Source organism: Pan paniscus, chromosome 3 (genome assembly GCF_029289425.2).
Source record: "Pan paniscus chromosome 3, NHGRI_mPanPan1-v2.0_pri, whole genome shotgun sequence".
In the NCBI taxonomy this organism is placed as follows: domain Eukaryota; kingdom Metazoa; phylum Chordata; class Mammalia; order Primates; family Hominidae; genus Pan; species Pan paniscus.
The window spans coordinates 153,547,992-153,669,721 of NC_073252.2; the positions used below are offsets into that span (position 1 = coordinate 153,547,992).

Sequence of the window (121,730 nt, forward strand, 5' to 3'; positions counted from 1 at the left end):
CTCCCATCTGAAGAGATCAGATTCATCTTTGAGAAGGTCTATACTTCTCTGTACTTTCCTTTCATAGCACTTATAGGTGTTCTGAATCATATATTTAGCTATTGTTTCCCCTCTCACGGGCTATGGAGCAGTGGTCAAAATATTAACCTATTTCGCTCATGACTATGTATCTACTGACCTGGCAAAGAACCTAGTGCACAGCTTGTGTTCAAAATATACCTGTTGAGCAAACAAACGAATGGACTGTCATTTTCAGTGCAGCAGAAGTAAAGCAAAAGCAAGGGACTGTTTTTTAAGTTAATTGACATATTGTCTTAGTCCCCCTCCAGCTAATTCTGTACACTGATGGAAAATTTATGATGATTAATTTTTAATGAGCTTTTTAAAATTTTAGAGTAGTCTTAAGTTTACAGAAAAACTCCCACTCCCAGTTTTTCCTGTTATTTACGTCTTACATTAGTACAGTCTAATTGTCACAATTGATGAACCAGTACTGCTGTATTCCTAATAACCAAAGTCCTTTCTTTATTAGAATTTTCTTAGTTTTTATCTGATGTCCTTTTTCATGTTACAGGACCCTATCCAGAATGCCACAGTCTATTTAGCTGCCTTATCTCCTCCGGGTCTTTTTCTTCTTTTTTGAGACAGGGTCTCACCCTGCCACCTAGGCTGGATTGCAGTGGCAGGACCATAGCTCACTGCAGCCTCAAATTCCTGAGCTCAAATGATCCTCCCACCTTAGCCTCCTGAGTAGCTAGGACTATAGGCATGAACCACTATGCCAGGCTAATTTTTAAATTATTTGTAGAGATGGAGACTCCGCATGTTGCCCAGGCTGGTCACAAATCTCTGGCCTCGACTGATCCTCCCATCTCGGCTTCCTAAAGTGCTGGGATTACACATGTGAGCCACGGTACCCAGCTCAGGCTCTCCTTAACTGTGACAGACTACCTTTGTTTTTGCTAACCTTAACAGCCTTGCGGAGTATTGGTGTTTTTTTGTTGTGGTTGTTTTTGTTTGTTTGTTTGTTTGTTTGAGATGGAGTCTCACTCTGTTGCCAGGCTGGAGTGCAGTGGCGTGATCTTGGCTCACTGCAATCTCTGCCTCCTGGGTTCCAACAATTCCCCTGCCTCAGCCTCCTGAGTAGCTGGGACTACAGGTGCGCACCACCATGCCTGGCTAATTTTTTGTATTTTAGTAGAGACGGGGTTTCACCATATTGGCCAGGATGATCTCGATCTCCTGGCTTCGTGATTCACTGGCCTTGGCATCCCAAAGTACTGGGATTACAGGTGTGAGCCACCATGCCCAGTCATTGGTCACATATTTTAAGGACTGTCTCTCTGCTTGTATTTCCTCATGGATAGACAGAAGTTGCCAGTTTTGGGGAGGAAGGCCACAGAGGGACAGTGCCATCCTCATGGCACCAACAATATATATTGCCAACACAACTTATCACGGCTGATGTTGTCCTTGACCATCTGGCTGAAGTACTGTTTGTCAGGTGTCTCCACTGTACAGTTACTAACTTCCCCCTCTTTCCAGATGGAATTCTTTGAAAGGGAGTCATTACACAGCCCACACTTAAGGAGTGGAGAGTTACATTCCAGCTCCTTCAGGGTATGGTACCTACATCAATTATTTGGAATTCTTCAATATTGGACTTTCATCTATTCTCACCCACTTATTTATTATTCAATCAATTATTTATATTAGTATAGACTCATGGATATTTATTTTATGCTTTGGGTTATAATACAATACTGCATTTTTTAATCTTATTGCTCAAAAAAAGCCCATTCAGATGGCTCCTTTGTCCCATGAACATAGGTCAAGTGTTTGTTTGCTTGTCTTTAAAGCATTTTCTTACTTTCTGGTAGAATAAGATGCTCCGGTCTCATCTTGTATATTCCCTGCCCCAGCCCTGGAATAGCCATTTCTGCATGGAGCTCTGCTTTATTTTGTTAGAGAGCAGAATTAGAAACTCAGATTTGAGAACTAGATGATGATTGCTTTTCAAAACAACTAGTTCAAATTTCAGACTTATTAAATTTATTTTTATGGTGGAGTCAACAACATTGTGTAGATGTTTCCTTAACATCGATATAATATTATGCTTTCTTAATGTGCATTTAGTCTTGATTTTATATGCAATAAATAATAATAGGTAGTACATTAATTTGATTTTTGTGCATGTTTCATTTGTACAGAGACGAGTTCTAACTCTGTAGCCCAGGCTGGAGTACAGTGGCACAATCATAGCTTGCTGTAGCCATGAACTCCTAGAATCAAACAATCCCCCCACCTCAGCCTTCTGAGAAGCTGTTATTACAGGTGCAAGACTGTGCCTGGCTGGTAAATTTATCTGTGAAGTTATTGTTGACATGCTCCTTTATTGTGCCTACTTCAGTGATATCCTTCATTTCTGAATCTCAAATAAAGAACTCAAAATAGACGTGTTAGTTCTTTTCCAATGCGCCCTCTAGTCTATAGTTTCAAATACTCAAAGGCAAAATTTCTGAAGCAAAATTTCTTGCTTTTTAAGAATGACTTAAGTGTTAAACACTTTTTTTCAAGTGTGTAACATCACCTTTTTCATTTTTGCTGTTCTTTTGATATATCTAACTTGGCAGTTATAGAAAATGTCATCTGAGAAAGAAAAGACCTCTGAACCACTGGCCCCTCTAATGTGGAGCAAAGGAAATTTCTGTTATAAACACAGGAAGTCAGATGTTTCCTTTTCTCTAACTTCTAAGAAAATTATTATTGCTAACATCTAGTCCCACCTAGGAATAAAAGTAATTTAATTCAAATCAAAGAAAATTCCTCATCACAGAAATGTATTTGGTTTATCTAGACAAACAGATGTTAAACAACGTTCTTATCAACTTGATGGGGATAACTGCTGTTTGTACATGACATAGGTAAGTATACTTTAATCATTGTGCAGTCTATATTATTTACTTCTGATACAAGGACATGGCTGTATTTTGGAACATATTTGAATCTTGCAATAACTGGACAGTGAGTCTTTATAAATGACCATAAGGTACTAAAGGCAAACACTTGCACAGGGCTTTATAACTATAGGTGCTTGAGTTTTCTCAGAGTTTATTGTCCAAAGCCAGCACGTTTGAGAAATATTTTCAAATGATACCTATTTTCAAAAACATTTAAAAAAATTAAAAGTAGGCCGGGCACGGTGGCTCACACCTGTAATCCCAACACTTTGGGAGGCCCAGGTGGGCAGATCTCATGAGGTCAGGAGTTTGAGACCAGCCTGGCTAACACAATGAAACCCCATCTCTACTAAAAACAATACAAAAATTAGCTGGGCATGGTGGCAGGTGCCTGTAATCCCAGCTACTCCAGCTGAGGCAGGAGAATCGCTTGCACCTGGGAGGCGGAGGTTGCAGTGAGCCGAGATCACGCCACTGCACTCCAGCCTGGGCGACAGAGCAAGACTGCATCTCAAAAAAAAAAAAAAAAAAAAATTAAAAGTAGCAAAGCTATATACATTAAAGACAAATTAAAAGCTATATACATTAAAGACAAATTATATTTTAATATTTTGTTATTAACTGTTTTGAATATAACATAAATAGGACTTCCACTTTCAGATTTGGTGTGTAAAAAGCTTGGAAGCCGTCACTTCTGCCTTTACAAGAAGAAAAAGCTGACAAAGTGAAAAACAACTACTTTTTTTAGACCCAACAGAAAGCTGAAGTGGTGTGGCAAACCACAACAAGAAAATCTGAGAATCTAGACGATCACAGATAAGCAGCAGCCACTGGAAACACAAACTTGTAGAAATGTTTAAGTGGCAATTTTGATGAATTTGTAGACAGTGTGTGTGGCCTAGGGTGACAATGAGGAACTTTTGGGAGCCACAATCTTGGAAGAGTTTTCACACTTCTGTATGAAACTAACCAGGAAACTAACCAGGCTCTCACTGTGAATATTTAAGAAAAATCCCCTCTGGGCTCTGGTAGGAAAAGTGACAGAGAAGTTATTGTGAAATAGTCACAGTGCCTTCTCCATAAAAATGGCCTAATCTATAGAGAAAAGGATTCACCTTTTTAAGTGAAGGCTTTCCTCCAACTCTAGCCTTCCTGCTTCACATTGGGCAGGGAAAAAACAAAACAAAACAAAACAAAACAAAAAACCATGTCACTGAAGAAACACTTGTGAAAGTCACAGCCCTGAGTCACAGATCCACTCAAAGACTGAAATTTAATTGTGAGAGTATAGAACTCATTCCATCTCCCACACCTTACCTCCACACCGATAGGGTTTCTGTATAATATTAGTGGATTGTTGCTGAAATTGCTGCAAGAAACAGGTGCTCTCTGAGGAGGAGTGGTTAGGAAGCTCAGAGTCAAGAGAGGGGATAAATACAAGAACAATAAAGGATTTGAAGCCTCTGGCACCTAAAGCTAAAGCACATGTCAATCACAGTTCAATACCAACCCTAACGCAAATCCACAAACTAAATGGCCATTTTCCTCAGTTCCTACTACAAAATACAACACATCTAGCTTTCACCAAAAATTACAAGGCATACCAGAAAAAGGAAATAACCAAGCAAACAATGAAAAACACAATCTGAAGAAACAAAGCAAGCATCAGAAGCAGACTCAGATGTCAAACAAATGCCGGACTCATCAGATCAGGAATTTAAAACAGCCACAATTAATATGTTAAGATCTCTAATGAAAAAAATTGACAACATGCAATAACAGATGAGTAATGTAAGCAGAGAAATGAAAGATCTAAGAATCAAAAGAAAATGGTAAAAGTCCAAAAAGATGTTAACAGAATAAAGAATGCCTTTGATTGACTCATCAGTAGAATCGGGCCTTGCCAAAGAATTAGGGAGATTGAAGGTAGAACAATAGAATCTGTCCAAACTGAGATTTAAAGAGAAAAAAGATTGGGAAAAAAAACCAGAATAGAACATTTAAAAACCATGAGTCAATTTCAAACTATCTAAAACACATGTAATTGGAATAAAAGAAGGAGAAGAAATAGAATGGAGCAGAAGAAATATCTGAAGTAATAATGATCAAGAACTTTCCAAGGTTAATGACACACTTCAAACCACAGATCCAGAAAGGTTAGAGAACACCAAGAAAATAAATATCAAGGCTGGGTGCAGTGGCTCACGCCTGTAATCCCAGCACTTTGGGAGGCCAAGGCGTGCAGATCACGAGGTCAGGAGATGGAGACCATCCTGGCTAACAGGGTGAAACCCCATCTCTACTGAAAATACAAAAAATTAACAGGCTGTGGTGGCGGGAGCCTGTAGTCCTAGCTACCTGGGAGGCTGAGGCAGGAGAATGGTGCAAACCCGGGAGGCAGAGCTTGCAGTGAGCCAAGATCGCCCCACTGCACTCCAGCCTGGGTGACAGAGCGAGGCTCCGTCTCAAAAAAATAAAAAATTAAAAAAATTAAGAAAATTTACACCTAAGTATGTAATATTTAAGCTGCAAAAATATAAAAACAAAGAAAAATCTTGAAAGAACCTAAGGGAAGTGAGTGAACAATATCTATAGAAGAACAAGGATAAAAATTACAGTGGACTTCCGATCAGAAACTATGCAAGAAGGCCAGGTGTGGTGTCTCATGCTTGTAATCCCAGCATTTTGGGATGCCAAGGCAGGCAAATCACTTGAGATCAGGAGTTCAAGACCAGCCTGGCCAACATGGTGAAACCCTGTCTCTACTAAAAATACAAAAAAAAATAGCTGAGCATGGTGGCAAGCGCATGTAATCCCAGCTACTCAGGAGGCTGAGGCAGGTGACTACCTGAATCTGGGAGTGGGAGGCTGCAGTGGGCCGAATCGTGCCACTGTACTCCAGCCTGGGCAACAGAATGAGACTTTGACTCAAAAAAAAAAAAAAAAAGAGAAAGAAAGAAAGAAAGAAAGAAACAAACAAACAAACAAACTATGCAAGAAGAGGGAATCATGAAGTGTTGAAAGAAAAAACCTGCCAGCCTGGAATTATATATTTAAAAAATTTAACCTTCACAAATGAAAGAGAAATGAAGACTTTCTTAGACAAACAAAAACTGAAAGGATTCATTGCCATCAGAACTATCCTGTAAGACATGTAAGAAGTTATTCAGGGAGAGAGAAAGTGATGCAAGTCAGAACTTGGATCTACATAAATAAAGGACAGGTTGGAGAAAAAATTTAGAAAGTTTTTTTTCTCTTTTTCTTAAAATAATTGAGCTAAAAGATTAACTATTTAAAGTAACATTCTATCAATGCAATGAGTAATTATGGAATATACATCAATGACAAGAATGACATTTATGTCATAGGGATATGAGGGAAGAATTGGGAATATTCTGTTATATGGCACCTACACTACCATGAAGTGGTAAAGTGTTACTTAAAGGTAAACCCAAATTAGTTAAAAATGTATGTTGGAAACTCAAGAGCAACTACTAACACATTTTTAAAAGAAATATGATATACCAAGATAGGAGGAAAAATGGAATCATGTAAAATGCTCATTAAAACCAGAAAAGGCAGAAAAAAGGAGGAAAAGACACAATAAAAAAATGTAATGAACAGAAAATAATGAAAACATGGTGGATATTAATTCCAACTACAGTCATACCTTGTTTTATTGCGCTTCACTTTGTTGCTCTTCACAGAAAATACGTTTTTTAAGAATTGAAGGTTTGAGGCAATTCTGGGTCTAGCAAGTCTGTTGGCAGCATTTGTTCAACAGCATGTGCTCACCTTGAATCTGTGTGTCACATTTTGGTAACTCTCAAAATTTTTTAAACTTTTTCATTTTTATTACATCTGTTATCATGATCTGTTATCAGTCATCTTTCATATTACTGTTGTAATTGTTCTGGAGCATTATGAACTGTGCCCATGTGAGACAATGAACTTAATTGCATAAATGTTGTGTGTGTTCTGATTGCTCCTTGACTGACTGTCCCCCCAGCCCCACATCTCTCTCATTCTCCTCAGGCCTCCCTATTCCCTGAAACACAACAATATCACAATTAGGCCAATTCATAACCCTACAATACTCTACGAGTTTTGAAGTTAAAGGAAGAGTCACACATCTCTCATAAATGATTAGAAATTATTATGCTTAGTCAGGAAAGGACATCAAAAGCTGAGAGAGGCCATAGCTAGGTCTCTTGAATCAAACAGCCAAGCTGTGTACACAAGAAAGTGTTCTTGAAGGAAATTAAAAGTGCTACTCCAGTTAACACCTGAATGACAAGAAAGCAAGACAGTCTTATTACTGATATGAAGAAAGTTCGAGTGGTCTGGATAGAAGATAAAACCAGCCACAACATTCCCTTAAGCCAAAGGCTAATCCAGAGCAAGACCCTAACAATTCTGCAATTCCCTGAAGGCTGAGTGAGGTGAGGAAGCTGCAGAAGAAAAGTTGGAAGCTGGAATAGGTTGGTTCAAAAGGTTTAAGGCAAGAAGCTGTCTCCATAACATAAAAATGCAAGGTGAAGCAGCAAGTGCTGCAACCAAGTGCAGAAGATGTAGCAAAAATAATTGATGAAGGTGGCTACACTAAACAGATTTTCAGTGGGGACAAAATAGCCCTATTTTGGGAGAACATGCCATCTAGGATTTTCAGATCTGGAGAGGAGAAGTCATTGCCTTGCTTCAAAGCTTCAAAGAGCAGGCTGACTCTCTTATTAGGGGCTAATGCAGCTGGTGACTTTAGATTGAATCCAAAGCTCATTTACTAATCTGAAAATCCAGGGTCCTTTAATAATTATGCTGAATCTACTGTGCCTGTGCTCTATAAATGGAACAACAAAGCCTGAATGACAAGGCATCTGTTTATAGCATGGTTTGTTGAATATTTTAAGCCCACCATTGAGAACTGCTCAGAAACAAAGATTCTTTCGAAAATATTACTGCTCATTGACAATGCACCTGGTCACCCAAGAGCTGTGATAAAGATGTACAAGGAGATTAATGTTGTTTTCATGGCTGCTAATACAACATCCATTCTGCAGCCCATGGATCAAGGAGTAATTTTGACTTTCAGTTCTTATTATTTAACAAATACATTTTATAATGCTATAGCTGCCATAGACAGTGATTTCTCTACTGAACCTGGGTATGGTAAATTGAAAACCTTCCGGATAGGATTTACCATTCTAGATGCCATTAAGAACATTTGAGATTCATGGGAGGAAGTGAAAATACTAACTTTAACAGCAATTTGGAACATGTTGATTTCAGCCTTTATCATGATTTTGAGGGGTTCAAGACTTCAGTGAAGGAAGTAACTGCAGCTGTGGTGAAAATAACATGAAAACTAGAAGTGGAGCTTGAAGATGTGACTGAATTGGTGCAATCTCATGATAAAACTTGAACAGATGAGGAATTCCTTCTTAGGAAGGAGCAAAGAAAGTGAAGTGGTTGGTTAAGATGGAATCATCTCCTGGTGATGCTGCTGTGAACATTGTTGAAATGACAACAAAGGATTTAGAATATTATATAAACTTAGTTGATTTATAAAGTGATGGCAGGGTTTGAGTGGATTGAGTCCAGTTTTGAAAGAAATTTTACTATGGATAAAATGCTATCAAATAGCATTACATGCTGCAGAGAAATCTTTCATAAAAGGAAGAGTTGACTAATGAGGAATACTTCATTGTACTCTTATTTTAAGAAATTGCTGGCCGGGTGCAGTGGCTCACACCTGTAATCCCAGCACTTTGGGAGGCCTAGGCAGGTGGATCACAAGGTCAGGAGATCAAGACCATCCTGGCCAACATGGTGAAACCCCATCTCTACTAAAAACACAAAAATTATCCGGGCGTGGTGGCATGTGCCTGTAGTCCTAGCTACTCAGGAGGCTGAGGCAGGAGAATCACTTAAACCCAGGAGGCAGAGACTGCAGTGAGCCGAGATCATGCCACTATACTCCAGCCTGGTGACAGAGCATGACTGTCTCAAAGGAAAAAAAAAAGAAGAAGAAGAAGAAGAAATTGCCATTGACCACCCAAACTTTCAGCAATCACCACCCTTATCAGTCAGCAGCCATCAACCTTGAGGCAATCCCTCCACTAGCAAAAAGATAATGACTCCAGAAGGCTCAGATGAGTGTTAGTATTTTGTAACAAATTATTTTTAATTAAGGTATGTGCATTTTTTAGACATAATGCTATTGCAAACTTAATAGACTACTATATAATATAAACATTGATATGCACTAGGAAATAAAAAACTTGTGTGGGTCTCTTTATTGCAATATTTAGTTTTTATGATGGTCTGGAACTAAACCTGCAATATCACCAAAGTATCTGTATATCAAGAAACACCTTAAATGTGAATTATATAAATATACTAATTAAATACAGTGATTGTCAGAGTAAATGTTTTTAAAAACACAACTATGTTGTCTATAAGAAACCCACTTTAAATATAAAGACAAATACAGGTTAAACATTAAGTGATAGAGGAAGATATACCATGTTAACCCTAGTCAAAGAAAACTGTAACTGCTATATTAATTTCATATAAGGCAGACTTCAGTATGGGGAAATTATCAGAGATACAGTGGCCTTCGATCATGTTAGAAGGGTCAATTCTTCATGAAGGTGGAACAATCCTAAAGTTGAATGTACAGAAGACAGCATCAAAATATATAAGGCAAAATATGACAGAACTGAAAAGAAAAATAGACAACAGATTGTTGAAGACTTCAACATCTTTATTTTGGTAATTAACAGATTAAGGAAGCAGAACATCAATAAGGATGTGGTTAACCCTAAATAGATTAACCCCATTAATTAGATTAATTTAATCGTATTGACATTTATAAAAGAATCTATTCAAAAATAGCAAGTATACATTCTTTGTAAGGCTCTGTAGACCATACAACCAAAATAAAACACATTCTTGGCCACAAAACACACACTAAAAGGTTTAAAAGAATATAAATAGAGCAGATGCTCCTAGACAAAAATAAAATTAAACTAGAAACTAATAACAGAAAGGTCACTGGAAATTCCCCCAAATATTTGGAAATTAAACAATACATTTCCAAATATGATGAGTCGTGTAAGTCTCAAATGAAATTTAAAAATATTTTTAACTAAATGAAAATGAAAGCTAACTTACCAAAATTTGTTTAGTCCGTGGAATACTACTTAGTCATAAAATGAAATGAAATAATGGCTGTTGCAGCAACCTGGTTGGAGTTGGTGGCCTTTATTCTAAGTGAAATAACTCAGGAATGGAAAACCAAATATCGTATGTTCTCACTTGTAAGTGGGAGCTAAGCTATGAGGACGCAAAGGCATAAGAATGTTATAAGGGATTTGGGAGAGAAGTAGGAGATAAAAAAAAACTACATACTGGATACAGTGTATACCCTTTGGGTGATGGATGCACCAAAATCTCAGAAATCACCACAAAATAACTTATTCATATAACCAAAAACGACATGTTCTCCAAAAACTATTGAAAATTTAAAAAAAAATGTGTAGTAAGGTGAAAGCATGCTTAGACAGAAATTTATACCATTAAATTCATATATTTAGATAAGAAAAATGATTTAAAATAAATAATCTAAGCTTCTATATTAGGAAGCCGAAGAAAGAAGGGAAATTTAAGCCTAGATCAAGAAGAAGAAATGGAATAATAAAAATTAGTGGCGATATTAATAAACTGATGAAACATTAAAGTCAAGAAAACCAAAAGCTGATCTTTAAAAAGACAAATAAAGTTGAAAATCTCCCTAACCAGTCTAATGAAGACAAAAACATTGAAGACACAAATTACTAATATCAGAAATAAAAGAAGGTTTATAGTTACTGATCTTGTGGACATTAAAAGTAATAATGGAATATTATGAATAACTCTATGCCCAAAGTATGGATATAGTTAAATGAAATGGGCCAGTTTCATCTAACATATAACTTAGATGAGGTGGATAGATTCCTGGAAGGACAAATTACCAAAATTTCACACAAGGAGGGATAAATACATAACATGATGGGCCTTTATCTATTAAATAAGTTTAATAAATAATTGATAACCTTCAAAAAAGAAATTACCATGCCTAGATGGCTAATTCCATCAAACATTTAAGAAATAAATGATAACAATTCTCTACAATCTCTTTCAGATAATAGAAGCAGAAGTGGTACCTCCTAACTCATTCTATGAGGCCAGTACCACCCTAATACCAAAACCAGATAAAGACACTTCAAGGCAGGCGTGGTGGCTCATGCCTGTAATCCGGGCATTTTGGGAGGCCAAAGCGGGTGGATCACCTGAGGTCAGGAGTTCGAGACCAGCCTGGCCAACATGATGAAACCCCATCTGTACTAAAAATACAAAAAAAATTAGCTGGGTATGGTGGAACCTGTTATCCCAGCTACTCAGGAGGCTGAGGCAGGAGAATCATTTGAACCCAGGAGGCGGAGGTTGCAGTGAGCTGAGGTCACGCCATTACACTCCAGCCAGGGCAACAAGAGTGAAACTCAGTCTCAAAAAAATAAGACACTTCAAGAAGGGAAAACTATAGACCAAAGTGTATAGGATACAAACAGGATATTCTGTATAGGATTTTAGAAAAGAAACAAATATTACATTAAAACAAAGAATATGAATAAACTATGGAATTTAGTTAAAATAATTTATCAATAGCGATTCATTGATTTGTACCAAATATACTATATGTAAAATGTTAATAATAGGGAAAGCTGTGTGTACGGTATATGGGAACTCTTTATACTAATTTCTGATTTTTTCTGTAAATATATAACTGCTTTTTAAGATAAAGTATTTTTAAAAATAATCTTGACACTGGAAAAAAATGAATGAGCAAAATGAAAAGATGAGTCTCAGACTGGGAGAAAATACTTACAGATGATATATCTGACAGTACTACTTGCTGGTGAGGATGCAGAGCAACAGAAACTCTTTTTTTATTGCTGATTGCAATTCAAAATGTTACATCCACTTTGGAAAACAGTTGGCAGTTTCTTACAAAAATAAACATAATCTTTCTATGCCATCCTGTAATTGCATTCCTATGTACTCAACCAACTGAATTGAAAATTTAGGTTCACATAAAAACTGCATGTGAACATTTGTAGATACTTTATTCATAATCACCAAAAACTGGAAGCAACCAAAATGTTCTTTTAGAAGTTAATGGATAAACAAACTGTGGTCCATCCTGAATACTATGGAACATTATTCAGCAATAACAAGACATGAGCTATCAAACAAACAAATAAAAAACACATAGCTGAATCTTAAACACAAATTGCTAAATGAAACAAATCAGTCTGTATCAAGCTACATACCGCGTGGGTTCAATTATATGGCATTGTGGGAAAGGCAAAACTACAGAAACAGTAAAAACATCAATTGCTTCTGGGGGAAGGTTGCATAGGTGAAACACAGGGGACTTTCAGAGCTGGTTATATGATAGTGTAATAGAGAATGCATGGCAACACGCATTTTCACTAAGAATTTTACAGCACAGAGAGGGAACCTTAATGTATGCAAATTAACATAAAATTATTTATGAGGGTGAGGGATCCCAGAATGGAATGCACAAAATGACACAATAATCTAACTGTATCACAAATGTATGAAAAGGCTTCACTGAATGAGGTCGGGAAAACAGGTGTTGACCTAAGTAACTCTGCCTGGAAATGAGTAGACTGTAAGACTAGGCAAAAGAAACTACATAAACACTGTACTTTAGTTGATAAAGCTTTTTTTTTTTATGGGGATACAGATTACTAATACTGCAATTGAGCAATAAAGCAAATGAATGGCAGTTTGTTCCTGCCATTTTTCTCTGTTATTGGTTACAATAAGCAAAGGAAAGGGGCTAGAATAATCCATGTGGTAACGGATTAGAATCAGAGACAGCACTAGGAACTCATGTTTAACTGAATATAGATACAGATGACTAACTATGGAATTATTAATAGATACAGGTATATCCAGTGGTTAGTAAGCACACATATATTTCCTTGTTGTGTCAGCTGAGGGGCCTAAAAGCAACAAACAAACCTAGTAGCAACAAACAAAACTAGTGCCCAGATTTTGGATCCTAATATCATTCCTCAATAAAGAGCAACCAAGGCTCCTTGGAGATGCTTGAATCTAGGACTGCAGCAGAAAATATACAACATTACAACATTACCTTGTAGCAGCTTCTACTGTCAATAAGTAAGGAAGTACTCACAAAACATTACAACAAATGTATGGTCAAGGGACAAAGCTGGAAAATTTTGAGCAACAGAATAAATAGAGTAGTATCGGATTATACCCAAAATATAAAATACGTATGGATGAGTCCATGCTGATATAAATAATAGATTGAATAAGTGAATAAATAGAGGAGGAAAGAGCAAATTTTCCTACAGTATTTCAAATAATTGATGTAGATACTCCAGCCTCAAAGAAGTGCAGCTTATTTCCTCAGTCTTTAAGTGTGACTGCACATAGTGACATCATCTCAAACTAGAAAGTATGGAAAGGGGGAGAAGAGTAAATTTTCAGTGGAGAAACCGGACCAACGCTACCTCAATCAGGTGATCAAGGTTAAGATCAACAGGATGTACCCTTGATACGATGTCATGACAATGGCACTTTACCTCTGAGATTCTTTCCAGAAACACATAACCCTCAATCTAATCATGAGTAACGTATCAGACAAATGAAAACGAGGACCATTCTACAAAATACCTGCCCAGTAATTTTTGAAGCTTTCAAAGTCATTAAAAAAGGGAAAGTCTGAGAAACTGTCAAACCCAAAACAAACTTAAAGAGACATGACTAAATTTAATGCAGTATCCTGGAACAGGAAAAGAAAACAGACAGTTAAAAGCTAAGGAAATGGCCGGGCATGGTGGCTCACACCTGTAATCCCAGCACTTTGGGAGGCACAGGTGGGCAGATCACGAGGTCAGGAGATCGAGACCCTCCTGGCCAACATGGTGAAACCCTGTCTCTACTGAAAATACAAAAATTAGCTAGGCATGGTGGCGTGTGCCTGTAATCCCAGCTACTTGGGAGGCTGAGGTAGGAGAATCCCTTGAACCTGGCAGGCGGAGGTTGCAGTGAGCCGAGATCGCGCCACTGTGCTCCAGCCTGGTGACAGAGTGAGACTCCAGTTAAAAATAAAAAAAAAAAACCTAAGACAATCCTAATAATATATAAGCTTTAATGTATCAACATTGGTTCATTAATTATATCAAATATACAATATTGATGTCAGATGTAAATAATAGGGGAAATTTGGTGTGGAGTACATCAGAACTCTGTACTATCTTTGCTAGTTTTCTGTAAAACCTAAACCTGTTCTAAAATAAAAAGTTGATTTAAAAATAGCATAAGCAACATGTAATATAAATGTAACTGGTATAGTTTCACCAGCTTCAGTCAATTTCTTATCTATTTTGGCTTCTATTATGTAACTGGATGCTTTTTAAAGAATTTGCCTTTATACTACATTATTCTTACATTTAAGTATTTATGAAATTACCTACAAACTACTTCAAAATATCAATTTATGGTCTGGGCACATGTCTTTACCAGCTAGTGCCTTCATAGCTTCCTTGAAAGAAAGATATCAGTCATTTTGCATCTGAAAACAGATAAATAATTGCCTTTCAGATTTATCTACATGTTAAAATAAAAAAATTTTTTCTTTTTTTGGCAATAGGACACATGTATTAGTCTGTTCTCACACTGTTAATAAAGACATACCCAAGACTGGTTAATTTATAAAGGAAAGAGGTTTAATTGACTCACAGTTCCACATGGCTGAGGAGGCCTCACAATCATTGTGGAAGAGCAAGGGATGTCTTACATGTCGGCAGGCAAGACAGAACTTATGCAGGGGAACTCCCCTTTATAAAACCATCAGATCTCATAAGACTTATTCATTACCACAAGAACAGCATGGGAAAGACCTGCCCACATGATTCAATTACCTTTCAGCAGGTCCCTCCCTCCCATGACACATGGGAATTGTGGGAGCTACAATTCAAGATGAGATTTGGGTGGGGACACGGGTAAGCCATATCAATACACATCACTGTCACGAAGCATAGCAGAATCTGTAAACACAAAGTGGAGGTCTGGCACATTATAATGATTTGTGATCATTATAATGCAACTACTACTAATAACACTGTATTTCAAAATATTAAAAAATCTCAACAAAGGCTAATCCAGATGTGACAACCGAACAACAGGCATAAATAAAAATGATCACATGTAAAGTGTGACATTCCTGGGTAAACCAGAACAGTTATGCATCATTTAACAATAGGGATATGTTCTGAGGAATGCATTCTTAGTCAATTTTATGATCATGCAAACATCATGGAATGTACTTAGACAAATCTAGATGGTATAGCTTACCACATACCTAGGCTAGATGGGATAGCCTATTTTTCCCAGGCTACAAACATGTACAGCATGCTACTCTACTGAATACTATGGGCAACTGTAACACAACAGTAAGGATTTGTATACTTAAACATATAGAAACACATCTAAACATAGAAAAGGTACAGTAAAAATATGATGTAAAAGATAAAAACTGGTACCATGAATCGAGGTATATTGCAGGCCAGGAAGGTGCTCTGGGAGAGTTGGCGAGTGAGCAGTGAGTGAATGTGAAGGCCTAGGACATGACTATGCTACTGTAGACTTTACAAACACTGTATGCTTAGGCTACACTAAATTTATTTAAATTTTTTTCTTTCTTCATTAACACATTAATCTTAGCTTACTGTAACTTTTTAGTTTATAAACTTCTTATTAAAACTTTTTTACTTCAAGTTTGAAGGTCTGAGAGTGAGGGGTTCGGTTGGGGTGGTGGGCAGGTAATGGTATAAGTCCCAGTCTAAGTGTAAAAGCCCAAAAACCAGGAGTTCTGATATCTCAGGGCAGAAGATGGATGTCCCAGCTCAAGGAGAGAGAGAGAATTCGCCCCTCCATCACAGAGTGTGCCCACTCTCACACTGATGAGAGCAACCTTCTTTACTCAGTCTACCAATCCAAATGCTAATCTCTTCCAGAAACACCCTCACAGCCACACCCAGAAATAATATTTTACCAGCAATATGGGCATCTTTTGCCAAGTCAAGTTGACACAAAAAATTAACCATCACGTCATTGTTTATTTGCAGTTGATGAATTTCTTTAAAATTGTGATATTCTAACCATACGATTAGATTTCCGGAGAAGAGATTGAACATTTTAATAAAATGGCAAATTAGGTTCAGAGAAAAGGAAAATATAAAGAATATGTTTGATTTTCATGTTCTGTATATAGCACAAAATGAAAGGATAACATTATGAGACCATAAATGTTGCAAATGACATAATGGTTAACGTGTCTATGACAAAACAGCCTGGGGAACATTCACCAAAAACTCATGCAATGTGGAGTTTACATAGAAACTGTTCAGTTATTGACAAATATAGTATAGTGTGTTGAATTGTGGCTCCCCAAAAATATTTCCACCAGGAACATCAGAATGTGACCTTATTTGGAATAAGGATATTTGCATATATCATTAAGGTAAGGATCTGGAGATGAAATCATCCTGGATTAAGGTGGCCCCTAAATTTAACAATGAGAGTTTATGAGAAACTTAAACAGAGAAGCTATGGAGACATAGAGGGAAGGTCATGTGAAGATGGAGACAGGGACTAGAGTGGGGCAACTCTAAGCCAGTGAATACCAAGCATTGCCAGCAGCATCGGAAGCTCAGAGGGAGGCTCAGAAAGGATTCTCCCTCAGAGTCTCCAGCGGGAATCAAACCTGGAGATACCTTGATTTCAGAATACTGGGCTTCTGAACTGTGAAAGAAGAAATTTCTGTTCTTTAAAGCCACCAAGTGCACGGTAATTTGTTACAGTGGCCCTAAGAAACTAATACAAATAATGATTTTCATGGAATGGTTTATAGATTTAAGATTCTCTAGCAGCTATCCTAAGGTGGAATGGAATATGAGTGAAGTCACATAGTCATTAAGAAAAGACCTACATTTATCTTGCTGTCTTTAAATATCCAAAACAAGAGGCTGTTCTAATGGAGATTTTCAGTTATCTTAAGGCTAATGCTTATTTGATTAAATTAAGTTGACTAAGATGAATTCTGGGGATCTGAATAACTCAATTTTGCTATCTGTACAGCCTAAGCATTTGTATAATTGTGATATCTCCCTTTTTGTGTTGTGATGAGTAAACTTGGCCTCTTCAAATGGTGAGATTCATGCCCTATGACCTAAACAAGTTACATGTTTCTGATAATTGCTTTATTACCAGTAAAATAAGCATTTATGCAAACTTTCCATACTAGTGATAGGCATTTATATAGGTATTTATTTTCACTATCAATTTCTGACTACAGAAGTGGGAAATGTGTAGAAAACCTGAAATTAGATAGAGAACACTTGAAAAATGAGTTAGAGCTTTTCCTAAAATTACAGAAAGCATTCTTTCTTTCCTTACAGCAATTAAAAAGTAAGTAGATGAATTCCAAAGGTTTATATGACTAGTCAATCTACTAGGAAATTTAAATAATCCTTAAGAGACTTCAAATGTAAGAAGGTACAATGATTTAGAAGAATTTATTTCACTTACTTATGTAATAAAACCAAGGTTAAAGTTAGCAAGATCTAAAAATAAAGTTTATACTGAAAGACTCAGAATTTAGATTAAGTTATAAATCCTATCTTAATTAATATTTTATCAACTCGTTATAGTTGCCCTTGTTCTTTTACCAAAGTATAACATTTTTAAAGAAATGAAAAATTTAGAATATGCTTCTTCTTGAATTAATGTTCCTAATAGTCACTGTTGCTTGAACTGCTCTTCCCCTCTGAAAGAGATGTGTTAAAAAAAAAAAGTGTACAAAGTCTGTGTATTTATTCTGTATAGTTGAAAGAATGTCTATTGGAAGAATTGTCTACCTGTGAAAAGATTGAATAAGACAAGTTTTACCCTATAAATCCTTTTTTTCTTTTTTTATTTACTCATCTTAACTCCAAAAATAAAACGAACATTATTTGCAGAAGGAAAGCAGATAGCTAATGAGATAAAAATGTTCCCTCCGCTTCAGTGTGGTTAAAATAGGTAATATCATCAGATAGCTCATTAAAAGTGCCTGGACATTGGCCATTTACTTTCCATGGCCTGTAGGCTCTAAATATTGTTCTGTAAAAGGGATACAAGTAAGATTGGAAGTGGGATACAAGTAAGATTGGAAGTGGGATACAAGTAAGATTGGAAGTCCAATACAAGTAAGATTGGAAGTAAGTCTGTTCTTACATGTTTCATCTCTGACTTAGATGACAAACTTCAAGGATAGCAGATATGAAATATTTGGGGCTTCTTAATAGTATTTGTTGAATTATCAAAATGCACAAAACTACAATTAAAGTTTATGGATACAGTCATGTTTCCTTATAAGCTTTTTCCTTGTCTTCTTGGTTCCCTTTATTCTAATACCTAACTTAATTATGTGTGGATTTTAAGAAGTTCTTAATTTTTGTGTTTACGTTCATTGTTGGTATTGTTTGACAGGTTACTATTACAGTAAGAATTTTACTCTTTTCCTCCTAAAACACATCATGAGACTTTAAAAAGAATCTGAATCAAGCGAAAAACATCTGATTTTCTGAAATTCGAAGATACCAATCTTAGAAAACTTTAGTAAATACAATCATACCCTCATACCCTATTCTCTAGTCACCAAATCACTCTTCACCCTTCCCTTCCACACATTCAACAAATCTTAACATTAGAAACTCCTAATCTGCATCAGTCACTATGCTGGCACTCTGTATGACTTCACACATTTAGCCTCTCTGAGCTTCAATTTCCTAATCTGTAAAATTGGACTATTTATACTTCTATTTGGAAAATTACTAGACAGCACTGAATTCTCAATTGAAACATCAACTCTTCAAAATTATTCATGGCCCTTTATGAGTTCCCAAAGCACCCTCTGAGCATTTCTATATCATTTGTATCATTGTGCTGCAATTATTTTTCAAATTTCCTGTCCACCTCCAGACTGTGAAGTCCTGGGGAACCACGATTAGATCACAGTTTTAAAAAATCCCCAGTGGGCCAGGCTCGGTGACTCATGCCTGTAATCCCAGCACTTCGGGAGGCCGAGGTGGGCGGATCACGAGGTCAGAAGATGAAGACCATCCTGGCTAACACGGTGAAACCCCGTTTCTACTAAAAATACAAAAAATTAGCTGGGCGTGGTAGCCGGCGCCTGTAGCCCCGGCTCCTGGGGAGGCTGAGGAATGAGAATGGCATGAACCTGGGAGACGGAGGTTGCAGTGAGCGGAGGTCACACCACTGTACTCCAGCCTGGGCAACAGAGCGAGACTCTGTCTCAAAAAAATAAATAAATAAAATAAATTAAAAATAAATAAATCACCAGCGGTTAGGTTAACAAAGAATAAAATATAATTGAATCAAGTGAGGAAAGACTGAATAGATAAATTAATATCCATTCATGATATCCATATCATTAATTATATTAATTCATCTCATGGAAAGGTAGAATAAATATTTAAGTGTGTGAAGTTAATGAATATACAATATATTTGGTTAAATTAATATTCATACCACTCAAATTAAACTTACCTAATCGAATCATAAAGAAATTGCAATAGAACTATGTTTCCTCTCAGTGCCAACTCTACCTCTCTGTGTTATTCATTATTTAGCCTGCTTTTTTTCTAATATTATCTCTCTATGCCTCAAACTTCTGGTTAATTATCTCAAAGCTGGGGGATTCATTTACAACTTAGATGGGAAAATTTAATAATCTGTAATAAATGTATGAACTAATTGGACAAAAACAAACTTTTGCATTATTTGTGATAATAAATGTATTTTCAAACTTTGCTGCTGTGTCAGATTGCTGTTAGCAACTCTGCATCATTCTTGCCCCTTTGTAAACTTCCTTTTTCTCTATACTTTCTTTTGCAATGCAAGTAGGGAGCATGGAAAGGACAGTTCCCAGAATCCTCCACCAACAGGGTTTAATTTGGATTCAGAATTTATGTCAGATTTAGATGAAAGAGAACAGGAGAAGCACTGTTCTCCTCTGGCAGCAGAAGTCACCTGCAGGGGCAGAGGACCTTGTTGGGATCTGTATCAACCTCATGCCTGCTGCAGGCAGCTGACATCCTCAAGGGTATGTTCCTCCTGGGATCCCTACATTCCTTCCCGAGGTCTTTCAGTAGTTCTATTAGCATCCCTTTCTGTTTGAAATGCGTAAAGTGATAGGTTTTCCAAACGAAAATGAAATCGGAGACAGTGGTTGTAACGAAACTTAAATATTTCATACTTGAGAGATTTAAGAAATAACAATCTATTGGCCGCACAGCTGACATTCCCTATTCTTCCTACCTTAACCACCTCCCACCAACCATCCTTCTCTGCTCTGTTTTTCTCCATAGCACATATTACCACCTGACATCCTGATATTTTATTTGTTAATCTTTTTAATCATCTGTTTTGTCATTGTGGAATGCCACAATAATAGCGATCCTTGCTTGTTCCCCAGTTTACAGAATAGTGCCTGGTATATGATTGTTATTCAGTAAAAGTATTTGAATGAATGAATGAATGAATCTGACAAGAGTGTATTTTGCCTCTTTTTGAATGTCAGTCTACAGATAAAAGGGGGCTCTAATTATCACATGGAAAATCAGAGCGTGCATACTTTAATTTTAAATAAGTCCTTGCCTTACCTGCCTAGCCCTCCAACTGCGTTCTTTCATTGTCCAATTATGATCACCATAATGCAAATAGTCTTAATTAGTTTGAAAAGGATGTTAATCAGCCCAACGCTGAGTACTTTTTGTCCATGGCTTCTCATTAAATTCTATTGTAATCTATGGTTTCTTGTAATTTAATCAAGATGAATTCAAAGTTGAGGTTCATAATTTTGATATTTCAGGTGCATAATCTCACTATATGAGGAATTTCTTCAAATGAATTAGACAAACACTAATACCTCAACCAAGGGCAAAGGACATCAACTGACAGTCAAAAAAAATATGGGGTTGTGGTAATAATAATGACTAAATAAACATGTAAGATATTTAAAATCACTTATGAAAGAAATACACTTTGAGATTCACTTTTAATGAAAAATATCAAACATAAATCTTAAAAATAATAGCAACCATGTAGTTCATTCTTTACACAAAACAGATAAGATTATAAATTGATTAAAATATTAAATGATCTGACTAGTGGTATTAGTCACAATTAAATAACTCATTCTCTGAAACCCAAACTCTTGGGAACATATCAAAGAAAAATGTAGGACATGTGGACTATTTACAAAGTTGTTCATCTGTTTTTAATTATGTGTTGCAAATAACTTCAGTTAGTTTGTAGCCCTTCGCTTTATTCTTTTTGAGGAAAGGAAATACTTAAAGTTTATCACTCTATTTCTTTGTTTGTATTTGACCTAAACATGTTACATATTTGTTGTTTTTTCCTCACTATTCTTTCTTGGCAGTTAGAACTCCTGATTGGAAATTGTTCTTTCTGTACTACATCTTTAGAAATTATTTTATAGGAGGTATGTTCGTTTTAAAATCTCAAAGATTAACTTCTTTCCATCCCCACCAACCATTTCTTCAAAGTCAATTTTGCTGAATATAAAATCCTAAGGACAGTAATTTTTCTCTCAGCATTTCTCGCACTATGAAGATTGTTTTCTTCCACCTTTAATTATTTCTGTCATACAATTAGCAAAGCTGATAGTCAATCTAATTGTCATTCCACTGTAGGTGATCTGATTTTTTCTCTGGTTGCTTTTAAGATTTATTTATCTTTGTTTGGTCCTTTTACCAAATGTATTTGTAAGTGGATTTTTAGATATTTTAAAATGTATTTATCTTTCTTGGAAATTGTTGGGCTAAGCAGAGGATGGGTAACTGAACTAAATTCTGGAAACTCTTAACCACTATCATGTTGAATACTGCCTTGCCACTAAATTGCTATTCTCTCCTTATAGTACCTTTCAAACGTCTTAACCTATCCTTCATATTTTAATTCATCTTTTTGTCTAAATTCAGTATTATTTCTTCATATATATTTTCCAGTTTATTAATTTTCTCTTCAGTTTTATCTAATCTATTTAATACATTCATGAAACTTTATTTCTAATTATTGTGTTTTTAATTTCTGGGAGTTCTTTCTGGTTTTAGTTTCAAACTGGTCAAGTCATTTATTTGGTTTCTTTGTTATACTACAAATACATTTTATTTAAATATATATATTAAACATATATTCTGTTTTGAATAATTTCAGCTTTTATAGTCCTTGTTGGTCTGATTTTAATTTCTTTAGTTCTGCTTTCTATGATTTATGGCAGCTTTTTTCCTCATGTATTTGATAACTTCCTTATTACAGACTCGTTTTCCCTGATACTTTATTGGTAGTGATTATTTGAAGCTTATCTTTAAAGTGTATTTTCCTAGTGAGGATTTATGTTTGCTTCTGCCTGGCTCCTGGGGCATTCTCAACACGGACCACTTCAAATACAGTTTCTGCCTGGGGATTTTCAAGCCACAGAGTTAGTATAAATTTCAAATAAAAGACTGTATAAGTAGAGGCTTGTGCTCAGAAATTTTCAGTAGAGATGTGTTTTTTCCCTGCTCCATTATCAGCCAATACTTAAAGAGACAAGGTACTTTGTGTGCAAACACTCTCCTTCCCCACCCAAGGCTATTATTAGTGTGGTGCCATTTTCGATTTGCACAACTAGTTTTGTTTTCTGTCTCCCCTGCACATGTCACCCGATAACCTAGGCTCTAAGCCCACCAGTTATAAGTAGGTGACCTCAGGGCAATTGCCAGACACCATGCTTGCTTACCAATGGCACCCTTTCTCCTTGTTTCTGGTCTCAGCACATTACCTTTTCTGAAGAGGCAGCCTGGTTAAGCCTTAAAAGCATATTTAAATTTTTATTCAGCCTGTCAGCTTTTCAGCACTAGGAAGGGTTTCTCTGCACATCTTCCATAGTGTTGGAAAGGGAAAGCTCCTTGCATTAATGTTACAATGAGACCAAAATAGAATACTCTAAAAAGTAATGAGAAAGAGATTCGGTAAGACATTATTTCTCTTAGGTAATATTGTCAACTGTTTAAACAAAGTATTTTATAAATATGAGAGCGGCAGCCATAGCTGTCATTTTCATAAAGTGAGATTTCAACAAGCCTGCCTCTGCATAATTTGCCTTTTCCCTATGTCAAAACAGAGTTCTCTTTACTTTCAGATTTGAATCAGTTCTTTTTTTAAACCATGGCTCAGGATATGCCTTTTGGCCCTGTCTGGTGAGACTATCATTTAAGAGTATCTCAGTGTTTTTGGCTGCCTTTTACAGTTTTGAGATCTATGTGCTTCCCTTTTTCCAGGAGGAGAAGCAGGCATGAAACGCACTTAGGAGCTAGGTTCAAAGAAAACATCTTGACTTCTAAGGCACAGTGAGAATCAAAAGCAAAACTCATACCCATTCATTAGATTTTTCTGATACAGTTACATTAGCTCATTAATACAAAACATCCCCAGTGAGTGAGTGTCCTGTGTGAGAATAATGAAAATTTCCTGGGCTTATTTTTACAGGACAGCTTAATTGGTGGCATATGATTTTTCTCATACCATATTTTGCAGCTTTAAATTATGAAAGTATAATCTAAGAAGTAGAAAATGTTTTATCTCTTACAATACTTTTAAAGAGAGGGCACTTTAGCAAATAAAGTCTACTTTTTTAAAAAAAGTTCTTTGAAAGTTTACAAACTGTTTTTTTATACAGATGACTCTCTCCTATAGATCAGAAGCTCATATTACTTTGGAATGTTTCTTAAAATATAAGGGCTCATGCTCATAGTCTCCACAATGAAAAAAAAACCTCTTCTATAATAATTTTGAGTAAATGTGCCCTTCTAAATGTGATGTTCTATTAAGGCTGTTTTTTTTTAACTCTATTTCAACTCAGCTATGCAAGACCTCCTGAACTAGCAGACAGCCATATGGTTGAGCAAGATGCTTTGGAGCTTCAACTTCAGGAGCTTTTGGGTTGTTTACATGTCCAGTGTCTAAAAATAGAAGATGTTAAAAATTTTCAACTCTCTGTGAAAGGCTTTCATTTAATCAACAATTATTTTTGAATAGGTTTTGCCATGAAAGGAAGCAAGAATAAGACAACTTTTGTGACATTTGAAGAACTGGAAAAAAATCACCTAAGTATATTTTCCTTAATATTTCCTTTTATAAGTAACTTCATTGGATATATTTCCAATGCTTTGCTGACCTTCAGTAAAGTTTCTCTCTCCTTCCCTTCCTCTCTCCCTCCCTCCCCTTCTTCCCTCCTTTTCTACAAATGCATAATTAAATGAAAACACAAGACACCTATGTAGTTAGCCATTCTACTAGGAAATCAAGCTATTGAAACTCATATTCTCCACTAGTCACTTGGTAGCTGAAACTAATGTTAAGCAAAGACATCAAGAGATCAGTTTGATGTGCTAATATTGAAAACTCAAGCCTATTACATAATGGCATCACCAGAGTGCAAACACCCAAAGGCTTCTTCAATAAGATTAGATTACAACCTTGACATTTTTAGTGTTCGTGTGATCCTCAACTCTCAGAATGATCTACAGATGCTTGTTAAAATACAGGTTTCTGGAGCCTACTCAAAGAATATGACTTAATAAATCTGAACTGGTAATCTTTATTTTGATAATTCACAAGCTCCTTTCAGAGTAACCAGAATTATTAACACCCCAGGCTTATGAACCAGATTGCCTGAGTTTGAGTCCTAATTTTGCCACTTCCTAGCTGTGTGATTTTAGGAAAGATGCTTAATCTCCCTATACCCCAATTTTCTCATCTGTAAAGCTGACATGATAATAATGCTCACCTTCAAAGGGATTTTAGGGGAAACAGATAATGTAATGCATACAAAGTGCTTAGAATAATGCCTGGTGGATAATTATCATCCTATTATGATTAACGATGATTCTCTCTTGACAATTAAAATGCTAGAACAACAGCAAAGAGATCATTCGTCCTTATTTTGATAATGCGTTTTGTTTGATTGGCACCTGGCATTAGTTTTCTATGTAAAAAAAAATAGTAAAGTCAAAGACCCATAAAACACGGACTCTGTCTTCAAATGGCCAATGATTTTGGAAAGTCTAGAAATCTCATAAGAAGCAAGACAGCGAATGGGTACTAAGCTAGAGGAAAAAAACAATATTGAAAACAGAGTGTTGTTGAACCAACTTAGAATGAGAGCTTAACTACAGCTATCTTTCCATGGAATTTTTTTTAACACATCATTTCTTCGTTTGGCTGAAGCTTTCTTTTGAAACTGATCAACTTTTTTGAGATATTTTGTGCAGAAGTATCTTGAGTTATACTAAAAAACACCTTTGAGCAAGTTTCATATTTATTTTGCAGTAGCCATTAACTCATTCATCTTACTTTTTTATATGACACTGTATCCACTCTATATTTTTTCAGTTTTCCAAAATCATTGAATTTGTAAGTTACCCCTATGGTAGAGTATTTTTGAAACAGCATTAAATATGTCAGGGCCTACAGGATACCATTTTGTTTTAATTCAAAGTGCACACAATTTATGGAATACTAGTGCCTATGTAATGATATCAGGGCTAACTATTGGCAACTAAAAGAGTCAGTATAACTATTATTTTAATATAAGTTAAACATATAGAGGCCTCCTGTATCTAGACATGTAGCAGGCTTTTCAAATATGAGAAATGATAAAATCTCTCAGACTTGCAAAGTAAAAAGACACGTTTACCATGACAAAAGATGACATAGCAAAATTTGCAATGTGGATAGGTTGAGGATTTCCCAGATAAAGTTCTGATTCTTTTTTGGCTTAACAGTTCTTCCTTCAATCTTTCTCTGTTTTCTCACATTTTACAATAGCAAGAAGAAAGTAGGCTGTGCCTTCACCATTTTGCTTAGAAATCTTCTCAGTTAAATATCCAAGATCAATATTTCCACATATCTGTGAGACATAATTCGGCTAAGTTTTCTGCCACCATATACTGACATATTAGTCTGTTCTCACGCTGCTAATAAAGACATACCTGAGGCTGGGTAATTTTTAAAGAAAAAGAGCTTTAAGGGACTCACAGTTCCACATGGCTGGGGAGGCCTCACAATCACGGCAGAAGGTGAAGGAGGAGCAAAACCACGTCTTATGTGGCAACAAGCAAGACAAGTTGTGCAGGGGAACTCCCGTTTATAAAACCATTATATCTCGTGAGACTTATTCACTACCAGGAGAACAGTATGGGGAAAATTGCCCCCATGATTCAATTATCTCCACCTGGCCCTGCCTTTGACATATGAGGATTGTTAAAATTCGAAGTGAGATTTGAGTGGGGACACAGCCAAACCATATCAACTGATGATCTCCTTTCCTACAACTTCCAATAACACTTTCCTCATTTCCACCTGTATCCTGTTCGTAGCACTTTTAGTGTCCATATTTGTACCAGCAGTCTGTTCATGATGATTTATGATGATTTATGTATTCCCTAAGATGATACAGATTTTCTCTACCATGCCTCTCACTTTCTTCTGAGGCCTCACTAGCAGAGTTAACATCCATATTTCTACTAACAATGTGTTCAAGGCAATCTAGGTTTTTATTTTATTTTATTTTTTATTATTATACTTTAAGTTCTAGGATACATGTACACAATGTGCAGATTTGTTACATATGTATATATGTGCCATGTTGGTGTGCTGCACCCATTAACTTGTCATTTACATTAGGTATATCTCCTAATGCTATCCCTCCCCCATCCCCCCACCCTGCAATCTAGGTTTTTAAAATGCTGGCTCCACACAATTCTTCCAGCCTTTGCCATTGCCCAATACCAAAGACACTTTGACATTTAGTTTCCTATTACTATTGTAACAAATTACCCCTGAACTTAGTGCTTAATACAACACACGTTTATTATCTTACATGTGTGGAAGTCTGAAGTTTGAAATGAGTCTCATTAGACTAAAACCTAGGTGATGGCAGGGCTACTTTCTGTCCCAGAGACTCTAAGGGAGGATAATTTTCTAGCCTTATTCATCTTCTAGAGGCTGCACATATTCCTTGGCTAAGCCCCTTCTATTTTCTTTTCTACTTTTTTTTGTTTTGTTTTGAGACGGAGTCTCGCTCTTCTCGCCCAGGCTGGAGTGCAATGGTGTGATCTCGGCTCACTGCAACCTCCGCCTCCCAGGTTCAAGCAATTCTCCTGCCCCAGCCTCCCAAGTAGCTGGGATTACAGGCACCTGCCACCATGCCCAGCTAATTTTTTGTATTTTTAGTAGAGATAGGGTTTCACCATGTTGGTCAGGCTGGTCTCGAACTCCTGACCTCAAGTGATCCACTCGCATCCGCCTCCCAAAGTGCTGGGATTACAGGTGTGAGCCACTGCACCCAGCCCCCTTTCTATTTTCAAAGCCAGCAATTGCTTATCAATTCTTTCTAACATAGCATCACTCTGACTCTGACTGATTCTATTGCTTTAATCTTTCTTTTACAAGGACCCTTTTGATTGCATTTGGTTCACCCACCTAATCTGGAATAATATTCCCATCTCAAGACTAGCTGATTAGTAACCCTAATTCTATCTGCATCCTTACTTCTCTCTTGCCATGTAAAATTGCATATTCACAGGTTCTAAGGATTAGCAGGTAGACAACTTTGGAGTGCCATTATTCTACCTACCACTGTATTTACTGCTCACAAACACCAACTCCTTGGCAAAAATATAGTGGACAGCATTTCTGTTACCATCAGAATCTCTTCCAGTCCAGGCTGCTTTGTGAATGTCCATACCAGGACTAGAAATGCGTGGACGCCAAACTAATAAGATCTAGTTTTTCTAACTAAAGCTTTACATTCATACAAAAGAGACATTTTGGAGTCTTTGCATCATCTTACTGCAAGTTACCAGTGTAAACTTTAACCAGGTACATTAAAACAAATTTAAAATGAATAATACTAAGAAAAGGAAGAAATAAGGAGCCAGAAGTTTATCTTATTTTTCTTATATTTGAGAGGTTATCCTAATTTGTTAAACAATACAATCCATAGTTTGTTCATTTGCTAAAAATAAAACAAAGCTCTGCCCCTGACATATATGTAACACTTCTCTCATTTCTACCCTTTTACTGTTCTCTATCTAGTTCTTAATTCCCCTTGGTTTATGAATTTATTATGGTCCACAAAGTCAGTAGAGATGAAACCATTAGTCCCATTACTTTATTTGAACTGACATGGCAATAGTAACCCAGAAAAATAAAGATGCAGGTTCTAAAAATCCCTGAATTTAGAAAGATTCATACGATGTGTTTTGAGGCTTATCATACTTAATGCCTTGATAGTAGACCAGTGCTTTTCAAACTTTAATGTGCATAGGAATCACTTGAGGATTCTGTTAAATGGATAGTCTGATTCAGTTGGTTTAGAGAGGGGCCTGAACTTCTGTATTTCCAACAAGATTGTAGGTTATGGGATACTGCTAATATAGAAACCATACTCTGAGTAGCAAGGATTTAGATACTATCTCTAGTTGCCATTGTCCTTTCATTTGCAAGTGTGAAAGTAATGTACATTTAAATGCTTTCATGCTGTTGTCAATTGTGGGTTGTAGGTACAAGAAAAACAAAGCATCTTGAGAGGAAATAAAAATTTCTTGAGCTTTTCTGCCAGCATCAACATGGCTAAGGAGATTGCTTTACACTGAATAATTTTCCTTGTTAACATTTTTATTAAGTTGTCATGACAACTTTCTTATTCTCCATAAAGTGGAGGAAAGTAGGTTTTAACCCATAAGTCAACTATAAGAAAGAAGATTGGACCTGGAAGATGATGAAATATTCAGGTATTCATTTATCCACTCAGCAGGCATTTTAGTGAATCCCGTTATGAACCATTTTCATTACTAGGAAATTAGGCTGTGAAGATTAGTATTTCCCTAACAACAAGGAACTCTTGTTACTTTTTTAGAGCATATCAAACATCCAGATTACAGAATGTCTTTTGCAGTCACCTTTTGGTGGTTCTAGCCACCCTTATGTTTAGATTGGTTGCTTCCTCTTCTTACCCATTGTCTGACAGTCAGAAAGGATAGAGGAGGAAGAAGACAAGACACTATCCAGTTGAGAGTCTACCCTTGGTAAAACTCGGTAGCTCCTGGCAGAATGTACTGGGGTCAAATGCAATACTAATCAAGGAGTTTGGTGTGCTATAAAACTTGAGAATGGTAAAAGTAGAAATTAATGGGTTAAACAAGTCATTTTCCAGAATGAAAGGAATATTGGTAATGGTATCAACAGACGAAGACAACAGCAACAACAAAGTCTTTATACAAGCCTGCAACACGTGACAACTGCGGATCAGGCATCTGAACCCGGCCTATCTTTCCACCGTATCTTCCTACACTTTTCTTTATGTACTTTTTATTTCTACCAGATGGTATTACTCCTTGTTTCTTGAATAACAGTGCCATGCCTTTCCAACCTCTGTATGTTTGCTCACAAGTTTCCCTCTGTCAGAGAAAAGCAAAAACAACAAAAAAGTCCTCTATTTTATCTTTTTCCAAACATAACCAATCCTTCAAGTCCTATCTCTAGTACTGTTCCTTTATGAACCCTGTCAGACAATATCTCATTTTCTTCTGAATGTTCATAGCATTTACTTAAAAATAGTATGACTTCCCTCTTCTTTTTACTAATGAATTACTGTGTATTTTTTAAGTTTCCTTCTACATCTGAAGTTCTAAATATTCTTAGTACAAATGTCCTACTGATCTAAGAGAGTATCATGGGTTAAATGTAGAGGAAGAGAAGTTTCTGAGATGGCAGGAAGGCAAAAGTTTCTGTGACTACCTGTGCTTATATTGCTGACTTTCTTAACTGTTCCTGACTTATTTAAATGTATTTTTTTTTCCTGATTCTGATTAATGTTCACTATGAGGCAAGCACAGTAGGCAAGACTGGGAGAAAGTTTGCAAATGTGATGAGCTTACAAATGGGACCAGATTAGATGGTGTACTTGGGGGAGATATGAAAGAGGAAGATAACCATGAATTGAATTGAATTGAAAATGGATCACATAAAGATCATGATTAATTGTTAATTCACAATGGAACAGCATGATGGGATTTTTTTAAGTCAGAAAGGTGACTAAAAGCATAATATCACAACACACACAACGGTAACAAATATAACTAAATGCACTGAACCAGGCAGAAGCCAGACCTTATTGAAAAGATGTAAAATCTCTGTAACCATAAAACTGCATCTGCAAATGAGTAGATTGGCTTCAAATCTGAAAACCAGGACAAGAGAGTCATCAGCGCAGATGTCAACTTCCCCAGCAGAAATGTTGGGAGTTCTTAACTGTGGAAAACTACAGTTTTTCCAGACCAGTGCATAGTGGAGAAGACATGTTTTTGTTTTTCTTTTTAAGTGGGCCAAATTTTCCTGGAGTCCCCTCCAATTTTTTTCTTTCGCTCTCTCTTTTTTTTTTTTTTTTTTGTCCCCTGCCCCTAGGTCTCTGTCTCCACACAGTGATTTCTGTTATGGCGATTGGGCGGCTGCAAAGACCAGGACTCAGTTCCCCTGCCCTAGTCTGAGCCTAGTGGGTGGGACTCAGCTCAGAGTCAGTTTTCCAGAAGCAGGTTTCAGTGCAGAGTTTTCCTACACTTTTCCTGCGCTAGAGCAGCGAGCAGCCTGGAACAGACCCAGGCGGAGGACACCTGTAGGGGAGGGAGCGCCTGGAGGAGCTTAGAGACCCCAGCCCTGCGTGATCTCACCATGGTGCGTTTTGGCTGCTACTTTCTTTTTCAGTCTTTCGGTGCAGAGAAGGGGAGGAGGCGGGCAGAGGTCTGAAAAAATCGAATGCCTTATGGAAAGGAACTGCAAGGGTTCCTTTGGGGTGATCAAAGAGGGAGACACAGACACAGAGAGACAAAGGCAAGGAGGACTGTCTGGGAGCCACGCGGGCGATACAGTTTCCGAGGCACGCCGCGTCCCGCCTAGCCTGTTGAACAGGTAGACATGAGCGACCCAAGCGTAAGTGCCGCTGCCGCGAGTGCCCAGGGTGCACTCGCGCGGGGACCGACAGGTGCCACTCCAGGGTCCCCTCTCCCGCTCACTGCCTGCCACCCCTGACGCCTGCTCTCTTTCTCCCTTCGCAGTGCGGATTTGCGAGGCGCGCCCTGGAGCTGCTAGAGATCCGGAAGCACAGCCCCGAGGTGTGCGAAGCCACCAAGTAAGTGGTCGCTGCATCCCCACGCGGGTCGGGGTTCTTCAGACAGGCGGTCCCTCTTCCGGGACCCCGGCTTGGGCTGGGTCTCCTTCCTCTCCTGAGAAACCTTCGGTACGCTCCCAGTTGCCCAGCCCTGGGAAGCCAGCGCCGGGTTCCCACGCTGGGGAGGAGCGAGAGGAAAGGAGAGGACGCCCGAGGGGCCGGCCCAGGGCCCGGGGGACCCGCGGCGCCCGAGGGAGGAGCACTGACGGGGGTGGGCGCCGAGCAGCGCCGCGCCGGCTGCTGAGCTCGCGGGGCCGGGCCGTGAGAACGCGCGGGGCGCGCCGGGGCCGCTGGTCTCCCACGGCCAGGGCGCCTGGGCCCCAGAGCCCATCAGCCGCGTGCAGCGCTGCGGCCTCCAGCGCGCCGGCAGGCAAGCGAGCGGGCGCAGCTGGGGGATGCCTGGACCCCGGAGGCAGCAGGGCTGGAGGCGGCGGCGGGCTTCAGGGCAACTTCACCCGGCCGGCTGCGGCGTGGGTAAGAGGCGCGTCCTCCTCCACAGCAAAAGCTGCGATCGCTGGGCTGCCCAGAGAAGGCAGCCGGCTAACTGCCCAGCGGCTCCACGAGGTGTGCGCGTGTGTGCGAGAGAGACAAATGATTTACTGCTTAGCAGTCCCATTTCTGTTTTCGTTAGGACTGCGGCTCTTGGAGAAAGCGTGAGCAGGGGGCCGCCGCGGTCTCCGCGCCTGTCTGCACCCTGTCGCCTGAGCTGCCTGACAGTGACAATGGTGTGAGGGGCTGCGTTGCAATGTGGTCATGTGATTTCAGGCTATGGATTTCGTGCGTCTTTCTCTGCTCACTGATTTTCACATGGTTATTCTTTCATTTTGCACTCGATAAACAGTTTACATCTTCTGAAGTAAGCCAGAAGATTGTATGGCTCACTTAACGATGACTGGTTGAAGGCATCTTGATTTGGAACCTATGGAAACAGTGCTGAGTTTTAAATAGGACAGATTTTTTTTCTTTCATTTGAACTTCATTTATAACATATCAATAGTGATGTTTTAGGATCAGTTCTCCTATGGTAATTTCACTAAATGCCTATTTAATGAATTGATTTGATTTCATACATCTCTACCACTTACTAGAACTGTCTTTGTACGAACGTCAAACTTTCCTGTTACATATGGGTAAGCGTAGAAGCACTTGATATAATTTTTTTTTATCTTGGTTCATAGTGTAGAAGTGGTCTGTTGCTTTTCCTAAAACTGCTATACATATTTTTTCTTTAAGAGTGATCATTTCAGGTACCCTATTATGTACAGTGGTAAAAAGTCAACTCGTTATGATAGCAACGACGATGTAACCAAAATAAGCAACACTTAATTGGTCTGAAAGTTATACATATAAGCTTTATTATTCCTTCAGTGGAAGTTGTCTATGCATTCTGTGCTTTGTTCAGCCATTAAACAACTGGGTCCGTGATCTTCTTCAAGGGGCCGTGAAGTCCCTAAAATTGTATTTAAACATTAGAGTGGCTGCATTTTAAGGGAGATAGTACATAGTCAAATATCCAAAATGGACCTGTGTCCTAATAGAAAATTAAGAACCATGGGGTAAAAACACGTAAGCCACACTTTTTCTTATCAAAACAACAGGCTGTCTACATACAGCCTGCAGACATAGGCTAGAAGGAAAATTCTAGAACAATTAAATGGTGTTACAGTAGTTACATATTTCACATAAAATAGACCAGATGTATGTATTTTAATGTATTAGGAAACAGGTCTGTGAATGTATTTAGTAGAAATTTGTAATTAACAGATGGGTACCTTATATTTATATTTATAAGATATATTTATGCTTTATATTGTAAGATCTCTTTCTATTATACGACAGAAAATAAAAATTATATTTTTGTCTTTGAAATCCAATCAAAATATAAAGTACTTATGCTTGGTATAGTGTCTCATAGTGTATGAAATATAAATAGCCCCTTAAAGGTCTTGCTTCTAGATATTCAGGTATTAAATAACATGATTAAAATAGTTTTCTGTCATTCGGAGAATGAGGAAGGAAATATAAAATTATTTTATTTATTTATGGCAATACCAAAAACAAAAGTGTGAAAAACTTCACAATGCTTAGTACTTATAACTCTTATAATTATGTCTTATTAAGGGATCTTTCTTAAGACATTTTGAAAAGCTATTTTAATATTTCACTACGAACAAGTGATAATATTAAAATTAAAGTATATCTATTACAAATACATCAGTAAGATATTTTGTGACCGAATTTTAAGAATTTTGTTATATTTTTCAAATGAAATTGAAAAAAATTAAATGTTTATCTAACATCACTTTTATTGACACATTGATATTGCATAACTTTGAATTTTTTCAGAAACTATACAAGGGAAATTAAATCCTGCATTTACATTTGCTAGCAACTAATGAGTGTGGACTGAGGATAATATTTCTTGCTTTACAGTTTAGTTTAAAATAACACGACCTGTACCCCCATAATTTCTAATTAACCTTTTTTCAGAACTAAATAAACATCAAATTAGCCATCAGAATGAATCTCTACAAGTAAGGGGAAATGGAAAGGTAAAGCAACATTTCAGTAATACAAGCCAAAAAGTATGTGCATTAATGGGAAAAATTTTTGGAGGAAGCTGTTACTGAGAATGACTTTTTCTGTCAGATTCACTAAGAGGTTGCTTGGCTTTTATTTGTGAGAATATTCCATTTTGAAGGCACTATTTTTACACTGGTTAATTAAAAATATTTACCCAAGCCACTTTTCTTAAACATTTCTATTTATTACTTTTCTGCACATTTGTAAAAACAAATTTTTTCCCCAAAGTATTAATAATTAAAAATATGTTTGTCTCTTGACCATCTACATTCATTCTGCAGTAGTTTGTTTTGGGTGTCTACATCTTGACTTGATATAAGAAGAGCTTTTGTCAATGTTTAGTTACTAGTTGATTTACTTTGGGTGAAGTAATTTCCTGGCTATCCTGGATCATATCTGCTTCTTTTATTTTCTTTCAGAACATTTTGAAATGTCTTACCTATTATATATGTAATTTTTCTTCTTCCCTGGGTTCATGCCAATAGGCTTCATCTTCCTATAGCCTCGAAGGCTTACAGAGGATGAACAGAGTTATTTTGGAGGGGTGAAGGAAGAGCTGTAGAGTGGGCTTCCCTCTCAGCCCACAGTAGGAGAGAATGGCTACATCTTAAAACTTGAGGGACTCTGGAGCAGGCTCTTCCTTGCCACAAGAATGTGCCTCACAGCCTGTAGTTTCTAACTTCTGGTATGCTTTCTGGCCATTAAACAATATTTCATTAAAACAAATCCTCCATTTTAAAAATTGAGGCCAAGTCAAATTAATTAACTCACATACCAAGTCATCTATCTCACCATACTAAGAATTAGCAGGAAGTCGACACAAGACAATGGCTTTGAGAGTGAACACCTTCTTAGGGGGAAAGCAAATGGGGCAGACCCATTTCTTAATCCTGACCTTTTTTTCTAGGTCCAGCCTATCTATTTATCCCCTTTTGCTATGTCACATGACATTGAAAGTACCTGTTTAAATGTCTGCATCTCCCATTAAACTCAAATCTCCTTCACGGTATCCAATGTTGGATCCATAGTGCTTGGTGCATAGTGGGTGTCTAAAGAGCTTAACATTGCTGTCATTGTTATTCTTGAATTAAGGCTTGTTTATGCTTTGATGCTACCACATGGAGCTATGGTCTTGGTGACAGAGACCCTTGTGTGCTCTTCCGTCATATAGTTTGTGGCCTCTTCAGAATTGCTTGTAAACTGTTATTTATTTCACCAACAATTTTAACTCTGCTCCAACCCTTAAATCTCTTGCCACTAGACCTACCAGAACCTGCCTTCCCAATGTCAGCTTCACTTTTAATGTTTGCTTTACCTTCCTTGCTGTTGATTTAGCTGGACAAAGAGAGACATAACTGTATCTTGTAGCCAACTACCAATTGCTTCACTCCAATGTCAGCTTGGAGGATACTTAACAGTGCTGTGCAGCTATTTTATTCTTTTTTAGTTAATGTCATATCAAATTCTCCATGGTACATATTCTGGATTTTTCCAGGTTTTCTAGTCTGCCCAGATTATCTCCAGACTCTTCATTCTTAGCAGAGGACCATACTTTTTAATTCACAGAGGATGTTAAGGTCAGTTTGGGCAAATTATTTGTCAACACTCATCTTGAATACAGTAAGCATTTCTTTGACCAGCTGTGAGCATAAGAACTCTTTTCTTATATTCAACTATCGAATTTGTCTCTATAATATTTATATCTTTAATTTTTACCTCTTAGAGTATTTATAGAAAATGCTTTTACATCTAACAACTCTTAATAGTGTCTAAGATAATATTCAGTTTCTTCAACCCATGCTTATTTACCATGGGTTGAGAGTCTCATTGTTACCAGGGCTTTTCTCTTTTGGATGCACTTCTGTTTTTATTAAAGTGTGATCCCCAGAGTTTAACATAGAGGACTGTCCTCTGATATATTTATCTTCTCCGGATATCATGTAGTAAATCAATCTGAAATCTATTCTACTCTTCCCCCCTCCCTTTTTTTTGCACTCATACAACACTGTTTAATTATGTATCCTTTTTGCACATTCTTCTGCAAATACACTTATTTTTCCCATCGAATTTTATGTTTGGCCACTTGATTTGGGACTTTTACAAATACTTACTGCAATTAAATTTAATCATTACCTTCAGTTAGCCTGTTGTTCCAGAAAGTCAAGGTCATCTTGGATTCTGAGTCCTTGATACAGATTAGCCATTTTCACCAATTTAGAGGAATTAACAGATTTGATCAGGATATAATTAACATCTTCATCCAAGTAACTATCTACAATGCTGAACTGGAACTACCTTTGGCATATTCCTAGACACTGTCCTTTACGTTAGACTCCTGCTTTACATTAGTCCATAAATTATTCCTCTTTATAAGGCTGTTCAACCAGTTATATAGTCAAATAACTCTCTTTGAAGTTGACATTCCTTTGTGTGACTTAAGAGAGTATACTGAGACAGACTTGGTCAAATTCCTCCCTGAAATGAGTCTCCACTTTCTGCAGAATAGATGTCAAGTAACTGCTATTAAAAACAAAAGGAGATAACTAGGTTAGTTGATAAGGATAGGTTCCTGTGACCTCTCCTTAGCTTGTAGATAACAGCACTTCACATTTTGAATGCTTGCATGCCATGTTTTTAATCATCTCTTTGGAATAGTACCTGCGATTAATGTCCAGCTCTCTAAATTATAGCTGATGGAATCCACCTTCCCAATTTTGAAAATTGAGGCAATGGTTGGACTCTGTCAACAGTTCTCTTCATCACAATATTTTTAAAGATGACTTTAACAATTCCTTTATTTTATCCACACATGCTTTCAATATCTCGTAGTGTAATTTCTCCAAATTAATGGATTTAAACTCATTTAGAATATTTGCTGTCATTCTACATGCTGGACCTTAAATTTGTTATTTTTAGTTTTGTCCTACTTTTATAAGTATGGATATTATTTTCTTAAGGAATGGATATGAAACAAAACAAGAGCAGAGTAGTTCTGCCTGTTTGTTCATGTACTGTGATTTGAATATCTTTATCCAGTGCGCTCTTCCTATATCTAATAAAAATGCCATTATCACCACTTTATCTGGCAATCATAGCAAGAATTAAAAGGACATTTTTTCTTTTTTTTTATAAGCTTCAACTTATTTTATGTCTTATATTTTATAACACTCTTCTTAGAGACTCAGCCACTATTTTGTACTTCTCTCAATAAAGTTTATTATGGATTATGCTTGTCACTGAGGAAGATACAAAGCAAAGTTTATGACACACACTCCTTGACTTGAAGGAATTTAAAGTCTGCATGAACAAAACCAAGAAATAGTCTCAGAATTATACATGTCAGCACTTAACAATGAGCATAATATTTGTAGAATAGTTTTAATAAGTTTTAAAGAAGTTAGGAGAAGGAAGAGAGTTCAGTATGATGGAAATATTGAGTAAGGCTTTCTGGAGGAAATCTAAGACTTAGCTGAGGTTTTAAAACAAGATCAGGATGTTGGACATCATAGGACCTGTAGGATTTAAATGTGGCAAACAGTAGGAAGAGTATTCTAGACAGAGGAAAGGAAAGGATTCACTGCAGGGATCAGATGTGTGTGTGGGTGTGCGTGTGTGTGTTTGATGTGTGTGTACCCTGTGTATGGCGGAACGGGTAATGCTGAGCCTTCCCAGGCCATAGCTTTGAAGTATTTATTTGTGGAGAACACCACTTTTCCATTTCTAGCTTTTCGTTTCCCCTTGTTCAATCTTTGTGGGGCCCACACCTACACATCTTGTAGATCTCAAACTAAGCTCTGCTTCTTAAAACCTTTCCCTGAACTTCCAAGCCTAAATTGCATGCCTTATTATGTTTTCCTGTAACACACTGTGCTTCCTCTGTAGAATTATTATGATATGAATAATTACTTGCTGAATTTTTACTATTATACTGATACTTGTGGAGAGAGGTACCATTTCTGTTTAGTTCCCCATTTTATACACAGTCATCTAATACAAGTGCTCAATGGCTCATAAGCACTCAGTGAAAACGTGTGCTATGGCCGGGCGTGGTGGCTCACGCCTGTAATCCCAGTACTTTGGGAGGCCGAGGCGGGTGGATCACAAGGTCAGGAGTTCAAGACCAGCCTGGCCAAGACAGTGAAACTCCGTCTCTACTAAAAATACAAAAAATTAGCCGGGCATGGTGGTGGGTGCCTGTAATCCCAGCTATTCGGGAGGCTGACGCAGAGAATTGCTTGAACCCAGGAGGTGGAGTTTGCAGTGAGCCAAGATTGTGCCACTGCACTCCAGCCTGGGCGACAGAGCGAGACTCCATCTAAAAAAAAAAAAAAAAGAAAGAAAGAAACAAAGAAAACATGTGCTATGATGAGCCTACTTGAAACAGTGAAGTTATGTGGAGAATACTTGTAAAAAAAAAAATGTTTAAAATAAAGAAGGGTTAGATTACAAGTCCAGGATCTTCGTTCTTTGTATGCTTATTCTAACAGATTTTTTCTATTTTTAAAATTTATTTCTTTTTACATCTTAAGCTTTTTTATTAAAAATAAAGACAAAAACACACACCTTAGCATGGACCTACACAAGGTCAGGATCTTCAGTTTCACTGTCTTCCACTGCCACATTTCTCACTGGAAGATCTTCAGGGACAATAACAAGCATGGAACAGTCCTCGCCTATGATTACAATGCCTTCTTCTGGAATACCTTCTGATGAAACTGCCTGAGGCTGTTTTACGGTTAACTTATTTTTATAAGTAAAACTAGTACCCTCTAAAATAACAATAAAAGGCATAATATAGTAAATACATAAACCAATAAAATAGTACTTTATTATCACTATCGAGTTTTATATACCGTAGGTAATTGTATGTACTATGCTTTTTATATGACTGGCAGCACAGTAGGTTTGCCTGCACGAACATCTCCACAAGCATTTCAGTTATGCATTGTGCTATGACATTACAATGGCTATCAGTCACTAAGGAATGGGAATTTTTCAGCCCCATTATAAACATATGGGAACATGATTGTGTATGTGGTCCATAGCTGACAGAAACATTGTTATTTGGCACGTGACAGTATATGCACTGGAATTTTTAGCTGCTTATTTTTCTCCATTTGCAACATCACTTTGCAGCTTCAAATATGCTCATTATAAGCAGTTAATGATATGTGGTTTTTATTACATTATTAAGTTAATAAAATAAGTGACAAGGAGTTTCAGTATTCCATAGTATAACATAAACTTTTAAATTGTGTATTTGTGAGCATAAAGTTATATCAAGATCTTTAGCACTGTATATGAAGTATTTAGAGAGTTACAAATGTAGCATTGAAGGAAATTTGGGTAAATGCAATAAAATTGTCAGTACATGAGTTGTAAAGCAAGATATCCATATATTAGATTAGCACTATACATTTGTAAATATGATTAGCAAAAGGCAGGCTTCCCAGCGAAAACAAACGTCTTTGGGTAAAATTCTATTTCTTTTAATGTTTTAAAATATTTGTAGTCACTAATTGTAAGTCATATTCCTCTTTGTCCAGCTCTATCCCAAATAACAATTTAATACACCGCAGCATCTATTTCTGCTTCTTTTCTGTGTCACTGGCTCAGAATAATTCATAAGCCCTTGTTGTTTCATCTTATGCTAACAAAAATCCAGCAGTGGTATGTAGGAGAGCTGTGATATGCCCTGATAAGAGTTTATACTTTGGAGAACAAATTATCCTAATTAAAGTCACTGCTTTTCTTCTCTTCTCTCTCTCCTCCTCTTTGAAGCTGTGAGAATTTATCTTAACCTAGACTGGTTACCACCTATGGCTTTATGGCTTGCCTGCTGGCTTGGCTGAGAGCAAGAAAGTTGTATATGAGGGATATCACAAGGCCACCTTCCACAAAAATTGCTCTCCCACTTGGTCCTGTCCTAAGGCCTAAATCTCCTTTGGGTTGATGCAATCTTTTGGAGTGTCTCCTGGAGTCAAAAAGATGCCTGTTTTACCGTGAAGAGCAGCACAATGAAGAGGTTGCCCAATAGCAGTGGTTACTTTTATTATGTTGTCTTTCTGCCTTCAATCAAGAGCATGACACTTGGACATAGCTTTTTAAAGTAAAGAGAAAAAGGAAACTGAAAGGCTCAGTATGTGGGACATAGATAAGAAAATGAGACCTAAATAGGGTGTATTGGGCAACAATACAGGGCTTAAATAGAAAGAGGAAGACCAAAAGAAAGCAAAGAATGTCCTAAGAAGAGCTGGGGTTTTTTTTAAACGATTTTGTTGCCTATTAGTTTTCTTCATTCCTGGGGATGGTTGGGACATTTTTCCACATCGGCATGTTATGGTCTTGATTATCTACCTAAATCAAACCAGAGGAAAATCATTTTAGTTTATTTTTATCTTAACATTGGATCTGTTTCAGCGCGTCCTGGAAATTAGTAGTTGCATGTTGTCACCGTCTATTTTGTACACAGTGAAAAGGTATTTGGCTGTGTTTCTATTTACATTCACTGTCCTTGATAAATACTAATTGGCCAGTGATTGTAAGTCTCAAGAATTTTTGCTGCAGAGCATGTGTTAAAACTCATTTTAAGTGGTGTAGGAGTCATGCAGTGTTTATCACTTAAGTGGGTAATCTGACAGCTGTATTTTACTGCCTGACTGCAGCTTTATTCTTGATCATTCTCTTCCTTGAGTAGTGTGTTATGGTCATGTTGTCTTAGCTGCAATTAATTCCCAACCTTTTTTTGTTTTCCAGTCTTTGTCTTTTGCATTTATTTTTCTGCTCCTGCAATGCCTTACTTTGTTGTCTCTGCCTTGCTATTTCCTATTTATTCTACAAAGCTCACCTTAAGTATCACGTTTTCAGGGACATGTTTACCAATGTACTGTACAGGGGCACATGCAGATTCTTCATGTCCCCATCACAACCTGTCATGACATCACACTGAACTGAGTTTGTGTGGTCTGAGTCTGTCCGCCCCAACCTTTACTCAAAACGTTCCTTAAGGAACTAGGATTGGATTGTTTTTATTTCTTTGTTTTTGTTTTTAATCCCTGAAATCTCATCCTTTAGAATGTAGTAACAGGTACCTAATAAATATTTTTGGCATATGTGAATGAATGAATGAATGAGTGAATAAATAATCAGATTAGTTGATGAAAGATTCTAAGGAAAGATTAGGTAATGTGATTATAAGAGAAAGATCCTGAAGAATGCTTGGGAATGGATCCTTTACTCATACATGATTTTGTTCATCAGCTTATATGTAGGATCACAGTCATTTGGAAAATATTGGTCCATTGAAATTTACACATTTTCCAAATGGTGACACACTTCATTATACAGTGTCAAAAGTTAGCCTTCATGACTATCACCACTGATCTCATCAGGAAGTTTTAAGTATTGGATAGCTATAAGCTCACAATGGCAGTCCTAGATAGTGCAGCCGTGGATTGAAAAAGTGTTCTAGTTTCCTCTTTTTAAGCCAAGAATCCATCCTTAAATATAAGAAGAAAATCAGGCCGGGCACCGTGGCTCACACTTGTAATCCCAGCACTTTGGGAGGCCAAGGTGGGCAGATCACCTGAGGTCAGGAGTTCGAGACCAGCCTGGTCAAACATGGTGAAACCCCATCTCTATGAAAAATACAAAAATTAGCCGGGCATGGTGGTGGGTGCCTGTAATCCCAGCTACTTTGGAAACTGAGGCAGGAGAACTGTTTGAACCTGGGAGGCAGAGGTTGCAGTGAGCCAAGTTCGTGCCACTGTACTCCAGCCTGACTGACAGAGCGAGATTCCATTTCAAAAAATATATATATATATATATGAAAAAATCAATAGACTTGGTCTTAAATTAAAATAAATATTAAAATCTAAAATAATAAGTTTATATAAAAAATTAGCAAAGTGGAATTACTTCTTGTGTTTACATTTAAGACCAAGAAAAACTTCAAGATTTCAAAATAATAAATTATTAGACAATAATGAAATTACAAACATTATAACAAGTATACTGATAGTTAGGAAAAATAATAGAGTTCTGAGAACAAACTGCGTTAATCTCCAAAAATGTACATTTATACTTTAAACCTACTAATTTAGAAAATTCTACACAAATATAAATTCCATTAGAATGATTACATCATCACATGTCATGTAGTCTCTGGAGAACTCTGCTGCAATCTGTGAGAGAATGAGAATGAAAAAGGTGCATAATATTAGAATATTGTTATGAAAATAGTTCTGACCTTGCAGATCCTCTGAAAAGGTCTCAGGACATCCCCAAGAGTTTGCAAACCACATTTCGAGAAATGCTGCTTTAACTCAAATGTGTCTTGAACAAGGTAAACATAAAGGTTTTTACAATAATTTTATATCAAGTCCAGTTTATAATAGTGAACATTTCTTAGGTACATATTACATTCCAAGCATTAATACAACTGCATTACTTTAATCAAATCCCTTGAGGAATGTTCTATTCTCATCACTGTTCTACAGATGAAAAAATGGATGATGCACAGAGTAGATAAGTCACTTGCCTAATGTCATACATTTAATTAATAATGGAACCGGTATTTGTAGCCAGGCAGGGTTCACAGTTTTACTTACTATGGTAATTACTATGGTAAGCTTTCTGCCCACATTGCAAGTTTTCCTGATGATTTGTGAATTACCCAAGTTTTGCTTATAAGCAATAGCATTTGTTGAATGTCTAGCATTTTAAGAAACTGCCAAACTGTTTTCCACTCCCACCAGTAGTCTGTGAGATTTCCAGTTATTCCACATTGCCAATAACTCTTGACATTGCCGAACTCTAGAATTTTAGCCATTCTAATGGGTTTTTCTTTAATAGCTAATAATATTGAGCATATGAAGAAATGTTTATGACTGTTTATATACCTTCTTTAATGAATTGTCTATTCAGATGTTTTGCCCATTTTAAAATGGAATTGTTTATTTTCTTACTGAGTTGGAAAACTGTATATTCTAAATTAAACTCCCTTGCTGTTGTGTGTTACATATATTTTCTTCTATGTGACTTGTGTTTTTGCTTATGTAATAATGTCTTTCAAAGAGCCAGAGTATTTTTTTTATTTTGATGAAGTCCACTTTATCATGCTCTTTTTAAATATTTCATGTTTTTTTTTCAAATTTAAGCATCTTTGCTTCAAACCTGGTCATAAAGAATTTCTTTTATGTTTTCCTCTGTAAGTTTTATAGTTGTAACTTTTGTACTTAGGTTTACGATTTGTCGTAGTCTGTTTATTTTGCTATAAAAGAATACCTGATGTTGGATAATTTATTTACAAAAGAGGTTTATTTGGCTCAATGTTCTGCAGGCTGTGCAGGAAGCATGGCACCAGCATTTGCTTCTAGTGAGAGCATGAGGCTGCTTCCACTCATAGCAGAAGGTGAAGGGGAGCCAGCGTGTGCAGAGATTACTGAGAGAGAGAGGAAGCAAGGGAGAGAGAGAGGAGATGCCAGGCTTTTGTGTAACAGCCAGCTCTTGAAGGAACTAGTAGAGCAAGAACTCACTGGCTATCATGAGAACGGTGCCAAGTCATTCATGAGGGATCTGCCCAATGACTCAAACATCTCCCATTTCACTCCACATTCAACACTGAAGATTAGATTTCAACATAAGGTTTGGAAGGTTCGAATATCCAAACCATGGCATGGTCCATTAAGATTTAATTTTTGTATATGGTATGATGTGTGGATAAAAGTTTATTTCTATTTCTATATGGATTTCCAGTTGTTCCAATGGCATTTTTATTAAAAAACAAACAAACATATTTTCTTTCCTGATTTTATTGCCTTGACACCTTTGTTGTAAACACAATTGTGGATCTCTATCTCATTGATCTCTGTGTCACTCCTTTCAAACTGATACCTCACTTTCTTGATTACTTTAACTTTTTAAGTTTTGAAGAAGGTATATAAGTCCTTCAGTGCTATTTTTTCTTCTTTAATATTAATTTGGCTATCCTGTCATCAATGAAATCTTAGCCTCATTTTGTCAATTTTTACTAAAATGATGGCTGGGATGTTGATTGGAATTGCATTGAATCTATAAACCAGTTTAGAGAAAATTTGTACCTTAACAATATTATACATGGTATATATCTCTCCATATATTTAGACCTTCCTTAATTTATCTCGTGAATGTTCTTAGTTTTCAGTGTAAAAGTCTTGTAAGCCTTTGGTTAGATTTATTGCTAAGTATTTTGTATTTATTAACAGTATCATAAATGAGCTTTTAAAATAATTATTTTCCAGTATTTGTGGCTAGTACAGAAGTTATAATGGAATTTTGTATATCAGTCTTGTACCCTGAAACATTGCTTAATTTACTTCTTAGTTCTAGTTATTTTGTATATCTATTGGGAATTCCTACATGAACAATTTTAAGTATATATATGTGTGTGTGTGTGCACGTGCATGTGTATGATCCTTGAACAACACAGGGGTTGGGGGCACTGACACTCCTGCACAGTCAACAATCCACATAAAAGTTTTGACTCCTCAAAAACTTAACTACTAATAGCTTACTGGTGACTGGAAGCTTTACCGATAACATAAACAGTTGATTGACATGTATTATATACTGTATTCTTAAAATAAAGTAAGCTAGAGAAAAGAAAATGTTACAAAGAAAATCATAAAGGAAGAGAAAATATATTTACCATTTATTAAGTGCAAGTGGGTCATTATAAAAAATCTTCACCCTCGTTGTCTTCATTTTGAGCAGGAGGAGGAAGAAGAAGATAAGGGGTTGGTTTTGCTACATCTGGCATGGCAGAGGCAGAAGAAAATCTGCATATGAGTGGACCCATGGAGTTTGAATCTGTGTTGTTCAAGGGTCGATTGGATACAAACACACACACACACACGTGCACACACACACACGTGCACATAAACCTGCAACCTTTTGGCCTTTTGTTTAACTGATTGCAATGGCTAGGACCTAACTTCTGTACAATATTGATTAGAAGTGGTGAGAGCAGGCATCTTTGCTTGGTCCTGAATAATAGTGGAAAAGTGTTCAGTCTTTCATCATCAAGTATGACTCAATAATTATAGTTTTCATAGATGCTTTCTGATGGGTTAAAAAAATTATGATTGCATAGCTTGTCTCACTTGTCCTCATTATTAGGGTTGGAGTGGGAGTCTCTTGTGACTTTCTGCAATTTAACCAGAAGTCAAAGACCCTGTACTTTGAGCTAATTTTTGTGCTCTGTATAGTAAGTATTTCTATTTACAGAAAGCTACAAATATAGGTAACAAAAGAAAAGGATTTCATATCCTCACAATCCTTCTTTCAAACTTGCTGTTTCCCAATCCACGGATCTTAATGTAATCTGTACTCATTTACAGTGTAGTGCTTTATCACTATAACTCCTTATTTTCTTCCACTTTCAGTCTACTATTCTTATTCAAAATTTTGCCTTAGAAGCCATAAACATCTTTCTAATTTAAAAATCAAATGATATTTTCTCAGTCCTCCTTACCCTCTTCAGACTTGTGACATAAACTTATTTTCGAACACATGTCCTCTTTCATATTCATTCTCATTATACTTTTCTAATTGCTGCTTCTCTGTCATAGTCATAATACTTTCTCCAGTCCTTAAACATGAGGATTCCCTGGAGTTCTAAATTTGGTTATCTTCTCTCTATATATGTAGCTTCTTGATCTTAAACAGTTTTAGTTAAACTCCTGACTATAATGGTTTCTGCTATGGGGAGGAGCACAAATTCATCTCTAATCTGTTACACATTTCTGAAGTAAATACTCCGATTTTCAAAAGCACCTCCACCCTAGATTCCCTGCTAACAGTTCAAGATCCATGTATCTAAAACAAATTCAACATCCTTTCTCTCAGGCCTACTGCTCTGCTTCTGTTACCTGTTTCCATGAACGGCACTATATCTTTCTACACAAAACTTCAGAGTCATTCTATTCCTCCGATCTAGTGAGTTGCCACATCATGCCAACTTTAATTTTATAATATCTCTAGTAGCCATCTTTTCCTGCCTCTTTCCCACAATTTCCTTCATTTCTTGCTTTCACTTACACTGTTCTTTCTCTGTGGCGTGCCCCTTGCCAAAATCTTAATTTTCAGAACTTAGTCATTTAAAAAAATAAGCTCAAATTCTGTACATTTCAAGAAGGCTTCCCTGATGATTCTTTTGCCACCACCGCCTAAATCTGATATTTCTTATAAACAGTTTTAACTCTCTGTCTTTACTTATTCTCGCTTTTTATTGTAGCCATTAGCTATTTAATAACATTTCTTATATATATATAAGAAAATTCGACTGGGCACGGTGGCTCATGCCTGTAATTCCAGCACTTTGGGAGGCTGAGCGGGGCAGATCATGAGGTTAGGAGTTCGAGCCTGACCAACATGGTGAAACCCTGTCTCTACTAAAAATACAAAAACATTAGCTGGGCGTGGTGGTGTGTGCCTGTAATCCCAACTACACAGGAGGCTGAGGCTGGAGAATCGCTTGAAACCGGGAGGTGGAGGTTGCAGTGAGCCGAGATCACGCCACTGCACTCCAGCCTGGGCAATAGAGTGAGACTCCATCTCAAAAGAAAAAAAAAGAAAAGAAAATTCAGTGTGTGTGTGTGTATATATATACCCACCTCATATCAGGCTTTGAAGAAAATTAAAGAAAGGAGTATTTTTGTCCTTTTTTGAAACAGTAAATTTTGATTGAATTATAAATGGATCTACTGACAACTCATTTTAAAATTTATTTCCAATAAGCAAGACATTTTAGAAACTCTGATTTAGCTTTCTTTTATTTGTGTTTTATGTTTTTTCTGGTTCATGTTTTGCCCCCTATATTGATTATAGCTAATAGCCTAATATTAATATATTTTATTGAGATTAGTTAATATTAATTGAGTGGCCAAATGATGGTTGACTCTGTGCTGAGTGTTTCTGATAAGGCAGTCAAGTATAGAAACATGGATGGTTTTTCATTTAGTTGATTTCACAGCAAAGTGCAAAAGGAGGATAGGAAATTACATGAGCATTGCTGATTTCTTTATCAAGCACAGACCTTGGAAATGCATAAACTCTATGTATAGTGAGATTTCACTTTTTCTGAAAAAAGTTGAAAAACAACACTAATAATAAGTAAAATAGAAAAAGAGAATATATAGGAAAACAAAAAAAATGGCTTGTCAAATTGTGTGTCATTTACATAGGTGTGTTTGTGTCTTCACATACAAAGAATCCAGGGAAAATAAATGGAAAAAAATTGAATAAATTTAATAATAACAATTTAGTTAGCCTATCTATGTCACTTCCGTGTTTATACCAGATGACTCAGAGCCAGTAGTTCTTTCAATTTCAGCAGAAAATAATTATTGGCAGTCCCAAAGTTGGATAAACTGTGACCTGCATTGGCTGGTTTGATTAAGGCTGGAAAATAGCAAACTTGATTAAGTGACAAAGACAAGATAATGAGGAAAGTTATTTAGAAAATGTGTTTAGAGATTTGAAAAGGGACTAAAAGATAGTTTCTCAAGAAAGTGCAAAAGAAGATGAGAAAATTATGAAAAAGAGTCTGGGGCAACATTTTAGGGACTGTAGACAGTCAAAGCAATTTTATAATGTATGTTAATATTAGCATGATATATAGACGAAAGGTAATCTTCTGATTGGTCTGAGATGAAGTAGTTATGTTAACCCTCAAAAGATGATGAAGTGTGAAATTTGAATTCAGATAACTAAGTTTTCAAGTTTTCTCAAAGTATTCCCTGCAGTGGCTGGTGGTCCACAAAGAAAGGAGGGCTTCTCAGCATTTTCAGTAGAGGAGGTCATCAGGGTATATTGGGTGAACTCAATACACCTATACACCTCCTGAGCTTTGGGGTTTGAGCCACATCACTGAAGTCTGCACTCTGTCATCTGCAAATGGAAGGGACTGCAATAAATAATCTCTAACTCCTCTTCCAGTTCTAAACTCCTATTATGCAAATGACTCTGTCTCTATATTGACTTTTATGTAAGAGGTACTGAAATGAATAGGAAAAATTGTTTGGTATTTCTTTAAATTTTCTCTATTTTGAATCAATTAGATGGCAGAGGCATTAAAAGAATATAGTTGTGGGTTTGGATTTAATGGGAAAAGACTCAGCCTTTCTCAATATGGACTTTGCAAGCATCCAAATATATACCTGCAAAGTATATGTTCAGAAGTCCAAATTCATTTCTGGTAATGATTCTTCTAAACTAATCATTATGTAAAAACTTGGCAGAATTGAGTTTGTGTTGGAATTTGCCACATGTCTTTTGCTAACCTGATTCCAGCATAAGCATCAAGGATCCGTGTCCCAGTGTTATGACAAAAGTTCATTTCCTGTCTTAAGAATCAGAAAGAGCTTTACTGCTGGTTGGAAAACTAGAAAAGGTACCTGACTGCCCATCAATTACTAATACCTTAGTAGCCTGGTCCCCTGGGCCACCTCCAAAGAAACATCTGCTGAGTCTCCAGGCCTCTAATCTCACACTTAACTTCACTTTTATGAGCCTTTTCTCTGGGGTCATAAAAGAAAATTTCTCTGAGAAACGTACTTTGCCAAAGTTTATCCCTTGGCTTTGTTGTAAAGATCCTTTAAATGTGGCAGAGACACCAACAGCCTTTTTAACTGCCTTTCAATTCTTCTCTGATGCCTAAAACTAGAGAGGCTCAAAGTGAAGTTTTCAAAGGGAGTCTCCTTAGAGTTCACTGGGACCCTGGAAGCATCTCTCATGCCTTCATTTTGGGAATATCTAAACTTCATTACCTTAACTGACATGCCCAACAACCTGATCTTTCATTTTATTCTGTACACTAATTTAACAGATACAATTTAGTCTTTGTTTTCCCAGATTACATTTTTTAGTAGGGGAACTTGAATAATAATCACCATGATATGTCAAAAGCTCCTGGTTTCTCAAGGCAGCTCCACAGCAGGAGCTCTGTAGTTAGATAGGGTTGGGTTCATTTCCTGTTTCTGCCACTCACCAGCTATGGCCAAGGACAAGTTACATGATCGATGTCTCAGATTCTTCTTGTGTAAAAAATACTAAAATACACAAACACACACTCACACACCCTTCCCATAAGATTGTTGTGAAGATTAAATAAGATAATGTATGTGATGTCCCCAACAGCTCTTTAAAGCAGGAGTCAGTCAACAGACCCCATCAAGGACAAGATAGTAGCTACTTAAGGCTTTGCCAGTCATGTGACCTCCATAGCAGTTACTCAACTGCACAGTTTGAACACAGTAGCCATAGACAGTGCATAAATGAGTGGGTGTGGTTGTGCTCCAATAAAAGTTTATTTATGGACATAGAAATTTAGGTCTCATATAATGCTCATGTATCACTGAGCTCCTGGTGTTCTCCTGCATGACAGCTGAGCTTTGTCTGACCCTCTCAGCCCTGCTCCAGCTTCCGCAGCTCCTCCACTGCCTGAACCGCCTCCATTGATACATCTGTTCTTGTTCTCCTTGTGTTTTTGTTTTTGTTTTTGTTTTCTCTTTGCTGTTCTTTCTGTAGCCAGGCCTACACTTCTCCATTAATGTGTTCTTGATTATGTTTGGTAAGATTCTATCTCCAGCATTGCATAGATGTCTTAATTTTTCATAGCTGTATAAGTTTGTGGTCCTTTCTCTCAAAGAGCTTGGAAAAATTTCCAAAGGCTGGATTAGAAGAACTGCGAGAGTCACTAGTGTCTCTTATTCCAGAATCTTCTTTCCAAATATGACAAGTTAGAGTCCAGCCACTTTGTCTTTCCCCTACGATTTGGTGAGTTCTGTACTCACAAGGTCACTCCTTCCTTCCCATCAAGGATGAATTGACCTTGGTATCTCCTCATTGCTCAGAAAGGTAATTCAAGTGTTCCACAGGTCAATCCCAGAGTCACTTCACTTTTGTCAGGAATCCCTGTGTCTCTTACTTTAACTGGACTCTGGGTGACCTATCTTGTTTGCACAAATATCTTAAAGTGAACATGCCAATTAGTGTCTCACCTCTACCTGCTCACAACCTAAACCTTTCCACCAAACTAACATTGAGAAAGTAAGTAGATAAAAGAATTATTGGCCAGGCGTGATGGCTCATATCTGTAATCCCAACACTTTGGGAGGCCAAGGTGGGTGGATTGCCTGAGTTCAGGAGTTTGTGACCAGCCTGGGCAACACGGTGAAACCTAGTCTCTACTAAAATACAAAAAAAAAAAAAATTAGCCGGGCGTGGTGGTGTGCGCCTGTCGTCCCAGCTACTCAGGAGGCTGAAGCAGGAGAATGACTTGAACCCGGGAGGCAGAGGTTGCAGTGAGCCAGGAGTGTGCCACTGCACTCCAGCCTGGGCTACAGAGCGAGACTCCATCTCAAAAAAAAGAATTATCACTGAATCCATATTTAGAAGAACAGTTAGCTTATAAAAGCAATAATTAGAGACAAGATTCCTTGTATAACAAATACTAATCATTTCCCAATATGGCATTCTGGGAAAATAAAATCAGATACCACAGGATTTCTATTTAAGTTTGGTTGTTATGAGATTTTGTTTTGTTTTCAAATTTCCACATTGGGAATAATATGAATTAATAAAAAATAGTGAGTAGTGCAATGGCATAAGGCTTGCTTGATTTATAAAATAGTTTTGGCTTAACGAGTAGAAAGTGAGGTTTAAAATTCAACATAGTCACCCAATTTTTATATTCTAATATTTCATTAAAGGAATTAGACATGCAACTTATTATGTAATAGAATTAGATAAGATAAAACCAAAATAGAATCTTTCTGCTCTAAGCTGTGCTGCAAATTCTATTATTTTTTAGTTCAATAAAAAGAACTATTGACTTAGATATAACTTTCTTGGTATATTCTCTAATGCTCATCAAGTAAAGTTTGCTTTCTATATTTGTAGGATAATGAGCATTGGATATATTATCAGAGTTCCCTTAAACAAGCTTTGATGCATGAAAAAAATGGTTTCATAAGTATAAAACATTAAGGAATCTTTCTGAGAAGATAGAATAAAATTGTCAATCATTTATTTAATAACTTATGTCAGCACAATTTTCTTGTAGTATGCAATGAGCATTTACATTTGGTTGTATGTACCAAAAAAAAATTTTAGGGCTGCTCCGAAGTTATCAAGGAGACACTGATCATTTTTTTCCTGTTATAAAAAGTTGCCTAGAGCTCTAGTAGAAGAAGCATCACAGCTTTCGTAAGGCAAGTGACTGAAGACTTGATCCAAGACTGGACTTTTATCCTTTTTTTAAAAATTATGGACCTATGGATGCTAGGCAAGACCAGGCACTTTATATATATTATTCCAAATTCTTAATTTGAATCTGTTACATCATGACTTTACCATTTTATGTGTGAAATAACAAAATTCATGAAGTTATGAAACTTGTCCAATGTCACACTACCACCGAGTAGCATTTGTGATAGTCAACATGTATTGCTCCCATACTGGGTGGCAGTGCTTTTCTAAGTGCTTTCTATTTCTTGCTTTGTTTAATTTCACAACACATTTATGAGATAGTTGCTATTATTATCCTTATTTTTCAGATGGAGAAAATTGAGGTGAAGTTCAGTTAAGAACTTCACTAATGTCGCAGAGTTAGCACATGGTAGACGCAGGGAGCAAACACAGGCCATCTGTTCATGTAGCCTAAGCTTTTAACTGCTACGCCAACTCTACTGCCTCAGGGAACAACTGGGCATGGGACCTACATTTATGTGAACCCAACCCTCCAAATTATGAAGTCTCTGTCATGCTAATTATCTGCATGAGACATGAGACATCAGGCACTTAAAAACTCACCATTACAGGGCCAGGTGCGGTGGCTCACATCTGTAATCCCAGCACTTTGGGAGGCCGAAGTGGGCGGATCATGAGGTCAGGAGATCGAGACCATCCTGGCTGACACAGTGAAACTCTGTCTCTACTAAAAATACAAAAAAAAAAAATTAGCCTGGCGTGGTGGCGGGCGCCTGTAGTCCCAGCTGCTCAGGAGGCTGAGGCAGGAGAATGGCGTGAACCCGGGAGGTGCAGCTTGCAGTAAGGCGAGATTGCACCACTGCACTCCAGCCTGGGCGACAGAGCGAGACTCCTCAAACAAACAAACAAAAAAACAAAAAAACTCATCATTACAGAAGAGGGAAAATAAGGGTGTGTGTATGTAAGTATGTATGTGTGTGTGTGTGTTTATGTATGTCTATGACATCAAGGATTTAGAGGTTTTACTTTACTTCCAGGCCTTCCTGCCTGACCAAAATTTAAAAGGGAGAAATTATGATGTCATGTAATCATCAAGTTCATTATGTCACCTAAAAGAAATCTATCAATTAGCCCAATTATTTAATCAAGGATTTGTTTTCACTTTAAAAGTTTCATCAGATTATTTTACCTAAATTATAATGTACTCTGTGGAGTCTCAGAGAATGTGATCTTGTTGAGTGTTTCTTCCAGGTTGGTAGGTTGGCTTTTCACCTTATATGCAAATTTAAATCAAACATTGATTAGTGTAGAAGTATTTCTGATATAACACAGCATAGATGTTCTTGGAAAACCTCATATGCTTCAAAACTGTGCACTAAAAATAAAAGGACTTGGGGAAAAAAATGTGTTTGAGTGAAATCATTCAATGCTTACGAGCACTAACAAAAGCAAAAAAGAAAAAAAAAATCCCCAAAATATAAAAGTTTAGTTAAAAGATACATTGAATTCTAATGAATACTGCACCTCAGCAATTGTAGGCCTTGACCTAAGGGGAAAAAAGTGAAAGTAGTTGGTAGGAAAGAACTATAAGACAGCCTTGAGTCTGCTGAGTTATGGAGACAAGAGAAAAATACAGGAAAATTGTCCAACAGTACTTCTACGACAGAGCATATGGTCAGACTGGGCTAAGAGGAAGAATGGGGAGCAAAGGGGATCTAGCATGCCTGCATTTTATCCTGACATTATTTCCCTAGCGATAGATGTGCCTGAGCCAATTGACATTCCTGAAATGTACAGTACTTATTTGAAAACAGATAAAAACAAAATGGCTTTTTACAGAGTAAAAAGGAATTACATTTCTTCCTTAAGTCATTTCATAATCATTACTATATTTTCAGTAAGTATATTTTAAAGTGACTAAGCCTCTGCAAGGAACTATTTTAGCAATGTAACTATGAAGAGAATCATAGAAAAAGATGCAAGAAATTGTTTTATATATTTTAGGGAAAAATGGTTGAAAAGTTTATCTGATTTCCTCATGATCAGCATGATGCATCATAAGTAGTGATGATACTTAATTTGAAGATGTTTAACTGCATGTATTCAAATTGTAGTCATCACACGGGAGAGTTTTCAAAATATATTTTAGGATTTATAATCCCAAAGGTTTTTCTCTTAAATTAGTTATAAAACATTCTGTAAATACTTTGATAAAAACTGAGAAACAAAATGTGAATTCGAATAGTTAAAATCTCCCTACTATAGAGTTGAGTGTACTGAATTTTGCTATTATTTCAAAGATGCCACAGAATTGCCTCTTAAATCTAATTTTAAAAGATTGTGGATTGCACTCATTTTATTTTAAATAAAGATTTAATGCAGCTTATTAAACACAATTTGTGTCCAGTACTGTAGTTTTATCAAGGCGGTTGCCACCCGGCAAGTCGGGGGGCAGGGGCACTCCAATATGATTATTGAAAGTGAGGTTGCCGTTGTCTTTAGAGTTGACCTCTCTGTTTTGGGAGAATCATCAGTATGGGCTCTTGAGTTACAAAAATTTAAGGTAAGCATCCTCCTCTTTAAAAATAGCTTGAGACGCTCGCACTTACATGTAGATGCAGTCCGTTAGGAAGGTGAATGCCCTACTCAGTAATAGAAATTGGAGTGAACAATTACTGGGCTTTTGAACAAGGAGAAATTGCTTCCCAAAATGAGATTTTAACAGAAGAATTGGAGTAACCTAACTCCCACAAGGTGTTATATAATATTAGAAATCCAAGCTCTAGGCTTGGTTGAGATTGAATAACCAGAGTCATGGGAAATGTATTATGGACTATTTTGATTGTGCACTATGGTCCCTAGAGTTTTTCCTTGGCTGGGATATTGAGAAGTAAAGTCAGAGGAATGTGTCTTCCCTCTGCTTTGGCCCCCACACCCAGTCAGTAGCCCAGGCCTGCGGATTCTCTCTCAGAATTACTTCTGCAATTGATTCATTTTTCCCCCCCAGGGTCCTGTTTTTGCCCAACCCAGATCTACCATCTGTCCTACTCTGACCCATTTTTCATTCTACATTCCAAATAATCTTCTAAAAATGCAGTCTAATTCACTTACTCTCTTGCTTATTAGTTATTTAGTTGATTGCCCTTAGAATAGAGTATTATCTTGTTTAATGCGGTTTGTAGAACTCTGCAAAATCCTGACCTCTGCCTATTTTGTCTCTCACCACCATTACCTTGCTCTCTCTTAACCTCATTCATGCCTTTGCTACACTGGAATTACTTCTGTTCCTAGAACATTGGCTCCCAAGCATGCTCTTCTTTCTGGAACTCTCTTGGCCTGACCCAGCTCAGATGTTTCTGAGAGGACTAGGTTCAGATCTCTGATTTACATTCCCAGAGCGCTATATCCCTCCCCTTTTTGCAGCAGAGGCCACCCTTGGAACTGATACATCAGAAATAGTTTTCCTCCTGGATTGTAAGTTCTTGAGAGCAAGGGGTGTTCTTTACACATCACTCTGACCTAGTGTCTAGAAAAATGCCTGGCACAGAGCAAGACCTTCATAAATAGTTGTTGAATAGGAAGAAAAATGAACAAGTGCATGAATGCGTGAATGATGTAGAAGACAATCCAGTAATACCAAAGAATCTATTGGAATCAAAATTATTAAAAAGAAAATGCAGATGAATGGAGAATTTATGTTAAAAGCCAAAAGAGTCTTGAGCTTTGACTTTTAGGCATCATCAAATTTAATAAAGAGATATCAGTAACATACTAAAGCAAAAGCCAGATGATTTTAAACTTAAGAATAAATATGATGTAAGGAAATGAACACAGCCCATAAAGCCAACCTTTCATAAAGAGTAACAATAAAGGGAGAATGGTAGTGCTAGAGAGGAATGATGGGATGAAGGAGTCTGAGATTTGTTTGTCTCAAATTTTAACTTTGTGGCAGAGAGAATTGGACATGCTCACCAATTTTTCTACTACTTTGTCCTGCTTTCCTGATATACCACAGGGAAAGTTCTATAAACATTTCCTACTACAAAGTGAAAAGAAACCTATTTTAAAAGACTGGTTTATGGGATTTTATGTAATATTTTTCAATTTTTGAGAAAGGAAAACTTTCTAAGTTTTCAGTCTACCTGAAAATTAAGCCTTTTTCCTTATTTATGAAAATAGTTGTTACAATTTGTACTGAAGTATACAAACTTTATCCTTACTAAGGCAATTTGCTTTTAAGTTTTCTCCTCCTTTTGGCTACTCTTAAAAATCTGGACTTTCAAGTTTAATCTTAAAAAGCTCATATCTTTTTAATCACAGATATTGGCATGTCCAGGTACCAGGTATGATGGTAGACATTTGATACAGCTAATTGCTTTTGTGATGGATACATAATTTTTAGGCTTGCCTCTTCCCTGTAACTTTTTTCTATTTTTTTATTATTTATTTATTTCAACTTTTATTTTAAGTTTAGGGGTACAAGTGCAGTTTGTTACATAAGTAAACTTGTGTCATGGGAGTTTGTTGCACAGATTATTTCATCAGCCAGGTTTTAAGCCTAGTACCCATTAGTTATTTTTCTTGATCGCCTCCCTCCTTTCACCCTTTACGGTCCAAAAGGCCCCAGTGAGTGTTGTTCCCCTCTATGTGTCCATGCGTTCTCATTGTTTAGCTCCCACTTATAAGTGAGAACATGCGGTGTTTGGTTTTCTGTTCCTGGGTTAGTTTGCCCAGGATAATGGCCTCCAGCTCCATCCATCTTCCTGCAAAGGACATGATCTCATTCTTTTTTATAACTACATATTATTCCATGGCGTATATGTACGACATTTTCTTTATCCAGTTTATCATTGATGGGCAATTAGGTTGATTCCATGTTTTACTATTGTGAATAGTGTTCCAACAAACATACGTGTGCATGTGTCTTTATAATAGAATGATTTATATTCTTTTGGGTGTATACCTAGTAGTAGGATTGCTGGGTCAAATGGTATTTCTGTCTTTAGGTCTTTGAGGAATTGCCACACTCTCTTCCACAATGGCTGAAGTAATTTACACTCCCACGAAGAGTGTAAATTAAAAAGCATTCCTTTTTCTCCACAACCTTCTCAGCATCTGTTATTTTTTGACTTTGTAATAATAGCCATTCTGACTGGTGTTAGATGGTATCTCATTGTGGTTTTTGATTTGCATTTCTCTAATGAGCAGTGATGTTGAGCTTCTTTTCATATGACTGTTGGTCACATGTATGCCTTCTTTTGAAAAGTGTCTTTTTCTAACTTTTCATCTGCTCCTTAAGACCTGCTTTTGGAGAAAAGTGTATCAGTGCCAGAGAGTGTGGTAAGGGGTGTTTTCCTTACATGGTATTGTTACATGTCTACATGATCTTGTTACATGTAGTAAACAAGATGTTCATGCCTAATTGAATTCTAGGATGGGCATGGTGGCTCACGTCTGTAATCCCAGTGCTTTGGGAGACTGAAGCACGTGGATCACCTGAGGTCAGGAGTTCGAGACCAGCCTGGCCAGCATGGCGAAACCCCATCTCTACTAAAAATACAAAAATTAGCTGGGCATGGTGGCTGCCACCTGTAATCCCAGCTACTTGGGAGGCTGAGGCAGAAGAATTGCTTGAGCCCAGGAGGCGGAGGTTTCAGTGATCCAAGATCATGCCACTGCACTCCAGCCTGGATGACAGAGTGAGACTCTGTCTCAAAAAAAAAAAAAAAAAGTTCATGCTTCATTAAATTTTAAATTCTAGAGTTTAAATGATTGAGGGTTGCCTTACTTGCACAATAATCTGTCCCTGTTATTAATACTAGACCAGTAGCTGGGTCATTATTCTCACCATGGCAAAGTTAATCACTCACTAGTAAAAAGAAAGCGAGCATTAAGTTTATTTGGAGGCTGTTTAATTATCAACTTTTGGAATGAGAAGTACCTCTTCAAGTTTCTGAGAACATATTATTCCACTTCTTGCCAAGGCCTGTCGCCAAATTTATTATTTTAATTTATTTGTTTTTCCCTTACCATGTTACTACCATCTCTACAACCAACTATGTACTGAATTCACCAACTGACCAAACCATTTCTGAAGTTACTGCTAACGTTACCCATAAAAATCATCACTAGTTTACTTGAGGAACAATCTTTTGCCTGCCAGGAATATTCTGTATGCTGTATTCCTGGCAGGCAAAAGCAAGACAAACAGGTTTCCAAGGTATCAACACTGCGTGCATCTGCTTCATAGTGTAATTTCATCAGTTGAGCAGATGAAGAATGCTAATTAGTTTGTTTATACATATGTAATTTAATGAGACTAAACACTTAACTATCTTAAAGTAAGCACAACTTACTTCCTGTTGGCTGTTTTTGCTTTAATAAAAAACACTGTTCGGCTTATTTCCTGGAAATTATAGTACCGTGCAGTACAGGAAAAGAAATTATTTCAAGGAAGGTTGACTGGTCAATTGTATTCTACTGCAGCTGGATTCAGTAGGAAGATAAGAATTAAAATATTGGGCTTGGGTACCAGCGTTGAAATCCAATGTGAATGAGAGAGTTAAGTTTAATGGAAAGATCTATTATAAACTATATTATGGCAAACTTCTAAGTCCAATACTAAAATTCTAATATATACCAGAATAATTTGTTTTAGTAATAATTCTATGCCATCCTCAGACCTAACCTATAATCTTCCATTTCTTATTGTCTTCCTTTTGTTTTTATGTACCCTTTTTTGCTAGTTATTGTAGTTAGATTTTGATGTAACTGAAATAGTGGCATTCAGTTAATAAAGCTCTTTTCCCTGAAAATTAATACAAAATAGTGGTACTATTATTTGTATAAATAGTTATTTAGTATTATCTATTACACTCTTTTTGATTACTTTGAAGTTGTTCAAAAACTGAATCCCAGCCAGGCACAGTGGCTCATGCCTGTAATTCCAGCACTTTGTGAAGCCTGGGCAGGAGGATTGCTTGAGCCCAGGAGTTAGAGACCAGCCTGGGTAACATAGTGAGACCTTTTCTCTACTAATAATAATGAAAAAAACTCTCCAAGCTCCCCAACCCCAACCAAAACTGGACCTGCGTAGGCTGTTATTTTTGGAGAGGAGTGACTAGAGGAGATGAGGAAATAACTTTGCTCCTATAGTCAAAATTATATTTTAATTAAAATGCTTTAGTTAATATACTCGGTTTTCTACAACCAGGGGTCAGCAAACTACTGGCTATGTTCACAGTCTGCTTTTACAAACAAGGTTGTATTGGAACACATCTGTGCCCATTCACTTGTATATCATCTCTGGCTGGCTTCACACTGCAATGGTAGGGTTGAATACTTGCAATAAAGACCATGTAACCTGCAAAGCTGACAGTATCTATTCTCAGGCCCTTTACAGAAAAGGTTAAAGCACTTTTAAAGCTTAAAGCTGATCATTGATTTGAAGCTTAAATCAGAAGAGAAGTTATTAAACAATAATAGAATTATGTTGAGATGTAGTAAAGACTAAGAAACAAATATTTATTACATTAAGTCCCAAAACAAATGTGGGTAAAATTATTAGATATTTAGGTTTTGTAGAACCTAAGTAATCATTCCCCCTATAGCCATATTACCTTTGGACCACTTCAGTAGTCTATTGAGGTAGACCGCTTCCATTCTATTCTGGCAGAACAAATTTTCTACTCATAAATGCATAGGATTTTCTTTTGTCCCTTCTTGAAGTTCCATAAATTATATATGAGCATAGATTTTGTTTATAACTTTAGGTAACAGAGCCCTGGCAGCTTCTTCTGGCCTGCCAGCATCCATAATCTTCCTCTATACCTAATGTCCCATGACATCCCATGGGGATCAGATACTGAATTTAGCTTCCTTGTTTGTCCCAGTTCAGAAAATGAGTTGTTCATTGTTCTAAACTTATTAGATGACTTACATGTGACAATTTACAGGCTGTTGCTTATGGGAACATATTAAGGGCATTGAGGAGCATAGAAAATAAAAAAAAAAAACCTAATTGAACTTCAACTCTAAAGATTCAAATATAAGGCTGAATCTTGGATGTTTCAGATACCACTAGCCAATGGGCAGGAAATTATGTTCCTCACTGAATTTTAATATAAATTTGTAAACCATATTTTGAAGATAAAAATCTAAGTTGATTAACAAAGCCCAATTGTGTAGAAACTGCTCTAATTTAGTAATATTAGTTTGGAGTTATAGAAAACACATTGGCTTTGGAGTCAGCTGAATCTGCATTTGAACCCTAGTTCAGTCATTCTCTAGCATTTCAAGTGAGAGAAAACTACCTAAACTTTTGAGCTTCTCACCCATTGGGGATAATAATACCTGTGTTATGTGGTTGCTGTGAGGATTAATTGTAAACATAGAGTTCCCAGCACTGTGTCAGGCACATAGTACTTAGTACATGTGGGGATTAGCAAATATGGGTTCTTTTCCACTCTTTGTTTTTCTTCCCCAAGAGTAGGAAATAGCTGGTAGACCCAGTTAATCAAGATAATTAGTATTGTTGATGAACTGAATTCACAACTTGACAGTTCCAGTAACAAATAGCTAATGATAAATGGGTTGTGAGTTGTGAGAGAATTTACAACCACAGCATCAACAAAAACAAAAGTACTGGGGGAAATATGCTGGAATGGCGATGCTTATGATTTCAGTGGGAAGTGGGGTAGTCTTTGACTCACCGCAGTCTAGATTTGGATCCAGAGACCCCTGCAAATCCCATGGTATGTTCTTGGGGATCAGAAGTTCTGATGTTTTTTTCATTTTGATGATAATATTTTTAAATTGCTTTACCATTTAAAGTGATAAAATTTTTCTTTTGCCATAATCATCTTCATTGAACTTTTTTTCATTGAACTTTTTTTTTCTAAGTTGGTGTTTCAAATCTGAAAACATATACTTGGGGATCATTATACATATTGTTTTGCTTTAGGTATTTTTGGAAGCCATTGGTTTTTACTGTTCTGACTTTTCAGAAAGGAGAGCATAATGAGAATGTAGTAGTACAAGCATGAATAAAACATAAACTTAGATGTGGCTTTTGTCATAAAACCGTGGTGTTCCACTCTTGTGAAATCAAACTGGACCAGATGAGTATAAAAAATGGAAATCAGTAGTTGATGCTAAGAACATTTTGGAAAAATATATTTTATCTTAAAAGTTAAAATAGTAAGAGGAAGTATTTTGCTAATATTGTGAAATTCACACATATTAAGTAAAGATCTTTGCCAAATGTCCTGCTCATTTTATAATTGGCATTTCCAGCAGAATTTTTTTAACTTGAGAATGACATGACTATTGCTTTTGCTCACCTGTCTTTTTCTGTTTTCATCCGTGCATAAAGTCACTCCTCTTTCTGTTCTGACTTTTTGCTGTCCATAGACATCCCAGTTACCAGTGTCCTTGAATTGATAGTGGCTTCTGTTTGTCAGTCTCATATAAGAACTACAGCTCATCAGGAGGAGATCGCAGCAGGGTAAGAGACACCAACACCATGTTCTGCACGAAGCTCAAGGATCTCAAGATCACAGGAGAGTGTCCTTTCTCCTTACTGGCACCAGGTCAAGTTCCTAACGAGTCTTCAGAGGAGGCAGCAGGAAGCTCAGAGAGCTGCAAAGCAACCGTGCCCATCTGTCAAGACATTCCTGAGAAGAACATACAAGAAAGTCTTCCTCAAAGAAAAACCAGTCGGAGCCGAGTCTATCTTCACACTTTGGCAGAGAGTATTTGCAAACTGATTTTCCCAGAGGTGAGTGCGTGCTCTTTAGATTTTGAAATTGTAATACTTTGAAATTGTAGAAGAATGTTTTTCCAAGGAAAATTTAAACACTTCCTTTCTCACTTTCAAGGCTACAATAAATGTAGAATATTTTCTTGAAACACATAAAAATATTCTTTTAAAGCAATTGTGTTCTTAAGTTGTGTTTTATCTTAAAATGTTTATGATCTTGAATTCTTTTCAAAAGAACACTGCAGTCTGACAAACTTTATGATTTTGGGCAACAGGCTTAATGCCTCTTTACCTCAGCTTCCTTATCCCTAAAATGGAAATAATAGTAGTACCCACCTTCTAGAGTTTTAATGAGTTTTAAGTAAAACCATCCATAGCTCTTGCCATAACATAAGTGATCAGTAGTTGTTAGCTATTATCTTAAAATTAAATTCTTCAAAGAATAACTTATTTTCTGCTCAGGTTTTCTCTCCTAATTTTAAAGAGCATCATACGTCCCCTGCCAATTTTCAGAGTTGTGAAAATCTCCCTTGGCCACTTGCTCTGATTCTGAAGTTCTGCTCAAACCAGTCTTGACCTTCTCCCTTGGGTCGGAGTCATGAGCCTGTGATTGCCTACACCTGCGTGTTATTAGGTCTCACACTTCTTCATATAGCCCTGCAAGCTGCATAGCATAGTGTCATGTTGAGATCTAGAGCACCTTCTGTCAATCCACCTTGAAGGAAACTTCTAGGAAGAGGACACAGACCTAAATAAATAGAAGAGCAGTTGAAGGTCTTCATGATGTCTTCCTCCCTCTGTCAGTCTTCATAGTTTTATATAGATTTGCTTAACCTATGAATTTGGCTGGACATTGACTTAATCAGACACCAGCTAACATAATACATTGATAATTTTTAATTGACTCAATACCAACCCTCTACTGTGTGCAAAGCACCAAAGAAACACGGACTGGCTGATTTTCAGAACTGAAAGGAATTTAACAGATAATCTTGTTTCACTCCCAGGAAGTGCTAGGGAAGTTCAGTGACTTGACCAAAATTACACAGCTTTCAAAGGGTAGAGCAATTAATTCCTGCTGTAAACAGTCCAGGCTGGAATGACTGAGAAAGAAGAAATAGAAGTTTGAAAGATGGATAAATTAGACTTAGCAGAAAGTTGAGGGAGTTTATTTCAGATATAATATTAACACAATAGTACTTTGGCAGATAACCTTTGGAATGGAAATGTTTAATTATTCTTACCACACTCTAGTTGCTAGACAGCCAGCATTGGGTAGGATAAAGGATATAGCCCTCCTCAGGGAGTTGGTTTGTAGCACAGTCTGGGAAACAATCGGTGCTCTCATTTCAAGGACAGAGTGAAATGAACAGAAATGAACCAAAGGTGATGATGAGGAAGCTGAGATAGCTTCTATGTTTTCCCTGAATCCTGTCCTTACTATGTTGGCTTTATCATTTTGTTTGGTAAATTTTGAATTTCTGCAATGGAAGTCACACACATATTGGACTCTTTTTTAAAAAACATTATGGTTCACCTCCAGCCTGGGCGACAGAGCGAGACTCTGTCTCAACAACAACAACAAAAAAATTCTGGTTCACTTGATGGTGCCACCAAAAGTTTCACAGGCTTCCTTCACTCTTTTTCATTCATTCTTCTTTTTGCCCTTCTGACTGAATAACTTCAAATGACCTCTCTTGAATTTGCTGATTCTTTGGCTTAAGTCTGCTGTTAATGCTTTCCATTGAGTTTTTCAGTTCAGTTATTCTTTCATTCCAGAATTTTTACTTGGCTCTATTTTTGTGGTTATCTCTTTGTTGATATTTACATTTTGCTCATGCATAGTTTTCTTATTTTATTTAGTTGTCTGTCTGTGTTTTCTTATAACCCACTAAATTTCATTATATTGAATTTTTTGTCAGGTAATTCATTGTTCTTCATTTCTTTAGGGCTGGTTACTGTAGATTTATTTATTTATTTATTTATTTGGTTGTATCATATTTCCCTGATTTTTCCTGTCCCTTGTAGCTTTGCATTGGTGCCTGCACACTTGAGTATGCAGTCACCTCTTTGCTTCTTTTCAGACTGGTTTTCACAGGAAAAGACATTCACCAGTTGGCTCAGCTAGAGATTTTGAGAGCCTCTCAAACATTTTCTATGGATGTGCATGTTCCATTCCTCTCTTTTCCTGCTGAGGGAGAAGTTTCTGGGTGGTGTGCCTTCTCCTGATCCTGAAGAGCCATACAGGCTGCTATAAATTCCCTTCTCTTTTTCCTAGGAAAATGTACTGAAAGACTAGGATGCAATACCAAATTAAAATTGTATATAAAAAATTTAGTAGTCTATGTTGTTTGTTCATGAGTTTGTAAGAATAAGCATTAAGATTTGACTACAGTGTCATGTAACAGAGAGGGCAAGACTATAGGAGATGGAAGAGGTATGTTTGGCATTAGTAACTAAAACTCCTCTCCAACTGAGATATTATCATTATGGCAGTAAATGTTCCAGTGTTGAATACATTTGAGCTGTGTAGTCCTCAATCTAGATGACTTCAAACATCTGCTTATCTTTGATAAATACTTGTTATTTTTTTTACTGATTATTTGTTAAGTTTATAGATTTAATGCTTAGACTGCTATTTAGTGTCAGTATTATTAATAATACAAAAGAAGATATTTAAAATAGCATTTGACATCACAGTTTTTGTTTTAGATAATCAGAATTAACTTCCTGGTTATATTTTTATTAGTGAACAGGCAAGTATAAAAATGTATTATCCTTAGAAAATATGACATGAGAGAGGTCGTTCCCAAGTAATGGAATACTAGAGCTTTAAAAAGTCTTCTTGATCATCTAATGCAAACTTATCATTTCTATTTTAAGAAATAGAGACACATAAATTTAGATCTCTTGCTTAAAGCAAAAGATAACTGGAGAAATGGAAAACTCTCTGCATTTCATTCACAACCCATTGCTCTTCATAATATAATATTGTTTGCTCTTTTTTCATGGGTATTGTTTCCCAATAATTCTGTAAGCTCCTTCAGGCATACTGTCTTGAAGGAGCTTTTAATGGAGCCACAGTCAAAGCAAATCAGAAACCACTTACTGAATTGAAATAATTGAATTGGATATGCTTACATAAATGATAAGATCCCAAATCAAGTACCTAGTAAGAGTAGGATTTGAAGAGAATCACGAGGTCTGTAGATGTGTTCTAGAATATTAGATTGAAAGAAGAAAAAGAAACAGTATTACAATTTATCTTATGAATTAAAATATTCTTGGTCTAGAAAAACGTTAAGCACTGTAGGAAAATTAAAAAGCCAATGAAAATAATGACTTATCCATAAACCACACCAATGATATTTTTATTAAAATTCACATTGTTGACAGCAATGTTGCATCAAATAGCAGTTTTTCCTGAAGTATTCATATATGGTATATTTGTGGCAAAAGTACTTGTTTTAATAATTTAATCAGATCTATTCTTTATGAAGCCAAAAGATAATTGTTTAGTCAAGAGAAACAAACTTGAGAGCACTACAAACTATTTGCATTGGGGAACAAGTGTCCCCTCTGTGAATCAGAAAGTCCGCAATCTACAATACTTCAGGTTCCAGTGATTGTACAAATAAGAGGATCTGTTCCCCCAAAATTCAAAATAAAGGCTTTCCCAAATAGTAGGGTGTTTTAGTGATAGACAACTAAAAGATTTACAAAAGACTGCTACACAATGTTTACATATATTGAACTGTAAGGAATGAATTTGGAAGGAAATATTGGATTTAGTTCTAAAATCTGAAACCAAAACTTAATATATAGAATTGTTGGGGTATGGAGCAGTCCTGAAGTGGTTGATTTTATGTCATGAGGCCCTGAGATTGGCTGTGTGTGACAGATCTCACTTATAGTTGAATCCTGCTTATAATTTTATTGTGGACTCATATTATCTCAGGGTCAGGATATATCACAGGAAGTACAGCACCAAGGTAGGAAACTCGATGCACCAGCAGCCTCTACCAATAAATATTCTCCCTGGAAAACATGTGAGTTCTGTCTCTTATGGGTTTTGTTTTGAATTTACAAAAATTTTCCAGAAGAGCAATGGTATAAGATGAATGTCAATTTCCATAAAAGCCTATTCACTCATAATATTGGTCAAGTATGCTACTAATGCTTTGCACGGACTTTATTCCTTTTTTTCTTTAGGAAAATAAGTTTTGATTCAAAATGGAAAGCCAAAAATACATTTGCTCCACCAACCTTAGCAATTGGAAGGGGACCATTTCTCCTCCCCTCTTACAATGATAGTGTATACGTTAGGAGGAAAAGACCAGAAAAAGACATTTCTGATGGCAGTAGGAAGGAAATGAAAGACAAATAAAGATCTTGACTAAAAAGGTAAAAGAGTATACCCAATGGCTTAATCAGAGACATAAAGAGGAGTGGAGTATCTCCAGTAGCATTGAAGAGGAAGAAGAAAGCATTCTTCAGTGGCAGAATTGGTTGGGTTTTCTTTCTCCCTGGCCCGCAAAATGTTCCTGGTCAGGGCGAGCATGTTGGCTCATACCTGTAGTCCCAGCTACTTGGGAGGCTGAGGCAAGAGGATCACTGGAGCTCAGGAGTTCTTGGCTGTAGTGAACTGTGATCACCACTGCACTCCAGCCTGGATGACAGAGCAAAACTCTATATCCAAAAAAAAAAGAAGTTCCTGGTTCAAGAAGCAATTAATATATATATAAACAAATATAATTGAAATCGTTTACATTGGAAACAACCTAAATTTGTTTGTAAACAAGCTAAGAGAGTAACACCTCTACATTTGGCTTTACCACTTCACAGATAAAATTTTATAGATTAAGCCTTCAAGACTTTGAATAGCTGGCAGGTGGACATCATTCATTCATTCATTCATTCATTCAATAAATATGTATTGAACATCTCCTATGGATAGGTACCATTGTAGGTTTTGGATAGAGGGGTAAGCAAAACTGACACTCTCTGCCCTTTTGGAGCTTCTGTTGTAATGGAAGAGACAGATTATGAAAAATTTACAAAGTTGGCGAGCAAATGCTATGAAGAAAAACTGAGAGCTCAGGCACAAAGGCAGCAACCCTTATTTTATTAAAGACTTCTTTTTTCATATGAATATATTTTGCAGGAACAAATAATTCATAGCCACTCATGCTTTCATGGATTTGTATCCACATTAATACTCTGTTAACTGGAGTAACTTTCTACTGTACCAAGTAGATGGTTCTTGAAATATTTAAACATTTCAAGCACCCTGGCTGATTTACTTCATGTATAGTGTCACTAATTTAATGTTACCTTCCTTTTTCCTTGATGAGAAAGATGTCTAGGAAATATGCCCATAGTTTCTTTCTTGAACATGTTTCTCAACTGCCCTTTGCCTTTACATAGCTCACCAAGCCCGACTCAGAATCTGCCCTCTGGATGCGTCTTCCACCAGCTTTTCTTTCATCCTGTGGCAGATAGTATCCTTTCTCTCTATATCTGAACAGTCTGAAAAATTGTTCCACATTGTAAATTTAAATTCTCTTTAATTTTTTTTCAGCAATTGTGTTTTCTTTCAATACATTTTTAAATTTTCTTTCTAAGCTTTGTATGTGTATATTTAAAACTAAAAGCCCTTTTCATAACTCATGTCATTAAAACAGAACCTTGCTCTATTTTGGTTTACTCCAGTACCTCACTTGACTGGTGGAAACTCTACAAGAGATATAAATAGTTTTTAAGGAAAAAGGAATTTCTTAACTTGGGACAGCAAAAAATTTTCACTTTCCTCTGGGGAAACTATAGAAAGAATCAATGGTTCTATATATATAATATATAGTTTTACATATATCTCTATATATACACACGTATATAGCAAGAGGGAGGTACGTACATAGATACATATGATTTTTACATGGAATATATAAAAATGGACAACACTGCTTATCAATGCTCTACTTTCCACTTATTTATTAGAGACAATCAGCTGTTAAGATAAATTAATAGCTACTCAACATGTATTGATTAAGTATAAAAGCTTACATACAAATGTCTTGCAAAATAAGAAAACTCATGAAATTCTCAGAAATCAATAAAAGAAAATAAAACCGTAAGTATTTGATGAGGATTATTGGTTCAAAGAAAGGAAATCAGTATAAGCCAAGGTAAACCCAAGGCTCATTTCAAATAAATGATCAACTAACTTTGGTGACAGATTAGATTTAAGAGATCAAAAAAGGAAGAGACAGAGATAACTCCAGAGTTTGCTAGACAAGAAGATGATATGAATGTATAGTTAAGGGCAGAGAGTCACTGGGGCAGCTGGGTGTGGAGTTTGTGAAAGGAACAGAAATTTGCTTGGCTTGGTCCATGCTGAGATTGAAGTATTGGCCGCCCGTCCAGAGGGATTTCCTGACTCAGAGGAAGTGATGTCCATGGAATCCTATATTGCAGAAGACCTAACACTACCAAACTGAAATCTTCTGTTTGGGTTCACACTCAGCTCAACTATTCTGTGGCTGTCAGTGAGACCACCACCAAAGGCTAAACCTGTGGGCCACAACACATATCCAATCTCAGATTAGTCTCAGCACATTGCTTCTTCTCCAGTTTGAAAAACACATAGAGAATCACTTCCATTTTCCAAAGTGAAAATTCATAACATTTATCATTCAAGCAATTGTATAATGTGTTTTATTCTCTAAAATAAATCTTCAGGATGCATTTTTAAATATATAATTTCAAACAAATTATTATATAAGGGAATGTTTAAAACATTTCTTTTGAACTTTCAGTTTGAACGGCTGAACGTTGCACTTCAGAGAACATTGGCAAAGCACAAAATAAAAGAAAGCAGGTAAGACAAACCACTTTAGTTGTGTGAACCTCTTATTACAATGACTAACACTGCTACTAATGGCCAGCACTTACTGAATGTGTCAACCCTTTATTGAATCATTGTGGTATGTCAGAAACTGGACTTAGTACTTTAGCTGATACTAATTTCAAAGTAAGTGCATTTATTTATCACATTTTATAAATGATTAAACTCAGGTTTATATGAAGTGTTTAGAATTTTATAGCCGTTTAAGGAAAAGACAGAGCTGGGGTTCGAGCCTGGGTTTTTCAGAGCCATTATTTTAAGCATGTAGTTATAAACTGCTGCTTTAACAAGCTCCTGTAAGGCCGATTCTTTTGTACTAATTGGTAACTTCTAAAATATTTAACAGCAGGTAAGTCATGGATCCCAAACAATCAAGACTTCCTGCCTGAAGGATGCTGCCAAAGTTTTGAGCAGGGTCCCAGCAGGTACCCCATCCCCAACACACATCTCAACAACATGTTAACACTTTAGTATCTGCATCAGGAGGAGGTAGAAGGATCAATGGCTTAAGAGGAGGGGGACTTAGGGTTCCGGGGGGTAGCAGCTGTTTATTAATCCTTAGGGAAGTGTTTCTGTATTCTCCTAACTAGTTTGGTTGCACTGCAGAAGAACATCAGTTTTGTTTATACTTTTTTTTTAGTATTCTTTGAAATTTTCCTTTAAAGCATTTCTGAAGAGGCTCAATATAAAGTTACTTTTTATTTTTTATTTTTTTTTTAGAAACAGGGTCTCACTCTGTCATCCAGGCTGAATGCAGTGGTGTGATCATAGCTCACTGCTGCCCAGAACTCCTGTGCTCAGGCCATCCTTCTGCCTCAGCCTCCCAAAAAGCTGAGATTACGGGCATGGGCCTAAAGTTACTTTTTTAAAATTTATTTTTATTTTTTTGAGACAGGGTCTTGCTCTGTCGCCTAGGCTGGAGTGCAGTGCAATCTTGGCTCACTACAACCTCTGCCTCCCTGGCTCAAGCCATTTTCCCACATCAACCTCTCGAGCAGCTGGGACTACAGGCATGTGCCACCATGCTCAGCTAATTTTTGTTTTGGTTTTTGCTTTGTAGAGACGGGGTTTCACCGTGTTGCTCAGGCTGGTCTCAAACTCATGAGCTCAAGCATTCACCCGCGCTGGCCTCCAAAACTGCTAGGATTACGGGCATGCGCCACTGCGCCTTGTCTCTAAAGTTACATTTTTAAAATCTGATTTATTTAGTGAATCAAATACAATTTAGCACATTTACTGCTGACAGAAAATGTAATAGGGGCCAGGCACGGTGGCAAATCCCAGCCCTTTGGGAGGTCAAGGTAGACAGATCACCTGCGGTCAGGAGTTCGAGATCAGACTGGCCAACATGGCGAAACCCCGTCTCTACTAAAAACACAAAAATTAGCCAGGCATGGTGGCAGATGCCTGTAATCCCAGCTACTCTGGAGACTGAGGCAGGAGAATGGCCTGAACCCGGGAGACAGAGGTTGCAGTGAGCCGAGATTGTGCCACTGTACTCCAGCCTGGGCGACAGAGTGAGACTCCATCTCAAAAAAAAAAAAAAGTAATAGGCCCCGTTTTTGATTCCCTGAAATTTCAGGGATTATTTGGTCTATAAATAATAGAATAAATACTGGTGTTGAAATTTGCAGAACTGAACATTGAAGTTTTACAAACCAGTACTATTGTCAGGAATGTTTTAACAATTCATTCATCTGTCTCCTACTCATGAGTGATCATCTGCTCTGTGGATCATACGTGCTTGATTTTCCTTGCTGACTAGCTGGTCCCAGACTGCAGGCAGCAGGACCAAGCCAAGAAGGGGTCATGGACAGGTCCAGAAGGAAAGAGTGTGAATCTATGTGTCTGACAGAAGCTTTGTTTACACGAGTAATATGAGAAGCATTCCAGAACACCTCTGACCTTAATAACCAGTCAAGCTGATAAGATAGCCTCAAGTCTCTCACTGTGCTACTGTGTCTGTCTGCTTAAGTCCTTGGCAGCCAGTTTACTCAAAATTTATTCTCAGGGCTTTGTGTTCTGAATCGTTCCTACAGCTTCTTGCAATACTCAGTTATGATGTGTTTCCAGCAGTGTGTCTCTTAAAATAATCTCAAAACTTAAGCCAACAATAATTATTTTTTTGAAATTTTGAAATTTTTGTTTACCACTTCCCTGATTTCCTTAAATATAAAAAAAAGAAATCTGATTATACTTTTAAATTGTCTTGATGAGAACTATTCAGTTGTTGAAACAAGATTTTTGTTCATAAGCCTGCCTGCTGATATGTTAAGTGATTCCTCTGTGCTTTTTTTAGTTTTGGGGTATCCTCTTGTTTAAAGACTTTTTACTTCACTTTCTTGTTGGTAAGTCACTGCCGTTTTTATTGCTGTCAGTTTGCCAACTGCTGAACACAACTTAACTCTTTTTTGTGCTGCTTATTCTCTTCTACGAATTGACAAACAAAAATCCAATATATCAACCAATAAACTGCCCTTGAATGAAGGACTAGAGCTGCCCCCCTCCTCTTTTTTTTTTTTTCAGTGAATGAGTGTTAGTACAGCCATCATGTCCCTCAGGATTGGTTGCCCAGAGAGTTCTTGCTTAGTTTCTTTTTCTGGGATCTTTTGATCACATCATTATATGTATGAACTCATGCTGGTGTGTGTGTGTGTGTGTGTGTGTGTATTTGTATGAGGTACACATGTGTTTGCTGGTGCATGTGCAATGCTTACACCCACTTGTATTTTTTGAAGGTGAGGGTAGGAATTGTAGTTTGAATTGCACTATGTGCTGTTTGGACAAACTAAGCTTCGCTCATTTGGCAAATTTTGTCATAATCACTCATCACTATCAGAAATCATCACAAACAATTAGGCAAACATGAATCAAGTCGTGCAGTTAAAACTGCAAAAAAATCTTATCAATAAAAAAGCATGCTATTATAGTCTCAATTTCTATGCTGTAAAACAAGTGCAGTAATTGCATGAAGAATAGGTTTCTTTCATTACTAATTTTTTATACAAAATCAAGGATTAAAGTTTAATATAATGATACCTGAGAGATAAATACAGCCTTAAACTAAGAAGCAAAAGATTCTATGTATTTGCTTTAGGAAAATATATAATATTACTTAAAAGTGAATTCTATCTGTATGTAGGTTTTTCTTGGTTATCAGAATTACCATCCTCTTCTTGGCCACTTCACATTTGAGGTTGCTAGCCAGGGAAGGTTCTCTTGAGTACAGAGTCTCCTTGACCTACAGTGGAGTTACGTCCAGATAAACCCATCGTAACCTGAAAACACCCTAAGTCGAAAATGCATTTAACACGCTTAACCTACTGAATAGCTTAGCCTTGCCTACCTTACATGTGCTCAGCAACTTAAAGTAGCATACAGTTAGGCAAAATCATCTGGCAACACAGTGCACTGTAGAGTACCGGTTGTTTACCCTCACAATTTCATGGCCACATGAGAGCTGTGGCTCACTGCCACTGCCCAGCATCACACGAGAGCATTGTACTCCATACCTGTAGCATGGGAGAAGATCAAAATTCAAACTTTGAAGTACAGTTTCCACTGAATACTTACAGCTTTTGCACTGATATAAAGGTAAAAAAAAAAAATCCTAAGTCTGAGACTGTCTGTATTAGTCTATGTAAAGTTCACTTTAAAGGTAAATATTTCTTATGAAGAATAACAAAACATTCTATGTCATGTATATTTTGGGGTTTTCCAACATTGTTCTGGATGGTATATGTCGTTGCTCCTTTCTCATAAAATTGTCAGTCAAGATTTGCTTCTACAGAAAAGGGAATTTAAACTATTTTCTTTCTTTCTTTCTTTCTTTTTTTTTGAGACAGTCTCCCTGTGTTGGCCAGGCTGGAGTGCAGTGGTGGCTGATCTCGGCTCACTGCTACCTCTGCCCCGCCAGGTCCCGGTTCAAGTAATTCTTCTGCCTCAGCTTCCCAAGTAGCTGGGATTATAGGCACACGCCACCATGCCCAGCTAATTTTTGTATTTTTAGCAGAGATGGGGTTTCACCATATTGGCCAGGCTGGTCTTGAACTCCTGACCTTGTGATCCACCCACCTCGGCCTCCCAAAGTGCTGGGATTACAGGCGTGAGCCGCCGTGCCTGGCCTAATTTAAACTATTTTCTATCATTGTTTCTGTATATTATAATCTGAACTTTTAGCATGTATTTATAAGTTTATAACTTAAAATATTGAAATATTTCCAGGAAATCTTTGGAAAGAGAAGACTTTGAAAAAACAATTGCAGAGCAAGCAGTTGCAGCAGGTAATAGAATTGTTTATGTAATTAGAAAGTATGCCATATACCTGTAGAACTCACATTTTCTCCAAAAATATTCATATTTATTTGTTGGTGACTCCCAGTATGAAGTGTTCAATATTATGTATTCTGTTAACGTAAAGAGTAACTCTTTTTGATACTATATGTTTTTGTTTGACCTAAAACATTTTCTCTGTTTATGTTTACTTGCTGAGGAGTAGATAAGGCTAGATGGAAAGCTGACTCACAGATATTCACAGGCTTTGATCTTGAACCTAACTAACTGTTCCTCATTTATACATCAAAAATTCTACTCAACAAGGTAAAATAAAGAATGCTTTTAAAGGTTAGGAGCAGTCATGGGAAAAAAGTTAACAGTATTCTCACATTAATGATTAGTTTGAGAGAAAAAATTGATATGTGACTTTGTCTTGCTGTCCTTTCCAAAGTTTCAGTACCTGAACCACGAGGTTGCATCTTTCTAAAAGCATAAGATATTGATAATAATAATAATGACTAACGTATATTGAGGCCCCCCTAGGAGCAAGGCCCTATTCTGAACATAAGCCCCACAACAGTGCTATGAAGAGGGCACTATTCTTTTTCCCACATTACAGAGAAGAAAAAATGTGGTACTCAGAGTGTAAAGATTAAAGGAGATTATAGAAAGGGAAGATCATACAGAGCACCCTTGACATAACTAACTCCATCTTTAAAAAAGACTCCATTTTGTATTTTGTAGGGCATTTTGCCAACAAAAATAGCATGTTTTATTTAATAAACAAATTTTAAAAAATGAAAACTACATACAACAAGATAAAAACACAAACACACTTTTCCACTATCAGTTCTCACCAGAGGACCCTGTAACTATAAAAAATTAAACCTTCAACAACTCAAAACGGTCGTCCTGACACCTTCTTACATTCACTCGTGATAAAAACTGGACATCTACCACCAAAGGCTCTGCCATCTCAAAGAGTCTTTCTTATAAGACGGCCTGACCCAAACCAAGACTCCTTTTGTCTTCTTCACCATACCCACCCTCCTTTGTTAATTCTTTCTCCTATCTCTTTTTCCTTTTGATGTTAAATGTTACTTTGTTACAAAATATTTAACCTATAACATTTATATTTTCTATATTAATTAAGCATACTATTATGTATCGTTTACAATACTAACTGACTTGTGGAGTGACTTGAGCCTGTGTGCCTGCAGCTCTAAGAAACAAGTAAACAGAAAATACTAAAAAAAAAACTGCCTCTTGGCAAGGCACGGTGGTTCACGCCTATAATCCCAGCACTTTAGGAGGCCGAGGTGGGCAGATCACCTGAGGTCAGGAGTTCGAGACCAGCCTGGCCAACATGGTGAAAACCCGTCTCTACTAAAAATACAAAAATTAGGCAGGCATGCTCGTGTGCACCTGTAGTCCCAGCTACTCTGGAGGTGAGGCATAAGAATCACCTAAACCTGGGAGGCAGAGCTTACAGTGAGCCGAGATCACACCACTGCACTCCAGCCTGGGCGACAGAGCGAGACTCTGTCTCAAAGAAGAAAAAAAAAATTTTGCCTCCTTAAAAACTTCAGGTAACTCATGGCTTTTATGATAAAAAAATAATATTAATAAAAGCCTAACATTGTAAAAAGACACAGACATACAGAGGCTTATTTCTAACCTTATAGCACTCGTGAAAATGCTATAGATAGTAAATTATATATTCCAAGCAGACATTCATTCAGCTAACACTAAACAACAAGAATGCAATTTTATTCAGGAAAAAAATGCTTTGTAATCATTTCTAGACAAAACTGAGTTTCATGCCAGTAATTTTAAATTAACTTCCGTGTCTGACCCTTTTGCTGCTGGAAACCCTCATAGAGGAAGATCCTCTTCATGAGGATGGATTGCTTTTGTTGTTAACAGAAAGATTGGAGGACTTCTGCCAAAATGTACTTAGTACTGGAATTCAAATTGTTCTTTTGTAGTTAGGTTTCAGGGAGATAAAAAGTTGTGTATTATACTCAACCGGTCATTCTTTTTTAATGAACGAGTTTGGGATTTTTCTTCAGTTACTAGAATTTTAGAAGCTAACCTAGGTAGATAATTTGGATACAGGGGTTTCATTTTGGTTGGAAATGTTATTAGCAGATATAAAGGGAGCTAAATCAGCAAATAATGCAAGTTGAAAATAGGAATAATGGCACAGCTTTACCAAGGTGGCATATTTGATATGGCAGAACATGTATTATGTGATTTCAGGAGTTCCAGTGGAGGTTATCAAAGAATCTCTTGGTGAAGAGGTTTTTAAAATATGTTACGAGGAAGATGAAAACATCCTTGGGGTGGTTGGAGGCACCCTTAAAGATTTTTTAAACAGCTTCAGTACCCTTCTGAAACAGAGCAGCCATTGCCAAGAAGCAGGAAAAAGGGGCAGGCTTGAGGACGCCTCCATTCTATGCCTGGATAAGGAGGATGATTTTCTACATGTTTACTACTTCTTCCCTAAGAGAACCACCTCCCTGATTCTTCCCGGCATCATAAAGGCAGCTGCTCACGTATTATATGAAACGGAAGTGGAAGTGTCGTTAATGCCTCCCTGCTTCCATAATGATTGCAGCGAGTTTGTGAATCAGCCCTATTTGTTGTACTCCATTCACGTGAAAAGCACCAAGCCATCCCTGTCCCCCAGCAAACCCCAGTCCTCGCTGGTGATTCCCACATCGCTGTTCTGCAAGACATTTCCATTCCATTTCATGTTTGACAAAGATATGACAATTCTGCAATTTGGCAATGGCATCAGAAGGCTGATGAACAGGAGAGACTTTCAAGGAAAGCCTAATTTTGAAGAATACTTTGAAATTCTGACTCCAAAAATCAACCAGACGTTTAGCGGGATCATGACTATGTTGAATATGCAGTTTGTTGTACGAGTGAGGAGATGGGACAACTCTGTGAAGAAATCTTCAAGGGTAAGGAAAACATAATACTATCTTGAATATGAAAGCTATTTCATATTTAAGAGCAAGAAACAAAAGGGTAGAAATATATGCATCACTTCAAATGTTTGATAAAACATATTTAAAACAATGGTAAAAGAATTGTAAAGCTGTAATAAACTTAAAACAAAATTCTTTCTGCATTTGTTTGCTTACTTGATTCATTACTCCAAAAATATTTATTGAATGCAGTCTGCCTTTTAATATCTTTATGGAATATTTTATAATGAAATTTGGTAAATGTTTATATAAAAATATGTTTTCAATTATCAAATAGCTGACTTAGGTTGAATAATAAGAGGTATTGTTTTACAACAAACAAAAGTCACTTGTTTCTTGTAGGGGGCAACTAAATGGATTTTTAATCAAGATTTAATAGACATGAAAAAAACAAATAATTTATTTGATTAATTGTTACCAAATGTGGAAGTTAAAACATATTCTGTCATCTCATGGTAGAGAACTTTGTTAATTATTTAGTCTCAGGAAAGAAAGTTTGCTAACTCATAGTTGATAATACAAGCAAAGCTAAGAGAGAAGTTTCACACATGTATAACTTTAGCAGAAGCACCATTTGTTCCCCAAAAGGAAAACAGCTTTATTATTGTTTTTCTATCATAAAAAATAATAAAATATATTGAGATGTTTAAAAAATGAGTAATATTGAAAGGTGTTTATTGTAGCAAAAAAATGAAAAACTAATTATATACATTTTTTGTTTAAAACAAAAAAATGCTATTTTACAACTGCTTTTATCACGAAACAGTGTATTTTGTGCATCCTCCCATGTCATTAGATATAGGTCTATTTGGCTTTCTTGGAGTCTTAGTGGTATCCCATCATATGGTTGTGCTCTACTTTATTTTATTTATTTAGACGGCGTCTTGCTCTGTCACCCAGGCTGGAGTGCAGTGGCGTGTTCTCAGCTCACTGCAACCTCCAACTCCGGGGTTCAAGCAGTTCTCCCCACTTCAGCCTCTCGAGTAGCTGGGATTACAGGCATGCACCACCACACCCGGCTAATTTTTGTATTTTTTAGTACAGACAAAGTTTCGCCATGTTGGCCAGGCTGGTCTTGAACTCCTGACCTTGGGTGATCCATCCGCCTCGTTCTCCTAAGCTCTACTTTATTTAACTAGTACCCTACTGAAGGATATTTGGGTTGCTTTTGGCTTTTTGCTGCAAGAACACACATGCACATCTTTGTCCACACATGTGCAAGTAAACCTTCTTGTGGTCCAGGATGATCACTTGAAGCCCCATCTCTCTCACGACAGAAAAAAAAATTAAGATAAAAATCTTACCTTTGGAGGCTTTTTCACTTCCATACCTGCCAGATGGAGCAAGTACTTATGAGAGAAGTGGGGAAGAGAAGAGAAACATGCTAAAAGACAAGGAAGCCAAAAAAATAGAACAAAGAAAAAAGTAAGAGGGAGGGAAGAAGGAAGAAAGGAAGGACACATTTTCATGACTACCATATTATACAAAAAATAGAACTTCAGATTAATCAAGTGAGACCATTAAGAAGAATATAGTAGCAAAAGCATCAGCACGCTGCTTAGTGAGAAAGCCTTGAAGCAAGAGCGTTTTGCATTGTTCATTGAAAATCTTGATTTCTGTGTAGAGTATACTCTAATATACTCTTCAAACATCTGCACGCATTTTAGAACTCATAGAAAATGGGAACTATAAGAAAGCAAATTGTTCCTTTTCAGCAGGTTTAAACACAAAGGGTTTATTACTGTATCTACTTCCCCTTCTTTTGTCTCAGAAAGATGTGGGAAACTTGAATAAACCACAATTGGTTATCCTTTCCTTCATAGGTTATGGACCTCAAAGGCCAAATGATCTACATTGTTGAATCCAGTGCAATCTTGTTTTTGGGGTCACCCTGTGTGGACAGATTAGAAGATTTTACAGGACGAGGGCTCTACCTCTCAGACATCCCAATTCACAATGCACTGAGGGATGTGGTCTTAATAGGGGAACAAGCCCGAGCTCAAGATGGCCTGAAGAAGAGGCTGGGGAAGCTGAAGGCTACCCTTGAGCAAGCCCACCAAGCCCTGGAGGAGGAGAAGAAAAAGACAGTAGATCTTCTGTGCTCCATATTTCCCTGTGAGGTTGCTCAGCAGCTGTGGCAAGGGCAAGTTGTGCAAGCCAAGAAGTTCAGTAATGTCACCATGCTCTTCTCAGACATCGTTGGGTTCACTGCCATCTGCTCCCAGTGCTCACCGCTGCAGGTCATCACCATGCTCAATGCACTGTACACTCGCTTCGACCAGCAGTGTGGAGAGCTGGATGTCTACAAGGTAGGAGTGGACCAGGGAAATGATTGTTTTACTAGCAAACTCACTGGGGAACAAGCACTGTGCCTAGGGCCTGAATTATAATGCAACTGAAAGGCCACCTCTGTAGGGTCTTGCAAGCCCAGTCCTGGGAGCAGGTATGGTGCATTCATTATGTGGGTGTTTTCCAGCCAGCAATAGCTCTGAATCTGCCCAGAAACAGAGATAATTGTTCTGGGAGGACTGCCACACTGTCTTCTCAAAGAATGAGGAGAGAATGGAGGGAGGATAGGGTGCTCAAAGAATGGAGGATGGGGTGTAGGACCTGTGAATAGGAGAAGTTTAATAGTCAGTGAACCTGCCACTTCACTGTGGAAACCGAGTTGAATTATTAAGTGTGAGATAATTCAAAGTATGGCTTATACAAGGAAACATTATCCTTTGTATCTGTAAGAGTAAAGACACATGAGGATTATAAAAATTGCCTTTAGATAGATTACTTCAATATAGAGTTAACATGATCCTTTTCATGGCCAGTTAACAGAAATCAAAATCACCTACTTAAGCCATTTTTGCAGCTTGGCCAAGGGCGGAGACAATTGAAAAAGAAAGACCTGTCTTCAAATCTTGTTCTCTGCCTTACTTGCTTTGTAAACTGACCAAGTTAAAAAACCTTTCTCATCACTTCTAAGACAGAGAAAATAATATTCACTCACAGAGTTTATACGCATGAATAACACACATTATCTCCCATAATCTTCATGAACAGGATTATTATAAAGATTATGTTAGGTAATACATGATATTCATCAGTCATACAGGATGAGCCAGGCATCATTGTAGGCACTGGGGATACAGCAGTGACCATCCCTGATACCTATTTTTTTTTTAAACGTAACTACTTTAGTAAGAGAGCTAATGAAGAGATTTCAAGTTCTGCCTGCTTCTTTAGAATTAAAAGTTTTTACTGATTTAAATTACTTTGCTTTCTTTTAGACATTGGCACTAAGAATAAAGCGTATTTCTCGTTTGTATGGCTTGAATCATCTTCTTAACTTGCCACATAACAATCTGACATTTCAGAGCTGAACCCAACAGGAAATAAATAAATTATTGTGGAAGAAACGAATATTATTCATGATAATACATAAGCTCTTGTCTTGTTTTGTTCTAGATGCTAGAAGTAAAACCTTACTTTTAAAAATTCCTAACAGGAAATTCCAAACAGAGCCATGATTCCCTTGGGGAAAAAGAGGTCCATGTATAATTACAGAAAAAATAATTGGCTTCAGTTACATTAAGTTTGATGGCCTCTTGTGGAATTTACTATATTTATTTGTAGCCATTTTCTATCTTGAGACGGTCTCCTGTCTTAGAATTTTGAGAAGGAAGTCTCTCTTCCTTGCAAACTGCTGTAATTGCTAACAGAAGTAGCCTTCTTCTACTTTTGATTATTTCTATCAAGGATATAGGGTATAGTTTTTAAGTATCCTGACAAGCATTTTGAAACTATGCTCCTCACTGTAAGGTATAAGGACAACAGCCACAGAGTTCCCTGATTAATCTAACTAGAGTTGTAGCTAGATAGTAAATTACCTTCTATGCCAGCCTTCATTTCTACTTTTTTTTCACTTCTGATTTTGCTTGAGATTACTTGGAGATAGCTGAAAATAAATATAGAAGGGTTTCAGATACACAAAATGTATAATCATAGCCTACCCTATGAGTGCCAATGGCTTTGAAAGAATAGTCAGCCTTATTTATTCCAAGACTGGATTATACGAGGGCTTTATTTAATTTCATTTTCTCTCTGTCTTTCTGGGGTTTTTGGCCATTTTTCTGTTTCTCTCTGTGTTCATTTACCCATTGTTTCAGCGAATACGTACTGGTTATCCAGCATTTGCCAGCATTGGTGCGCAGTGGCTACAGAGCTAGAGGGTACAATCCCTGTGAGGAAAGTTCACATATGGAGAGGGAGAAGAGGGCACAATGGACCAATGCCAGATTTCCATATGACGTGACGAAGGGATGCAGTGTGCACAAAGGGCTGCAAAAGCAGATATGGTAGGCCCCTAACATCAGGTAGGGGTGGGGGTAGGACTTCTTCTAATTAGCATATTTATTGAGCACCTGTGATGGCCATCATGATGAGCACTTCTTATGTACTCATTGCTGAGAAAAAGCTTATGGGTGGCATTGCCACCTGGTTCATTCATTACTGGGCACAGGTAATGTAGGAGTCAATAAACTAGACAAACTCAAAGGGCTTACATATGATTAGGGGAAAGAAAGACAATAAACATGAGTAAATTTATAGTATTTAAGTCAGTATAATAATGTGAAAGAAAAATAAAGTAGGTTAAGGGGAAGAAGAAGGGCAGTGGGTAAGGGGTGATTGCTATTTCTTAGAGGGTGGTAGGAATCAGCTTTTCTAATAAGGTGAGGTTTTAGCAGGGACTGAAGGAAAGGAGGGACAACCAAGTGGTTATCTGCAGAGAGATTGCTCCAGGAGAAAGGAATAGCAAGTGGGAGCATGTTTGATGTGCTTAAGGGATAATGGAAGGCAGTGACATTGGAACTAAGTGAGCAATATGGAGAATAAGAAGACAAAGTCAGAGATTAGGAGAAAGACAGGTCAAGAAGAAATCTGGAGCCATAATAAGGGTATCAGCATCTACTCTGAGGGGAATTTCTGAAGATTTGTGCCTCCTTTCTTTTTTCCTTTCTCACCCTCATCCTTTCACAATTGAGGCTTTGCGTAAGAATAATAGGGTCTTATAGTTACAATAAACATTTGGAGAAGAAGAAAAATGCAGCTCTTAGAATTAGGGGGTTATTTCTGGACTAAAATTAACTATCTGCTTTTTGCAGCCAGCATCACAGACAGATAAAAATTGCCTGTAACGACAACAATAATGATGATGATAATGATAAGGTTAATACTTAGATTTTTGATAATAGCTTGATTTCCAGTGGTCTTTCAAACACCACCATTGTTTTTACCTCCTGGTTCAACATCTTGGTTTCTATAATTGTGATTAGTATCCATTAGACATGTAATTGCTATGAGGACCCCAAGGGTCCTTTAGAAAAACCATTTCTCTTTACTCTTATGACTATTAATATCTTGGTTTTACATTGCACAATTTTGCTACATTTATGTGACATTTATTGAGTAGTGAATTGAGGCAAAATACTATTTTATGATGAGGAGGATATAAAACGAGTAAATGATCCCAACATCTTTAAACAATTTATTATAATTCAAAAATATATTGTTTCTACAAAAGCTATCTTATATGGTGAAAAAAAAGAGATGAAATGATATGATGAGTCAGTGTGCAAATCTGGGAGTAGAAGTCAACTGTTATTGTGTTCATAGGACTGTACTGCCTCTCAGTGCAGTGCCTCAATGTAATGGGTCTAAACCTTGTGCATTTCCTGAAAGAGAAAGCCATTTCTGGGCGTATCTGATTAACCCTGATCCTCCAGAAGGCCTGAGCAATGAGATTTCTGCTATATGACTTAATTTCTTCTATCCGATGTAGGCTGTGATTCTTCCTGAGCATTTATTTATAGTATGGAAAATATATTATGTCTAGGTGGAGACCATTGGCGATGCCTATTGTGTAGCTGGGGGATTACACAAAGAGAGTGATACTCATGCTGTTCAGATAGCGCTGATGGCCCTGAAGATGATGGAGCTCTCTGATGAAGTTATGTCTCCCCATGGAGAACCTATCAAGGTAAGGCAGATGATATATTGTCCAAAAGATGTCACAAGAGCAAATGCGTATAGTTGATTACCAAAACCATGGTGTATCAGTTGGGGGTTAGTTGAGAGAGAGGGAGAAAACAAAATCTATATAGAGAACACAATCTTCTCTAACTTGTTTACATTGGAAGAAATTTATTATAGGGTATTAAATGGCTTACAGAATCATTGAGAGGACAGAAGAACCCATCTATAAGTTGGGCTTTCAAAAAATGTTTCCCATAGTATAGGGATTTTCTATTGTCAAAATAAAATGGCTCCTAAAGGCAAACTTCAGAACAGCTGCATTTTCAAAAATCTGGAAGCTGATTCCAAAACTATCCTACCAAAGCCACAGTCAGGAAACTGCCATGTTCAGAAAGCTGCTGCCTCTTCAAAACCACGTCTACTATAATAATCAGCAAGATGGCAATCCTGCATCATGACTTACAAAATGAGTGATGGGAAAATGGACTCTCTACTAAGCATGCTATAGAAAACACAAAGGCTTCCACAATTGTTCTTGAGTTATAGTGGAGATTGTGCCTGCCAAATCTCATGCAACTGTGCATCTGATTTACCAAGCCTAACTTCATTTAGAAGCTGCAAGTTAGTTTAGAAAATGTAGTTTTAGTTTTCCAGCCCCTGGAGGAGAGGATATTACATTTGAATGGATGTTGACTGTTAATTCACCAATATTTTCCAAGGCACATGACATTTCAAAATTTCTAGATGAGCCAGATTCCAGACTAATATCTCACCACACATGAGGAAATAAAGTTAACATGGTAGGCATTGGTTTAACAGATAGAATATAAGCAGATTACCTTTGTCTCACAGTGAATCTGCCCCTTAATTTTTATAGGACAGTCCTCAGTTGACTACCTTCAGAAATAAGCCTTTGAGGTATTGTAAAATCTTATCCGGTATGCTATAAAACATATAGAGAAGAAAGAAGAAATTTAAAAACAAAACTATATTTGGAGATTTACCCTTAACTCTCTTTAACCTTAATAGAAGCCATATGTTTAAGCCTTCGTAACTATTCTCTAAGTCTATTGTCATCCCATTTATATGTTTCTGTGCAACATACTTTTCTAAATTTAATGGTATAAAATCACAAACTTTTATTATGCGTGGATTCTGTGCATCAAAAATTTGGATAAGTCATAGCAGGAATACCTCGTCTGTGCTCTACAATCTATGGGACCTCAGCTGGGAATACCGAAATGGGTGAGGGTGCCTGGAATAGCTGGGATTGCAACGATTGAAGCTGGAGGATTCATTCCAAGACTGCTGCTTCACTTACATGTCAGATTCCTTGGTGGGGATGGCTGAAAGGTTGGGTTCAGCTGGGATTGTTAGTGTTACATGTGATGCCCTAATATGTATTTTTTATGAGGTGGTTCATGTCCCACTGAACAAGACTGGTGGACGCTGCATGACTTAGTCTTGGAAGACACACAGCAACACTTCCACTGTACTCTATCAGCCAGAGCAATCATAAGTCTGCCCAGAGGAGAGAGGGCTCAGAGCCCATGAATCAATAGAATGAGTGTAAAATAATTTGCAAGTATGTTTTAAAAGCATCACAATATCTGACTTTTTCAGATTTATTTTCGATAATTGCATTTTTTTAGAGGAGGACTATATATTTCTTTTTCTAATTTGTTTGAGGGGGCTTGTAGCATCAATGTAAATGTTAAAAATATCTAGACTATTAACAACATTTTAAGTGATTTTCACACAAATACATTTTATAATTAAGATGTGTATGTTTGGGGTGGGGGAATTTATGGCATTTTTGTTATTTGCAGAAATGTATTTTTAGATTTTTCTAAGTTGGAAGAATTATTTATAGCTAGTTTCAAAGATAGTTACCTGGGTAATGATAGGTTAGTTTAAAAGACCTATAAATGGAATCATTAATCATACCTTTTTATGCATACTAACCTGCAGTCCTGGGAAATATCTGACGTCCCTAAAAGATACCGGTGAAACATCACAGAGGCAGAGTGGAGAGTATTTTTAGTAGGGAAACTTTAACATGTATCAGAAAGGAGCATATTGTGACTTAACATCGTCTCATTTAATCCTTATAATAACACTTTAAAGAGGCATCTACACTGGCAGACACGAGCAGTCAAGTCTCCTATGTGTCAGTATTTGGAGTCATGTCCATGTGACTTCAAAGCCCAGGCTTTTTCTGCTTCTTGCCCTGCTACCTCTTGGTATAGAATTGAAGTGAAAGAATAGAAAATATTTTCTTTTTTTATTTTTCAAACTCTATGCTTTCCTTTAGCACGTCACATGTGCAAATCATTCATCTATTCATTTATTCCTATTGATTTCCTCACTAACATCCATCCAGTCAGGCTTAGAAAGCAGCAGGTGGGTTGGTGACAGAGACCAGTGGGCTGAGTGTAACCGTGAAAGTCAGTAGGTGACAAGTGAACACGGAAGCAAACTTCTAGTACCCCTCCTTTCCTAAGCCTAGAAGCTTATGATGAGAAATGGGCTATGCCACAAGTGGTCCCAAATAGAAGATGCCCTTAGTAGGTTCCCATTCAAACTTTTCCTGGGAGCCAGAATTCTGCCTTTGCCTTTCATTATTTCACAGGGAAGTCTGTTACCAGTGAAAAGAGATATGCTCGGGGCACGATGTGTGTCTTAAACACGTTGTGTTTTAAATCTTGCTGATGAATTTGAAAAGCTCTGTAAGAAAATGTTAGGGTTGAGAGATTCAAAACTGGAGAAGGGGAGGAAGGCAGCACGGCGTGGAAGGACTAGGAGGGACCCTTGCCTTGTCTGCATGGTTTCGGTTTTTACGAGCAGAACATATTTACATTTTAATTATGAGACAAGATAAAAATGCTATGGTAAATTTAATATATAATAAGCTGGAATAACTAAGTATAGGAAGAAAAACTGGTTTAACCAGAAGAGTGCTCACAGAAAGCAAAAATTCCTCAATCTAAATATGCTAAAGTCATAGTTGATATTTATGAGCAGAAGAGCCTTATTCTATCTATCTATCTATCTATCTATCTATCTATCTATCTATCACTTGCTAAATGTGTAAATTAATATTCTCCTAAAAGAGACAAAGCCAGATATATAACAGACATCTAAGTTTTGCTTGTTAAAGTAAAACTTTGATGAAGAAAGGTCTTTAAAAATAATCAAACCCCTGCATTTTATAGGTGAAAACATGATTGGAGGGAAGTAAAGAGACTTAAGGAAGCCAGACTACCAGTTACTAGTAGAGCTTGTTAGAATACAAAGTTCCTGATTCACAGTCTAGTGCTTTTGTTTGAAAATTTTGTAGAACTCATGTGACATCTTAAAAGTAAATGAGTCTGGAAAGTTTCTAGCAGATATCTGAAATTAGTTATTAAAACTAGACATAACTGAATTCTTCTGATTTCCAAATTATATCCAAGTTACTGAGTTCTTGGTCTTCATTCAAAATGCATACATCTAATACAACTTTTTGAAATGGTTGAGTAAACATAGAGTTTGAAAATAATTAACATGGTATCATCGTCATTTAAAATATCTCCACTTTAGCTTGTTTTGTAGTAGCAGTAATTTAAGTGTTTGTGAATCTTTTAAGATCATCAAGTAATCAGACCTTTGAAGATTCCATTGTTAAATATCCTGCTTTGGCTAGGCAAGGTGACTTATATTTGTAATCCTAGCACTTTGGGAGGTTGAGGCAGGAGGATCACTTGAGCCCAAGAGTTTGAGAATCAGCTGGGCAACATAGCAAGACCCTGTCTCTACAAAAAATTTAAAACTTAACCAGGTGTGGTGGTGCATGCCTGTAGTTCTACCTACTCAGGAGGCTGAGATGGGAGGATCATTTGGGTCCAGGGGTTCGAGGTTACAGTGAACTATGATGGTACCGCTGCACTACAGCCTGAGTGACAGAGCAAGACTCTGTCTCTAAAAAATAAATAAAATAAAACATTCTGTCTCAGTGGCTTTCCAAATCATTGGAGACTTCCAGAATTCCTAAAATTTTGCCACAACACATCCCAGACTGCCTCTTATATCTAGGCGTGGCACAAATCTGATCTTTCATCAGTATGGATTTTTAATTTCATGTATATAGACATTGTCATCGTCATTGGACTCAAGTACCTTCCACTTTCTGCTTCCTCTGTCATTTTCTGCTTAAATATTACAATTTCATTTCCTCAGTTGTAAGTCATTAGAACAGTGGGATAGTGTTTGGTATAAAGCTATTTTGAGGTAAAATGTCTAAAAGATATATTTAATATCCTTAGAGCTAGCTTCATTTGCCCTTCTTTGTCAGTGTTTGGGAAAACGATTCCAGGAGTCCAGAAATTATGTCTGTCTCACTTGAATGAGAGGTGGCAGTTTCACATAAACAGCTCATATCCCCCTTGCTATGTTGCTGTGGTAACTATGATCCCTATGCATGGAAACTTATTTCAGATGTTGAAGACAGACACAATTAAGATGGTTTGTGTAATAAACCTAAATGGAAAAGAGTTAAGAAGTGTGACTATTGATTCTGCACTAGTAATTTTTAATTGCATGTGAGGAGTAGAGGGAAGTTGGCTGAAGGTTTTGAGGAAAGGGGTGGTGTCCTGAGGGTGAATGGTAAAATAATTTAGACGGTATTCAAACGACACTGACGAGTAGGAAGTGTTTTACCAGTGACTGGAAACATCATGTTATTTTTTGCTTTCAGATGCGAATTGGACTGCACTCTGGATCAGTTTTTGCTGGCGTCGTTGGAGTTAAAATGCCCCGTTACTGTCTTTTTGGAAACAATGTCACTCTGGCTAACAAATTTGAGTCCTGCAGTGTACCACGAAAAATCAATGTCAGCCCAACAACTTACAGGTAGTAATTATGTTAAACACCTAAAATCTCTTGTTTTTATTTATATACAATTGCCATTTGCCCCACTGATTTGATTCATTCTTCATAACTTTTTTCTTCCTTAGTCGTAAGGAAAAAAGAAACGTGATAACTTTTATCATCCTCACTTTAACTTTTTTACACTGCTTATTAGCCTCCTAAGAATGACTTGCCTGAGGTGTTTGTGGCCCAGCCATAAATCCATGACGGATATTACATAGTCTTCCATCATTCTTCTTTTAGAAGCACATATTAATACTGTTAGTATGTTGATAGGTGTTCTGACATCAACTAGTACACTGCAGTGCAGTTCTGGCAGTAACCACCCAGACTCAGCACAGTCATAACCACAAGTTACAGGGCACAGAACCCAACAAGCCTGCCCTTAATTCAGATGCCAGCCACCCTTCAGGACCTAAGTGTGCATTTAGACTGACTGAGCTACAATTTTGGGGGTTCCCATGAACCTCTCAAGTTAGATAATTAGCTAAAATGACTCACAATACTTAGGGAATTGCTATACTTACTATTACAGTTTTATTTCGAAGGATACAAATCAGAACCAACCAAATGAGGAAACAGATTGGGTAAGGTTTGGGAGGGTCCCAAATGCAGAGCTGCCATAGAATCAGAACTTATCTCCCTCCAGCCACATCAGTGGGTTCACAAGCCAGGAAGCTCCACCTGATTGAGCTTTGAGTTTGGTGTATGGAGTCTTATTGTTTTCATTATGTAAGCATGATTGGTTGAATCATTGGCCATGTGACTGAACTCAGTCACCACCCCCACTCTCCTCCCCAGAGGTTAGGCTAGCACAAAACCCCAACCTTCTATCCACAAGATTGATTTTTCTGGGGCCCTGCCCCCATTCTGAGTCATCTCATTAATATAAACTCAAAAGTGATCCAAGGGCCTCATGGAAAACAGATACTCCTATAACTCAAAAAATCCAAGAGTTTTAGAAGCTCCCTCCCTGCAATCAAGGACAACAGCCAGTCAAATTCCCTATCATACAGGGAAGAATTTACCAGAGGAAAACTAGCTGGTCATCGAGCACTTTTCAAAGATTGCAGTTTTATGGACTGGCAGCAAGTGTTAACATGGTCAGAGGAGCCACGTGTCATCTAGCATCAGAAGAACCTTTATTTTCACTGTCGCCTTGACAACATGTAGTATACAGCCTGAGTCAATAAAATCTACCATTTTGTTATCACTTATCCACCTTTAACCGGAAAATAAACCAATCCGTAGTAAGTAGAAATATATCTTTCATGTACATTTTGTCTCATTATATTGGAAACTCTTAAGTAACAAAAGAGTTTTTCAGATCTATACAGTAGCTAAATTATACTAAGCAAGTTAGCTTTCCTATTCTCAGAGATAACTCTTTAATAGCATCTTCTCCCTTCTTCTTCTGCATTTATTTATTTATTTATTTATTTATATTTTTTGAGGCTAAGTCTTGCTCTATGGCCCAGGTTGGAGTACAGCAGCTCAGTCTTGCCTCACTGCAAGCTCTGCCTCCCAGTTTCAAGTGATTCTCCTGCCTCAGCCTCCCAAGTAGGTGGGATTACAGGCGCCCGCCTCCACGTCTGGCTAATTTTTGTATTTTTAGTAGATACTGGGTTTTGCTGTGTTGTCCAGGCTGGTCTCGAACTCCTGACCTCAAGTGATCTGCCCACCTTGGCCTCCCAAAGTGTAGGATTACAGGCGTGAGCCAATGCACCTGGTCTTCTCCCTTCTTAAGGCACCAGCATCCTTTCCTTTCCAGCCCAGACTCTCAGTTGATAATCTTGCCTCATATTTCACCACCAGAATAGAAGTCAGACAGGAGCTTTGCCATCTTTGTGCTGTAGGTTCTCTCAGCAGAGCTACCCCAGTACCCATCTCCTCCTTCTTTGTTCCCATTACATTGGGCCAGCTCCCCTCCTGCCCCTGGTTGATACAGTTTTACTCTGAGTGCTATTTCCTCTCACCTTCTCAATAACTTTTCTGTGGAAATTAACTCTCTATGATCAATTTCTCTTTGATGAAATGATTATTCCCAACAGAATACAACCATTCTATTAAAGCTCTGAATTGAAAAATAAAAAATTCCTTGTTTCCAAGTCCGGCTTCTGCTACAATTTTACATTTCTGCTCTGTTTTGTAGAAAAACTGAAAGAAGTTGTCTATACTCACTATCTGTATTTTTTCCACCTCTTATTTTCTCTTCAACTCACTCCAGTCAGTGTTTACTCCACTCAAACGGTTCTTATCAAGGTCATCATTGTGCCCTGCTAAAATAAAATCACTGTGAGTTTTCTCTCCTTATCATCTCAGTAGCATTTGAATAGGCTGAGAACTCCCTCATTTAAACATTTCCTTCTTTAAATTTTTGGCACCACATTCACCTAGTTTTCTCACTACCCCATGTCTACACCTTCTCAGTGTCTTCTCTTGGTACTCCTTCCCTACCAAACCTTTGTTGCCGTGCCCAGAGCCTCTGTTCCTGTTATCTTCTGTATCTGAACTTTTATGACTCTATTTTAAAAAAAAAATCTTTAGCCCATCCTATGATTCTCTGCAGAGCTACAGACTCATATATCCTATTCCATATTTCCACTTGGATGACTAATTCACATATTAAAATGAACTGGACCGAATTAGAATGAGTGATTTCCCACACAGGCTGATGAAATCCACTTTCCACCCAGGCAAGCTTACCAATCACCTTAAAATGATATCACCATCCACCTAGTTACTCAGACCATCGACCTTACAGTGATCATTTCTTCTCCTCTCTTTAAAGAGACACTCCTTAACTATCATAACTATAGCAACAACCTTCTCCTCACATACCCTCTCATTATCCTATTTCATCTTCTCAGTTCACACCTGTATCTGAAATTGTCTTATGCAGTATTTATTTATGTTGATTGCCTGCCTCCCTTTGCAGAATGTTAGCTTCCTGTGGTACACATTCTATATTCCCAGCTCCTAGATCAGTGCGTGAAACACAGAAGGAAAGCAAGAAGTATTTACTGGTTAACCGTTGACTCCTGAATATGAAAACAACTCAGTATAACCTGAGAATTGGAAAAATCCCTGGGGTTCATTGTAATGGTAATTGGCCTATGGTCCTACTGGGTATAATAGGTAGGGATAAGAATCCATGCCCTGAGATAATATGATTCTACTCTCTCTGTAGGCATTAAGAGGAATCATCCTATTAAGTAGGAGTCAGTTGCCCATCCTTTCACTGACACCTGTGTTTCTCTTTCAATGTTAAGTGATGTGTTATGTGTATATGTGCATACTGAGGAATCCTACCTTAAAACAAAACTTCTACATATAAAAAGCATATTTTCCTTTTTCTTCTATATTGATTGTTTTTAACAGTATGAAACTAAACTTTTTAAATTCTTGCATTTTGTATCTCAAAGTCTGGTGGTCTTGAGTCATGTTAGGGGGCACTGATATTAGCTACTTATTTTTCTTCAAAATATAATTCAGGATCTCATGTATTTCAGCAGAGGACCACAACCTGTTGACATATATTTCTGACAACAGGACAATGCTCATGACTTAAATCTTAGATTCACTGTACTGGCAATGTTACTAGAAATGCACATATAGGTTTTTATAGCATAGATGGTGTTATCTTTTAAATAAATTTTTTATTACTGTGGTAACACATGCCCATTTCAGAAAATTTACAAAATTAGTAAATTATAAAGTAAGTAATAGGAATAAGTCATAATCTCATTACCCAGAGATAGTAACTATTAACATTTCTGTCTTTGTTTCAGTTACGTTTATATGCACATACATGAATGACATTGAAATTTTAATTTAATTTATATTGAACTTCAGCTCATTTGCTGAAGTCATTTCTACTTTTTATAGACAAATATGATATAGATTTTTTCCTTTTGTATTGATTTCAATAATAGTTTACTTTCTTTTTATTCTCATATATGAGATATTTATGCCTTGCCTAAGGGAAAGCAGTAGTTAATACTGTCTTATTTAGGCAAAATATAAATACTTAATGTTAAATACTTTTAACAACATTTTAAATTCCTTTCTTTCAGAGATACTTCACTTTTCTTCCATATGCTGGGAAAACTTAAAATAATATAAATAAATTTCAATTAAACATCCAATGCTTTGGGAAATTTAGTCAACAGTAGGGGCATAATTTTAGTTTTACTCAAACTATAGTACAAGAAGCGGCTGCTAAAGAAGGTGTACAAGCACAAAATGCAGTTTTCTTTGGAGAGCTTTATTGATGATACATTAAATTCTGGAATGATATTTCTTTAATAATAAAATAATCTGTTTAATATTGAATGTAGCTTCCATGATATATTTCTGAAATACAGGTAAATTTAGGACACAGAATACATACCTATACCAAAAAAAAACCTGTATCTTCAAATTTCCACTTCCAAATTCTAATCAGTGATTCAGAATGTAGCAGTGTAATGACAGTTATACACTCCTGTTTTTTAAACATTGTCAGGAATTTTACTTTAATTTTAGGGGATAATATTCGGCATTTTGTTTGCATTTTTGAAGTAAGGAAAACTAATAGAGACTAGTAGAGACTACATTAGATCAGTGAGTCAGTGGACCCAGGTCTACTACATTAGTTCAAGGTCAGTAGGTCAATGTTAGAGGATTATGTGGTGATCCAGGGATCATTAGAAACAAAAATGGCAAGTGGGGAGGATGCATGGATGCTGTCCAGTGTGTGGGGTAAACAGGCCTAGAATCTCTTATTTGTAGGACAAGTCTGAGCACATTGTGCTAGAGAAGCAAGAATTGACTTCTGTAAGAAGAAGGAACAAAGTGAATAAAGGAATATAGGAAAGATAACAGAGAATTGGAGCATTGATGCAGTAATTTGCGGAAAAATGGTGTCTGGTGAAGAAGGTGTAGAGAAAAATGTCCACCTATGAGGACATCTGGGCTGTTGCTGCCTTTTTTGGGTGTTGCTATCATCAAGCTTTCATCGAAATGGTTTGTTTTTCTAAATGGTTTTTCTTATATATTCTGATTTTTTAAAGAGACAATATGATGAACATTTCAAACTCCATAGCATTCTAATTATGTTTGTCTGTTAAGTGTCTTTAAAAAGCATAGAAGTTGTATTCAGAAGACATGCCTTAGAGTCCCACAAACAGCACTTACCAGACGTGCAATCTAGAGCAATGCCCTTAATAAATTCAAATGATGCACTTTAAAGCCACTTCTAAAGGCTGAATATATTTATATAATACATTTAAATAAGAGATTATAATTGTCATTACCGTATTTAGTAGGAAATGTTGAGTTGCTGTAGATAGAAAAAATAATAGATAAATTTTTTTAATCACCTATAGTTTTATACATTTTTATTTATTAGACTCTTATAGTTGCATACATTTTTATATTTAATTTTTAAACATATAAAAAAACAAAGCAAACAAGATGACACTCATGTAGCCAATACTAATATTTAAGTATCAACATTTTGCCATATTTCTTTCAGGTTTCTGTTTTATAAAAAAATAAAATAAAATGTAAAGTAAATAGATATTAATATAACAAAATATAAATAGAAACTCTTACATGGTCCCTGTCATACGCTCTGACACAATGGATCCTAAGTGCTTTATAGCTTGTAGGAGCTGAGAATATGTACTCTCTGCAGACAGTCTCCCAAATACAGATGCATGTTCAGCAGCTTCTCCACAACTCATCAATAAGATGTCACTTCTGCTTTCCAGGAAGGAAAATGGGTAGAGAGAGGCAGGAATATCACTTTCATTTACGTCCTGCCAGATAGAAAAATAAAGCCAGAGGAAAATAGATTCCCAGTGAACATATACATATCCTTTTAAGACTTGCCTTGAATCCACTCAGTATTATGTTTCTGAGATAGTTTCCTTGATCAAATGTAAATCTAGTCATAAATCTAGATTATTCATTTTAACTATTGCTAATGGAGTGGTTTGCTGGTAAACCAGCTTTGGAGGATGAGGTGGAGAATCCATGATTCCAGCATTTGCCAATTTCTGTGGTGTTACTATGTCCACTCTGGCAGGTTTCAGGCTATGGATGGCTTAACTGTCTTACAAAGTTCCTGAATTTTAACAATTGGCTCTCACAAGCCAGTATGAACCAGATCTAGCATGTTACTATATGTGCATGTGATATAATGTGTATTCTAGAGTACGAATGAGCCAGACTCTATCTTCTACCCATGGTCAATTAGAGTGTATCCAATTTTTCATTATTACAAAAAGTGATTCAATAGGTATCTTTATACATATGTCTTTAGATAATATAACTAAAAATGGTATTCCCAGACCATAGGCTATACCCAGTTTCAACTTTACCAAGCATTAATTAGCTGTTCAAAATGATTTTACCAATCTATGCTCCACCAGCAGTGTATGAAGCGTGCTATTCTCCAAGGTGATATTGTCAGACTTACTGTTACCAATATGATAGGTGTGGTGTGATTTCTAATTGATGCTTAGTCAGTTTTAAAAATTGATTTATTCAATTTTCACAACTGTCCTAAGGAATATGTACTATTATTATCCCCATTTTAAAGGCTGGATAATGGATATCTGTGCTGCTAGAGCTATCAGACTTTGAAGCTTATACTTTTAATACTAATTCTATACCTTTTCATTATATATTCTCAAATAATAGTCACTCAAAAATATTTATAAATTCATGACTAAGGCATCATTTTCATTAGTTTTATTGTTTAGCAGATTACATATTTATTGAGGTACCGATGAAAATTAAACTGTCATTCTTGAGACAGATTTCTATTCAGTTGGTTTCTTCAATACATAGACGTTGTCACAGTACCTATTTAATGTAGACATGACATTACAGACTAGTGAGTAGAAGACCATGGTCTGTTTGGGTAAATATAATAAATGCTTTTCTGTAGAATTTGGTTGAGAGCCCACAGCCATGCAACATTTTTCATCTATGGCCTGAATATTAGGTTAGAGAGAAGGCTTATTAAGTTCTTATTTGATGGAAAGCTAGGGAAGCAAATGGAAAGAGATGCCAATAGCTTAATCAGTAAGATTAGAATTTAAAATAGGTTTAGCATAATGAACAAGTAGTAAAATAGCAAACAATATAATTTGGTAAACAGATGAATTTCAGGAGAAAAAATATTGCTAATAACAATTAGTAAGTAGAGTGGTGATATGTACAATTAAATCTCATTTGAGTCCTACTAATCTAGAATTCATAAAAATTCTATTGAAACATTCAAAAGTTGTTCTCACATCATTTTTGTCATTGTAATTTTGGTTCAGTATTTCTTGCCCATGATTATGTTTTATGCCTACGATTAGCATAATATTTACAAAATTAATGAATTGATAAATGGACATCTTACCTCTTTCAACTCAGGAAATCTTAATACTGTTATGGTTATGTGTGAATACTTTGCTACTATTAAATCTTTGGATTATTTTTTCACTGCTGCAAATTGCACTGTTGTGTGGATATTATTTTTGCAAAAATATTTTATAATTTTTTCCAGTGTAAGTGAAATACATTAATTGACACAATTTTCTTGTTGTGAATTGATTCTTCATTGTACTTCTGTGAAGATGTCTGTTAATCTCGTTAGACTTTTTCTGTCACTCACACCTAAAATCACTGGTTTATTAATATTCTCAGTAACATTCAGTTAGTTATGTTGTGTTCTTTTTTTGAGTGGACAAACATTTATGTCAGTATTATATTTTAATATTTTCAGATTACTCAAAGACTGTCCTGGTTTCGTGTTTACCCCTCGATCAAGGGAGGAACTTCCACCAAACTTCCCTAGTGAAATCCCCGGAATCTGCCATTTTCTGGATGCTTACCAACAAGGAACAAACTCAAAACCATGCTTCCAAAAGAAAGATGTGGAAGATGGCAATGCCAATTTTTTAGGCAAAGCATCAGGAATAGATTAGCAACCTATATACCTATTTATAAGTCTTTGGGGTTTGACTCATTGAAGATGTGTAGAGCCTCTGAAAGCACTTTAGGGATTGTAGATGGCTAACAAGCAGTATTAAAATTTCAGGAGCCAAGTCACAATCTTTCTCCCGTTTAACATGACAAAATGTACTCACTTCAGTACTTCAGCTCTTCAAGAAAAAAAAAAAAACAACTTAAAAAGCTACTTTTGTGGGAGTATTTCTATTATATAACCAGCACTTACTACTTGTACTCAAAATTCAGCACCTTGTACATATATCAGATAATTGTAGTCAATTGTACAAACTGATGGAGTCACCTGCAATCTCATATCCTGGTGGAATGCCATGGTTATTAAAGTGTGTTTGTGATAGTGTTGTCGAAAAAAAGGTTTTTGAATAGAAATTACATTCTTTGATACCCTCAGTTCTTTCAAACTTTCAACTCTGCATTTTATTGCATTTTCTCATTTAACTGTTAGTATATGTTTGAATATAGGCTGACTTTTTTTCTCTATTGCACTTTCTTCTTTTTTTCTTTTTAGAAAATAAACAATTAGGGGTTAGATGCAATATGAATATAAAATAGTTCTGTAAATACCAAATATTACTTTTAGTTCTGGAAGTTAAAAATACTCTCCATAGTAACGTGTGTTATAATAATAAATATTTCTTTTGTTTGACTTTTTTTAAATTCTACAATGGTAAAAGCTATTTTAATCCATATTAGCAATTTAATTCCTATTAATTCATTTTACTATCATAATAGCAAAGTATTCAGAATAAAAGAGGTTATATCTTCTATTAAAATGCAGTAATACTATTCAAATCTAATGTAGCTGGAAGCAACATGGGAGTAAAGTAATCATCCAGGGGACCCACCATAAAGGACATTGGTAAAACATTTACACACGTAAACACACGTGCAGGCACACTTGGAACAATATGGACCTACTTCAGCAGACATCTTCTGTTGCCATGCTGAGCCATTTAAAGTTTTAAGAAGAAAATCTAAGTATGGAAGTAGAAAATAAGACTTGTTCTTTTGGTGGATATCTCATTTTTCTTGAGTATTTGTGCTGAACATTTTTGTGTATGTCTATGAACTAAGAATCAAGTTTTTGTCTCATTAAATATACATATATGAAGTGTTTTTATTCTACTTGAAATATTTTGATTTAAAAAAAACGACTGTTAGTATTGATGAAGCAAATGAGGCAGTGACTACATTATGGAAATGTCTATTTTTTCCGGAACTTCAACTTTTTCTTTTTGTTTTACATAAACATTTAAGCGGCTAGGAACTTTTATTTTTAATTAGGTCAGTTGAAGTTCTCTGGTGAACTAAAAAATCTACATTTTGGTGGGGGATAAAGATTTGATTTTAAAAACAGCTTGAATTTAAAGCAAGAAAAAGATGAACGTTATAGTTTTAAAATCAATATTAGCAGAGCCATAGATAGGCTGAGCTCTTATTTGGGGTTCTGAGAAATAACTCAGTTTAAAACTTCTTTAACTGCCTCCATTAGTACCCAGGCTAGCCCATGGTGACATCAGGGATATTCATTACTGATTGGCCTCTAGTATTCCAAGGGTACTACTATAGATATTACAATGATGCTGTTTACTAAGTGATAACCCAGTATCTTACAGGACTGACTTTGACTCAATAAACCACTCACCCTATTATTGGAAAGTGCCATAGGCCTTGAGAAAGTATAGTTACATCCTCACAAATATATGAAGTTAAGTCACTACTTACAAGGAAAAAAAAATGTAAATACATTTTTCTTTCTGGAACCGAACTCTTATTATGGGGAAATAATAGAAATAAAGAAAATGTAAAAGCATGAAATGGAATGTAGTCTTGATCAAACATTTCAGCAGACCTCAATTTGCTTACAATCTGTACTCAAAAAGTTTATAATTCAATCAGAATTCAAAAAGTATTTTGTGTGTTTGTGATGTATTAGCATATACACAAAACAAATGAGGGGAATGTATATAATCTTGGTGAAAAGTTGTATGGGAGTTTTTGTATGATTCCTGCAACTTTTCTATAAATGTGGCATTATATCTAAATAAAAAAATTACCAAAAAATATATTTTCACAGTGAAGTTAAATCATCTGTGATAGGTTCCCCAGACCAGCCTACAAAGGCCCATTAAATACAGAATAATTTGTGGATCTTAAAGAGGATGAACATACATTTCCATGACAGAGTCCATACGAAATTCACAATTTAGATGCTAAAAAATTTAAGGAATTTCTTTTTTTCTCTATCTTATCTGCTTTGAAGCATAGCGATTAGGGAGAAACTTTTCAGATCCAGACCACTGATGGTAGCCAGAGTAGAGACCCTGGAGCATAGATTCTTAAAATAAATAAGGGGCCCAAGTCAGAGCTTTGAGGTATTGAAGATGGAAAAATAGTGGACAAACAGCCTGTAATCAGGTTGGGGATTACGGGTACTGAGTTATGTTGCCATTTAACTATTCTAAAAAATAAGACTGGGTCTCAAGACTGCTTCCCTAACAGACTGTTTCTCCTGAAAATGCAGGGGCTGTTCTTTCTGTTCTGGTTATATAGTTTCCATTCATGGCTTCTTGTCCTGTTGTTTTTTGTGTCGAGTACACTATATAAATTAGCTCCTTGTACATATTTCTCAGGCAAGCACAGAGTTATACTGAACTTTTCTAAAGATGCTTTGCATCGAGAAGCAAAGGGAAATACAGAATTAAAATGTTTCTTTCCATTTTGCTTTGTTTTTCTATATCTATCTAGACTTTGTAGGAAAATGCAAAGCGTATATTTAAGAAAACCTAAATAAGAATAGATTCATTTACTAATTTTCATTTATTCATTCATGAAGAATTTATTGAATGCCTACTATGTGCCAGGAATATTGCTATATTTTTGAAATTTAAGGATAAAATATGGCCCAATCTATCAAGAAAGGAAAGTGAAAGACAAATGTAAGACATAATTACAACATTCTGTGGGAGCACAAAGTAGGGGACTCAGTTCTTAGAGAAGTCTTTTGGTCTTAGAGTTCATCAAGCAGAGAAAGGGAAGGACATGGTCCAGGAAAATAAATCAGCACACAAAGATATGGGGTCTTGAGGGTGCATAGTACATTCTGGACAGCCAGTTACCTGGGATGAGTTGGGAGGGAGGAGAATAAGGACAAAAGACCATCTGGGCAAAAATCACAAAGGGGTATGTGTGTCATGTAAAGGTGTGCCATGATAGTTATTCATATTGCTATTGTAATATTAATATACAGTAATTAACTACACATGACACAGCTTTACATGACCTTAAATAGTTATCAACATTACCATAATAGTAATATTAATAACTACAATAAGAGCCATTATTATTCACTTGAGGCACTTGTTCAAAATAGATTTTACAAAAGAAAAAAAAAAGAAGCAACATGAGTAAAATTAGATCCATTGGCTACTGACTCCCTCTCCAACAGTTTTAAAGCTACTAGATAAGCGAAGCATCAAGTCTTAAAGGAAGAGAATGGTATGATCAGATGTGTGTTTTCCAAAGACTATTAGAAACAGCATGGTTAAGGATAGGGTGGATATTTACTTGCACACGTGACTGAATGAACATCTGTTTATACATCAAGGGAAAATGATTCATTTTATATCCTGGATATTTTACCATAAGTATGAGCATAAAGCTGGGATGTCTGGCATTGGAATTTTATGTCACTCTCAAGGCTAATTAGTCTTTCAGATCCTTTGGTAGGGAGGAAAGAAGAGTTGCTTCAGCATTTTGACTAACCTTTCTTCCAAATTTCTTCTCCCTGATATTTCCAGCCACGCCAAGGCAAAGACTTCCCAGCTCTGTCCCAGGTTAGGTTAAAAGAAGGCATACGATGGAAGAGGGTGGTCTGTGGTAGGCCTAGCAAATGAAAGAGATGAATAAACAAGAGTGTCTAGTCTAACTAGTGCCTGAGGAACAGACATCAGTCCTCTGAGATTACCCAGCTGGAAAACTGCCCAGATGGAGCTTTACATGCAAAGCTCCAATGAAGTCTAGTGCTGTATAATGCTTTAAATCCACCATCAAGCCCTTGTTGATGCAAATGTTATTAGCCCAAAGCAGAATGGGTTAATGAATTACTGCAGTGGTTTTAGGTGCATGGGTTTGACCCACATAAATCATTTTAATAAGTAAAATTGAATCTTTGATACATATTTGTTGAGGAGCTTGTCAGATCACTACCTTTCACTGAACAGTAAAACATGGATCGTTTACTTCACCTCGTTTTGCACTTCAATGCAATTTCACTCTTTAGGTGGTTGTACTTGGACAGTTAAATGAAGACGGTCTTTAAGGGTGCAGGGATGGAGAACACAGCGTATATGAGAGGTGGGAGGGCAGAGACGCCTTGCGATTCCTGTGAGGAGGGACTTACCATCTCCTCCAAAACAAAAATTCAGTGCTGCAGAGACGGTAGCAAAGTGCAGTTCTCTTGTTAAAACACAGGCTAAAAGCAGTGACTGCTTAACTTATTAAGCAGAGAAAACCAAAATGTCATTTTCAACCAAAATTGAGTGTTAGAGTTTATGGTCTCTGTTATGATACCTTTCAAGACCTGGGAAATATTTGTATCCTTTAGTGAAAAGGGGAAGAATCAATTACTGAAAGCCATAAGCTTACAGTAACAGAGCCAATTAATCCTTTGTCATCTTTGTTGAGTTTAGTTTTCTTCTGTTCTTAGCATGTCAGCTAGTAGATCTTTGATGAACTGTTGCTCCTCTTTAAATGTTTCTCTTATTATATTGATGATGTGCACTCATTCAGTATTCTTATTTTAAGCTGCAGTAATCACTGTACATTTGATTGCCATCTGTACTTCCCTTGAAGCAGCTTTGCTTATTACAGCCACACCTGCATCTGTTTTGACTAGCCCATATAACCTACACATTTTTCATCCAAAGCTATCCCATTACTTTATTTATGTCCATTTATTTTCATATATAGTATCTGCCAAAATAGTAGCAAAAGTTTTATCAATGTGTACATTTCAATCAGAAAAACCTAAGCAAAAGGAAAAAAAGGTGATATTCTAAAAGCCACACTTATTTTATCACCAGTGCAGTTTTTTCCATCATCATAAACTTAGTTTTATGAAAATGTTAATATCTTGGATTTAAACATTGTGGTAGAAATCAGGACAAAATTTAAATGGAATATCCAGGACTTAATCTCAGATATTCTGGTAGAAGATATTTAGATAAGGTTGTGGCTGCCTGTAAAGTTTTTTAATTTTTTAAATTATATAATGTCAGAAAATTAAATCACAAATGAGCCTTCCAGATTGTGAGGAAAATTACTTGGCTGAAAATGACTTTGCATAATGCCCAAATCTTGAAGTATCTGCTCAGATGTTTGTTCCATCTGAAATGCTGCCAAATCCATCTGTATTGAGGAAAGAGCTATGAGGTAGTTTCAGAGAAAGTGAAAACAAAACAAAGCAAAACAAAAATGCTATTACAGAAGTTGGACAGCCCAATGTGTTAAGTATTATACACCTGGAACAAGAGCAGCAAAACTGAAGCTCTTTGGAAAGTTATGGCAACAGTGGTCTGGGAATTCTGGGCCTTTAGAAATAATCATTCCCAGTGATACAGGGGTGTGCAGCATCCAGACACTGCTTAATCACAGTGAGCTGCCGTCTTCCCTGAATAAGTTGTATCTTATAACATTGAAGTGAATGAAAATGTATTAGTATTTGAGAATTTATTATTCCTTCACCTCCTTGCACATGTAAATTAAAGATGTTTTGGAAAATATGAGAACTTGATGTTCACTGCCCTAGAGCACTATTCTCCAACCTTTTAGATTCCTGCAATCTGTTAATAAAATATTGTAGGACAACAACTCTATAGACTGATACACGCTGCTCTCAATCCATATACTACATATTAGGACAGCTTTTGTTTTCTAAATGAGCATGAATATAAATAGAAATTCTAGTATTTTCTTCACCTACCCCAGTGAATCATCTTTATATTTTACTTGGGAAACTGCTACAGTTGGCTAGTGGGTCTTCACTTTTATTGCTTTGAGAAATGGATAAAAGACATAGACTATCACCCCTCCAAAAATGTGCATATGGCCCCATACAAGACACATGTACTGCCAGAGCTTGGGGAACTCCCTAGAATCTACTCCTAGACCACCCTAGTGAAGTACCATAGACCATATTGTCTAGATGGGACAAAATAATAAATTTTGACTAAGAACTTACTGTTTAGAGAGAAAAAATAGTAAATAATGTTCAAAATTAGAAGACAATAAATAACTGACAAGTCTGTGATTTTTGGGTTAGATGAGACCACTTTTGATTTTTGAGGAATAAAAGGAGTTAGTTTTTTGGTCCTGATGTGTAAAATGATTCATGGGGTTTCACATACAGACAAGTAGTTTTCTTTTCAGCAAATATTTAACTTATCTGTCAATATATTTTTCACCAGTTTTTGGTAAATATGCATTGCTATAGGTATAACAAGTTTTTTTTGTTATGTTTAGTAACTAATTTCATTTTTTCTGTATATGTAAATATAGCTATTGGACCCTGCATTGAAAACCTTCTTAGTACTAACAACACTCCTTTTATTATTACCTTCATAGTTACTTTAAATGACATATTTATTTCGAGTTTTACTTCTGGCTGAGTTGCAAAGTCTATGAGAATGTTACCTCCTGTCTCAGAAGCTTGTTAGTTATTGTGCCACCTAAATATTGTAATAAAAGTGTTTAAATAAAAATCTTCTTAAAATTTAAAATGAGTTATGTTTAAAAAGAAAAATGAACTTTATATCAAGGAAAAACACCATTGTCCCAAGTTACACGAATATATTTGCTTTGATGTAGGTCTTGCTACTAAAGAGAGAGAAAACTTCCAACGTAACAGTGTGGAAAACCAGGATTAACAACTATTATGTCAGGCATTTTCTCTGTACAGGTCAATGTATTCAAATCCCTTTTCAAAAAGTTATTGTTAAATAGTGTACTAACATAATCAAAATACATTTATTTCTAAAGGTCCTATTTCCAACAAAACTCATATTATACATAAAATCACAATTGTTTTAAAACCTAAATTAAAAAAAAAAAAATTATTTCTATTTATAAAAAACAAAATTAAAAAGTCTCAGTTTTTCAAATCATATATAAAGTCAAACTTTGTAGAAAACACCAACTTTAGAAATAAAACTGTGCTTGGCTTATCCAAGTGTAGTGGCTTATAACAGAAACTGGGGGATAAATGTGTCTCCATTGCACTCTGTTGGGAGACAGTTTTCTATCGATCTCCTGAATGTTATAGACGGCAGGGGTACCTACTGCCTTTGTTTTATATTATCTTTTCAAAGATGTCTGTATAGCAAGCAGCCTTAGAAGACAGAGATAATGTCTCTCCCAAGAACAAAGAGCCACCAGGCTTACTGCCCATTATAAAAGATTTGTGTTCCTAAACTCAGGATGTATCTTCTGGCGTGCAACTCACTGTGTGCAGGTGTAGTTTATTTGTTTTCACATTGCTGTGTGTGACCCAGTGAACCAGTGCAAGATAACGCTGATACGCTTGGTCAGGTGCTATAGTTGTGTGAGTCAGTGAAGTTCTCTTTCTCTGACCCAGGAGTCTCACGTCTTCTGCCAGCATCCATGAAATTGTGGCAGTCTAGCTGTTTAACTTGCAGGTAGAGTAAAATCTCAGACCCTTCACAATTATTGACAGTTTGGAAATGAGGTTGGGATGCTGACAGAAACTTGGCTTCCTGGAAGAGAAAGAGTAAGGGTATTGTGAGCTGATTAATGGGATTGGAGGAAAAAGTTCATGGGAATCGATGGCAAATGTGGTAACCAAATTATAAATCAGCAGAGTGAGAAATGGTCCCCAATTTTATCACCTGCTATTGAGAATGAATTCAGAAAACATTGCATCTCAAGCATCAGAAAGTAGGTTCAAAAGCAGTGGCCTAAACAGTGGCTTGGTTGTTAACTCTCACTGGGTGAGCAGATTCTTCCTCCACTGGGTGTCAGCCTCAAGTCTACTCCTCAAGCCTCAAGTCAATGAGATAAATGATTGAGGTTAGACCTGTAGCCCTGGAAAATTCTTACAGGTCATAACATATAACCATCCTGGGTTAGAGGAAGGTTCTGACCTTCTTCAGACAAGAGTTACAGATATATCCATTTTAAAAACAAAAATTAGGCAAGTAATTATTTTAAATGGACAAAAAAAATTGTACATATTTTTGATAAACAACATGATCTGTTGATATATCCATACATTGTGGAAAGGCTAAGTCAAGCTAATTTACATATCCATTACCTCACACACTTTTTTTTTGGAGAGAACATTTAAAATATGCTCTTGTAGCAATTTTCCAATATGCAGTACATTGTTATTAACTATAGTCACCATATTGCACAATAGATCTCCTAAATTTATTTCTCCTAAGTGAAATTTTGTATCCTTTGACCAACACAGTGTACATTTACACTGACCACAAAGAAGAAAATATATGGCCCCTATGAGCAGAAACGTAGTAAGTTATTAGAACTTGGCTAGTTCATTTGAGAGATGAGGGCAATAGATGCATAACACTTGTTGAGGAAGAATGGCAACAGCTGGGAAGTCTTACGGCTGAGCCCTTCTTGCAGTCTTTCATGCCAACCTTGGATTCTTTCAGAGATGACAGTTAAAGGTCTCAGAGTGTTTTTCAGTAGGTCCTGGCTCCAATGGGAGTTTTGTCCCTTTTGGAGAGATTTCTCTGGAGCTGACAAACTTCCACAGGAAAGCATACATAAGGCATTGTTATGTTTTCAACTGTCCCCACAGAAGTCATATCCTCAAGTACCTTAGAGTGTGTCTTTATGTGGAATAGGGTCATGGCAAATATAATGAGGTAAGTTAAGATGAGGTCATACTAGAGCAGGGTGGGCCACTAATGCAATATACCTGGTGTCCTTATACAAAGGAGAAATGTGAACATAGAGACACACAGGAAAAACATCATGTAAAGATGAAGGCAGAGAGTCAATGTTATGTGGATATACCCAGAAACACTAAAGATGTTCAGCAAACCTTTAGATGCTAGGTGGGAGGCATGGAACACGTTCTTTCTCAACAGCCCCCAGAAGCAACCAATGATGGTGACACCTTGATCTTGGACTTGCAGCCTCCAGAACTAAGAAACAATAAATTTCTGTTATTTAAGTCACCCAGGCATTATGGTTCATTATCAAGGAAACCCTAACAAACGAATATAGGCGTTGACTAATCTTTGGGCTTTTAATGCCCCTGAATTGGGTATGCAACACTGATGAAAGCGACTCACTGGAGAATGAGAGACCGACATTGTAGGTAAATTGCTGAGGTCAGACCTGTAGCTTTGGAAAACTCCTATAGCACTTGCATTTAAATTGGACAAGAACTTAAGTATATTTTTTTGATAATGAGGCACCAAATGTCTCAGATTAAGGTGCATCCCTTTTTAAAAAAGTATCCCTGTGCCAGTCAATCCCATGTCAGGTGATGGGTAGAAATCCATGCCCACAGTCGGAATACAATGCTGCTATGGCTGCCTGGTCAAGGGACCCCCAAAGCTGAAACAGATGGTGTCAGTTATGAGGACTCTGCCACCTATTAGAGTGTTGGGCAGGTCGAATACACTGCAAGTTCATTTGGTTGAGCTGCCTCTGTGTGCTCATAACTAAAAGTAAGTGCTCCTCCCTTATTGGTGGAAAGCTACTCTCTACATCTTACACCTAACCCATCCCTCTCTCTCTACTCTGATCTCAGCTACTTTAAGGAGATAAATGATTAGAGGTGAGGTCAAGCTCTCCCTGCCTCCAAGTGGAATCAAAGGCCAAAAGCAACTGCCCAAGTATAGCCGGGGGCAGAGACTTTGGGGAGGGGAGGGAATCATAATTTTATGCCTCTGTTGTATACTGACACCCAGGGCCCTTGTCAGAATGGGACACGCAAACCTTCCATTAATAGAGTTTGGTCAGGAATTAGAGTAGGGAAAGGAGGCAAGTGTGACCTTGTGTTTGTGGTCTTTTTGGCCAATACAGTGTATTATTTTTTGTCATATCCATGTCTGAATATACATTAGAAATTGATGTGCTCATACTGCCTTATCCAGGAAGTGGTGGAAAATTCTCCTGATCAGTAACAGCAGTAAGTAGATAAATGCAAGCACCAAAGGCGCCCCACAACCCTCATGACCTTTCTGAGATACAAGTCTCCATGTCTGATAGTCTTGGTGATTGGAGCCTCTGATAAAGGGGGTCAGCCTTCACCCAGAAGTCTTTGTTGAGGTCTGGACTCATCACCTCCTTGACACAGCTGTTAAATCACTTTGATGTAAAGCCTTTTTGGCTTGCTACTATGCTCCTTCAAAACAAAATACCTGGCCCATGAAAGTCTTGAGACTCTCCAGCCTGATATTTTCATTTTGGGTGGGTTGATTCAGACTCAATGATTAATAAGATGGAGAGGGCCTGACAATCCCTACTTGGTAAGTGGAAATAGTATATTCAAGAATGCAGCTATCCCACTGCCAGCAGCACCTTGTCTTAACATAAAAAGTAGCTGCTATCACTCTGGGGAAACCTTTATTCATCACTTTGCCATTTACAGCAAAGCTGCTGGCTCAATGGGACCTTCAACTCAAGATTTTTCCTGTGTGTCCGTGCCTCTTTCCCTGATGGTTCAGCTAACCTGAAACCCAATTGTGTCCTATTTTTACTTATTCTTAGGTTATTGCTAATGTCCTAGCTGTTTGGTCTGCTATTTGGAATACTACATATTGGTAGATTGAAGGCACCCATTTTGGGGATCATGAACTCTGGAAACAAATTGCAATTGATTATGTCTGTATTATTCATGTAAATTACAATGGAAAGGACCTGTTCTGTAAGGACACTGGCTGGATCATGCTGCCCAAGTGGTAGTACAGCTTGAACAGCAGCCTGGACCTGTTTCAGTGTCTTTTCTTGTTCTAGGCCCCACTCAAAACTAGAAGCTTTTTGGGTTGCTGGATAAATGGGCTAGAGCAACATATCCCAATACGTTGTCTGCAGAATCCAAATAGACCCACTAGGCCTTGTACCTCTTTCTTGGTCGTAGAAGGGGCCAAATGCAATAATTTATCCTTCACCTTGGAAGGAATATCTTGACATGCTCCACTCCACTGGACCCCTAGAAAGCTTACTGAGATAGAAGGGCTCTGAATTTTAGACCAATTTATTTCCCACCCACTGATATACAAATGTCTTACCAATAAGTAGAGAGTAGTTGCTACTTTTGGCTCATTATGTTCAATCAATATAATGTCATCAAAGTAATGGACCAGTGTAACATTTTGTGGAAGGGAAAGCTGATCAAGCTTTCTGGAAACTAAATTATGACACACAGCTGGAGAGTTGATATACCCCTGAAGTGGGAGAGTGAAGGCGTATTGCTGTCCTTGCCAGCTGAAAACAAACTGCTTCTGGTGGGCCTTATAGGCAGGTATGGAGAAAAAAGGCATTTGTCAGATTAATAGCTGTATACCAGTTACCAGGAGATGTGTTAGTTTGCTCAAGCAATCAAACCACATCTGATACAGCAGCGGAATTGAAGTAATGGCCTAATTAAGCTTAAGATAATCCACTGTAATTCTACAAGAGCCGTCTGTCTTCTGCACAGGCCAAATAGGAGAGTTGAACAGGTATATGGTGAGAATCACCATCCACTGTATCTTTCTTCTTTATATTGGCACTAATTTTTCTAATCCCTCCAGGTATGTGGTATTACTTTTGGTTTAGTATTTTCCTAGGTAGAGGAAGTTCCAATGGCCTTTCTTACCAGGTCTTCATTCCATAGGTCAGGGAACCAATGTGGAGCTTCCTCCAGCTGTTAATTATGTATATGCCAATTATGCATTCTGGAACTGGGGAAATAACCACGGGATGGGTTCAGTGACGAAATGGACCCATTGTGATTTAAACCTGAGCTAAACTCCATCGAACACCTGACTTCCATTAGGACATACTCTAACTAAAGGACCACAGTGACCTTTCAAGGCTCTCAAATCAATATCAATATCTCCTTCCCCAGAAGGTCTGATGATTTCCTTTACCCCATTGCACAACTACCCTGGTAAAAGGCTGGAGGTTCCTTCGGGGAAGAATGAGAGAAACATTACCAGTGTATGTTTTTGGTGGTATACTAAGTACATCCTCAAGGGGGCCAAGCATTCCCTTCATTCAAGGGGCTCTGACTTCGTAAACTGGCTCAAATCTGGGAATTGATTGAGGCCCATGATTCTCTGTTTTTAAGATTCAAGTTAAACTTTTGTTTGCTTAACCTGAAAATTTTTGCTTACATATGTCAGGTAAGAATTTAGTAGGCTTCCTATCTATTTCATTTATAAGAACATCATGATTAAGTAACCAATGTTATATATATCTACATGAGTCACACTATTCTGATGGATGCTTTGACTCTGCTCTCTATTAAGGTTACCACATCTACTTTGCTTTTGGTGGTTGAGTTCTGCCACTTGGTCCCTGTCACTCCAGATTTTATTACCCTCATTGTCTGTAGGTTTCTTAATTCAGTGACTGCAGATCCCAAAATAAGGCCTGGCCTACAGAAAAGAGAAATTACGGAGCCCTTCAAGGATGCCAGTGCTCCTCTCACAAATTTATTTCTCACAGTACTGGCGAAAGGTATGTCTTCTGGACACCGCCAGTGTGAGTGAGTAGATCTTACACGACAAATCCATTCTAACATTTCAACCTCCCTAAGCCTTTGAATCCCTTCTTCTACATTAAACCAAGGAATGTCTGACATTTCCAGTTCACTCTCTGTGGGCCATCTTGTGGTCCATGATTCAGTCAACCAACCAAAGAAACTTTTAGAGCCCTTTCTAACTCCTTAAGCTGCGACACTAAATGCAGAATCTCTGCATAGCGAGCCCATGTCAATAAATTCAGCCTGATCCAACTGTACACTGATTCTACCATCATCCCACATGCTTCATATCCATTCTCACCATATTCCCTGGATTTTTGTCTGCATAAGTTAGAAAACAAAAGTGGTTCTTTTAGAGTGTGATGCACATCCTTATGGGTCATATGTTGTACCTAACATTCAGAGGCCTGCTAAAACTACAGTCTAGTTATAGGTCTAAAAGGAAAGAGGGATGGTTCGGATGGGCCCTGAGAAGAAACAGCATTGTCTTGCATAGCAATGCCTCAGAGAGACTATTACCATTTTGTCAGGTAATGCAGGGTTAATCCCTCAGATAAGGATGGAAAGCCCAATACAACTGGGGGTGAGGATGCCACTGTCATGGAGGGCTGGGAGGCCACTTTGCCAGGGGTTAGGGAATTAGTTCCACTGGGGCTGGGGAGGCCGCTTTCAGTGGGGGTTGGAAGACTTCTTCCACTGGCAAAGAAGACTCATCAGAATTTAGGGACTCAATGTCTCCAGCTTCATCAGGATCTTTGCTCACGTCTTTATCTTTAATTTACAGAATCCCATTCTTTCCAATTGATGCCCTCACTTTAGTGTAGGAATCCTGCAAAGCTGGAAAGTCAACTTCATTGTAATTTAGCCAGTTGCAGAATGAGGTTTTGTGTTTAATTTTTAGCAGTTTCAGTCCTGTGGCTACAGGAGATAAGCGTCTTTTTCAGGGTACCCATAGAAGCTATTTGATTATTTATACGGCTGGGAATTTGAATCCCTGAGCTCATTCTTTTTTGGTGCAACTTTTCCAATGACATTAGGACAAACCAGTCTATGTCGTTATATGCATTAGTTTTCCAGAAACTTTCAAAACTACCGTATACAAAGTCTCCCACCTCCTTACTTCTTATTAGTGGCTCACTGGAAGCATATAGTGCAGGTATTTTGCATATCTCTATTGCCAGATCATGCCACTAACTATCCCTGCACTCTTTACTACTGGAAATAGAGTCCAGTATCTTTAAATCTAATCAGATTAGAGAGCCAGTTCCATAAACCTTGGAATGAATTCAGAAAACTCATCCTTAATATGTTCCTTTAGAGGCAGTCTCAGTACCAAAATCTATATTAGAGTTTTCCAAAAATATATATTATTATGAGAAACTGGCTCAGGTAATTATGGAAGCTGAAAAGTCCCACAATCTGCTGTCTGCCAGCAAGCCAGAGTCCCAAGAAAGCTGGTGGTGTAATTCAATCCAAATCTGAAGAACTGAGACTGAGGGGAGTTTATCTAAATCCCAGTCCAAGGGCAGGAAACAATGAGATGAGATGGTGATATAGTTTGGCTCTGTGTCACTACCAAAATCTCACCTTGAATTGTAATAATCCCCGAATGTCAAGGGTAGGATCAGGTGAAGATAATTAAATCATGGGGGCAGATTACCTCACACTGTTCTCATGATAGTAAGTGAGTTCTCATGAGACCTAAGGGTTTTATATGGGGCTCTTCCCTCTTTGCTGAGCACTCATTCTCTCTCCTGCTGCCCTGTGAAGAGGTGCCTTCCGCCACAACTGTAAGTTTCCCAAGGCCTCCCTAGTCCTGTGGAACTGTGAGTCAATTAAACCTCTTTTCTTTATAAATTACCCAGTCTCAGGTATTTCTTCATAGCAACGTGAGAATGGACTAATACAGAGGGTCTAGCTCAGGCAACGAGGGAGAAAAAAAGACTGAATTCTTCTTTCCTCTGCCTTTTGTTCTATTCAGGCTTTCAAATGGATCAGGTGATCCCTACCAAGGCAGGGGAGGGCAATCACTCCACTGAGTCCATCAATTTGATGCTAATCTCATTCAGAAACACCCTCACAAACACACCCAGAAATAATATTTAATCTGGGCACCCTGATGCCAAGTCAAGTTGACACATAAAAGTAACCATCATATGAAGGATAAGAGATCTTCAAGTGTCTTCAAGGAAATCCCAGCAGTAGATCATGATACCTGCATGAGACTATGAGATGTTTCCAAAGGGAAGCCATCCTTGAACTCTAGAGAAGCTTCCTTGAGGAATAACTAATTAATCATTTATGCACAAAATGCAAGCTGTTATCCCTGTGATGGGAATCACACAGTTAAAAATTTTCCCTTTTAGCTGAAGGGATTAAATATACCACCTTGTCTGCCAAAGGCATTCAGCTAATACACAACTTGCTGGCCAGGGTCCTTATGAATGATAATAAAATCACCCTAGACTTTCCCCTTGCAGGCCAAGGTGGAGTCTGTGTAATTGCAAATACACCCTGCTGTATCTGCAATAATGCCTTTGGCTAAGTGGAAAGATCGCTAGAGAAACTTGAGGAAAAACATACCTGTTTTTCTAAGGTAAACTTGGTGGTTTAGGGATTAGTTCAGCTGGTTGAGTCCAGGACTGGATAAGATGGTGAGGCAGGGCATGACAGGTCAATTTTGCAGGTTGGCCTCATTCTACTGCTTGAAGTCCTGTTGATAGTAACTGCAGTTAAATGCTATATAAGCCAAATTGAACAGATTTAGGCCCAGCTCTCCTGATCAGATTAATCAGAGTGCTGATGGAGTGATGTATCCATGGGAAAATTCTCCAGAAGACAAGATGGTGTAGAAACTAGGGGAGAATATTGTTGGGAGGTGGTCTCTCATATTTATGCATGTCTTATGAGCAGAGGTTCTGAGTGTCTTTGTTCTGCACTAGCTTTCCTGGGGTGTTTGTACAGCAAATCGTCTTGGAAGATAGAGATAGTATTTCTTTCTGGAGCAAGGGGCAGGCACGCTTACTGTTCAGTATAAAAGATTAATGTTCCCTAAGTTCAGGGTTCCTCTCTTGTGATGTAGCCTACTGCATGGACAGGTGTTACCTGGACCTCTTTTCATCACCCTGTGGACTTGGGACTCAAGAAACTGGCTACTCTGGCTATTGCTGTTGCTGTGAGTAATACATTCTTTACTCACTGACCCAGAAATCTTACGGTTTTTGCCAGCATTACAAAATGCAGCAGGCTAACTTATTAACTTCCAAGTAGGATCAGGTTATCATGCTAACATTTTAAAATCATATGATTTCACAAAGAAATCGAGATCACTCATTGTATGTAGCATCACTTGGCCCACAATGTCTCTACAATGAACCGTTGTCCCTGAGTGGGAGCTACCTCATTTGGGTGGGGTAAATATTCATGATCTACTGCATTCCCCAACGCTCACTTTTACCTCAAATCCACCCAACCTGCCTCATCACTTTATATTACCTGCTGAGCCCCATGGTCTTTGCATGCCTAGCTAGTACAGCAAACCTGCCCTATGAAAATTAATGATAAAACTAAGTGTGAATGTTCACTGTGTAAAGTCTGTCCTGTAGAGAATCCTATGTTCTGTAATAGGGTTCTATTACATTACTTGCCTTTGTTCATATAAATGCGATTTGATTCATGGTCATAAGAACTGTATGTGGCTGTCAGGAATACAGTTTCTATAAAGCAAAGTTCACTTTAATACCGTTCTCCCACAATGCTGATATGCGATAGCTGTATGTATTTTGTGGATGACACAGTAGTGGTGGGTTTGCATCTGAGCTGGCCCAGTGACACTGACATTAATAGCCATGGGTTGAGTCCCCAGAGAGTCTTTCAGTCAGCAGTTCAGTAATTGTGACTCCTTCTGAGCCCTCTTTCTGATGATTTTGAGAGCAGGTAGAGTCTCAGCTCATACCTTTGCCTCCTGTTCACAGAAAGAGTAACACTCTTGAATAGAACCTGGTTTCTTCACACAAGGGCAAGGCACAGCCCCTCACCTGTTTGGATGGATAGAGTGTGGGATAAATAATTTACTCAGCTTCTTGCCCTAAGAAGGATGTTCATGGAAGCAGAGTTATCATCACAGTAAGCAATCTTCAGCCTGCAAGGTCCTGAGCTGGTACTGTGTCTTTGAAAGTAGTCTAATCTTTCAATAAACAAACTCAAAATTTGAGTGACTCACAGGAGCAGTTCCTTTCTCACGTGTTGTCTAAGGATGAGGGTGATCAGGGCTGAAGCTCCGCCAGCCACTCATGACCTGGACCAACAGATCACTCTCATCTTCAATGTCACCTTGAGTATATCTATCTACTGGGCAGTTGGAGAAGGAATCTTGGGGAGTAGGTGTGGCAAATTTTTAAGTTCAGTCCTGGAGGACACACGTATTCCTTCTGTTCACATTCTCTTTCCTTGAACAAGTGACACAGCCAACCTCACTGCAAGAAAGGTTAAAAGAAGATTGGAATGATTTGCATTATCAGTACAATTCCTGCTACAAGTAATTTACTGAGGGCTAACTCAGTGTCAGGCAATGTTCTATACTTCACGGTACACATTATTTGAGAGTTTCACATAATCATGAGACTGAAAGTTTTTGTCTAGACCAGGCCCATCTTGAAGCCTGGGAGCAATGTAATCCTGAGTTTAAGTGACAGTAAAGGAAGAATCAATGTGGCAAGCCATCTGAGCCTGCATGGGGAGAGTCTGAAGTCCCCTCTTCGTGCTCCCAAATCAAGAAAACCCTGATAGTGCTCCATGGATTGTGTCCATCAATTACTGAGCCTGGTGAATCAGAGCCAGAATCCTTTAGCTACAGGTAAAGATGAAATACACCTGAGTTGAGAGCAATACATGCTCTACCTATTATAAACCTGAGTGGTTCCAGGTGGGAGAGGTAGAGCACCCCCCCCCCCCCCCCCCCCCGCCAAAAGGACATACCAAAATAAAGAGGACTTTTATCACCTGGCAAAGGCAGGGAAATATCTCTTACTGACAGGTAAAAAAAAAAAAAATGTGGATAGAGGGTGCCACTTCTCTTTGGCTGCAGTGTGGGATGAGAAGAGACTTCAGAGTTCCCGCCTATCTCCCATCTTTAGTTTAAGGGAGAATAAACCGAGCTCTGGACTATCAGTTCTTGCAATCTGGTTGCCTCCCACCCTGCCAATTCCATACCAATGGTAGCTTCTTCCCAGGAGGAGTTTTGCACTAAGAGCAGGAGTTTGGCCATGCAGTTGCTAAAAGAAGCTCATTACTGTCACAGCTGGAAATAATCTGTATGTAATTTCCTTATACTTGATTCCTGCTTAGGAATCTCAGGGAGTTCCCTGCACATTGGGTGCCACTTACTTTTCAACTTTGGGATCAGGTAAGAGAAAATCAGAGTACTATGAATTAGACTTCACCTGGAAACCAGACAGTGGACCTCTAAATGTGGCCCACCTGCTTGAGAGTCATTGGAGGGAGGGGGCACTTGTTAAAGTGCAGACTCCCGGAAACAACAACTTATTTATCAATTAAAACAGCAGAGTTGGGTTCCAGAGATCTGCATTTTAAAGAAATGCCCCAAGAGATATTTATCAGCATTTTCAATCCCAGGAGACTATTGCAGTCCTTCCCTAAGGGTTGGGGTAACTCTATTAGTATTTGCCCACCGGATGGCAAGCTCTGCTAACAGCTAACATTTCCATAACTTTGTGGATTGTTAGATAAGCATGTGAATTCATAATTTCCCTACTTCCTGGACCATGGACATATTTAGGGAGGCAGAGAAACACCGAGCTTCCTAGAACCCCTTCTATTTTGTTTGTTCCTGTCTCCTAGGCTCAATAGGTTAGAGCGACGAGTATGCATGATTCAGGACACTGAGGTAAGAACAGAAGAGATAGATATCCCCTAAAATGCCAGACCATACACCACAGGGTTACATCTGGGACCAAGGAGAAAGGATCTTTATTAAGAATCTGTGCCAGGAAATAGTAGCTAAGCCAGAAGATGAATACCAGAAGATGAATGATAGAATTGGGATCTAGAAAAGTCAATTGGCTCATAGTGGTTTTACTGCATTGATACTCAAGTGTAAGCACTATGTTCAGTGTAATTTATGATAAGTAACAGTATTGATTTTCATTCATGAGTTACAAATGAAGTGTGACTCATCTTCTCCGGATTGTTTTTCCCTGTCCCAGAGATGAACACTTCCATGTGCCCCTTCACTTCTCTTTCCCAGCTTTACGGTTTCACGGATGGCTCTTTCAATGCTCATTCTCACCTCCCAGGATGAACTGCTTCCGTCTACACATTCCTGATGTTCAAATGTAACGAAAACATGGAAAGGTTAATTCATGTTGGGAAACAGATCAAGGACTTTGATGGTAGTAGAAGGAGGTTCTCTACCTGTGAAAAGGAAGGTAGGAAAAAAACTTTAGACCCTATAATGCACCTACCAGCACAAAAAGCAAAGATACTTTTTTAACTCCCCAAATCAAAAACGATTAAATAATGCTATCTCCTTGTAAAAAGTCACCCCAAATCGTCATACTTACGTAATATATGAAGTACAACTAACCCAAATCAATGACATTTTGCATTCCCTTTTATGGAGGAAATGAGTAGAATTTACACATAGTTTATGTTTATCTCACCATCTCTTCAGTCATGCTTATGATATTGTGAGCTATCCAATATTTATGTTTCTTTTCCCTTTAAGTCAGCTATAGCTGGTTTCTGTTGCTGGCGATGCACAACTCTGGCTAATGGAGAAACCAATAATTTCCCTAATGATTAATCCTCGGGAAATGTACCTTCTTTTAAAGAAAGCTGTGGCTATCTGTGAGAGGGGAATCCTACCTTATATATAAGCAGCACCGGTATTGCCATTTTCTCAGTGAAACACAGCATGGCCAACAGTAGAATATGAGATTGACACACACAGTACTAGGATATATGTAGAAGTAGAGTGGGAGACTTTCTACTATTATTGATATTTCTGAAAGATTAACATAGAAATGTAACTTCTAGGTCTGCTTTGTCAGCTCAGACTGCTATAACAAAATACCATAGACTGGGTGGCTTAAACAACACAAATCAATTTCTTACAGTTCTGGAAACTGAGAAGTCCAAGATCAAGATACAGGCAGATCCAGTTCTTGGTAAATCCCACTTCCTGACTTGCAGACGGTTATCTTTTTGATGTATCCTCACATGGTAGAGAGGAAGCTCTGGTCTCTTTCTCTTAATAAGGATACTAATCCCACCTTGGAGGGCCTATATCAATGTCTTATCTAAATAGAATTACCTCCCAAAGGCCATAAAAACCATCACAGTGGAGGTTAGAACTTCAACATATGAATTTTAGAAAGACACAAACATTTAGTCCATACCCAGGTTCCTGAGATGTCTCAGAATTTGGGTTAGGAAAGCTACTTGACATACTGAATTAGCATCCTACTGCTGCTGTGACAAATTGTTATAATCTTAGTGACTTAAAAAAAAACAGAATTTTTTTAGCTTATAGATCTAGAGATCAGAAATCCAAATATCTAAGTGTCAGCATGGCTGCTTTCCTTCTAGAGGTTCCAAGAGGTCTATTTCCTTTCCTTTTGCAGCATCCAGAGGCCCTCTGCCTTCCTTGGCTCATGGCCTCTTCTTGGCATCATTGTGACCTCGGCTTCCATCATCACACCTGCTTCTCTTACTTTGTCACTCCTGACTCTCCCTTATAAGAACTGTTGTGATTAAATTGGGCCCACTCAGAATTCAGGATACTCTTTGCGTATCAATGTCCTTGACTTAATCACATATGCAAAGTACCTTTTGCTTTATAAGGTGACATAGTCACAGGCTCTGAGGATTAGGATGTGGACATCTTGTCAGGGAAGGGGTGTGGGGATAGGAATTATTCTATCTACCATGGCATGCCTAGTGGTTACATAGGTAAGAGAATCCACATAAACCTCAGGACTCCCTAACTCAGTTCATTCCACCATTCCATTTTTTTCTTTTTAATGTGTAAAAACCCCTGGCTTCACTAAAATCAGCTTTACCTAGGATCAGACTAAAGAAACCGCAGATTTCCATTACAGGCCAAAAAAGTAGGTCTAAATCGCCTTAGAAATTATGAGCAACTTTTTTATTTGTCTCTTGGCAGGAATGAAAATGAAAGTAACAGATTGCAAAGAAGAAATAAGAGCAGTTCAATAAACAGAATGCACATTATTTTGGTAGACAGAATATAAAAATATACCTCAGGGTTGATTTTCATTTACTTCGGATAATAGAGTAGAACACATCTGGGGCTGTTTTGTTCTTCTGGCTTTGATTCTTGTCTGTGGGACTGGAGTCATAAAAGAGGACGGGATCAGAAAACCATGGCTTAAATTATCTATGATGCCAGGATTGGATTTAAGCAAGTTATTTTATCGAAAACACAGCATATGTGAAAATGGATTATTTACATTTTTATAAACAGGATGCTTAAATGAATGATAAAAGTCACATTTACGGTGTGTATTCATCTGTTTTTACACTGATGATAAAGACATACTCAAGACTGGGTAATTTATAAAGAGAAAGAAGGCTTAATGGACTCACAGTGCCACACGGCTGAGGAGGCCTCACAATTATGGCAAAAGGCAAAAGGCACATCTGACATGGCAGCAGACAAAAGAAAGAATAAGAACCAAGCCAAAGGGGTTTCCCCTTATAAAACCATCAGATCTGGTGAGACTTACTCACTACCATGAGAACAGTATGGGGGAAACTGCCCCCGTGATTCAATTATCTCCCACAGGGTCCCTCCCACAACAGGTGGGAATTATGGGAGCTACAATTCAAGATGAGATTCATGTGGAGACACAGCCAAACCATATCACCATGTATCAATCACTGTAATATGTCCTTTATAGATATCATCACATTTAATCTCTGTAATTGCTTTATTTTCAGGAGAGAAAACTAAGGTTTAGAGACGTTTAGCAATTTGTCCACAGCAGGGCCAAAAGCTAGAATACCATTATGAGTACCACTCATGCTCTTATCTCCTTTGTGGTATTTTCTTATTTTAAGAATGTTTAAAATTCATATAATTCAAATAGAGAACCTGATAATAAAGACAGAAAATTAAATGTACATTATATATTACTATACATAAAATGCTTTCGTAAGTGTTAACTCTTTTGATCCTTACCAAAAACCCTACAAAACCCTATATAAGTTGCTATTTGTATTACCTCATTTTTACAGACAAGAAAAGTAAAGTTTAGGGAAATGATGTGAATTCTCCCAATTTACGTATCTATAATGTTGCAGATATTTATCTTCTAATTTCTTTCCACTCTACTAGGTGTTATAACAAAAAACACCAACTGTTGATTCTCGTGACACGTAAAGGAAAAAAAAAATGATATCTTCAGGAAAGAGTTGTGGGTTTGGGTTAGGTGATCTGCAATGGGTCAATGAGGCAAGTGAAGACCCTGATTAACGTGTGAGCCCCTCACTGCTCTGGGCTGCAGGTCCTCATGTGCAAACACAGCAACATACTATCTACCTGATAGAAAACCATAAGGGATAACCCCTGTGAAAGTACTTTGTAAACCTGAAAGGTTATTTAGAGGTAAGGTCTCCTGTTTTTTGTTTTTGTTTTAACTACAAAGCATTAGAATCATTCCACTGGAACAAATATTGCTTTACTTTCCAATTTTTTCAATAGGGTATTGATGCTTCTCAAGTGAAGCATCATTAATGGTTCCTTAAATGTGGCCAAACCAGTTTAAGTATTTTTGTTTCCATATTTTAGGTTGATATTTTGATGTTTTTTGTCACATGGGGGAACTATCATGTGGAGACACTGTAAGTCATAGTTAAAGATCCTTCAAAATATATTCTAAATGGCATTTTATTACAGATGTATGTTTTATAAGCATACCAGTAAATACACTCAATGCAATTCTTTTGCTTCAAATGTTAATCAAACTTAGTAAGATTTTAATACAGTAGCACAAGCTAATTTTAACTTTTTATGTTGCTGATGAGGCACCCATTCAGGAAAAAAAAGCTCATGCTTTATCTAAACATATTAATGGACAATTTATCTCCTTTTCATTAATTTTACTCATGCTATATTTGTTAGAAAACTGATAATATAGTTGTATGTTATGAATCTAGTTAGATTTGGATTTTATTTTCAACAGCAACAACAACAAAACCAGTAATCTGAACATGAAAAGTCGATGTAGGCAAGAGATTTTCTTGCAGATTGTCAGTTGTCACTCAATGTTTCATATGTGAGTCCTTGGCTTATTGTTACTAACTCCAAACAATCAGTAACAGTTATGCAGTCCTTTAAATTTTACAAGAAGCTTTCAAAGATGTCTCATTTGATCCTCTTAGTATCTTAGTTGAGCAAGGTGGGCCAGGCAATGCTATCACCATTATAAAATGGGAAGTTCCAGGCTCAGACAGGTTGAATTGCCAAGCAAGTAACTGACAAGGGTGATCTAGATCTTTTAGTTTGACATGGTGCAGCTCTTTTCACTATGCATTCACTGTCAGTGGACATATTACATTTATATAAGGTGGACAAAAGGGGTTTAGTTTCATTAATCATTGACTTCAAACACAGCAATAACAACCACCACCTCAAAAACAATATTAACTAACAGTTTGTGAGGACTTAACATTTTGCAATCATTGCTTTAAGCATCACACTTGCAAACCTGTGGGGTAGGTAATATTTTTAACCTTCTCAGCACTGGAGTATATTGATCTGTTATTTTTCCTATTTTACAAGTGAGGAAACTGTAGTTCAAATACATTAAGTAATTTGTCCAATGGTTGAAAACAGGCAGTCTGACTAAAGAATCTGTACAATTAACTCCTACACTAAACTGTCCCCATAGCTAATTTTTTGTTTTTTAAATCAAATAAAGTTACAAAAAGAAGCAACCAAATATTTTAATTAGTGGCTCTTATTCCCTGCTATTTTCTATTTATATCTATAATAATAAGTAGTTTCAACACAGACTAGAGAAGAACATTATTTTAATATAGTATCTAGAGGCTTTTGAGAGTTATGGACAGCTTTTGAAATCTAGATTCCAACTTCCACTGGGCGAGACTATGGGAAAGAAAGTATATTTAGCTCTACTTTGATGGGAATCTTAATATCCTCCAAACTTTCTGAGGACAACAATTCATAACTTTACTAATTATACTTCTTGGCTAAGATTTTAAGTTTTCACTATTCCCCAACAAGTTCATAAAGAGATTTCCAGATATAGGAAAATATCATTGACTAAATGACCTCTAAAATACCTTTCAGTGCTCAAAGTCAATCAATCTTTGACATAATCATGGTAGATCTATCCTTACTAAACTAAAAAAAAAGATTAAGATAATCTCTCCCAGCCACGTACAAGCTTAGGCTGTAAAGAAGATGAAAACAAGTTAGTTTTTATTTTAAGCAATTTGACTTCAGAAGCAAAACTTTATAGCTCAATCTGGTATTCATAAGCTTTTCTTGAAAATGAAACATATTTTTATTTAATTTCATATACTCCCAGTATGTTATAGTGATGTGTTGATTTAACTTAATGCTTTTACTTATTATAACATTGATACTAAGCATCATCTTTAATTCTCTTTTAATTTCTTTTAATTTTCATACATAATTGTTTAAACCTTATAAATAAATGGATATACATATATATGTATGCATGACTAATGTTTTTTGTTTGTAAGTTCTGATGGCAAGGTAAATATTAAAAGAATTCGATGTAGAAAAAAGTAATTTAAAAAGTGCTTCTTTTAATATTCAATACTACCTTTTTCATATGACAAAACTTACAGTTCATTGGCAAGTTAACAATAAATCTGAATGTCACTTCTTTAGGAATCTGAATTCTTGGATCTCTCTTTGTTCTATTGATCTAGAATCACATCACCGAATGTGTCATTTAGAATTTGCTTTTCTCTTTGCTTGTAAGTATTCTGAATTCCTTGCTTGAAGTATTGAGTGACTATATTCGCAAAAATCATGACAACAGATGTGATTACTGTGCGACTAACCGAGACCAGCAGCAGAAGCTTCACAAAGAATCAATATTCGGCTCTTAGCCACAGAAATTAAAGAGGCACATGAATATAAAGCAAATCATTGTATAAGAAATAGTTGAAATGAAATGACATGCTGCTCCATAAAATGATCTAAAAATGGAAGCCATAGAAAAAACTGGCAAAACACTAGAGCTTTGACAAACACATGCACAGACCTGGGAACACCCCCAAATATATATGTATCTTCCTTTATCCTTAATCAAAGGTTTCTAATTTTCACATTAACTAGCAAAGCCTTGAGAACAATGATTACAACACTTTATTTATTTATTTTTGAGACGGAGTCTCGCTCTGTCACTCAGGCTGGAGTGCAGTGGCGCGATCTGGGCTCACTGCAAGCTCCGCCTCCCAGGTTCACGCCATTCTTCTGCCTCAGCCTCCCAAGTAGCTGGGACTACAGGAGACCGCCACCACGCCCAGCCAATTTTTTGTTATTTTTAGTAGAGACGGGGTTTCACCGTGTTAGCCTGAATGGTCTCGACCTCCTGACCTCGTGATCCACCCGCCTCGGCCTCCCAAAGTGCTGGGATTACAGGCGTGAGCCACCGCGCCCGGCCGATTACAATACTTTTAATACTTAACTTACCAAAGTAATTTATTTTTATTAGCTGAAAATGTGAGTCACTTCAGCTGACATTTCTGAAAGCCACATATTGCCTTTTTACTTATTGTTCATTCATTAGACTGAACTTCATGTTGATTTTAGGGCTGGCTAAGCCATTCCCTAAGCTCTTCTTTTTCATCTTTAACTGATTCTCCTTAGCTTAGGGCATACATACAAGAATGCAATGCATTGTTCAGAGAATATAGCATAATCTACTTCCTGATATGATTCCTATGCTACTTGGCCAGCAGTGATGACAATAGGTAGGGAGCTTTTATAGAAGAATGGTGACCCCTCTTTTGAGATCCTCTACAGCTGGCAGGCATCCTTCTGTCCCTGAACATCACAGCCTGTGTAATATCTTGTAGGCCAAACAAAAGTCAGTAAATGTTTAGTGTCTAGAACTTCTTTTAGATTCAGAATGAATATAAGACAATTGGAAAATAAAACAGTAAAAACATTTACAAATGCAAAAATGTGTTGGACAAAAACAACAAGTGCAAAAAGTTATTGGACAAAAGGGAAAGTGAGGGTAGAAGAACTGAAATTGAGAGAAAGAGACAGAGAGAAAGGGACATTGGCAGAAATGCTCATTATTCATTTCCTCTCATATCTTTCTCTAAGTGAGCTTTCCTCATTTTTCATTCCCAGAGAACAATTCAATCTCCTTATCTTTTACCTATGTAAAGTTTAAGGTGGAGGACACCACAACACACCGTAAACCAGAGAGCATGGATCCATTGCTGCTCAAAGGTGAACAGATAAGAGACATAGTTTTTTTTTTTAAGTTTTTTTAACAAGTTAAAAGTTATTTTATGTATATTATTAAAAAGTCAAATAACAACAGATTCTGGCAAGGTTATAGAGAAAAGGGAACTCTTATATAGTGCTGGTGAGAATGTAAATTAGTTCAGCCATTGTGGAAAGCAGTTTGGTGATTTCACAAAGAACTTAAAACAGAAACATCATTTGACCCAGCAATCTCATTATTGAGTATATACCCAAAGGAGTATAAATCATTCTACCATAAAGGCACATGCATGCATATACGTTCATCACAGCACTAGTCACATGGAATGAAATAAACTATTCACAAAATGAATACTTGTGAATATATGTGAATTAATATGTGAATTCACTATATGCAAAGACATGGACTCAATCTAGATGTCCATCAGTGGTAGACTGGATAGAGAATGTGGTACATATATACCATGGAATACTATGCAGACATCAAAAATAATGAGATCATGTCCTTTGCAGCAACATGGACGGAGCTGGAGACCATTATCCTATGTAAATTAACAGAAACAGAAAACCAAATACCACATGTTCTCACTTGCAAGTGGGAGCTAAACACGGAGTACACATGAACACAAAGAAGGGAACAATGGCCACCAGGGCCTACTTGAGGATGGAAGGTGGGAAGAGGGTGAGGATCAAAAAACTATTTATTGGGTACCATGCTTAGTGCTTGGGTGACAAAGTAATCTGTACACCAAACCCCCAAGACATGTAATTGGCCTATATAACAAACCTGCATATGTACCCCTGAAACTAAAATAAAAGTTAAAAAAAAATTCAGTTATGTAACAGTAAAGAAAATTCATCTGTGTAGAAAAATAATCAAAAGATACAGAAAGTTATAAAAAGTAAGAGTCATGGCCATTCCAGCCACTGGTTCTAATTACAGACCATAGCCATATCAACACTTCCTGTGTTTCCTCCCAAACTATTATTCTTACGGCAACATGTATGTGCCTGTGTTATTACCCACATAACACCTTACTGTATACTAACTCTAAAAAATGGAAAATGATTACATTCTTGTGGTGTTTTGTAAACCTGACAATACTTTTCTGCATCATCATTTTCTAGTCACCCTCCTGCTTTTTCATGGTTGTTTAATGTGCCATTTTAATGGTTCCAAATTAGTGGTTAATTGTTGTTAAATAATGATTAATGTTTTAATAGTTGTTTAAAACAAGGTGTTAGATTGTATGAAAGGCTGTAATCTATTTACTCATTCCACCATTAATGGAAATTTTTAAAGTAATTTGTTGTTTTGTTTGTTTGCTATATACCACTATTTCTGT

General features: G+C 37.1%; 1 protein-coding gene across 18 annotated transcripts; it reads left to right on the forward strand.

The window, feature by feature from the left end:
- Positions 1–30,334: 30,334 nt before the first annotated feature.
- Positions 30,335–100,914, forward strand: GUCY1A1 (guanylate cyclase 1 soluble subunit alpha 1). 18 transcript variants are annotated; one of them, XM_034959310.4, is made up of 11 exons: positions 30,340–31,178; positions 31,304–31,377; positions 32,048–32,546; positions 60,661–61,027; positions 67,825–67,886; positions 72,138–72,196; positions 74,451–75,160; positions 77,011–77,496; positions 81,075–81,218; positions 85,950–86,104; positions 93,891–100,914. In XM_034959310.4, the coding sequence occupies exons 4-11, from the start codon at positions 60,773–60,775 to the stop codon at positions 94,090–94,092; spliced, it is 2,073 nt and encodes a 690-aa protein (XP_034815201.1). In that variant the 5' UTR covers positions 30,340–31,178; positions 31,304–31,377; positions 32,048–32,546; positions 60,661–60,772; the 3' UTR covers positions 94,093–100,914. The 18 variants fall into 18 exon arrangements, with proteins under 18 accessions (XP_063460032.1, XP_034815201.1, XP_034815200.1 ...); XM_034959309.3 differs by having other exon boundaries at positions 30,340–30,923; XM_055111965.2 differs by lacking the exon at positions 32,048–32,546 and having other exon boundaries at positions 30,346–30,923; positions 60,661–60,754; positions 60,840–61,027.
- Positions 100,915–121,730: the final 20,816 nt, after the last annotated feature.

Bases quoted from the DNA above. Each gene is read 5' to 3' on its own strand.
- GUCY1A1 (XM_034959310.4), top strand. From the start codon at position 60,773: ATGTTCTGCACGAAGCTCAAGGATCTCAAGATCACAGGAGAGTGTCCT. The intron at 72,197-74,450 runs GTAATAGAATTG...ATGTGATTTCAG, and splicing joins AGAGCAAGCAGTTGCAGCAG to GAGTTCCAGTGGAGGTTATC. The intron at 75,161-77,010 runs GTAAGGAAAACA...TTTCCTTCATAG, and splicing joins CTGTGAAGAAATCTTCAAGG to GTTATGGACCTCAAAGGCCA.